This window comes from Molothrus aeneus, chromosome 2, assembly GCF_037042795.1.
Source record: "Molothrus aeneus isolate 106 chromosome 2, BPBGC_Maene_1.0, whole genome shotgun sequence".
Classification (NCBI taxonomy): domain Eukaryota; kingdom Metazoa; phylum Chordata; class Aves; order Passeriformes; family Icteridae; genus Molothrus; species Molothrus aeneus.
The window spans coordinates 4,674,853-4,796,748 of NC_089647.1; the positions used below are offsets into that span (position 1 = coordinate 4,674,853).

General features: G+C 44.6%; 4 protein-coding genes across 8 annotated transcripts; 2 read left to right on the top strand and 2 right to left on the bottom strand.

Annotated features, from left to right (window-relative positions):
• Positions 1–20,608: 20,608 nt before the first annotated feature.
• Positions 20,609–31,352, bottom strand: STYXL2 (serine/threonine/tyrosine interacting like 2). The gene is made up of 6 exons (XM_066568217.1): positions 31,285–31,352; positions 30,439–30,579; positions 27,779–27,873; positions 26,725–26,956; positions 25,752–25,969; positions 20,609–23,828 (listed from the first exon to the last, which is right to left on the bottom strand). The coding sequence occupies exons 2-6, from the start codon at positions 30,558–30,560 to the stop codon at positions 21,001–21,003; spliced, it is 3,495 nt and encodes a 1,164-aa protein (XP_066424314.1). The 5' UTR covers positions 30,561–30,579; positions 31,285–31,352; the 3' UTR covers positions 20,609–21,000.
• Positions 31,353–37,060: 5,708 nt separating this feature from the next.
• GPA33 (glycoprotein A33) lies at positions 37,061–45,959 on the top strand. Its single transcript, XM_066567606.1, has 7 exons — positions 37,061–37,109; positions 40,562–40,713; positions 41,567–41,777; positions 42,316–42,474; positions 44,744–44,857; positions 45,307–45,430; positions 45,860–45,959. The coding sequence occupies exons 1-7, from the start codon at positions 37,061–37,063 to the stop codon at positions 45,957–45,959; spliced, it is 909 nt and encodes a 302-aa protein (XP_066423703.1).
• An 8,528-nt stretch (positions 45,960–54,487) lies between these two features.
• MAEL (maelstrom spermatogenic transposon silencer) lies at positions 54,488–64,344 on the bottom strand. Its single transcript, XM_066568228.1, has 12 exons — positions 64,213–64,344; positions 63,710–63,793; positions 61,699–61,801; positions 59,672–59,827; positions 59,163–59,204; positions 58,426–58,553; positions 57,618–57,672; positions 57,144–57,285; positions 56,373–56,435; positions 55,614–55,746; positions 55,321–55,399; positions 54,488–54,603 (listed from the first exon to the last, which is right to left on the bottom strand). Exons 1-12 carry the CDS (start codon positions 64,342–64,344, stop codon positions 54,488–54,490), a joined length of 1,233 nt encoding a protein of 410 aa, XP_066424325.1.
• An 11,253-nt stretch (positions 64,345–75,597) lies between these two features.
• Positions 75,598–116,158, top strand: ILDR2 (immunoglobulin like domain containing receptor 2). Of its 5 annotated transcripts, none has more exons than XM_066571899.1 (10): positions 75,598–75,697; positions 84,351–84,683; positions 85,741–85,860; positions 96,199–96,255; positions 100,587–100,733; positions 101,472–101,648; positions 106,768–106,884; positions 108,252–108,456; positions 109,532–110,225; positions 111,445–116,158. In XM_066571899.1, exons 1-10 carry the CDS (start codon positions 75,652–75,654, stop codon positions 111,478–111,480), a joined length of 1,932 nt encoding a protein of 643 aa, XP_066427996.1. In that variant the 5' UTR covers positions 75,598–75,651; the 3' UTR covers positions 111,481–116,158. The 5 variants fall into 5 exon arrangements, with proteins under 5 accessions (XP_066427996.1, XP_066427998.1, XP_066427999.1 ...); XM_066571901.1 differs by having other exon boundaries at positions 106,771–106,884; XM_066571902.1 differs by lacking the exon at positions 96,199–96,255.
• The last annotated feature ends 5,738 nt before the right edge of the window (positions 116,159–121,896 follow it).

Below are 121,896 nucleotides of genomic sequence, written 5' to 3' on the forward strand. Positions count from 1 at the left end.
TGGGACCCACCAGTACTGTGTCTTTCCATTATTATACTTTTCCCCCTCTTCAGATCTCCTTCCTACGCACCTTGTGAGTGCTGAGCACGAACAGCAGAAGAGAAATGGAGACTGTCCACTGCATATATTGACTGTTTTTTTCCCCTTGCACACTCCTCTGGCTGCCTTTGACCAGATTGCTTTCTGCCTTCGATTCTGACCCTATTCTCTTGTCTCTGGACTGGAGAAAGGATGACCCTGAATCTCTCATTTCTGAGAGTTGTTGCCACTCCTCTGAATCTTAAAGATAATAAAATTATAGCAGGAAAGTTGTATCATCTCATAATACTCTGCCCCTCCCAAGTGCAGCTAACTGCTTTTTTGGAGATAAGAAATGGAGCATGGACAAAAAGAAGCATGTTTTTCATTTTCATATTTTAAAAAACCCTGTAATTCAGAACCTTCACACATCCTCAGGAAAGGGAGAGGTAATTACTAAAAGGACACTTATCTTTTCAGGTGGGTTTTTCAATCTATTTCTCACTCTCCGCTGCTTTGCCTGCACTTACTTTAGCTCTAGCTCAGTTTTTTGTATGCATTTCAATAGTTGTCATCAATGCAGCTTCTGAACCTTCCGATTTTAACCAGTTACATCTTACAAATCACCAGCTCTGAGGATTTAGAAAATTATTGCTGTCCTTTTTTAGCAATGGCAAACTAAAGCAAAGAAATTAAGAAACTTGTCTTCGGTTGCATGTGTAGCTGGGCAGCCCAAGAAGACGAGCCCCCAGTTCTCTCTGTTGTGCCTTGATTGAAGGACCCTATTGAGCAGTTATTGTTCCTCTCCCAGAGACCCACAAGGCTGGCAGCATCTTTACCTGTTTCTCGGCTCTGAGAGAGACAACAATGAGGTCCTACAACTTGATTCAGATCCCTAAGGAGTGGGATTTGCAATTGCCTGATTTGAGTTGCCACTCTGTCACAGATCTGCTTTCAGCGTTTTACTCTTCCTCCCCTTGCTAGAGCAAAACCCTTAAAAATACCTGGTTTTTGTTAGGATGATTACCAACTAAGACTTGGGAAAAGCTCAGATACTAAAGCAAGAGTGCCAGCAGTGTGACAAACTCAGGCAGAAGGGCAAATTCTGGTTTGTAGCTATATGAAAACCAGGGCTGAACTCCTTTTTTTGACCAGTTGTACAGCACGCTTTCTGCTGTAGACCTTGGGAATGCTTTGGTGCTGCTTACACGAGGAACCAAATTGTTTTTGACCTCAGTGAAGAGGGGGCCAAGAGGGACACATCTGATGCCCTTTAGCAACCGCAAGGTTTTCTGTAGAATAGACATAGCCTATGAAACAAACACACAGCTGGAGTTAGGGTGCTTTTGAAAACATTGTCTTTATTCTCTACCTCCCTTTCTTCCAGGACAGCTCTTTGCTTATTCCCTCTTCAGAAAGGGACTTTTCTGTCACACAGCCCAGCCTGGCTGGAGATTAGGGATTCTCTCTGCCCCTTCATCCTTGAATATTTCCTTTTAATTTCACAGTTTAAATTCCAATTGTGTAATTACATTCTGCCTACCCCAAATTCCTCTGTAATTTCAATTGGACACGGTGTCCTTCACTCTCTAGGCAGAACTCTTGCAGTGCTGTGGGGCACTGTTAATAGGCTGCCACGCTCCACTCTAGTCCCATTTCATGTAAATGGGGAAAGAGAATGGACCTGGATCCCTTTGAACTAAAACTGCTCCTCCATATAGGCGAGACAGGGGTTGCTACAGAGTGACAAGGCAGTCTTGCCCCGTGGCCATACACCGGGCAGTTTTCACAATGCCTCAGTCTGAACAGATTTTTGGAGTAAAAGTCTAAATCTGTCTGGAAGTATTTCTCCCCCACAACACCATACCCTTTGATCACAAATAAAGCTGTACAGGGACACCCAAAACACTACTTCACTGAATTTATGTGGCCTGAGAGTACCTGCTCGGACCGTTTAACATGGCAGAAGTGCCATAGTGATTTAATTTAGGTCCAGGGAGTTGTGTAGCAATGAGAGGGCACGCAGCACAGATGCCTAGTTCAGTAAAATGCTTTACAAGAACTGGCAAGTCCCATGCATTTTATGACCCAACCCCAATACTTGCTGCAGATTTTGCTGTGTCAGCATTTCCCTTCAATCCTTACACTGGTGGTGATCACCTGAGTCCCACATCCCAACTCATTTTATCACAACATTCACTTTTTGTGTACTGGTATCTGCTTTACATCAGTGTGAAATCATTTCTAATTCTCCTACCTCCTTCTTGCTTTCAACTTCCTTCTTCACTCTGGCACAGGTGCTTACTTAGTCAGTGTGCCTGTGTGTAGCCCTTTAGCTATCAGAGACATTCATCTTTCAGATTTTTCACCACCTTCTGCTGTGGCCTTCTGTGGAAACTCAGGGAAGAGAAGGGAGGGAGCACATGCGGGTTGGGAGAATGCTCCTCCTTTGCCGTGTCTCATAGAAGTTTGTCTCCCTGTACACATTCTCTGGCAAGCCCAGGGAAAGGAGCTGTTCACCAGGTTTAGAGTGATGTTCTACACAGGTCGCAGGTCTACATAAGCAAAAGGAATTAGTTTACTTTAGAAACTAGAATAATTTGATGTTTGATCATCTTCAGCCACAAGCCATATTCTTTTCATCATGTGTACACCACTGGCAGAGAACCATGGGGCTGATTCCATAACTGGCAACAGAGTCCTTTAACAAAGTTTATTTCCTTTCACTGCAAGACTACCCTGGGTAGTCCTCCTACCACAGAATGATAAATCTTAACTTGAAATAAACATCCAGCTCCTTGCTGGCAGTGCTGTATCTACACAGAACCCCAGTTACTTTGAATTTTGATGGGACTTCTTCTTTATATATTCCAGACGTTTGGTCCTGCTCCCAAGGGACGTCTTTATGCCTGCTCCCGTGTTGGCAGACCCGAGGCTGCTGTTTGCATCTCTAGCAGCAGATAGATCAGGTGAGATCAAGGAGACCATATTTCCATGTTTCCTTGCTTAGCTTACACTGTTAAAAGTGAGTTGTTGTTAGGAGGAAACAGAGCATGTAATAACTTGAGTTGGGTTTTATTTGGCTTTGAGTCATAAATCTTAAAGGAAAGGAAAGAGCCATCATGTTCATCCCCAAGTTTGTCATACAATCAGCAAGGGGCAAGGCAGTAGTGTGGGCAAGAAAATGAAACATGTGAAGGTACAAGTGCCAGCGGGGGGAAGTCACTGTTGCTTATTGTCAGTTTTGGTGTGACACAGAAAGTTCAGCTAATCCTCTTAGTTACAGAGACACACGGGTGGGGGGAGATTGTTATCTCAAGCAATTTGCTGGCTCTACTCCTTTTTTCCTTCGAGTTTCTTTTCGCCTAATTGAGCAGCATTTCTTCCTGGGACTCGTTTGCAATAATCCTGGGGCCTCATCTGGGAAAACACTGAAAAATATAGAAAGGAGAAGCAGCCCGAGCAAGGCAGCTTGTATCACCGTGAGTTTCTCTCTTCAGAAAGGTATCAGGTTTGGCTCCAAGTGCTGAAGTTTAAAAATAAGATAAAGATTCAAAGTGAAACAGAACAGTCTGTTAATCAGAGCAAATGATCTGTCTGAAAGTTGTATCTCATCCACGTGCTAGAGGGACAGGTAATTACTGCCATTCAGAAAACGAGGACCTTGGTGGTCTGAGGGTGGAGCAGGGGCTGAGAATTCCACTGGAGTGCATCAGAAATGTGTTGATTCCATTTTCATTGCCAAAGAGACGTATCTGCAGTAAATCTAATCAAGAGTCAAAAGGTGAACGAGAACAATAACTGGGGAGTTTGTTTTTATTTATCCAGGAGATAAGGATTCAACAACAGGAATAGAATGAGAAAAAGGCACCTCTTTCTGAGCAGACAATTATTCCACCCACGCTAGCTTGCTCATCATCAAGGTTTTAATATTCTATTACTAAGGCTATTTAACATTTTCTCAGCCTCAAGGCTGCTAATGTTTGTGCAGATACTCTGCCAGTTGCCACAGGTGTCTTTTTACAAGAGAGCTGAATAATTAACATGGGATAGTCCTGAAGATGGCAGTAGCCAAGAGCCATTCTTCAGTAGACTCCACACCTTCTTCCTGGTGCTGGAGCGCGTTGGTATTACCAACATTTGAATACATTTAAAAACTCGATTTCCATATGCAGACAGAGCCTTAGTCCTTGAAGGCACAGATTGTTTCTAGGGAAGTAAAGGCTCTGGTTCCCAAGCCCCAGTGATTCCCCCTGGAGAAGTCTGGTATCACTGTTCAGCTGGCTGCATTACTAAGGTGCTGGAAGTAGTTCTCCCAAAGAAGAGGGGGCTGAACGAGTGGTGTGGCCAGTGCAAACTGTTCAGCTCATAGCCTGATACATTTACTAATGTAAATCTGATTTCAGCTGATACCAATTTACTGTGATATCCTGGACTGAGGACTGCAGACATGAGTGATTTAATTCAAGATCATATCAATGTATTTTGCTGTGTTGGCTAAAGAATTTATTACTTCTAGCTGTGGAGATGGGTTACCTTTTCAACTGGGATGTCTAAATCAAGCAGGGACTGCCAGAGCCATCAGATGGGAGAGGAAGGGCCAGAGTGGACATCAATCACAAAACAGTTGTAAAACAACTACTACAGTGCTTTTAAGAGAAAAGATGTTCTGCTGATGTCCTGCTAGCGCAGGACAAGGAAGTGAGGAGCTTGGCATGTATGTTGTATGTAGACATTCTTTTTGACTTTAAGTTCTTCAGTCTCTCTCTAGTGTTGCTAATCTGGGCCTTTGGAACACCTCTGAGCTCACAGGTCCAGAAGCCATGTCTGAAGCTGGCATGTGACACAAACATGGTGCCTGTTGCTGGCTTCCAAACAAAGGGAACCCCAGGGCTGGATCAAACAAGAGTCACAGTGTGTTTCACCAGGTTTTTGATTCAGGTACTCAGAGATTAAGGGCCCCAGCACGTGCTGTGTCTTGTGCCTTGAGGTCGCTTTGGTGTGTTTCTATGCACACCAGAGATAATAACTGCATTTCCTTATTTCACGCCCATATTGTGAAAATAAATGCATTAAGAAGTGTAATTGCCAGAAGGTACAGAGGTGAGAGCATCTTTGGTGGATTTACTTCCTTTGTTTCTTAAAATACATTGGTAGAATTTGATCAAAACTAATATTTGCTTTTTAAAACTGTACTAATTTATGGTTAGATTGTGTGTGGGAGCAGGAGCAGGTAGAAAGGAACTTGTACCTGTGCTATGCACAAAGCCCTTGGACCATGAGAAAGGCAGGGAATGCTCTGTGATGAGTTATCTGGGAGTCTGCAGTGCTTCAAAAACACAAGGAGGAATAAGAACATGGCAGGAATTGCTGGATTCGTGGATCTGTCTCTTCCTTCTGCAGGTCTGCAGAGCTAGCTAGTTACATGCAGGACTATACCGTGTTCTTTAACCCTCTCAGTGAGCATTTCAGTTTGTAACACCGAAAATATATGGCAAACTCATGTTTTTAAGGCACAGATAATGCTTTCTGAATCCACCTCTGTAGTATTAGACTGCAGCTCTGACGGTGAGATAGCATTTACAGTTGCAGAGACTGTGAAGAAATTAGACATTTATAAAATGCATGCATAATGAGTTTAAAAAAGATGTTTAATAAATATTCTTGTAGTTATATGTCAGATAGATGAGTGTTAGATTACTAAGAAAGTGAATGTCTAAAACCACTGAAGAAAAAGACAGAATTGCAGTGGAATATCATGAATGAAAAAACATTTACCACTCTGAATAGGACCATCATATTTCCCAACAGCAGAACCCCATCCTCCCCTAATTCCCCCCTCCCTTTCCCCTCCCTCCTCAAACACATTCGCATACACTATGGGAGGAATGACAGCTGTTCTTCATGGAATGACAGCCCAGGGATATTGCATCCTCCCTTAAAAAAAAAACAGGCAAGGTACAGAATAAGGTCAGTGAAGGGAGACAAAGGGGTCTCCCAGAGATGGCAAAGGGTAATTTATTGACAGATGAGATAGACGTTACTACAGAAAAATATTAAATGGATTCTTTTCCCCTGTCTTTAGAAGGGAAGAAACGTGGGAAGGGTTAGGAAGGACAGATGCCAGAAATAGAGACAAATTTCCCAGGAGAGGAAGAAGAAATCCTGCAGGAAATTAGGATCACAACACAGAAAAAAAAATTAAAAAAGAAATCAGAGCATCTAAAAAGCTACAAAATTCTGTCCTAGAATTCTGTATGGAAACAACAAAAAAGGGCAGCAGAGAAGGAACCCCACCAGTGTTGGCAGCCTCACTTCAAAGGCGTTCAGTGAGAGGAGGAAGTGCTGGTAAAACACAGCACCTGATTAAAAGGCAGTGTTTGAAAAGGGCTGTCGGGAAATTACAGAGCTGTGCAGGCTCCCGACGTCAGCAGCGAGGAAGACTCTGGGAGCACGAATCAAAGGGAGGCTGAGGGAGCATGTGAAGCATGGAGATTTTATTAGGGGCAGGAGTGAGAAAGGGTTCCTATAATGGGAGCAGCCAAGCTCTGCAGATGGGAGGAAAGGAAAAGCCAGGGCTTCTGGTGCAATAAACTGGCATAGTGCTGTCAACTTTGACAGTGTGTCAGTTCTCACTGCAAGGAAAGAATCCAAGTGAGAGGCTTAAATAGTGGATGTTATGAATATAGTTTTTCTGGCCTACAGAACTTTCCCCCAAGTAATTGCACAGAGGAGGGCAGGAAAAACCAGTGTACTAGTGCACTCTGGTTGGGGTTTGTAACTCCATGTTGCCTCTAGGACATGTTCCTAGAGCTTGTAACTTCAGAAGGGTTCATGATTTTCACCTGTAAGGGCGAGGCTGACAACAACAGAGGAGTCACCAAAGAAAACTTCCACAAAGATGAAAGCAACAGAACAAAAGAAATTTGAAGGAGGACAGATTTAATTTACATTCACAAGCAGGAATAGGTTTAAGCCAAACAGCATTTTATTCTGCCCCTTTGTGCAGGGAACGTGATTTTCACAGTAACTCAGTCCTTATGGTAGAATAAGGGAATAGGAAGACTTTTAGTGTGTCCATTGTAATGTGCCACATGCAGCACCTTTCTGATCCACTGCCTGCATGAATCTGGGCAAGACCTTTCCCTCAGAGCAGGTTCTTCTGCCCATTCACTAATCTCACCTAAACCCCTCCCATTCCAGCAAGCACACACGATGGTCTCTTACCATGTGCAAGTCCAGCAGAAGCCCAGGGCATTGCATGGCCCTGTGCTGTCAGCTGCCTGCTTTCCAAACTGACAGAATTAATGCTAAACACAGGTTTTAAATTATCTAGATGGGGAGCATTCATCCCATCTCTGTAACTGCCCATGCTGAAGGGAATAATAGCCAGGCTACATTGGATTTGAAGCTTTGATACTCCAGAGGCATTTGCAATCTTTTGAGCCTTGGGAGCCTTTGAGCCTAGGACAACGCAAAAATAAAAGCTGACGTTTTGCTGAGTTTCACTGTTAAATGCTAAGGAAGTGTTAAATGCTAAAGCAGGCTTGTGCTTCCAGTGGGTGATTTAGCCCAGCTTTCTGCTGGCTAGGAGGCTGCTGCATGCTCAAGTGCAATCTGCCACACAGAGCCAGAACCAATCTGATTGTTTCTGAATCACTTCTCAAACAGAAAAACATAGGTAAAGCTCCCGGTTTTGCCAGGAGTGTACATCCCATCCATGTGATGGTGGCCTGTATTTATATTTGAAACCACCTGTACCATCAGTGTGACCCAGATCCGAAAGACGATTGAAGCACTGCAAAATTCAGTGCAGCATATTTTAGGGACAGTCTGCAATTACACCGGGTTATGATGGATAAACATGAAACTGCAATGAGGAATTTCTTCCCAGCCTGTGCTCACAGACCTGAAGTTACCTTCAGTTCTAATGCCAACCTTATCCACAGACAAGACACAGCCCATAAGCAGCAGGTGACAAAAGGCAGAAAGGGGCCTTTTTCAACTCAGTAGCTCAGTGTTCAGGCCATCTCAGAAGACAGCATTTTAACTCACTCAGAAAACCTGAATCTGGGTCCAAGGAAGCATCAAGCTCTTTCCCTGTGCTGCTGATTATTCTGTTAAAGAGTCCCAAATTTACTATTTCCTTTTGAAATGGTTAAAATTCTATGGGCCAAAAAGGCACAGCACTGCTGCTTTGCAAGGTAGTAGCCAGGAGCCATGACTTGGGAGGGGAAAAGCCTGTACTGATAAATGCTATACTCTTTCACATCACACACTCTGTGAAAAAAGGCCTGAAACATATGTCTGCCCCTCGCAGACAAAGGCCTTAATCACCAGTTTAGAAAGTTGTACTTGTGCTCTCTGGAGGCCAGTGAGTGTTTAATTGCGCCACGGAGAGGTGAGTGATTGCTGATGGAGAATGTTTGTTAGCAAGATGAATTTAGCCCTATCTTTTGAAATTTCCTGCAGGCTTCTGCTGCTGCACTATCCATGTGCAACACCAGGCTCAGTTTCTGGGTCTCAAACACACTTACAGATGCAATCTCTTTCTCCCAGCCTGTGTCTGTTATTTAACTTCCAAGTCTTTTAGGGCAAGAACATCTAGAATTGTGCTGCATGCTGTATGTGCTGCAGTGGGATCCTGGTGCTAGTTAAGACCTCTGGATATTAACATAGTGACAGTAAATATCTATATCCTTAGCTATCTATCAGCCCAAAACAATGCTGAGAAATAACAGGTCATAAAGGTGAGAGATTTGAAAGTGTTGAGTGTGGGCATGGATATAAGATTAAAAAGATTCTCACCACAAAGGGCAGGAAAAGCACAGCATCTCCCTGCAAGGTTTTGGAACGATTCTCTGGCAGAGCTCTTCTGTGGCTTTGTAACAGGCAGAGGTAGCCATGCTGCTTGTAAAGAAGGGTTGTGGTCTTAAAGGTAAGCTACACCACCCATTTAAAATGCCAGTTCTGTGTGGCATGGAAAGTGCAACAGTTCTTGAGGAAAAGTGAAAAAATGAGCTGAAGGCAAATTTCCGTTCCTGTTTCCCCATGTATAAAGTGGACATTATGCTCACTATTAACTTCAGCAAGCAACACTGAAATTCTCTGTCATCTTCATATAGAACATGCCTATTTTTGAAATTCAACATTTGTACTTTTTCCTTAATTGGACAATTTTTTTTTAAACATGGAATTGTCTTGTCAGAAAGATTTCTGATGGTCTCTGCCTTTTTTCTTAGTGCTTTTGCAGTGAATAGCTATGCTTTTTCTTTTGCAAAATACAGACTATTTCACTGAAAATTTTGAGGACAAAAATAATTTCTACTTAGCAGTAGCATTAAAGCCCTTGAATTGGGCCACGTTCTGCTGCCAATGCAGTTTCGAGGACACTTGGAAAATATTTTGAACAGCAGGGAAGAATAGCGATTACCACCTCACAGTCTCTCAAAGGTGTGAATATTGTGGGTTATTTTCCCTTTGACTGTTTATGGCCTATTTACAGTATAATCACACCAAATCAGGGTTATAACATGCCTTTCTTTTTTTCTTTTAGTGAAAATAGAATCCAGCATAATTTTTTTTATTTACTGCAGCTCCCCCTAGAAGCTCAGGCATTTTCAGGCACTAAGCAAGAATGATCTCTTCTCCAAGGCATTCATAACTGAAGGAGAGGGAAAGAGAAAGGTGGCTAGCAAAAATATTAGGTAAGTTATTTACATTTTCTATACATTTGTAATGGCTATGTTGCAATAAACATAGCCAAAAAATGGAATTTTAAAGAGTACTTAATTGTCAACACAAGAGAGATTTGCCACAGAAATAAGAGATTATTTTACAGTGTGTAAGCATCATCAGACCAAGCTGTGGACACATGCATAAGGTGAGTTCAGTGAAATAATATTCTCACCACCCTATAAATACCAGGCAGTGGCACTGTGTAAGTGGATTAGAAGAAAACAGTCATAGAACCACAGAATGTTTTGGGTTGGATGCGACCATAAAGATCATCCAGTTCCAACCCCCCTGCCATGGGCAGGGACATCTCCCACTAGGATCAGGTTGCTCAGAGCCCCATCCAACCTGGCCTTGAATGCTTCCAGATATGGGGCACCCACAACTTCCCTGGGCAACCTGTGCCAGGGCCTCACTACCCTCACAGTAAGGAATTTCTTCCCAATATTTAATATAAATCTACCCTACTATTTAACATAATTCTACGCTTTTTCAGTTTAAAATGGTTACCCCACTTCCTATCACTACATTTCCTGATAAATAATAATAATAAAAACAAGCCCTTTTGTTTGTTTTTGTTTGTTTGCTTGAGACCCTGGCCTTTCTGAGACTCAGGCTCCTGGTCTGGCCAACCCAGCTCATGCTAAGGCCTGATGTGTGCTGGAAGCAGCAGCATGGGATTGAAGCAGAGCCAGGTAGGCAGGACAGGTGGCCAGGTAGAACTAAAGGGCCTTTATGCAGCCATGGTGAAAACAGTGATTTTAGCTGAATTAGGAGGACCAGCACCCCTTGCCCCAGGAGCCTGATAATCCCTCCCAGCAGAACTGCATCCTTGGGAGGTGATTTGGGAGCCTGTACATGTCTGATGTGTGTTTAATGGAAGCTGAGGGGGTGTGGGAATCTTTAGCATTGGCCATTAAGATGAACTTAAACGGTATTACTCTCCAAGATGTCCTTCAGTGTAGGCTGGCAGATATACCACTATTCATCCCAGAGGGTAAAAACCAAGGGAGATCCTCAGCTATAGAGAAAATGTAACAGAGTGAGCCTGCCTCCGTGTGAAAGACAAAAGCAGAAATTGAGAAATGTGATCAGTTACTACTGAGTGTAAAAGATGATGGAAAATATATTTAGGGAAGGAGCTGTCTCTGAGATGCCAGCTTTCCTTTTGTGACAATGCACAAGTTTTCCTCATTTACTTCTCATAACCCTCTGGGATCTGTGTTTGGAGACGGGGTGACACCATATGGTTCAAAGGGATAGAGCATGCAAGTGCTGTAAGCTCAGGGATATATCCAAACCTACCAGCACTGAACCTAGACTGGATATTTAGGAAACTAAGGTGGGTGCTACTCCCACTGCTGAGGATCTCAGTCCCAAGATGATGGTCCCAAATTAATGATGCATCCTACCTCACAACAGTCCTCAGTGACACGGGAATCTGGGTATCCATGGTACATAAGGACACTTACAAAGGGCAGCCTCTGCTCTGCAAGCAGTCAGTCGTGGGAAACTCACCAACCACCCTCTGGTCAGGGCAAAGCTGATTCTGTCTAAGGGACAGACAATCCACCTGACTTTACTTTTGGGTGCCCTTAATATACTGGGCACGGATGTATTGAAGGGTCAGTCGTGGGAAAATGGGAAATAGGGACATCACCCTTTCTGTCCCCAAGTTTATCTCCTACAGATGCATCTCTGACTGCTAATCTGTTGCAAACAGCTGCTCTTTACCCCATAGTAAGGCAGTTAATATTCCACAATACACATTACCTTCTGCTGCTATTTGTCCTGTTACTGAATTGATAAAGGAGCTGGAAGAACAGGGAATTATCGTCACGTCTCATTGCCCCTACAATTCTCCTTTATGGCCAGTAAAAAAATCTAATGGCAAGTGGCAACTAACAGGATATTACAGAGCCTTGAACACTGCCACTGAGCTGCTCACTGCAGCTGTGCCCAGTATGAATGATACAGTCATTTTTCTTAATGAACAATCTCCTGTGCTCAGGCAACACCAGCAGGATGCTTTGAACACCTCAGTGTGGTATCCAGGAGACTGGGTGTGATTTCAACACCCATCACTTGGAAAACTCCAGATCCCTTTGCCACGCTTTTGAGAGGAAGTGATATGGGAAACAGTGGATACTGTGGGAGTGAAAATAATCTTTACTGAGATTTGGATATGACCCAAAAGCTAGCTCTTCTTTCCCTCTCCCTAGGAATTGCTGAGCTCCTGGACAAATAAGTGAAATCTATCATTCAACCTGCATACAACTGGAAAGTGTCCATCTAGAAAGTGCATTTAAGCAATCCCTGGAACTTTGTTAATGCTTTTTGTGGTATAGTGCTATCACCTGCGATACTGTTGACAGTATCTAAAAAGTCAAAAGCCTTCATGTGCTGGACAGTTCTAATCCTTACCTTGGGGCATCTGGCATTATGTCATGTAAATTTTGATGCCCTATGCAATGGCCAAACAAATCCACAGAAGCTGGGCTTTGCTCTACCCAGGATTATGAGCAGCTCTGTGTGATAGGGATAAGGACCTAGGCAGGAGTATCTGGAATTAACTTTGGATTCCTAAACAGTCTTCGGGCATTAGAAAAATAGCCTGATTTAAATCCATGTTCAGTGCCTAAGAGCCCCAAATTATGCCAATACCTTTTCAGAAATTAGTAGTGAATTTCAGTGGAAGAAAAAGCTCCCTTAAGTTATAATGGAATTGTTTTCTCAGGACTACTGTCATACTTCTACAGCTTTATAAATAAATAAATAAATATAAAAGGGGAAATATTTATGAACAGTAGTTTCAACCAAGAATTGACTTTCCTAGTGTGCTCCAGGCTGAAATTTCTGAAAACCAAAACTGCTCACTTGCAAGCTATCTCCACAGCCCAGATCAGCAGGCAGCAATTAGTTTCCCAGGCACTCACTCTTCTTTCCATCTTCCTGATGGATATTTCATCTGAGTTTATGCTCTCCTCCCTCACCTTCTCTTCAGCCTCTCTGCCTCTCTTTCCAATAAGGCTATGATCTGTCACAGACTCTCAGTGGACAAGACCTATACATCCCATCACTGTCATAGGCAGTTACATGAGACAGGCCAGGATGAAAAGCGGTTTGGAAGGGAGAGAAGCCGTCATGCTTCAGGGCATAGAGTTGAACTCTAACCAAGGAGGAGAGATGAAGGAGGGCTTTGGGCCAGAAGGGGAAAAAATTTTACTCAGGGCAGGTTATTCCATAATTACCCACTTAAACTTTCTTTATATCTTCTGAGGTGAATCTGGTTCTGGCCAACATCAGAGACACAAAGGGTGGATCACTGGTCTGATCCAGGAGGGGAATGAGTTTCTTCATTCTTTCTGCCACTGCACTGAGTTTATAATGTTTTCTGAAACCACAATGAAATCCCTTTCCAAGCATGACCCTTGCTCTGCCAGTGATAGCCAAAACTCCTTCCCCTAGCCCCGTCCTTCACACTTCCACAAGCAATACAGAGAGAAGCCAGTACAAAGCCAGGTCAAGATGATAAGAACAAAGCCTTGAAGGCTGCTTTTAGATACCAGCTTTACTTCGACAGAGGAGGAAATTTTCAAAGAGGTGAACTCTTTCTGTCTCTCTCTCAGGCAGGAGTCTCCTGGGAGAAGAAGAAAACAGCTTTCATTTTAGCGAGTCATGATATTTATGGCCCTTTTATGGGTTTTGTTTGAAAATATAAAAGTAGATGGACTTAAATCTGTTTCAAAAGAAAGGAGATAGGGAGAGACAGAGCATATGAAGGGCACGTGGGTCTGAATCATCTGCCCACATTCAAAAAGAAATCAAACACCTTCTTTGTTTTAATATGGACCTCTTCTGCCACTCATGAGGATAATATCTGACCTTGTCTGGCATAGACCCTTTTATCCCTAATGACATACAAATTTTTTATGTACACTACTACCAAGAACACTCACCTTGGAATGAAACATGACAACTATTAAATTATGCAACTGCAGCACCATGCAACAGTTCAGGTGCGATTGCTTCCAGGAACCAGACTTTCAGATCACATCTCCTGCAGAACTGAAAGCTTTATACTCTATTCCTGAGGGGCAACTGTCAGCTTCTGCTTGCTCACATACCAGTCTCATGTGGGCTTTTATCCATCCTATTTGTGGTGTCTGTTCAGCAACTGAGGTTGCACCCTTTTGAGGGCCTCCTGTTTTTCATAAGTGGAATCTCCTCTGACCCTTTGCCTCTAGGCAATATTTTTGATCCAATTCACAGACTGAGGAGCACATGCCTCGACATTATTGAGGGAGGGAAGTTTAAGTCGAAGAACTGGGGTTTGCTTTTAGTTTTGAACGTAGTTAGGCCTGTGGTCATTTTATGTGCTTTGGGAACGAACCTCCATAGGTTGTGACAGCTACTGGGATATTTCTATGAGCAAAATGTACAAAGCTCCCCATTAATTGGCAGTTTCATAAAAGGTATTGCAGTTTCATAAAGCTCTCCTCTCAAGCAAGGAGGGACAAATGTTCTGCCCAACTAATGGATGACTTCTGACTGGATCTGAGTTCAGCATGGAGTCATTGCAAAGATCAAATTGCTGGGATGGTCCATGAAGACAGAGCAGTCCTACTGTAGTAATTGCCAACTGGTGTTTACTGCATCTTTCTTTCATATGGTGCCCTGCAATAATCAAATGGAGACATCACAAATAGGCAAATTTTTAAAATTAGGCAAGAGGTGCCCTGAAGTGTAGAGCTGTAAAAAGTTCTTGCCGCCATTGTTATTTTCTATATCACTCGTAAACCTGAAAACTCTTAAGACATTAAGCTGCAGGTTGATGGTGCTGGCAGCTGGGTGATGCTATAAAAATTACAGTTCCTTTAAATGTTTCTGTCCTCTAATTAGTATCACCTAAGTCTTGTTTCAGTTTTATGCCCACACACATGCCCTCCTGACTGGAGTCATCCTTCCTGTCATTGTTACTTGTGCAGAGTCCTTGGTAAGTTTGAATCAGGTTTTAAGATTTATTGATCTGGCCTTGTCCATTCTGTGGTGTGTTCTTTGATTTAATTTAATGACCATAAAGCATTCAGGCATGTTGGCATGAAGGGTGCACTGGAAAGAAATAAGTGATTGATTGATTGATTGATTGATTGATTATGTAGAGACAATGTTCTCTTCATAGTTAACAATGAAGCTAGTTTTCTATTACACACATTTGTGTCTTCCTGGGCACACAGATCTTAACTAAAAGTAAACCAGTCTACCTGCAGATATGAATCAGATGTGGAAGCAGTTATGCTCTTGTGCAAGGATTAAAATTGTCTGTTTTAAAGATACATGCAAATAAAAATGAAATGCAATCCAGAGGAGAAGGTTCAAAGCACAAACAGGATGTCCCTTCTCCAGCTCTCTAAGACAGTTTTCACATCACCACACTTGGATAGTCCTGGGAAGAACTGAATTCATATTGTTGCCTGCTTTTATAAGTCACAAATAATGTTTTCTGTTTATATCTGGGTGTGTTTTTGTTTGTGTGTGCACCCTGTGGCAGAGGTACAGCAGTCACATGAAAACACCAAGCTCAGAAGCCACTGAGTGGTTGTAACAGGAGGATAGCTAGAAACAACATGAAATCAGCTCCTGAATATGTTGAAATGTACCAAAGAACAAAAGGCAGCCTAAGAAAAAAAAAAAACAACAACAAAAAAAAAACCCCCAACAAACCAGAAAACAACAAAACCAACCACAATGACAGGGTGCTCATTCAAGCAGATTATGCTGGTATTGGCAATAGACAAGCTAAATACACGCACTTTGAACCTTTTTCAATTTATGACATGAACTACAGGGTTACAAATATTATTGGCATTTAAATTATTACTTCTGGGCAAATAAGTTAGAACCTTGCTGAAATGACTGGGGCAATTCACACACCATTTAGACCTCTGCTCTCACCTCTCTAGAGAACAGTTTATTTGTTACACATACTTCCCATTCTGGAAGTTTTCTTCACAATTAGAACAGCCAGAGATCAGACCCACTTTCATTTTTCTACATGTCAAGTGAAATTCCAGAGAATAGGCAGGTAGCTCTCAAAGAGATTTTGCAGGATTACATGAGTATGCAGTGTCTGTTTCCAAGCCCCAGACTATATTAATCACATGCTTTCAGTACCTTTGTGGATCGTCTATAAATTTAGGAAGGTCATGGATATTGTGTTTTTACATTATAATGTCTATATTGAATGTATTCCAGCTACACCCTTTAAAGAAAGGCAGGCAATGCAACATAACCTCCCCAAATAAAACTTTTTGTCTCATAATTCACCTAGCTCTCCACCACAGCTAATGTGTAAGCATTTCTCAAGGAGCTGTAAAGGAAGGAAATGGTGCTAAACTCCTTTTAAAATTATCCAGTCTGAGCTAAGGCTGCATGCAATAAATCACATTGTCCTGAAATTCCTAGATGGGGGAAATGGGCCATGGCCCCAGAGCTATCAGTATTACAATGCAAAATGCAGCTCTTACAGTAGGAATAACATATTTCTGGCACATTTCCACTTCCTTCAAACTTGCTTGTACCACACTGAATTCCCAATCCAGCACTGATGTCATTTTATCATCGGTGTCCCACTAATGTCTCTCACTCTTTCCATTTCTCCCAGTCCCCTTCACATCTCTCACAGACTTGTGTAACTTCTTTATATCTCCTTTCTTCCCACAGATGTTGCCTCCTAACCTTTTCCCAGACATTGATACATCTAAACAAATTAATATTTTGCATTGGCCTCTCTGGCTTGCATTTGTATCTTCCTATGTCTGACCACTGTAGGTTCCCTTCTCAATTTGTCTATTGTCTTCAGATCTCTTTTTGAACATTTATCTTCTAGCTCTCTGACTTTCATCACTTTCTTATTTCTTACTTCAAGCAGATCAACATCAAATGGGTTTCTCTGTCATCTATCCCTGCTTAACTTCTTTGCTTCCCACATCCTCTGAGTTTCTACCTTGTTCAAAGGACATTAAGGAAACAGAGCAGGTAGAAATGGGAGGATAGCTGTGGAAAAATGCAGAAGGACTTAATGTGACAGAGGGATTGAGAACTAAGATGGCAGATGAAATTCAAGGCTAATAAATGTAAAACATTAGAAATAAGAAAACTTAACATATAAAATGATGATCTCATAGCTGACCATTGCCATCCAACAAGATTTGGTGTATAAAATAAATAGTTCTATGAAAACGTCACTCTGGTGCTCAGCAACAGCCAAAGGAACATACAGACTGTTAGCAGTCAATAGGGAAGGAACAGAAAAGAGAAAAAAAAGGTCAGTATGCCATAGGATAAATCCCTGCCACACCTGCACCCTGGATACTGCGTGAGGATTTGGTCCCTCATCTCAAACATGACAAAACAGAACTAGAAAGTGTTCAGAGAAGAATGGCCAGGATAGTGAAGAGACATGGGGCAGCCCCTATATGAGGAATAAGTAATTCAGGTAAAAAACCAGAGAATTAAGGATGGGACAGAATGACTGAAGGGGGGTAAAATCTCATGGGACATATAGATACTAAACAGACACTAGATTGGCATTGAGGGCTAGTGGACAGAGATCAGAATAGGCAGAAAGAAGATGGCTTAGCATTTTGTGTGCAGTAACTTGTGGGACTTCTTCCTACAAGAGGTCACAGAGGCTAGTGGGTACAAGGCTATAGTGGTTATAACTCAAAAATTACTAGGCACTGACATAGAAGGAAAACCTATTAAGGGCTATTAAATACAAAAATATCACACCTGGCTTAGGAAGGCCTTGAGTTGCAAATGATTAGAAGCTGGAAGATCATGCTGGGGAAATAACACTTTTATCACTGTATATATTCTTCCCTAGGTATTCGCTGTTGTTCTCTATCAGAGACAGGATATTGAGCCAGATGGACCTTTGGTCTGACCCCATACAGCCTTTCTTATGTTCTTGTGTTTATATTCTTAACTGACCGTATGGATGCTCCTTTCACTTTCACCTTCCACTATACAATGCCAAAAAACCCCTCCTCCCTACAGCAGCAAACTGAGAGGAAAAAAAATATCAGTCCCAGCACATCTTTGCTGAAAAATCCTTCCTAGATAAATTTGGGTACTTATTTACTCTTTTAATCTACTGTCAGACTGGTGTCATTGCTGAAAAACCATTCACTCTGCAGCTCTGGTCACCTGAAACAATCTGTGCAGACCTCTCCCCTTTCAGCAATTCCTTATCTCCTTCTAAATTCTCATCTTAAAAGCTGACTTTCTAGCCTGCCTTCAACCCCTCCATTTCTGTCTCTCCTGGTTATTGGTCTTATGACTGAATGCTTTAATATTTTCACCATGCAAGGTCTTTATGTCACTGTTTCATGTAATTTATACCTGTGAGCTGGAGCCTTTCCCATCTTGCTTTCAAGCACTGGCCATATACTGCATGGAGTCCAAAATGATCCCCACCCCCTTATTGCTTTGGGGGTTTGGCTTTATTAACAAGGATATAAGCAATAAGAAAATAAAGTTCAGCTATTTCTAAGGCTTCTCCCTCATGGCTGCTCAGCCAGCATCTTAGATGGCCTCTCCCCAGCAAACCATTTTTATCTCCCTTTTACACAAGTGAACTAATAAGCCACCTACCTCAATGAGTCAGCAGAACCCACTTAACCCTTTCTCACAAGGGTCAAAACTCGCTATCAGGATGGTCTGGCTCAGACTTGTTACAGAACCATATTCTGCCCCTTGGTCTTGAATAATTTATTTGTGCAGCAGACCTAGATTAGTGTTTAAATCAAAATGCTGCCCAAACAAAGGCTGTGCTGTACAGTGCAAAATGAAACCAATTACTACATCATCTACTGCTCGTCTTTTACAGCGCGAGATGCCCCCTGCAGTACTGCAGAGGACAGGCTTGTCTGCTGGGAACATCCAGGCACAGGAAGCAGGAGAGGGATTTTTCAGAGGGAATCAGCTTTTGATAAAAAAGTAAATTCAGTGCCAGAAGGTATTGCACACTTCCACTTTGATCCATCAAGACTTAAGACCTTTTCTAGGATGAAATTAAAGCAAGCTCCAAATATGTCTATGCAGAGCTGTTTTCTGGTGAGCAACTTTACCAGGGATGAAGGAAAGAGGAAAATGCCTATCCTAACACGCACTGCAGAAATTCAATATAAATTCTCAGAATGTGGCTCAAGGCCTGGAATTTCACTACTTTAAAAATAACAACTCACAGAAATATACAGAAACAAGGGATGCATTGTATAATATATTATTTTATAGTAGAAGAGCATTATAAACCACAGAGCATCTCTGCATGCCTGAAACATTAGCACAACCATGTTCCTTATGTATTTCAGAAATGTAATCTGAGTTTACTAAAAAAAAAAAAAACCAAAGCCCCAAAACAACCCACACAACTAAGTGATTTCTCTTATTTTTTCTACCTTTGTTACTGGTTAATCACCTGATTGTGAGACTCCATTCACCTGACAATAAGTAGCTATCATTTACCCCAGTCCTGGATGTCAGAAAGAATCATCTTTATCTTCAGAGAAGCAGGGATAATGTCTGATCAGTGAGTTATAGTTGAGAGAAATGATTCTAAGTTTAGGAAAATTGCCAGCTGCATTTTGTTATCAGTAACCATTATTTAGATAGCATTGCTGATGTGTGTAGCGCCATACAGACAGGGACAAAGAGCAGGCCCTTGCCCTGTGGAGCTTGCTGTCTGTATTATACAATTAAAATAGGGAGAGGTACTAGCATAATGGTAATGGTGAGCTCTAAGCATCACAGTGGGAGAGAGAAGAGATTACAAGAAAAAGACAAACTTCCTGTGAGAGAGTGCTACTGCATCATCCCTCCATTGTTGTTTTAGATTCAGCTCTGCCAGAGGGCTTTGTTGGTTCAAAATACAGTCTGTACAGAAGGGGGAACTGATAATTCCTGAGCCAAAGTCAGTAGAAACTGGCCTATGTGCTTATAAGAGAGAGGTGGAGGATGTTGACTGGTGAGGATTGGGTGCTGTGGTGTGGAAAGACACACAAGTGATGCTGTGGCAAGCTCACAAGGCTCTGCAGGGCATGGAAAGACCCGAGGCTCTTAACCTGGAGTACTCAGTTACCATGGAGGCTGGGCTTCTTCCTGTGTAGCTCAGGATACAAAGAACACTTTAACTGTAAGATGCCATTTGAACCTACCCCCTAAAAACAAGCTTCCAGGTGCCACCTTCAAAGACACACAGTTTCTCCTTAGGTGCACGGTACGTTACACCTATGGTCTAATGAAACAATTTTATTATGAGGTCAGTTTGTGTATTGCTCTTTTCTTTCAAGGCAATCATGTTGAAAATTAATCTGACTATAAACACAAAAGCACCAATTTAGCTGAGCTGCATACATAAACCAAACTGAAGTCAATACTCAGAAACCCAGCCTACACTAACACTAATCCTAACTCTATCTCTTTAACTACATCAAAAAATGATTTTTGGATGGCTGCTCGTATTACTGTGTTTTTCCTTTGTTGACTTGAAGCTATTAGGAGGAACCAACCATACTGGAGCAGAGATGACCCTATCTAATGGAAAACAATGAATACATTCATTACTGCACTTAACTTCTAAACAGGAAGCATTTTCTTTTTTTGAGTATTCTTTGCTTCTGCTACTTAGTAAAGTAAAACAGAACATGTATTCCCCTGAACTGTCTTACTTCTCTAGACATTCGTAAGGCTGGTGCAGAAAATGGAGCCTACCTGGTAATATCTTCTCAGTCGTATAAAGTAAAACTGATTAAGAGAAAAACATTCTTTAAGTTCCTAGAAAAGGCTGTTAGCTTCTTCCATTTATGATCAAAAAGATCCTAGAAAAAACATGTCCAGTCTTTAACGACACTAGGAAATTGAAATAACCAAAATGGGATGTGATTGGTCTTTTGACTTGAGGTGTCACCGTTACCTGCTTTTGCTGCTGAAACATCGTCTGGCTCCTAATGGCTCCTAACATTGTGTTCCTACCTACATTGATCATTTAATACCAGCATCTTCTTTCTGACAAACCACAAATACTTGCAGAACTTGACCTCTTCCCTTCATCGCTTTTGATTAAGAAGAGAACTATCTGCAGGAAATGCCCTACAAACCACAAAGGATTATCAAAAATATAATGATGAGTGAGTGATTCAGGGACTCTGTGGCTCTGCTTGTGTTCCTGTAGTCTGATCTTGGTCACTCTTCCCTTCTCCGCTGGAGCTTTGCTGTAGTTGCTTCTAGTCGGCTTCTCCAAGCAGCAATAATGGCATCATCATCCATCTCTTCTTCCTCTTCTTTACGTGTGCTTCGCCTGTACTGAGAGACCTGCCTAGATGCAAACCTTTCTTCACTTTGCTCCACTTTTGCCTCCTTCTTTCCATCCTCTTCAGACTTTGAAAAGCTTTGTGTGAACTTTCTCTTTGCTCCACACTCTGACATGTCTGACCTGGCCTCCTCTTCACATGCCTCCACATGATGAGCTCTAACTCGGCTCTGTGTAGATGGTTCAGGGGATTCAGAGTCAAATGGTGGTTCAGGTGACTGGCTGAAAACATGCAGATCTGGGCTGCTCCCTCTGGAACTTGTCTCACTGACCCTTGACCTTGTGAACTTGTACATCTTTTTGTCCTCTTTTGCAGAAGCAGAGGAAAATCTTGACATGGTTCTCAGTGAATCTCCTGTTGACTCGTAGGAAGAACAGCTATCTAGCTCTTTTCTTTGGGACCTGCAGAATCTGTAACTGGATGTCTCAGAATCCATCTGTCTAACTTTGGATGATCTATATTTCTCTCTAGCTTTCTCAGTCTGATCATAATATGACGGTGGTTCTCTTTCTGCTTTCAGGCCATTGAGCCACTCGGTAATATCAGTATCTACCTCTGACTTTGGTACACCTGAGGTTGCAGGTTGACTGGACAGATCGAAGACTGCATCAGTTCTGTCAAAATCTGCTTGCAAGGGTCGCCTGTGGCTGTTTGTTGTACTCTCTCTGTCATCTTCTGTTTCATCTTCCTCTGCTTTGGTCACCTTTTTTTTAAATAAAGTGCTGCGTTTATTGTCTCTGATCACCTTTTCAATTTGATAGTCTGACATTTTTTCTCTCATTTCCATTTGCATCTCCTTCTCCTTCCTCCTGAGCTTCTTTAGGTCAACATCATCAGCAAAGAGGCTGTACAGTGGTTTGCTTGTCTGGGTCAGCTTCATGTTTGAAGTAGTTCCTTCTGTCCTTGCACTCACGGAGGTGTTGCAGGACAGCACAGACTGAGACTCCGCCCTGCGCAGGTCCTGCTGGTGGAGCTGAGAGGCAGCGAGGGATGAGCCACTCTGAGCACTGAGAAGAGAAACTTTGTCATCATCTGCACGCCTGCCAAGGTCTCCTGACAGGGAGGCCATGGCGGACGATGGACGGGACAGCATCAGGATCTCATTCTGCTTTTGAGCAATGGTTTCACTGACCACGTTAGCGATCCAGTTCTGAATGCTTGCCATGGATATTGTGTCACCTGGGCCAACTGGGAGATTGGGAAGGGGTATATTTGGCAGCTGCGTTGCTCCAGTACAACTCCTGGCCTGTGACAAAGATGAATGATTTGTCTGCATGCTCAGGGCAGAAGCTGCATCGTCAGCACCACTTGCAGAAGGTGCTGAAGACCAGAAAGCTGACAGGGGAATACTCCCACTCATTGTACTCTCTGTCTCCCAGCTGCACATGGACTGGCTTTCTTCTAAAATTTTCTTTGAACGCTCAAGGAGCTCTACACGCCTCTGCCTCTTTTTAGCTGAAGCAGAATCCTCAGTTTTGGCAAATTCCACAAATTCCTCCTTGCTGCTTTCACTGCCCACCTTCTTCTGCCGCTTCATTTTCCAAGCCTGGTAAGCAGTCAGATCAATATCTGACAAACTCTTCCCTTCTGTTTCCTCCTGACCTGCCTGGCTGCCATCCTCTGCTGGAGATGGTGCAGATGATGGTTCTAAATCCTTCTTGTGAAAGCCAAACTGGATCCTCTTGACCTTCCACCTTTCTAGAGGAGTCAACTTGTCCTTGTTCTTTTGGCAGAAATTGTAGAAGGAGCTACAGGAGGAGTCTGAAAACACACTCTCCTCATCCACATCCCTCTCCTTTCTTCCTGTTTCTGGGGATTGTCTTTCCCCACAGGTTTTATTCCTAGAATGATACCTCTGAGCAGCTTCTTGCTCAATCTCCAGAAGCCTCTGATTCCACATGTCCCAGGTGCTCTCAGAAGACATAGAGTCTGTGCGGCTCCTCCTCATCCTGCTAAAGCTACTGGTTTCCAGCTGCTTTTTTAGGGTTCGGATCTCAAAACTGCTCACGCTCTCAACATCACTGTATTCACCTGATGGGTAAGGTCTTCCTCCCATGCTGCATTCACCATTCTCCTCCCTGGCTGTACCCGCCATCTGGTATTTCTCATTTCTGCGCTGCCAGTCATGGATCCTCCGTTCCACATCCTCATCAGATTGTTCCTCTTCCTGATCCAGATGCTTTGGAGATGTTCTTCTTTCATAGTGAACTCCTGCTTCCTTTACAGATAGGCCTTGTTTCTTCCTCCATTCCTCATACAATTGTTCCTCTTCCTCCTCAGTGATCAGGGTGGAGTGTTTGGAAACCCAGCTGGTTTTTTCCACTGATGAAGAGCTCATAAAACTACCCAGAATGCTGCTGGTGTCCTCTTCTTCTACGGTGATGGAGTGGGCTTTGGCTCCCTTGATGCTCCCTGAGTCCCCAGCTCCAGAGAGCCGTGAAGAAGTCCCTGCACAGGGAAGAGGACTTTGGTTTGGAGTCACGTCCTCATCTCCAGAACGCTCCAGCTCTCGCTCCTCCAAGAGCTGCTCATTGAGCTCCCGCAGCTGCTTCAGGAAGCCGTCGTTGGGGTAGATGGCGCGTTTCTTCCTCAGGGTCATCAGAGCCTCCAGAACAGTCATGTGGTGGTAGATCATCAGGTAGGCAGCCACCAGCACAGCTGAGCGGCTGATCCCCATCTCACTGCTGACAAGGATTCTGCCTACAGACAGTGAATATGAAAGGCATCAGCTATTTCCAATAGCAGACAGGATGCTCTGGTATGTAGCACAAAAGCATTCTCTGCATAGTGTTAAAAACTACACTGATTACATGTTTCAGAGACTGAAACCAACACTAAATATTCACTAGCTTTACCTTAATAAAAATCTGGATACATACCAATAAAAAGCACATTAGTCTCAAAAACTGTGGGCAGGCACATTTCCAAACAATCCAAATAGTATTTGTATTTTCGCCTACACTCTTCACTTACTCAAAAAGTCAAAAAGCTTATAATAGGTATTAGAAAGGCAAGTGAGATATTCTTGAGTTGCTTGGTCAGACATTTAAGCTTTCCATGCTTTTTTCTCAATATGTAAAAAGTGAGATATTAGCATTAGCCTCCAGGAAGGTATTGGGAAGATAAGCAAGTAACTTATTTTTTCTATAAGGGACATTATAGGACTTAAACAACAATTTTATATTAATTTAATAATGTTTTTGCTAGAATCTAGATCGGTTTTGCAAGGTACCCTCAAACAATTACATTGAACACTGGCTGGAGGCCAAAGTCCTGTTACATCTTACAAGAACAGAACCAAGCAACTATCAGAAAAGAGCTGATTTTGACCCTGACAAACTGATCTAGATGCTTCAAACTAGTGGGACCCGCTGTCCTGCACCAGTAACTGTACGAGCAAGAATAAGAATCAAAACTGAGGATCTGCTTTATTTTATAGCATTTACTACCTCTTGCAGAAAACCAAGTTTTGGCACAGACAAATTGTTTGGGGTTTAAGTTACTTGTATGGCAAATTACAGCTAAAGAAAAGCTTGTAAATACAGAGAGAGTGTAAATGAGTCTTTGCTAGCTTGCAAACAACTGAAATTACTGCTTCTAAATGTGTGATAAACTCCTGTTTAATCAATCTGTTTGCACTGAAACTTAATGAAGCCAATTTAAGCATCAACTACAAGAGGTTTACCTAATGAACCTCTTCCTCCAATCCTGAAATCTCTATAATAACTTAGCATCAAAAGTCTTGGTTGCCTTCCAAGTGTTTTACCAGCCAGCTGAGCCAATCTAACAGCTCACAAAGAGGGGGAGATCTCCTTCCTTTTATTTCTTCCAAGGCTCGTATGCCTTGGTGCATCCTCCTCGTGTTGTTGAGCTACTAAAACTGGCTCAATGTTCCTTGCATACTGACAAAACTTTACACTTTTCTTACTGTAACTGCTGTTTGGAGGTCATCTGTTGCTTCTCTACAGAAATGAGATTAATTGACAATTTATATGAAGAGTATCAGTGAGGTCACAGACTCTGGTGCTTCTTTCAAAACTGAACTGCAAAAAGATATTTCTAACTGTCCACTGAATTTGCAACAAAATGACCAGTGTGCACTGGAGGTCCACAGAATAACAGTTGCCATGGAATTGAAGTCCAGCAAATCTGACAGCCGTCTGGGTATAGACACCCAGAGGTTCAACTCAGCCACTTGGATTGTTCTAGAAAATCAGCCTGGTTTATGGCATCATGGAGAAACTGGAATGTGCAGGGTACAGGAATATACCTATCTCTCTATTTATATAGTATTATAGACTATCAATATTTTTAAAAAATGTATTAGAGCAGGGATTCTACTCTTTGCTATAGTCAGTTTTTTTCAAATCAGCTGCAGGAGCTGACTTGCAGCCACTTTGAACCTGAAGCCATGGGGCTGCTGGGCTGCCTCCCCTTTCCAGTGTGCTCCCTCCTGTTTTGAATGAGACTGGGCAGGAATGGGAAGGAGGTGTTCACTGTCATGCAGAGGGCAAAGGCTCTGCCTTCTACCCCATTACAAATGTGGCATATCAGCTGTTATCAGAGTAAGGTTTCTCCCTGTTAATTCCCAAGAAACCTGGAACCACTTCAATCTCCTCTTACCTCTGTAAGTCAGCAGGGCTTCGTCAAGGAACTCTGCAGCTGGGCGGAAGTATTTGGAGATATCCGTATCTGGAAAATCATCCACTTCAATGCCCAGGTACTGGATATTGAGACCATTGTAGAAACTTGCTCCTGTGTAGACACCTGTGCCATGAGCTGCATTCAGGACATGGGTGATCCCCAGTCTCTTCAAACGGCTTTTGTTCACTGCAACGCTTCTGCAGAAAAGGAAAAAAAATGTTAGATATCAGTGCTCCTATTTTAGGTGGGAAAACAGCTGCATGCTATAAGGTCTACATCACTCCCAGTCCATGTAACTCATTCAGCATGAGGCACCACTCAGACCTTAATGTCCTTTGAGAATTCTACAGGTATCTCTTTCCAATACTCACTGTGAAAATAAAACAAGAATCCTGCATTCAAACAGCCATATGCTCTGGTTCCACTCCAGCTTGGTTTGAAACTCATACTGCCATCCTAGGATCAGACCATGTACTTATTTATCAATTTTTACCACTCCACAATTGATGCTTTACTCTATATCCCCTTCTAATTCTGTCTGGTCACTTACACAGGTATCTCATATAGCAGAACAATGGTACAGGAGACCTAATCAGGTTTACTTGACATTTGCTTTGGCATTACCTTTTAAACTTCCATTTACATACCAAAGACTTTAGTTCCAATTTTAGGGCCAAATTCCAATCAGAACAGTGGAATTTGGGCTTATTTGTCTTTTCCTCTCTTAAACTGTTGAAGCATCTAAACAGAATAGGAAAGCTGGTGATTCTGTTCCAGAAGTATTTACTTTCCAGTGCATAGAGATTTCTGTGAGCACAGTCTGAAAAACACTTTAGGGCTCTCTAGGGATGAAAGGTATTAGATGCATGTAATACATGTTATGCCTTCAATGGTTCCAGTTGACCCTTTACTGGGAATCTCGTGCAGCTTGATGACAGAAGCCGACACTCACTTTTCTGCTATGAAGACATTAGGCCAGACTTCATCCACAGCGTCCCTGGGGGTCTCCAGCCTGTCCTTCACAAGTGCCCTCTGCAAGTCCATCACACACGGCGTGTTAAACAAGCTGGTGTCATCAATCTTCTCCTTAACTCGGTTGTACAGGTCTTCCACCATCAGCTGCTGCGCAGACTCCAACATCCTGGGACACACCGAGTCCACCCTGACGTCCTTTGTCTTCAGCTCTGGAATAAACTGACATTGTAACTAAGAGCACACAAAACCAATGCAAATGTATGAGCTATCCTTACTTGTGCCTGGGACAAGCCTTGTGGCTTTTCTTCCCCAGAAATATCACCCTGTTCTGTCTGCAATGCGGGCAGGTACGTGTTCACTAGCAGCTGCCTCAGGGTAATCAGCAATGAGAAGGGCACATTGCACTCAGCCCCACACTGGCCAAAGGCCTGGGAGCTAAGGGCACCCTTGGTTCCAGGCCCAGAAGAGGGGAAGTGGAAAGGGAGCTGCTGGGCTCTTCTCCCTGGTATCCAGTGGTCAGACATGTGGGAATGGTTCAAAGCTGAGCTGGGGAGATTCGGACTCGACATAGAGAAGCACTTTTTCTCTAAGAGGGTGGTCAAACACTGGAACAGGCTTCCTAGGGAGGTGGTTAATGCCCTATCCTTGACAGTGTTTAAGAGATGCTGGACTGTGCCTTAATAATATGATTTAACTTTTGGTCAGCCCTGATAGTTGGACTTAGATGATCATGTTTAATGTCCTTTAATCTGAAATACTCCATTTTGTTCTGTTCTATTCCATTCTAGTCTGATTTAGTTTGTTGCAGCAAGCAACCAGCACTCAAACTTTTAATCCTGCAGTACACAATTCTGCCACAGATTCATTGCACAGCTTCAAAGGAAGTCACCAAACCTTTCTGTAAGTTGTTCTTTCTTTCTCTACTTCAGATGGAGTTTTCTCATAAGAGCTTTTTTATCATTTAGGATCTGTAGATGAGAAAGGCAAAACAAGTGCAACTGCAGGTCTCTGTAACTTACATAGTCTCTTACCTTCACTGATGATTTGTTTGGCAGCCACAGCAGATGACAGATGGATTGGATCCATGAAGATGCTCTCTGTGTCAGTGTCTGATATCATGGAATACCTGCCAACCAACCACACTGCCTGTTAGGCAAATGCCCTCCACTGAGATCCCATCCCCAGGACTTCAGCCCTCTTCACCCATTCCAGAGGGGAACAGCAGGGAACTGGAGCAGGGAGGATTCTTTGATTGTAGAAAGGAAGTCCCAGCTCTTCTCCCACATCTCATTCCCACCCTGATCTCTAGCATGGCACTACAGGCTTAAAAGATGCCTTGGCATCCAGTGTTTGCAGGATGTAGACAGGTCCCATGGGGAGAAGCTGCAGTGAGTGTGATCAGATTGCCTGGTGGAGAAGTTTATGGGCAGAGAAGATCAGTGTCTGGTTTGAGACTGGGAGGGGATGGATCACAAAAAATAGTCTCTCAAGTAACTCCCACTTAGACAGACAGACATAAACATGGCTCTAACTAGAATTTATTGAGTAATTCAAAACAGATTGCACTAGAAAACAGTTGGGTTTTCTTTTTGCCAGTTAATTGCCTGCAAGCATCCTTTGAGTTACCACAAGCTGCAGTGCAAGCACTGAGATTGAAGCCCATGAATCTCTCCCTCAGTACTTTGTACCTTGGGCACTTCAGAGCATGAACCTGTGATCAGTCTCTCCACTCACTCGTTGTGTAACTGTGGGTCAGAAACACTACAACATCCACAAACACCTTTGAAGTGTTATTTGACACAGGATAATAAGTTTTTGTTAATCAAAAAAGGCCACAACCTTAAAAACAAATATATTTCCCTCTGGATCCACCTATACAGTCCAAGAAGATTCAGTCACTCAGTTAGACCATCTTAACAAAATATTTAACAGGGCTTTTTCCCTGATCTACGCCCTCTACACTGCCTTCCAAATAGATGATACAAATCACTAGGACAAGTTTGCTGCCATCACAGAAGCTCTCTGGCACTGCAAGGCTTGCAGACTTGCAATACACTGCTTGTTTTTGTTTAATTAAGGCAGGAGAGGGAGGGTGATTAATATGCAGTCAGGGTGCAGCAGTGTCTGGAGAGCTGAACTGCTTTCAGGCTCCAGAATCAAAACAGAGGGCACAGCCATCGGACACCACTTAACAGGCTCATCCAGGCCATTTAGCTGAGTTCCAGCACTTGTCAACTGTGACTGCAAGTAATCCTTTTCTAGTTCTTCAAAGGAGTTTACGAGATGAGCAAGGGGAGTCTCAGTCTCATTTACAGGAGCTGACACAAATTTGCAACTATGCCCTGCCTTCGATTCCTTCTGCTGTAAAGGCTGCCTCCAAGCTCAATAAAAAGGCAGCAGTTGGCAATAATCTGCCACCACAGGCTCAACATGTTTTACCTGTAGCTGCCCTGAGCTTCTGTGAAACACAGATCTGCCCAAGCCTGGGTCTTTCAAGCACCCCCTTCTGCCTGGGAAGGATCTTGCCATTTTCATCACTGTGTTTTGCCACTGACAGCAAGAAAAGAAGGGAAGGGAAGGGAAGGGAAGGGAAGGGAAGGGAAGGGAAGGGAAGGGAAGGGAAGGGAAGGGAAGGGAAGGGAAGGGAAGGGAAGGGAAGGGAAGGGAAGGGAAGGGAAGGGAAGGGAAGGGAAGGGAAGGGAAGGGAAGGGAAGGGAAGGGAAGGGAAGGGAAGGGAAGGGAAGGGAAGGGAAGGGAAGGGAAGGGAAGGGAAGGGAAGGGAAGGGAAGGGAATAAACTGGAGAGATGTTTCTGTTCATTTTGAGTGACTGATGAGCAGTAGGAGAGAGCTCAATACATAATTTTACAATACATAATTTTACTTTATGTGAGCTCAGTGATCTTCCTAAACAATTTTGAAATACATATGGTTAAATGAAATAAGTACTCAATTATTCTGCAGTTAGTCCCACAGTTAGCAGGAAACATTTCAGAACCTCCTACAAGGGACACTGGGGAAGGTTCTTTTTAAACTCTATTCCTGCTCCCTGCTTTCAGCTAAAGTATCTCAAAGGTTATAGAAAGCCCTGCAGAGCATTTTGCTTTAGGAAAAGAGAACAGAGGGGTGTATTTTTCCTTGTGTTAGGAGAAAACACATCTAATCATGCTTGTTTTGCTTGAGGTAACTCAATTTCTGCTTGTGCAGTGACAGTCTCCTGTTCAGTGCCCGAAGCCTGTAGCTCAAGTTGGTTCTGAATCAAACCCAAATCCCAAGACCTTTGGTCTTTCTGTGACTGGCAAAGCCTAATATCAACATTCAATAAATCCACAAGTCCTTATAAATGGACATAAAGATGAAGCTGAATTTGTGAAGAGTTGAAATAGGATCAGAAGTTTCAGCAGAGGGGTATGAGAGGGTGAGACAGGGAAGAGGGACACCAGCAGCCCATAGTAATCCTTCCTGCAGTTTATCCCTGCTGCACTCTCCCAGCAGGGTGGATTAATTAGTGCAGGAGTCCTGTCTCTGCAGGCTCTGTGTGAGTGGCACACTGACCCCACCTCAGGGAGGGCAGGGAATCCCGGGGCTCAGCTTGGCCCAGGTGCCAGAGTGGAGGGGAGGGAGGAAGGGAAGCAGGGAAGGGCAGCAGCTCCCACGTGCTGCCAGGAGCCCTGGCAGTGCCTGTGCACTCACCGGCTGGGCGAGGGGCTGCGCAGGTAATGGGCCTGCACGGCCTTCACGTCTGGGCCCTCCTCCTCCTCCTCTTCCTGGGGCACCGCCGGCTCCTCGCTGTCCGATTCTCTGCCGCTGGCCATGGCGGCTGCTGGGGATCCGCTACAAGGAGCAGGGCAGCAGGGAGAGCCATTACACAGGGCTGCAGGAGGCCGGTCCCTGCCTCTGGGGCACAAGTGGCAGGGGGGTACAGCAGAAGGGTTCCCACTCTGCTCCTGTGAGGAGCCCTTTCCATAAGGGCTGCGCTGGCTCCTCTCACAGGGCACCTGCCATTCCCAGGGCCTCATGCAGCTCCCTGGCTGCTGCCCAGCGAGCGCCAATGCTCTTCTGCCTGTGAGTAAGGGTGCTGGAAGGCCAGGAAGGAAGGGGTGGCAGGGCAGAAACTCTATACTCGCCTGACCGACCGCACGAGGTGGCTGGAAGGAGCTGTACTCAGCCAGAGCCGGCCTAGAAGGAGGGTCAGGGGCAAGAAACATGAGACCTCGTGTCCCCAAAATGAAATGCTCCTAAAGCTTAAGGCCAATGGAGCTTGAAGGCTTGGGACTTTGTCCTTGTAATCCTTTGTGTGGAGGCTGCTGTTCTCACCCTGGGTGTGGGAGACCGAGGCCACCACAGCTCAGTCAGGAACATGGAAACACAGCAGCCAACACTTGTCCTGGCCCAGGCAGAGGGACCCTTGCCTCAGTGCCACAAGAGGCAGCGGCAGCCCCCACGGGCCCGGCAGCCGGGCTCGGGCCGGAGGATGGCGGCCGCGTGGTCACTCACGGGGCAGCGAGCAGGGTGAGCAAGGAAAGGGAACTTACTTACCCCTGTGCCTGATGGCTCCACTGGGGGTCCCTGCTGGCAGCACGGCAAAGGAGTCCACGGAAGACAGCAAGGAGCAGTACTGGGGGGGAAAGCAACCAGCTGCCCCCCTCTCACTCTCTCTACTGCTTCTTCATCGAGGGGCAGGACAACTGTTGGCACCAAACCTTTATCAGCTTTCTAAATATAGCTGTCGTGACACTGGCTGCTGGATTGCACGGGGAAGGAATTCAGTGCCTCACAGACAGCAGCTGGTCAAGCACTTAACTCCTTCCCTGCTGTGGGCTGGATCATTTCTCAGTTGCAGGAAAGAGTCCAGAGGCAGTGAGGCTGGACCTCTGCCTGCAGAGAGCCTCCAGGCAAGGGGGATCCCACCAGGCACAAACTGAAATGCAGGTATGACCTCTGATATCCTTGGGAAATGCAGTGCAGGCTGAACCCACTCCAACCTAAGGGAAAGTAAGCTACCTGTCAGCTACCTGGACTTCTGCATTGACTTTGGCATGGTCCCACACAACATTCTTACCTCTCATTTGGAGAGAGGTGGATTTGATTGATGGACTATTTGATGGATAAAGAAGTGGCTGGATGGGATCCAAATACAGTCAAAGGCTCAGCATCCCAACAGGGATTGTGAACAAGTGGTGTCCCTCAGGATCCTGCACTGGGACCAGTACTGCTCAGTGTCTTTAATAACGACACAGACAGTGAGACTGAGTCACACTCAGGAATTCCTCAGAGGACACCAGGCTGAGTGGTGCCCTAGATTCAGTAGGGGCAGGAATACCATACAGGGGAGAAGTGGGCCCATGTGAGCCTCACTAAATTCAACAGGGCCAAGTGCAAGATCCTACATCTGGGTTGGGGCAGTTCTCAATATCAGTACGGGCTGGGGATGAATGGATCCAGAGCAGCCTGGAGGAGAAGGATTTGAGAGTATTGGTGGATGAACAACTGGATGTGACCCAGCCCATAATGCCAACCATATGCATCAGAAGTGTGACCTGCAGGTCAGAAGAGGGGTTTGTCCCACTCTGCTCCTGTGAAACCCCACCTGGAGTACAACACTCAGCTCTGGAGCCCCTAGCACAAAACACAGACCTCTTGGAGAGGGTCCACAGGAGGGCTAAAAGCTGATCAGAAGGCTGGAACACTTCTACGGAGCAAGGCTGACAGAGTCAGGTCTGTTCATCCTGGAGAAGGTTCTAGGGAGACCTTATTGCAGCCTTTCTGTACTTGAAGGGGATTTTATAACAAAGAGGGAGAGAGACAATGATGGAACAAAGGGCAATGAATTTAAACTAAGAAGGTAGCTTAGTTTAAATAAAAGGAAGAAATTCTTTATGAGGATGGTGAGGCATTGGAAGAGATTGCCCAGAGAAGTTGTAGATGCCCCATCCCTCAAGTGTCCAAGTCCAGGTTGGGTGGGGTTTTAAGAAACCTGGTCTGCTGAAAAATGTTCCTGCTTGTGGATGATCTTTAAAGGTCCCTTCAGACCCAAATGATTCTGTTCTGTGGTTGTAAAATAGCTGATTTTTGTTCTTAGAAGAGCTACGACTGAGCCACACTGTGTGTTCTCCAATGTCTTTTCAAAAAGGAAATCTCTAGTTCCCACCTCCTGATCCCCCAGGAAAGCTCATGGGCCAGGCTGGCCCAGGACAGAACCAGATGAAAGTCTGAGTGTTGTTTGATGAAAGTGTGAGTGTTGTTTATCTGTACTGGGGGCTCCAGTTGTGAGTCATGCAGGAACACCCCACTGTCGATTCCCTTAGCAAACAAACAAGCACACCAGAAAGGAGTGGAAAAATGAAACTCACCTGCCTCATACCACAGATACCTTTGGTGCTGTATCATGCTGGGCCTGCACATCTCCTTCCTTCTTGCTTGAGTGCTGCTTCCCCACGTGGGGAAGGGAGCTGTGTCTGTAGGGATGCCACAGCATGGCAAGGAAGAGCTGTGACACAGCCACTCAAGCCTTGGTGTGCTCACAGCCCAGACTTGTGTTCATGCAGGTACAGGGCTGAGAGAGCAGGGAAAGAAGGTGGTACACTGAATCTTGGGTGTCACAGCAAGGGGAGGAAGGGATGGCTGATTGGGGCTTGAAGAGATCCCAACCGTTTCATGCACAAAAAGAGGATGAATTGTGTTGATCCTGCAGATGACTCCTCTGGGCAATGCAATTTCTAGCTGCTTCTGCAATGACCATGTGTTCTTGTTAATTACTGCTAATTGTGGCAAGAAGTGGTCTCAAGATATTTGCTTATAGAGTGCCTTATATTGGAGAACAGAGCTTTCAAAGGACCTAAATGTGGGAGCACACATACCATTGGCATCCAATAAAAATAGATGCTTTTAAAAGTCACTGAGCTGCTTCTGAAAATCCTATTAGTGAATCTTTAGGATACAAGTGCAGCTAAGGATGGTGAAGGCCCTGCCATGCTCACTGCAACCCTTCAGATGCAGAGATGGGAAGAGGAGCCTGTAGGTTACAGACTTGTGGAGAACACTCATAGCAGGCAGCCTAGCAGCTCCTCCTTACTGCTGGCTGTTGGGTTTTGGGTTCAAGGTGACTACACAGAGCAGAGGCAGAGGCAAGGATGACAGAAATCTTTGCTAATGACCGTTTGCATGTGCAAATGTAGCAAAAAGAGCTGCAAGTGGTTGGGTATCTGTCATTGGTGATTAATGTATTCATTCATAGATGAACCTGAACTGAACACAAACAGGTGCTGTCCTCTTAGGAGGGAAAGGTGGGATCTTGATGTTCCTCCTTCTCTTTACTCTCTTTACAGGATTCACAAAGATTGATAGAGCTAGCATGCTGCTACCCGTGCATATTCCTCATTGGCTTTCACAGTCAGGCCTTATCAGAGCGTGTGCTTTTGGCAACACAATGAAGTCACCCTGGTTTTGTACTGAAGCTTTTCATGTCAATGGCAGTTTTACTTAAATAACATAATAATATCCCCTAAAAATTCTATATATCAGCAAAAGGATTCCCCAGAGCTGCAGCCATCAGCAAAAATAATACTTCAAGGGTTTGCATTGCCCACAGGTGAGGGATGAAGAAGCTGATATGCAAAGCTTTGGCAGTGTTGCTGGTACCAGTGGCAGCTCTTTTAACTGTGGTGCCAATGCCTGTGAGCTTTGGGAGCTCCTGCTAGAGAGAGAAAGAAAATCAACCTAGAAACAAATATAAAATCTCTTAAAATTGCCCACATTAAAGCAGTCTGCTCCTGAAACCCCCAATAAGAGCTGTCAGGGAAAAGTGACAGGATAAAAGTGCCTAAATATCCTTCCCAATCTAGGCTTAAATAACTCAAAAAAGTTATAAATATAGAGCATCTAAAACAAGCATCTTAATATCAGACTTCTGTAAGTATCAGGTGCTGAAGCATACACTCTCCACAATACCTAGTAAACCAGTCTCAGCCAAGTCTCCAAAACAACAAAATATAATCCATCTCAGTGCTAACTTATTTACCTGTGATGCATCAGAGTGGCTGATAGAGGCAGGGTAAAAATTTCCTCAGCAGTGAATCACTTTCATACCAACATGAGATGAAGCAGTCTCTGTGACTACTCACTCTACCATATTTCCCTGTCTGCCTGGCTGCACAAAAGGTGAGACCCATCACGTTGTGAAACCACAGATTCTTGGAATGGAAGACAAGTATTGATGCCTAAGAGGTACCATTTAGATTTCTCTCTTACCCCAACTGATTGGGATTACTGATTTTTACAAGACAGAAGGACCTTCCCATCTTTAAGATTGCTGTCTGTCTATCAAATCAGTGAAGTCAGTTTTTAAGTTAGTGGGAAGAAGAGAGGAAAGAGAGGTTGTATAAATGATCGTGTGAAGAGGATGACAGCAAGCTGACCAAATTGGTTATAGTCTCTGCACTCTACTAACTTTCTTTGGTTATATGAATCTGTTATGTGAAGAACTGAGAATGAACACTGGAAGTGTGGGCAGATGGTGTACAGTGATAGCATTTCTGTCACTACCTCTGTTCATCAGACTCAAAATATTAAATGGGAGCAAAATCAAAAGCGGAAGCTGGAGTAAAGATCCTGCAAGTCTCTTTTTGCAGTCTTTAAGGGAGGTAAACATTTAAGAAACTCCTCCTTGTGCAGAACCTCATTCTTGTGGGCTCCAAAGACAGGAAAGGAGACTACTGACCTTGCTCCAGCTTTGTTTACATCTTAAGTAATTTAGAGTTAACATTTTGAGGTTAGTTAACGAGCTGTTTTTGGGAAATGTTTCCCCTTCTCTTTGTAGGGTCCTTCCCATGTTGTGCAGTCGGTCAAAGATGAGACACAACAGGATGAATTTTCCTACCAGCGGTCCTCATTTGGAAGATTCCTGAAGAATAAAGTTTCTGTATTTTATGCGCTTTATTTTGTTTTGTGCTAACAGTCTGAAGAGAACTGAGGTTATGCATCAAGCACAGAAGTACAGATAGATGGTCCTTTCTATCAGAGGGATTAGATTTCCAGTCACTCCTAAGTTCCATTGTCTTGGAGGTATTTTGAACAACTATAGACCAAAAGGCAAATCTTCAGTGTGGCTTCTGGCAGATTTACCACACAAGCCTGAGGTCAGCACAAGAGCCAAGATACAGATCTGCTTTACTGCACTGAACACAGCTATCCAGTGTCAACAACTACTTTTGAGGAAGCCTCCTTCAAAATCCTCAACAAAGTTCATCAATTATATACTGCATTCTACAACTAATTTCATCTCAAAATGATATCTAAGAACATGATGTCCCATCTAGATGCCTGAAATGATCACTCACACCCCAAAAGTGACTTTGTCCCTCAAATGGCTAGAAACAGCATAGATGATTATCCCACATGGACACATCCCTCGCTGCCTAGTGGCAGTGAAGTGTTTAGAAGACACTGCCCTCAGTTAAAGATAATGTCAGATGTTTGCCTTGGCTGCATCAGTCCCCCTTTTACTCTTCAGTCAGTTATAGTGGTTATTGGTGACTCCCAAGTGCTCATCCAGAGCAGGTGAGCAGTGCTGGCTGTGCTGTGCCCATGCCTCAACAGACCCATCACCAGAGTGCTGGAAGCCATGGCCTGGGAGATCTGTCCAGCCTTCTGCACAGACAGGGAGCAGCCCCTTTGGTACCTGTGCCTGTTGTGCAACACACACTGGGCACTGGAACAGCAAGCATCAGAGAGTAAGAACCTGGCTGAGATGCATCTCACTTATATTTACATAACCCATTAGTCATCCAACTGCCATAAACTATGCATTTGTATGAGTATTTAGAGTAAATGGAGCTAGGCCCCTCAGGTCATTAAAGCCTGGATGTGGGCTGCTGCCTGCATTGTGAAACACTTTAACACCTTTTAAACTCTGTTCCTTAATAAATATTTGAGAAAAACGAGGTTTATCTTCCCCTAGTTGCCTGTCATCACATGCATGACTTCAGCTGCACTGCACACTCCACCCCAGTCCCATCACACCCTTCCCTTGCTCCGTGCACCTGCGTGTTGGGAGAAACGGGGAAAGGCCATTTAACTGCGGGAGAAAGTTCACAACTGGAGAAGGAGCTCCCATGTTTACAGAGAGCAGCTGGTGATGTGGCTTGTCATTCTGGCTGGGAGGGGAGGGGCAGGCTGGGGCAGAAGCACTTTTAAAAGAGACTGAGGAAGTGAACCTGAGATGCCACTGCAAAGCAGTCCTTCAGGGAAAGCCAATTACCTACCCAGCCTCCTGGAGATTACAAGGAAGAGCACCTTGAGGTGAAACAAAGGAGAGATGAGGGGGACGGCAATGAAAGGACTTGGGCTCTTCATTTTCAGTGCAAGTGAGTACTAATTTGGTTATGTCCTCAAGGGTTGGGTGGCAGGAAACAGCACTACAAAGTACAAGGGCTCCAGTGCACTTTGTATGCCTCTCTTTTGTTTAGTGAAGGTTCCTTTGTGCTTATGGCCAGACAAGTGTGTGTACCATCTCCGTGCTGAATATCCACACACGTCTCCCAAACTGTTAGGAGTGGGAAAAAATGATGTTCTTCATGAAGCTGAAAGTATTTTTCATAAAGAGTTTTCTTGGGTTCTGTTAATACAATATCTATCTCTGAAGAAGGAACTTCCTCCTCTGGAAGTCTCAGTTCCACTGCTTTTTATTCTGTCTCATATTCTTATACCAATGCTCCTACAGCTCATGCCAGGCTTCAGACCAAGCTACGCACGTGGGAATTGCTTGGGATTTTTTAACTAAAAATCCTGAAAATCTCACTTCAACAGTAAGACACACAAAAAGGAAATTCACAAAGTTTAAAGTAATCAGAAAATGTGGATGGGCTCCACATGCAACAAATGTGACTTGGGTCATGGTTTGATGATCATTATGTAACTCCTGCAAAGCCATTGATATTCACTCTTCTTTTTCATGATTCTCACCTTTCATGCTATGCAAATTATGCTCCTTTTTTTTTGCTTGATCAGAATCTCAATTTATTTCGGCAAACAAAATATTCCTGTAATTGTATTAATTGCCTTTCAGTCTGTTAACAATTACTCAGTAAGGAATGTGAAAGTAGAAATGTCACTCTGATTTTCTTCTTCCTTTGTACAAGTACAAATCTCTAAGCAGAGAGAGAGAAAACCATTCTCATTTTTTAAAATGTTATGAACATACAAAATGTCTCTCACATTTTTTAAAATGCTATAAACACACAAAGTGATAACACACAAAAAAGTACCTCTAGGGCTTGAATCTAGGTGACATTGTCTCTCTAGTAGCACGTAGGCTATTTGTCCTCTCTCCTTTTTTGGAGTTCATTCAGAATTTACTTCCTCTGCCTTCAGCCATACTTTGAATAGATTCTGTTTCTGCTCAGAAAAAAATCCCCAACCTTTGAAGAATAAACGACAATTTTAAGATGCTGACTATGAAGTGAAATGTGGTGAGAAGTCAGGAGGAGGAAACGAGCCTGAGTCAGTGACATCCCAGAATGAAACTGTTGCTTCCCTGAGAGAGGGAAGCTCTTTCTGGGGTGCAGAAAGAGATGTGGGTGACAAATGAGGAGCACCAGAAGCAGTGGGATGTGAGGGTGACAGCAACAGATGAATAAGTGAGTTACAGGCTGTGCCTCACATGCAGTGTTGGGTTCAGCTGCTCCCCAACTCTGCACCAAACATGTCTGGAAGAAAAGAAAGATCTCATTTATTGTAGGATTTGACTCATACAGTTGGAAGAAGGAAAAGAAGTCTTAGGGTTGGGTGGTTTCTTTGCCTCAGGGCTGTGTTTATGACCTGTCAGTGAACCCCAGCCCAGCGGAACCAGTTTCTGAGTGACAGTAAGATCACAAAATGGGTTTTGCTCCACTTCCTAGTACAGACAGTTGTGCTTTTCACTTGAATGCAGGAAAGCATCTCTATCCAGTTACAACAAGCAAGGAGAAAGCTTTCACAGGTGTCTCTCATATGGAGGGCATAAGAAAACAGCAGTCAGAAAGAGCCCAGGGGCTGTGCAAACATGGGCCTTGCCCTGGGTTCTACAGGGCAGGGAAAGATCTGGGAGTGGCTGCAATAAAAGCATGCTAGCAATACTTTGCCCTGGTTTCCTTCTCATAACCGTCAGCAGTTGTAAATGAAATAATCCCCAAGAGAACAGAAGCCACTCCTGCCACGTAACAGAGGAAGAGGTGCAAACACACTTTGCTATGAACTGTGGGAGCCCACAGAACAACCAATTGTTGGGAGTATGCAGAAAGATGGGAATTTAGGCTAAAAGCAAATCCCTGTGCCAACTGTCCCATGGCACCCTGTGTAGTTACCTGAACTGTCACCCCAGATTCTTAGCACAGTCACCACACAACCCTCTGGGTCCCCACACTGTTATTTTCCAAGGGACTCTTGTCCACTGCTAGTCAAGGATGCGGCAGTGCTCAGCTTGCCAATGGCATTCTCTTACTGACCCAGTGCAGGGGGCTGTGTGCTCTTCCTGTCTAAAAAAGTGGCTATTCACAACCAGTTTGCAATCAGGGTGCAATCTAGAAATCCTTTGCTCTCTCCCTTATACATTACACTTCCTTATAGATCTAACCTGGACAAAGATATGGCAGAATGAGGACCCAAAATTAGCTAGAAAGCAACTTTTCAGATGAATCCTCTCCAGGGAACAGCGACTCAGCTTTCAGAAGCAAACCTTCACCACCACATGCAGCATCCCCAGCATGGGTGGAAGCCTTCCTCCTCTTTCCTCCTTACTGCACCATGTTCCTCTTTGCCATGGGAATACCTCTGAGCAGCACTTCCTTCCTTGCCATTTACAGTTTTCCCAAATATTTTCCACAAATGACAGTGCCATTAAAAAAGAAACAAAACCAAAACCTCAAAGCAACAAACCCAAACACAGAACCCACACAAACTGTGAGGAGAAAGCAGGTGTTTTTAACCATGGACTCCTGCAGGCATGAAGGTCACCTATGGCAGGGCAGACATAAATGTCCAGCTCAATTCTGAGAATAACAAAGACCTGCCCACCAGGCAATGATCAGACATGATGAATTAAGCGCAAGTCAGAAGGAATTCAGTGAAAAAAACCACCTGCCCTGTGCCCTGTGTGCTTCCCCAGGGCACAGAGGAATTTCTGTTTTATTCAGCTCTCAGCAATTCCTGTGCTCCAGAGGCAGGAGCTGGAGTTTTTGAACAAAGGTGACTACTACCTTACTCAATTTTAGAAAAAACTAAGAGCTATTCTTCCCTTGTTTCTTTCAATCACTCTTTGCTTCTCTACGTTTTTCTATTTTCAGAGATGAAAAACATGAACAGGTTTTGATTCCCTAGCACAAAATGTCACTTTTCTATGGATTTGGATCGAGGCAAGTTATTTGACAGTTTTCCTGATCCTTGAAATTTGACAATATCAGTTTGTTAGTTTAGCCTGAATCCTTAAGACTGCTGATGCACTTGTAGTATCTGTTTATCTGTCTCCCTCTGTACATTCTGAATTGTCAAAGGGTGTCAGTCACGCCACAGGAGGGCTCAGGTAAAAAAATACAGCATCTTTCTAAACTCCATGGCAATATAGGAGTAGGTGAAGAAGAGGGAAACAAGGAACAGAAAGCAGAGTTTAGCTCTAAGCCATTCCCAGAGCCAATCAGCTGCAGCACACATCACCTCTTGCTCAGTGGGGAATGTCCTGGATGACAGGCAATGAGGGGTTATTGTGGCATTTAAGGAAGCCAAAGAGACTACCATGGAATCTAGAAGTTATTTTTGCTGAGTGCAGCATTTATTCTCTTCCTAGTTCTGGTGTCTGCTCATGCCCTCACTGTGGAAGCACCTGAGAGGCAAATCCAAGTGGCAAGAGGAAGAAATGCTACCCTGCGCTGTAATTTTAAAACAAACTCAGCTGTTGACAGAGGAGACCTGGTTGTCTGGAAGAAAATTGATAGCAAGGTAAACTGAGCTGCATAAAGAAACAGATGAGAGGGCAACAAGAAGGGGCAGGAGAGGGAAGCTGTGAGTGGGAATGGATGTTGGAAGAAAAAGACTTCCAGATTTTTTTTTTTAATCCCAGAACTGTGCAAACAGACATCCTGAGACTAGATGCAATTTATCCCAAATCTAATGCACAAGACTAGGCAAGCTCCCACCCCTACTGGTTGGTCTTACAGCTGTTTACTGAGGACACAGCACTGTATGTACTGTGGGGTTTACATCTATTAAAACATGTGAAACACTCAGATAATTTCTAAACATATATATATATATAAACGTATATGTAATACACATATCTTTGATATTATATAAAAAGTTTTAAGTTGATGATAACAGTACATGGAGAGATTCTTTAAGTCTCCTACATCCATTTGAAGTATTGGAAGGTTAAACTTGTAAAGTTCTCCTGGACTGCTTGGGAATTAGTGAGAGGGGAAGCAGCCTTTGGAGATTCCTTCCAAGAACTGCCAAGGGTTTTTTCTCTGGAGATTCCTGCTGGGAGAGTTTGTGCAACCATAGGATAAAATGTGACTGACATGGGTCTCAGACAATTCTTGGGCCGTCCTCTCCTCATGGTGAGGAAAGGTGAATAAGCCACAGCAAAAGAAATCAGATAAGGTGTGAGAAGGGGATTCCAGATGGAAACAGAGATCCTTTTGAACTTCTACGTTTTTATTGGTTTCTTCCCAAACTGCTGCCATTTAAGGTCCTCTTTTCCAAGCTCCCCTTAGGAGTGGGCAGATGGGTCGAGGTAGATGGCAGATGACACAGAAGCAGCAGGGACTGACGCTGTGCCCTCGCTGTGTGCCAGGTTGACGCCGTGACGCGCTACTTCGACGGGCTGGTGCAGTACGGGGAGGGCTACGACCACCGCCTGCAGTTCAGCGGCGACGTGGACAGCAGGGACATCAGCGTCACCATGGGCGCCGTGACCATGGAGGACAACGGCACCTACGTCTGCAGCGTCCGCCTCCGGGGCGACCCGCCCCGCCAGTCCGCGCTCGTCGACCTCTTCGTCCTCGGTGCGGTGACACACGAGTGCCACACCCCTGTCACACACACCTGCCCTTCCTCTGATGTCCACAGCAGCTTCAACAGATTCTCTAATCGCAAAAAAAGTTGTCATTCCCAATTCCACCTTTGGTCTTTTCCTTTTCACTCCCCGTGGAAGGACGCTGGGATGCGTAGAGCGGGCAGCTCCCTCAGACACCTGGCTGTAGAAAACAGCCTTTAGAGCTGCACAGCTCATTCTCCTAATAACCCTGTAATAATCATTACAGGGCTTTCCTCATGCCCCCTGTGGCCTGTCATCCTCCAGTTATCTAAGGATGGCTCACCTAACACTATCAGGCATATCCCAAAAAGCATCTTGCAATTCCTTCTTGGCTTTCCAGTGCCAAAAAGGGAGAAACAAATTAGATCCAAAATCATTTTAAGTTCTTTTAAGAAGGTGGCAGGTGCAAGACCAGCCTCTGCTTGCAAGAATAAAAACCACAGATGCAAATGGGCTGAAACAAGAAACTGCTTCTGATTAATACAGTTCCTCTTTCCTTCCTTCAGTTGCACCATCCAAGCCCGAATGCAAGATTCTGGGGACACCAGAATATGGACAGACAATCAACCTGACCTGTGCTTCTCATGAGGGCTCCCCAGCGCCCAAATACACCTGGAAGAGCTTCAATGTGCAAAATGAGCCCCGTCCGCTACCATACACAGAAGGTATGAGAAATCCAATCACATCAAAGCATTGAGGTCTCTGCAGTTGAGGGCTGGAAAGATTCTAAAATGCAAATACAAAAACACTCTTAAGGCTGATTCTAGGATGTTCTCTGAACAGGAGTTTGAAAAGTTGTCTTTTTGATACAAGACACGCTCGGGAGTAACTTAGCAGGGAGAAAAGGACTCTTACCTCAAGTAAGAATGGTCAGAAAGGCTTTAACTTCATCTCTCGCCTAGTGAGAAAAGCTGCATGGCTTTGGGGGCATCCAGAAATAACTATTTCTCAGTTGGGAGTAAGGCATAACATGAGGAACAATACTGAGTTTTCTGTCTTTACATCCCAGCTTGCTTGACCGTGAGCAGATCTCTTTCTAAACTGAAGGAAACAAAAGCTGGCTCTGGAAGCTTTCTCCCAGAGATGACCCCTCACCTGGAGGAAGGGGGTATGAGAAAGTTACACCATTGCTACTTTGAGCATGAAAAAGGCTTCCGGCTCTTTAGGACTGACACACAGTCCCTAATATTTTATCTGCTTTCATTTTAAGTCATTTGATAATCTGGAAGGAAAAAGGAGCTGAATTTCCACAACAGGACCTTGACAGAACTATTTATACAGAAATGAGGGTTTAATACTCTTTTAAGTGTATCAGTGACAGAGGACTCAGATTTATTTCAATAAACAAGTTTGTTTTTTCCTGGCCTGCCCAGCTTCAGGAAGACTAAGAGTCTTTACCTACCCTTCCTGGTTTAAGGGAAGTAAACTAAACATAATGAGACTCCACAGGATATTCCACACTCAGAGCCCATTCTTGCATAAAATATGTATCGCCAGGGGCAGGAACTTTATTCATTTCAGTGGCCACTAAGTGGTGCCAGCGCATCACACACAGCCCTGAGCACAGCAGACTTGTCACAGCAGCAGCTTCCGCTGTCACCCTGTTCTTCCTCGGGACAGGAGTCTCTGCTGGCCCATTCCCACCTCATTTCTGCTTTCATGAGAGCACCCGTGGCCAAGCCCTGTGTGTCTGTCCCCAGGTGCCCCCGGCTGGCTGGGTGCCCTGCTGTCACTACAGGAAATTGCTTCTGTGCTAAGAAAGTCCCACTGCTGCAAAGCGTGCAGAACCCCTCAGGAGACACTCCAGAGCTCACAGTACCTGACCCACATTTTCCCCATTTCACTCACTCAATCACTTTTGATTTATTAGGAGCATTTAAATTCCACTTCTAGACTGAGACTTTGAGAGCTACAAACATCACACACACACACAACCAAAAAAAAAAAAACCCCAACCAACCAAAAAAAAAAAAAAAAAAAGAAACTCAAAAAACCCACCAGCACCAGGAGAGAGACAAGTAGACATGTAAAGACAAGTAAACACAAGGAGTATGTAGAGACTAATAGAAAATAAAAATTAAAAATCAATCAAACAAGCATATGGCCTGTCATTTCCCAGCTTGCACGCTCTTCTATTATCTGGCACTAGGTGCCAGCAAATCCTAAATATAAAAAAAGTGAGATCCCAGGGAAACAGGAAAGTCATTAAAAAGTATTCAGTCTTTTGCTTTCAGAGCAGGGATCTGGATCTCTCTCACAAGCAAAAAGCATGGACTACACATACCCAAATCAACTGGAGATGTAACAAACAAACTGACTGCATGAGCAGACAGAGCAGAGCTTCAGCCCGTGGTTCTGAGCTGTGTGAGATTGAACAGAAAGCATCAGCATCACTGCAATTCTGTCACTAAAGTTCTTGTTTACTTACACAGCCTGTGTGGCTTCTCCCAGACTGGAAAACATTTCCCCCCACTGCTAAATAAGTCATATCTGAAATCCTAAGAGCTGCAGGACTAAAGGGCTTTCTCTTGTTGAACAAGTTAATTCATCAAGATGGCCAGTTCTCAGAGCCAGGCCCTGATTTGGGCATCTGAAATTTCTTGAAATCCAATGCCAAAACAAAAACAAAACAAAAAAGCTTTCTCTAAGCACAGACACTTCTCTACCCTCCACCTACAATTTTCTTTCTAAAAGGAATGTTCAAATACCACATTCCCTGTAATCAAAACAGCACGCTTCTGTTTATCCTCCCACAAATCACTCGAAAACCTAGGGATGAGCATGGCAGCTCCTGAGCAAGACAGAGCAATCCATCAGCTTTAATAACCTCTCATCACTCCAGCCACCCTGGGCTGGAACTGGAGCACTGCTGTTGCCACTTCCTTCCCTGCTTTTATTCTTATCTTTTTTGGCCTGATTTGTGTTTCACAACAGGGCAACAAATCACTCTGAAGAACATCTCAGCAGACACCTCTGGCTTTTACATCTGCACTTCAACGAACACTGTGGGAACGGAGTTTTGCAACATGACAGTCAGCGTTGTGCCACGTAAGAGATGGGGCTGCCTTGGGGAAGTACCAGAGAGAACACCTCAGCTCAGAGTCAAAGCATTAAAGGAGGGGAATGTTATCATCTGCTTTCTGAACACCTTTAAGAGAGACCCCCTCCAGTGGTTTACATGCTGGCAGAGCACTCACCAACTCATTGGGTTAGTCCAAAAAGGACAAAAAAGCTCTGTAGAGTCAGCACTGAATTTGCAATGTCTGAAACTAAACTTTATAGACAAAGAAGAGCAGGTGTTCAGATCCAGGGGCTCCTCCCTGTCAGCAGCTAACTGCTCCTGTACTACCCAGCACAGAATTATTTCCACTTGCTGTAGTCAAACAGATGTGGCTTCCACCCAGTCTGGGTCTGGTGGGGGGGTTTGAAGTGCAGTGATTGTGCTGATCATCCCCTTTGACATCGCTGCCCCTGCTAACTCCTCCCTTCCCACACAGCATCCATGAACATAGCTCTGTATGCTGGCATCATTGGGGGAGTTGTTGCTGCCATTGTGGTGATTGGGATCATTGCCTATTGCTGCTGCTGCCGGGAAAGCAAGGACACTGACTACGAGATGACGTGAGTACCTCTCCCTACAGCAGAGAATGGAACGGATCAAGGGCTCTCCTTCTCCCTCCAGCACCAACAGATGGAGTGGAAAACTGGGGAGAAAAGAAATCCGGGAAAGCATGCACTGCTTGCTCCTTTCAGTGTCCACCCCAGTGACTGCCATCTCTCCTCATGCGAGATGCCCAGGAGTCCCAGACACCTTTGTGTCTCTGAGCAGAACCAAATTATCCAAACCTTGGATGTGATTAGCACACATGCTATGAAAAATAAACAAGTAGCTCCCACACCTCTTGCATCACCAGCAAGACTGAAGTTGTGGACTTCAGCTGGGTGCAGTTCTAGATCAGCTTAGAGCAGTTTAAGAGTATCCTAACACAAAATCTCTTCAGCAAGGTTTCTGGCTGGTTTTAACATCTCTACTCCCAAACAATGTTTTAGGGCGCAAGAAGACAGAAATGAACCCTCCAGGCAGATGCCAACGAGGCACGAGAGCGAAGGGGAGTATGTGGAGAATGAGGAGAATGAGGAGAATGAATGAAGAAACCACTGCCATCTCCAGGATCTGCTGAGGCACAGACATCACTGTAGAAAAGAAATCAATCCCTCTTTCTTACTGCAAGAAGTTGAATTATAAAATGAAAGCCAAAGGCTCTGCCTTCGAGTTCTGGGAGAGAACATTCTTGCTTCCCTGGAAATAAGAATTGATGTACAGTGAGCAATAACACACTCTCATAGCAGAAAGATGCACATGGAGCACTGCTGCACCCAGTCATCCAAAAATAAGCAGTCTTCCAGACTTCCAACTTCCTGAAAAAAGAAACCATCAGGTCTATTTGGAGAACAGAGGAACAGAGCTGCTGATGTATCCCCAGATCCACAGAAGGTTTGAAGGTCACCAACTGCATTTCATCAAGGAAAGGTGGTCTTGTTTACTGAGTCATGCAAATGTCACAGCTCTCACCACTGTTCAACACAGGAACTGTTTTTATGGAGGATGAAGCAAGATGATTTTTAAAGACATTTTGTTAAATGTGTATTTTGTATGTATTATACATACACATAAAATAAATATATGGGAAAAAAAACCATTGATGACCAGTGAGTCTCCTATTTGGGACAACAGTGCATAATAATGTCACAGATAAGATAAGAACTTAGATGGGCAGCTGATAAGAACTAGAAACCCTCTAAGTAGCCTATTTACTATCAGACTCCTGAATTTCTGAGTTCTAGCTCCCAGAGCTCCTAATTTTCATTACATTACTTTTTCCTGCTTATTGTTGCATGGGCATGTCAGAAATAGTCCATTGCTCCTGCTGCTTCTGAAAAAATGACAATGTGAGAGCATGTACATGGCAGATACATCCTTAATTAAAAAAAAAGGGGGAGGGAATGGAAGGAAAAAGGAAAAATAACTTTTTGTTCAAAACTGTAACAATTCAATCAGAAGCACTGCATTTTATGTGCAAGATGTGGAAGGAAATCCTACCACTGGTATCTTTGGAAGAGAATGGACTGTCCATCCCCAAGGACTATCAATGGGTATTAAAGCTAATTAAAAGCTTTTCTTTAAAGATACTTTTGCAGTAAAATATTTATCCTTTCAAAAGTCCTTACTGCATCTTCAACTTTGGGAGTTTCAGCAATGCCTCCCACATACCCTTTACCCCCAGTTACTGTAATAAAAATCTAAAATTTAACTTCAAATAAGAACCAGCCATCCTCCCACACAGGACCAGTATTTTCTAGATTTCAAACTATGAAAACCACCCTAGCAGAACTGTAATTCTGGCTTGCTTTCTGACTACCTTTGTTTTACATAATACTTAAAATACAATTATTCATTTGTAGTAATAACAACTGCAAAGACCAACCACAGGAGTTCTTTACAAAGAACACACAAATACAAATCTCTCTGGCAATGGATAACCTGAAATGCAAGACATTCTGAGGACCTTTTCTCATTATGCATGAGAAAACTTTGCAAAAATGGATGGCTAAAAAAGAACATTTCACAGAGAAGCTGAAGGCAGATAAAAAAATTTGGTGCATAGCTCAGAAGCAGAGCTGGTATGTATTCCAGTCTCATTGTAACAGCAAGGATAGTGTGAATTATCTAATTACCATTGTAACACATTCCTACTGTGAAACAAAAGCTATTTCTTTTATAAATGTTACAGACATTAGTCAGCACAACCTGTTTCCTCCACCAGGAATAACAGTGAGGGATAACAGTGTGGATTCTCAAAGATCCTAGCCTGAAAGTCCAGAGAAAGGACTTGAAAATTATCAGCAGAATAATGCCAGAATATAGCCAGAAACTGGCAGTGGCCACTAAACCACTGTAACACTCTGCTACCTGTTACCCTGCTACCTCCCACACTCTTCACTTTTAGGATAGGTGAAGCTTAATTGCTGTTTCTCAGCTGAAGTCTTCAAGTTACACTTGCACAGTGGTGATTTTAGGCATGAAGGAAAACACAGATTAGCAGTAAGCAACTGCACTAAATTGTCTAAAGAAACCAGCCACAAAATACAGAGGAGTTTACAAAATGACCCCCAGACCCATGAATTTAATTCTCTGCAAGCAGATTCTGTAACAACTAGCAGAGGAAAAGCAAGAGTCCAACTTGACAACATTTAAAACAGAACTGCTTCAAGTTCTGCAATGCTAAGCTCACTTCTGCACTGAGAAATCAACTAAGTGATAGCACATGGAGATATAGCTGAGATAATTCAATGCTGCATCATTTTTTACCTATTTTAAAATACCTTGGAAGTAGTGCATTTATTAGAATGCTTTACGTGTTTTTACTCAACCAATTTGTTCTACCCTGTCAACCAGGAATACACAAATACACATATCCAAAGTTATGCCTTATTCCAGGGTTTTCCTGTGACTGAATTAATTTCCTGCCTGTCTTGTATGTCTTTTGAAAAAGGAATAATTCCAAGAGTTACCTCTAGTATAGCCACAACCTTATGCAAAATTAAACCAGCAATAATGAGTTTGGAGGGAAGATAAATTAAGCTAGTGATACTTAACTAATTCCAAAGATTTAATGTATCTATACTGAACTTCAATAACCACTTCCCTCCAAAGGCAGGAAGGAGAGAGAAAATGTATAACCAGGTAGGAAAGTAAATTCCTACTTTATTCTTTACATAGCAATTAGTAAACTACTGTTTAGTTATGTTCAACTTTAGTCACAAACTTACCACAGGAAGCAGACAGGGTGGTTAGGCATGATTTAGCATTGGCAAGTCCATGCTGAATCCTTCCAATCCCCCACTTCTCCTTCATGTACCCAAAAACACATTCCAAAAGGGCTTGCTTCGTGATTTTTCCAAGGAGTGCAGTGGAACTGAGCAGCCCAGGCTTTCCTAGATCACCCTTTTGACAGAGGGGTGCAGCATTTGCCTCCCATTGCTGTGGATTTCCTGTGCTCTCTGTGACCTTCCAAAGGTGAGAGAACAGCCTGGAAAGGTGTCGGTCAGCTTCCCCGGGATCCTGGAATGCAGCACATCTGGATGGAGGGACTGCATGGCTCTGGAACTCCCACTGCTGCTGTTCTCATCCCTGAAGCCTTCCTGAGAAGGGATCTGCTTTCCCAACAAAATCCCTACAGCCCTGGCCAGTGTTTAGGGATTCCTCCTTTGTAGCCCACACACCTGCTTCTCCCTGCGCCTTACACTGCACCAGGATGCAGCCACAAGATCCCTGTGAAGACAAGAGAGTCTTCCCAATCAATCTCCCCGCATTCCTGGATTGCTCTTGTGTTTGGGAGACGCTGTCCTCAATGAACTGCCAACCCTAATGCATGCAGAACTGGCACCAGGGATTCCACCCCTCCCCATTTCCCACACAACCACCAAGATGTGCTCTCACTGCCTTCCCCACTCTTCTCAGGATCTTGGGAAGTGTTTCCAGTATTTCAGACACACAAAGGCTGGTGCTGCCACAGCCCACTTCAAGATTCAGTACAGTGCACAATTCACAACTTGTCAGGAAGACAGGAGTTAATTATCTCAGCATCCCTGTTGCTAGAGCAACTGCACTCCTTTTCTGTTTATTTGTACCAAGTGTTCCAGGAAAGACACCGAGGCAAGGTTCTGCCTGATGAAGTTCACAATACAATGATCAACCTCCAAGATTAATTCTGGACGTGTTAGAGCTCTACTAAAATTATTGCAGCCCAACAGAAGGGAATTTGTAACTTCTGCAGCACTTCACCTGTTCACTAGGGATTGAAGGGAATTATTTGAAAATGGCAGAGAAGTTTAATGGGAACCTCTAAGACAGAACCACGGAAAAGTGAGCAAACAGAGTAAATTCAGGGTTAGATTAACAGAAGTGTTTGCCAATTTCTTCATTTTACTAAATCATTGCAATAAAATTTATTGGCTGGCCACTCTGGGGTGACAGTGAGGGATGATAATCCTGCAGAAGTCATCAGGAGGGCAGAAACTAGATAACAAACTTGTTTTTCTCCTGCTCCACCACAGAACATTTACTCTGCCAAAAGGAATGATGTTGTTAAAAGTCTTTGCAGTCAGCTGCAGCTGCTTCTATTTATCAACCAGAAAATAAACTCAGTTTCACACATACACTTGACTGACTTCACTTTTGGGCAAAGTCTGAAATCCTTGCTAGCAGAAAGGGTAGAACTTTTTAATTCAACTATCAGGTCCAAAAGCACAGCCCCTCTATGAGAATTACGCAGGTTTTTAAAAACTTATCAATAAAGAAAAATACAACTATTTTACAAGAAAATCAGAACAGGGTTTCCTAGAATAGAGGTTTTCATTCACCCAAAATAAGTACTTATTCAGAAGAATCTGACCTTCAGCACATCACCACTTGACTGTAACAGCTCAAGAGCCAGAATCCCTGAAATGGCAGCAAGTTTCCTAATGGGGAATGACTCAGCATGGACCTCACTCTAGGCAGCTGGCACAGGACACACCCCATGGAATGAGTATCAGCTGTTGCTGTTATCCAGGATCACAGCACTGCTTCCTCCAGCCTGACACCTGACAGATTCTCCACACAGAAAATCCCCACCAAACTGCTGCCTTGTTTCTATCTTTTAGGATCTGGATGAGTGACACATTGCAAAGGATGCAATAAAGATTTATCTTACCTTAGACACAGCAAACACTCTCTGATAACATAACAGTTATAATGCAGACCCCAGAATTGGCACCAGACATCAAGAGGTAGTGTGGCTTCCCTTCCCACACATCACACACTGCCAGCTTCTTTTCTCACACTTGGGAGGTGAGAGGGAGAGCTGCTGTCCATGTGAGGGAGCAGCTGGAATGCAGAGCTCCACCTGGGAACAGACAGTAAGCCAGTCGAAGCTCTTGGGTTGGACACAGAGGACGGGCCCAGAGAGGATATCTGCTGCAGACAGCCCTGCCAAAGGGAAGCTCTCAAGGCCTTCTTCAGACACCTGTGAGGAGCCTGACACTCAGAGGTGACCATGGAGCCAAGGTGGTCCCTGCTGGATCTCATCCTTATGGACAAGAAATAACTGCTCAGGGACGTGAAGGCCAAGGGGCAAATTTAGCTTCAGGAACCACAAGACAGTGGAGTTGGGGATCCAAAGAGGGAGGAAAACAGCAAAAAGCAGCATCACAGCCCTGGAGCTCAGGAGAGCAGTCCTTGGCCTTGTTCAGAGTCTTCCACTTGGAAGACTCCTGCGGCATGCAGTGCTGGAAAGAGGTCCAGGTGAGCCTGGTGATTTTTCAAGTATCACTTCCTCCTAAAGACAAAAACAGCAAAGCAAGCAGAGGCTGACCACAGAGCCCCTGACAAGGAAACACACAGGAGACAAGTGCCTGGGAGAAACAGAGGTGCTGTGTTTGTGCAGGTGTGGGGATAGGAAAGCAAAGCACACCCGAAGCTGCATCTGGTGAAGCACATGGAGGGCAAAAAGAAGGATTGCTCTGGGTGCATCTGAGTGGGAATGGGCAGCTGGTCATGAAGGACAAGGCTAAGGCCACATTCATCTTGAGTTCTAACAGTAAAATCAGCCTTTCAAAGCAAAATTCAAGTTAAAGATGTCAAAACCAGGTTTTGCTGTATCTACAGTATGTATGTGTGCTTCTGAGAGAATGCTGGAACTTCTGCCACGTCCCTAGTTCCTGCAGTTTATTGGAAGGAGAAGGTGGACAAGCCAGCAATGCATAAGTAACAGTTAAATTAGAAGCAGCAGCAACTGCTGCTTACCCTATGTTAACATACCCTAAACAGAACATAAAATAATATGATTACAGGTCAATGTACTGATGGAGACTAGATCAGCAGAGCTGTCACTGCAGTCACTGCATTGTTTCCCTGATCCTCAGACAACTGTTCTGGCCAAAACCTTCAGAGTAGCAAGGTACAATTAACCACTTGTCCACTACTATTGTAACAAGAGCAAAAATACCTAATAACTCCGCAATGTGCGTGTTAAGCCAGGATGACTTTTTACTCATTCCTGTCACAGGAGAGAGTCAGCTGCTGATACAGGAGGCACAAAGTCAGGTCTGATAGAATCCATCAGCTACAAAACCAGCTCTTTAGCCAGTTCACCAGATGTGCTACCAAACACCGCATGCAGAGTGTTGTCATCATTAGGTTTCATCCTGTGGAAGGTGCACGTTTAGAGCTCCCAGGCAGCACTACTCAAACTCTGCTCAAGAGCCATTCTGCCCTGTCTCAGTTTTGTGTCCCCTTCAGAATTTTGTCATGCAAGCGGTGAGAACTTTGGCCTGATTTTGACACAGCCTGGTGCCTTACCAGTACGACTCCTTGCACTTACAAAGTGGGCTAAGGTTGCAAACCCTCATCTTTACTTACTTACAGGAGAGAAGCACTACTATATTGTGCTTGTTTTTCAGAATTTGTTCTTCCAGAAATCAAGAGCTGCAAATTGCAGAACGGTCACAGAAGCAGAGCTCCAAAACAAAAGCATTTTCTATCATCCTTCAACAGCTGTTAGGGCTCCCCCTCAATAAATGCAGACTAACAGTATGAAATGGGCTACTTTAAGTTAGTGTATTCATCCTAATGGCACAGATCTTATGATTTCCACTACAAAAAACCCCCCCCTAGAGTTGTTGGTTATTACAGTAAGACAGTTACTGCCCCAGTTAACAGCCCACTGCCTACAGCATATAATTAGATCTTCACCATCTTATGTGCTATTTTAATTTACAGGTGGTAAGGTACAGATATGCCACAGAATCCTAATGGCATTTTCCCACTTCTGCTCACATATTTTATCTCACTCTTGACATGCATTACATTAAGCTTAGTAAAAAAATGTTCTAAGGTTTATGTACTTAACACTGAATAAGTTTTAACAACAACTTTTAATAAATTCTCTCCTACATAAGAACTGAAACAAACTTTTATTCCAACAGTGAACTCTGGAAATACTTCAAAAACAATAGTTCTGTACACTATGAAATATCAATGCAGCAGTGGCTGTCAGTTAAGGAACCTGGACAAGTCTATACAAAAGCAGAAAAGCCTTTAGCACTACTTGATAGACACTGTCAGTCAGTTAAAACATTCCCAGGTGCTTCATTGGTAAATTTCAGCCTTACAGCTTTAATGTCCCTTATTTGGTGAATATCAGCAGGTAGGACAGCAGCCTCCAAGAAAGGAAATACAGAATCAATTGAGGAAATTCAGTGATAAAGGTGAACAGCTGGGTAAGAATAGAAATGCTTCAGTGATCCTAAAACACTGGAAGAAAGGGTTCAACTGGCCTTATAGCAACTGTAACAGGTTTCCAACTAAACCAGCACTTGGCCTGTTCTGACACACTGATCAGCATATTCCAATAAACCTCTTATTTTGGCTGCATTTTGGGTTTTGCTTGCATTTGTTTTATTTTTTCCTTATTCAAGGGAACAAACCACCTCATCTTGACTTTCAGTACCTACCAAGGAATGAAATCTTCACACAGTTAGTTGCTATGGAAATAGTATTTCAAAACTGGACATCTGTTGGTACAAAATCTAGGAACAACTTAACAAAATAAGCTCTTATTTCTCAGAATCACTTGCTTAGGAGATACATGGACTAAGCACAAGGCACAGACAACCTTTTGGGGAGTGGTTGAAGCAGTACCTCCATAAAAAGGAACATCTAACTTCCCTAGAAAATGCCAAGATAGTGTCCCATTTTGTTATGTGCCCCCAAATAATTATGACTGGTACCTACCCAGCCTGAATAAACTCTTGTGAAATATATCAGTTTGAATTTGATACTCTTTCCAAAAAAGACCATCAAAAAACCAAAACCAAACCAGCCCCATAACACCTACACTTCTCTTCAGTCTCTAAAGTTTGAGGGACATGCATTTCTTAAAATGAAAACTGATGCAAGCAAAAAAAATCTTTGCAGTACTTGTCCCTGATGTATATAATACAGCCTGTGCCTCTAAGAACATTAACAGATAGATAAATTTGCCACAGTATTTCTTTCAAGACATTTTATATAAAATGTGCTTTTTTGCCTTGAAAGACCACTCAAATTTTTCATGGCTAAAACTGATATATTACAGCAAACTTTTGGGCCTACTGACTTTTAATTAATTCCCCTAGGGCAGCCCCTCATACCTTCAATACTTTCTCCCCTGCATCAGTTTTGAAGCAAGACTGTTACACACAGTCCACCTTCCACATGCAGAAGATGGGAAGGCTATTAAAAAAAGAAATAAAGCAAAAAGTTTAAGTTGTTTACACACTGGTCACTAAAGAATTCTTCTAATTCAATTATATTGATTAATCAATCTCAAATTTGCTCTCTATTCATTAAGAAATATAACTAGTACAGCATGCAGTTTTAAAGATGTGACTGTGAGGTGCCTTCGAAATAAGTCTTCCTGTAGATAATGAACAAGATTCTTTAAATCCACTCAATAGTTTTATCATTCTAACAAGAACTTCAACTGTCAAGGTTTGTACAGAAGATGAAAAACTGCAGTCTGGAGAAACTACTAGTTATCTTAGGGAAACAAAGACAATTAGAATTTACAGCTGTCCTGGATGTGAAAGAGATTTTCAATTACTGAAAGACTTGGATAGATCAGATGCACTTCTCAGCAATCGAATAACTCCTCTTCCTTGTACAGCACTTGTTCCACAAGGGGAGGTCTTCACACCACATGGAGAATCACCTAATAAATTAAATACAGTTTGCACATCAAATCAGCCTTTAAAGCTTGCATACATTAATGGAATTTTTCTTCATGCTGTGGAGCTGAACATATTCAACAGCTCTGATTAAAAAAGTCAGGCAGGTTGTGTCCTCCACAAACAGCAAGACCATAAGATCATGATTTCCAGGTGGAACAGAGTTTAACCCAGCATGGATCTCAGGCATAAGATATCAAGCTGCAAACTCAGAATTCTTATTTATTTTGCAGACCTATTCCTCTGAAGGTTAGCCACGAAATGCCCAAATGAACTGAGCTCAGAGGCCTTCTAGTAAAAATAAAAACCTTTCTGCAAGTAGAAACTTTAAAAGAGGAGTCTTTTAACTGAGTTGTGACACAACACTTGGAACAAGGACTAGCTCGGTCCATACATGCAATGATTTAAGAACATGGAGAGTATTTTAAACATAGCCCTGCCTCAAAGCACTTGGGCATGGGAATGCCTTCAGGTAACAGAAAAGCATAAATCAGAGAGCAACATTTTTAAGAAAAATTGCATTTTAAGAGATGTTTCTGACCCTAAGATTCTGTCCAGTAAGAAGAGGCCAGCTTTTCCTGCTTGAATCTTCAGTGTGTGTGCTGTGCACCACTTCCAGGCAACATCTAAGCCCAGAAATTTGAAAAAGTAACAACTGGATTAAGTTTCCACTAAAAAAAATGTGGAAGCTTCAAACTCACAATTAGAAGGAACAAACTCTTGATCCTGTCTTGGAGAACCCAAAGGTTTGTTGCATCCAGAACTCTCAGCTTTCATTTTCTGTATGAAAATATAAATATTCAAAATAAGGTACATGTATCTGCTAACATGAAATATACACCACTATCCATCAAACCTATGGATCATGGTCAAAACCCTGCAAGTTCATCAGTCTGCCCAATATATGTCACAAAGGACAGCATCCAAAGACAAAACAGTTCATGTGAAATTGGCAACTGGAAATAAATCAGGGTATCAATTGAAAAAATCTGACCTGGGTATGTCCAGCATCCAGTTTTACAATCCTGGTATTTGTGCCTTGATCACAATCAGAGTCTTGCAGAGGGAGGTGAGCTGCTGTTAGTGGGACTCCATACACACCAGCAAAGGACTTACTGATGCAGTAACTTGACCAAGAAAAAAAGGCAAACAAGAAAGGTCTGGCTAAGGGTTTGAATGCTGATGTGTGGAAGCACAGCATTTTATGTTCTTCAGCTGGCAAACCAAAGCAGCCAAAGCCTGAGATGCACAGAACAGATACCAGAGGGCAGAAGGACTTGCTGCCAGCATCCCTGCATCCTTCCAAGACCACCAGTCTGTTGAACAACTACACATGAAATGAAAACAAACTGCTTCCCCACGTTATCAAATGCAGCACTTAGAAGTGTGAAAAGCAACTTTTTTTTTTTTTCAGGGCATAGCAGTCCATGATGAGTATTTTGAATGAAAACTATTTATTATTGCCTCTCTAAGTTGCTACTACTGCTGCCATCAGAGACCATAAAGGGCATTTCCTCATTTCCAAACTATTTACTTTTCCTTTCTCCCCACCAAAAAGATTACAGAACCTTATGTATCTACATTCTATGTCAGGCAGTACAGAAGTTTCCAAAGTAGAGATATGCCAGAGCATAATGAGAATACCTCTGAAGTCAAACAGTGAATTCTAATGTAATTAACACTTTTCTCAGCATTGCAATGCTAACAAAATAAAAGCCATCATTCTGGAGTCAACTCCTCAAGCAATACTCACCCCATTTTCTTACAGGATGCCAGAGCACAGCAGATTATATCATTCTCCTCATGCCACTTGCACCTACATGAAATGAAGTTTAGGCTTATTTCAGAAGCACCTACATTGTTCATCAACAAGAACAGTTGGTCTGGCCAGATGAACAGGAACAAATATTAAAAATGGTATCTTTTTGTTGCAGTGATCATGCAGAACCTTTAAAATTTCACAGAGTTCAATAGCTTTGCCCTAAGTTGTTTATGCAGAGTTTAAAGGTCTGCTTATCATGAAATCTACTTCATGCTGAGGTGGGGGGCAGGGAGAAAAGAGAACCCTAAGAGACAAATGGAATTTAAACCATTTGAACCATTTCAAGCTTCCCATTAATGTGAAATAGTTCCTCCTAGCACAAACACCCTCACTTTCCTCTCCAAACCTTAGAGTACATTCCTCCATCCTCCTTAAGGTCCCCCTCTAGAGTGAAGACACTCATGGGAACACAAAACTGCCTGGCTATAAAGACAAAGATGAACCCAATGGTTCTTAAAATCCATATTCCAACCAGACTTCCAAGAATAATTGACATAGTTTTTTAAAATCTACTGAAATTTAAGATCATATTATTGGTTCTTTTCTCAAATTAGTAGCAGAGGAAGCACTAGAATCTATTTCTAAATTAACTGCATAATCACCCAATATGCTCCTGCAGCACTGCAAGCAAATATCACTTTTTGTACCAACACAGAAGAATCTGAAAGCAGGCACATCTACACAAAGAACCACCCAACACACCTGGTATTACTGGAGAAATCCCACAGGCAGACATCCAGTTTTCTATACACCCAGACGTTGGATGGCTCCTTTTGGTATTTCTTCTGGTACAGTTTCATTAGCAGGTCTTCTACTGCAAAAAGCTCCCAGTGGCTCCCAATGCCTACAGTTCAGTGAAAATCCAGGCCAGGAGAACAGGAGTCACTGGATATCCTGCTCAGCTCATTTCTCAGTCAGTCCCTGTTCACTGCCCAGCTCTTTATCACAGCATCAAAGCTCAAAGATATTCCACCAGTGGTTTTAATAAAACCTGGCTTCCTAGAAAGTGGTGGGAGAAAGGAAGAGGAAGGAGCATGCAAAGGAGTTCTAGCTATCAGAACCAGTTTTTATGAAAACTTTTGAGACATGCTTTTCAGACAAATACAGCTGTCCATGATTACACAGCCCTTATTTCTGGAAGGGGAAAAGGATGGACAAAAATTATCCATTCCCTACCTGTTATGCTGGCCATTCGACCAAGACACCAATTAATTCGGAATCTGTCATTAGACTGGAGGAAAGAAGATTTCTGTCATCTCAAAGGAGTACAGTACAGAATTCTGACACTTCCATGACTTCTGTCCAGGTCTGGAAAAGCCACCTCCAAACCAAATTGTTTGTGGCACTGAATGCAATTCCCCTGACGACTATCTTGAAAAGGACCCAAATTTCATGCATACTTCTTCAGAGCCCTGTATTTATGGATGGAACCCAGTATCCTGTCCCTCCCTGCTTTTTAAGGATTAACATTAGGTTTGAACTGAATTGAAACATAATAGACCTGTTATGAAACTTAAACACCTCTGAATCCTAACATTTTGTTCTGTTGCCTGGAAAAATGAAACTTGAGCAAAAATTTAAGACACGTGTAATTCTCATGGGGAAAAGAGTCACGAAAACGTAAAAATATCCTTTCAAAAAAGCAGGATTTCTGACTATTATTGAGCACATCCAATTTAAGTCAAATCTTAGGAGCCCTTAACCAAAGTCATAACAATGTCAGAGAACAAAAGACCCTGTTCATCAGTAGATTAGAGCCAGAAGTGCAGGCTGAAAATAAAAAGGCAGAAAATTAGGTCTTTGCTTTATAAAAAGGTTGGCTTCTAGAGGCCGTTTCTTCCTGAAAGGAACTGGGACAGTCTGGAAAAAGTGTCTTCCCCCACTTAGTTTACTCTAAAACCTAATCAGTGTGCATGTATCTCTTTAGTCATCCAACAGGAGTGAAAGCAGAAGTGGAGATTCGGAGCTTTGACCTTGGCCATACCCTGCAGAAGAAGCGAGGCTGAGCGCCCCCGGCTGGCTGGGCAAACTCGACGAGTTCCTGCAGGACAACCGCGTAACAAGAACGAGGAAGGTGAAATCCAGATATGGGGATCTTATGGGTTTCATCACCTAATGGAGGGGCAAGGGAGACAGGGGAAAAACAAATAAACAACAACAAAAAGCCACAAAATTGTGAGAAGTCCAGTTTCCTTAAGAGATACAGTTCCCTCCTCCTTTTTACCTTTCTGTATACATATATATGCACACAAACACACACACTCCTCTCCACAGACAGGGTCTGTGTTTAAGCTACCAAAACCTTGCTTCTGTCAGCAGCTCTGGGCTGTGAGCAAACACACACACTCCTGCCCCTTTTAAAAGGCCATTATCCAAGTATTAGATGTACACAGGCCAAGTTTGTTCCCTCTGTACACAAGCAGAGGAAGTGTCCTAATAGAAACAAACTGGAGTCTATAAACATTACTGAGAGTCACAAAGGAAAGAAACAGGCAGGCCAAGCCAGACACAACAATGGTGCAGGTATTTTAATTTTGTTAATATATGCCAAGCTGCTGAACATAACTTTTAAAGTAGTATCTTTGAGTTACCCTGTTGTTAATCAGCACTTCATGCTGAAGATACACACAGAGACTATCAAGACTTACAAAACATTTGGACAGAGGTCAGATAAGCTGAGTCTAAAACTGCACACCATTCTTTTTCTCCATTAATACTCACCAGCAGCCTGGCAGTGGTACCGAAAACCACGTGGTGGTACTTCTGCAACCAAGAGAGGAGAAAGCACAATCATCATCCAACACCACCAACAACAGATCCTTAAGTCAAAGTTCCATATGCAGAAAGGAACAGCAACTTCCCTTGTGGCCTTGTGAACATGCCACAACTATTTTTGGAAAAGTTATTTTCAGTTCAATACATTTTAAAACACAAAGTGCATTGTGAGTGTGTTTAGGTCCAACTAAGAGAAGCATTCATTGACATGAAACATAAAGCACAAACATGTGCAAGTCCTCCTGGGTTTAGCCTACCCTCTCTGGAGTTACATGAAGTTCTGACACTAATTCTCTTCAGAAACAAGCTCAGGACTGCTCTGATATTTTAAGAAGTCTGACCATTTATAATCAAAGAAATAAACTTGTCTTAATACCAGAAGTGCAACCCTGGGCAGCAGTGACCCCAGAAAGCCTCCCTCTCACCCCAGTACTTCTGACTTTCCTGGAACTCACCTGGATCTATGAAGTGGTGGAAATCAGCCAGGATGCCATCTTGCAGGGAGTACCTGACACACCCAATCTCACAGGGCAGGAAGCGCTGCTCGCAGTGGGGTGGCAGCTTCCCGTAGCTGTAAATGTCCAGGAAGTAGAAGATGTCTGCAACCATATCTAAAAGAAAAAGAACAAAACCATCTTCAGACAAGCCATCAGAGGTTACAGAAGCCATGCTGGTCTCCCCTCATCAAGGGGAAGCTTTGGTGAAATTTCTCCTATGAGTGAGTGAAGAGTAACAACAAGCAAAACCCACAGCTCTTCCTCTGTATCCAAGATGACAACACCTATGTAGAATTCAGGCACATTGGACACCTTCCAGAGATCCTACTGTGTGTAGAGGTGGGGCAAAAGACCCAAAAAATACAAGCAACTAAACCCACATAATGTTAAGAGGCCTGCAATCCAACAGGAACTGTTGTTCTTTTTAAGGATAGGTCTCTTGGCTCTTTCATAAAATAAGGTTAGGGAAACACCAAATCAGTAGCTGCAAAACAGTCTCACAAGCTAAATTTGGCAGCTTACACCACTTAAACGAGTTGGTAGTAATCCTGTGGGGCAAGAAGATGAGAAGTCTGCTAATTAAAAGGATTGCTTTTCCACCAAATGAGCTCCCAAAGAAAGTGGCAAGAATACCCAACACAAATGTTAAGGAACAGATTTATCATTTACTCATTAAAAAGTATCCAACTATGACAAATATTTTACAATACACCTTAATCCTTCTCTTCATGACCATCACAATGTCCTCAGTGAAGTTTAATACAGCTATTTAATCCTTACTCTTAACTACTGCCCCTCATCAAAAGAGTCCTACTTGCTCTACTAGAGATGTGTAACTGTCTTCACACATAAATAATTTTGTATGCCAGTCTTTAAGACATTTAACACCTGCTGCCCTAAGCCTGAAGGGTCATGCTCCCTTTTGTGGGTCTTAAACAGTACGAGCTCAGAGGTCATAGGAAAGACACCTCTCCTACTTTATGAAAAAATGGATACAGCTCCAGGGAACCATACAGAACTTGAACTGGGAAATATTAAGAGCAGCATCATGAAATGTATCTCAATTATCCTTTATCATTATGCCTCTCATTCAACTAAAAGATGACTTGTGCCAACTCAAGCCAGCCAGCATGATCAGCCCAATCAAATCTGCATCACAATGACAGGGGAGCATGACCCCTGGCACGGAGGGCACGAATAAGCATTTCACTTTTTATGGAGCTACTGTTTCTTGCTTCTCCCATAACCATGGCAACATGAAAACAGTTCAAGAGAGTGAAGTAAAAAGCTGGAGCTTTTTAGACTTAACCACACAGCTGATATGAACTGGCTTCTTGACTTACCTTGTAAGCACTACCTTTTTATTATTTTCCAGAATAATGTAATATTCATTGGGTAGAAGATTACAAATGTGTTCACTACCCAACTCAAATTAGAACAACCACTTGAAGACAGGATACAGGTTAGAAAGGTTTAGTTTTTGGAGTTCTTTCAATAAGGAAGCAAGTCAGGATGTTATAAAGTGCATATTCCCTCTTTTATTCTCCCAATGAGGCCAGGCCCTTGTTTTATTTAATACCTCTATCTTACCAATTTTGAACACTGATATCTAGCAATTCTTAACCCTTTGAAATCAATACAAGTATTCTTTTATGCTGAACTTGGATTATGCCTTGTCAATTCATAAATGTAGGACTTGAAAAATTACCTTTTCCTTAAAAACCTTGAAAAAAATGTTAAGAAACTGTTAGTGGCTATACTCCCATTGAGCTAAAAAACAGAGGATAGAATTCTTGGAGGTTGGGGGGGAATGGTATTTTCCCTGATCTCCCTCTACCTTTTACAGCAGTAGCCCAGTAGTGTAAAATATCTGACACAGATGGCTTTCAGCAAAATGTAAACAGTCTTTGTACAGGTACCACTGAGAATATCCTCAAAGGGCAAGCTCTCATCTACCAGGACCAACTGCTTTAAAATCACCATACCCTGATCATTCTTCCAAGACAGAGCAGAGGCATCTGGCAGAGGAGTAACACTGGGCATCTTTGTGGTCAGAGGAGCAGGAACAGGATCAGGCACCTTACAAGTCTGGAAAAGATGAGAAAGTTTAAAAAAAAAAAACAAAACCACCAAATCAACAACAACAAAAGTCTTCTTGCCCCAAATAAAGTCCTTCGGCTCCTTATATCAGAGGAAAATGCAATATCCACTAATAGCTGGGGTTAGGTGAAAAAGTTCTATATATAAAAGTGCCTGTATACTTGCAGGCCAGGAAAGCAAGATTTCTCTTCAGTACCTTTGTCAACCCATTACTGCTTTGAAGAACTACAGCTAAACTTACAAAATGTAATACAAAGAAAAAAAGAAGTATTTTCTTAAATTCAACCTCTTGCCACAGGCAAGGAACTCTTCAAACTGGAATTTATAACTTTTCTCTGTAAGTTTTATGAAAAAAGCACCTGGCACATGTGTTAGTTGCCTTTGACTAGGAAACAGGTTCATGAAAAGCTGATAAAGCCTTAAGGAAGTCATTGGATTGCTCTGAAAATCCATTCATGAACAATAAGCTTTTAATAGGACGGGAAAAGAAACCTGGCAGCCTTACAGCATCTGATCACTCAAACCCAAATTGGGAATAACATCCACACCCAGGCACATTGATTGCAGATAACCATCTCAGCCAAAGTTAATTATCAGTTTGAACTGTTTAAAACAAAATGAGGAATTATTCCCATCTAAGCAAGCTTTGGCCACCTCCAAAAGAGGAACATGGACTTTCACTACACAAAGTGACCGTGGCTGTGTGTGTACAAGGCTGGGATGAATAAAACAAGAGCACATAATCTCATATATACATATTTCCACTGATACAGTAAGGATGGTGAGTTTTACTCTGGTAAAGCAATTATTTGTTCCTCTCTCTGTTCACAATCTTCTAAAATGCTACAACTTGTGGAAGGAAACACAGAAGCCTCCATTTGTGACTTTCCTGCCGTTTCACTTAGTTCTCTCTGGCATATAAAAATGGAGTTCCATTAATTACACACACTCAGCCTGATACACGACACAAGGATGATCACATTTTAAACAGCCTTTTCCCAGACATGCAGGCCCCCAAAACCAGAAAACATTGCCTAACACCTCCCTTCTAGTCTAGACTAATTTAACTAATCCATTTTTACAAGTTACTGCAAACTACAATCATCCTGCCATTCTCTCTATCAGCATGTAAGTATTTTGAAGTCCTGGAATTTATCCTCACCATTAATTCATAGTTCACAGTCATTATCCAGTAACAGAGCATTAAGAAGTAAATGCAGTATTATCCATTTACTCAGAGGGTAAATGTGACTTTCTTTCCTTGGACACACGAGTTTTTACACTACCAACAAAGACTGAAATGAAATAAAAGTAGCTGACACCTCACATAATTCAAACTCTTAAGTAACTCTGCTTCAGAGAACTGCTGGGAAAGGAAAAGAGACAGAAACAAACAAACGGGACAAACACCTTTTCAAGGCAGTAAATAGCAGAAATTATCCGTTTAGCACCATTTCAGACACAACCATACACACTCAACCCAACTACCTACTTCTGTATTGTTCTCCACAACACTGTTACTACTCTCCCACATCCAACTAACCTAAAGATAATGGCAGGGTGTAATTATTCTATTTGTGCATAGGCCAAAACACTTCATTGACCTGGTTCACTACACAACCCCTCCAGAACAACAAATGAGCTGCTTCTAAGACGTGCTTTCAGGCCATCGGACAAGAACTACCTAAACCAATGACACCCAAAAAGCAAAAGCAACATGAACCTATGACAAGAAGTAACTACAATTTACAGTATAAATGAAAAAAAAAAATTAAATCAAGCACTGCAAAATACTGTTAAACATAAAGCTAGGGTGTTAGAGAACTACATTTTACTTGGTACAAGAGCCCAAAGGAACAGGCTGTGATGGTTCAAAGAGGTATCAAGTGTTTCCACCTTCACTGTCTTCTGAGAGCGTTTCTTGCTATTCCACGTACGAGCCTTCTCTGCATACATCGTCTTCTCTTCCTCTGTCAGGGACTTGAAGAAAAATCAGCTGTTACAAAAAGGTTTCTACCTTCTTCTCTACTTCCTTCTAGTAGTCCTACAAACCAACAAACTCCGTGTATAAGAAATCACTCCTGCCCTTCCAAAGGACATTACTGATGGCCGCCAAGACTAACTCAAACACTCCCAGGCGCTTTTTTCCTAAAAACGCCATAAGCCTTTATTAGAAATACACAACAAGGCGAAGGCGAAGTACCTCCGAGTGAGGGCAAGCCACAAACAAGAGACCTCCTGGAACTCCTCCTGCCAGCCGGGGATGGCACCGCCACCACCACCCCACCCACAGCACACGAACCGGAGCAGTCCCCGCGCTGAGGGGAGGACGGCACAGCCACCTGAAATGGCGCCGAGCCCACCCTCCGCGAAAGGCCCCGCCGGCATTCCGCCCTCACCTCCCAAGCCTGGGAGCAGTGGGGGACGGCGTCCCCCACACAGGCCACGGACAGCCCGCGCCGCTCCAGCTCGGGCAGCTGGTCGTGCACGAACCACAGAAAAGCGCTGCGGTGGCCACCGCGCCGAGCCATGGCCTCGCCGAAGCGCGCTGCCCACACGCGGCAGCGGCGCCGCCCCTCATGAGGGCGAGCGGGGCGGCGCCGGCGCGGGCCGCCGGCCGGGGCGGGGCGGCCATGACGAGGCGGCCATGGCGGCGCCTTCCAGCCCCGCCGGGCTTGGGCTGTGCTGCCCTGTTTGAGCTTCGTCTGCTCCTTTCCATTGTGAAAAATGCGTATTTTATAATTTGGCTTTTCGCAAATATTAAAATGAATAGTATATGTGTTGTGTTAGAAAGTGATGCTGTATTAATTCTCTTAAGTAGTGTGTTAAATGTAGTTTTCGTTGATAAGAAAATGTTCAAATAGAAACTATGCTATGTAGGATACTTTTTTTTTTTCCTAAAGAAAGGACTCGCGCCAGATAGCAGCCAAGGACGCCTAAATCTTTCAGAGAAAGAGAATTTATTGCCCCATTATCAGGAGAAACGAACTTCTTCCTGCCTTGCTCAGGCAGGACAGCGCTGTTAGGATTCAGAGGAAGAAGCTGACCCTGACCAGACAGAATCCTGTGTTTGAATGGAATTTATGCATCAGGTATGAGATGTATGAATATGCAACAGGTTATTGTTTTTAAGGGTTAATCCTCTGTTAACGTGTGTCCTTTTTCAGGCTTATGCTGCCCAGAAAAAGGTACCCGGATGTCCATAACTCTGTGTTTCTATTGTCTCATATTGTCCTAATTCAAATTGTCCAAAATTTTTATTACTCTAATTATATTGCTATTTTTATAACCATTTTATTACTATTAAACTTTTAAAATTTTAAAAACAAGTGATTGGCATTTTTCACACCAGCAATAAAGTAGAGTTATCAGTGGGACAGATAGCGGCCAGCAAGCCCCAAGGATCACAGAACCATGGAATGTGAACAGAACCGTGGAATGTGAAGAGGTTGGAGTGGCCTTAGAGATGATGTAGTTCTGGGGATGACTTCTGCCAGAGCAGGTTGCTCAGAGCTCCATCCATCCTGGCCTTGAGCACTTTCCAGGGATGGGCAACTTCCCTGGGCAACCTGTTCCTGTGCCTCACCATCGTCACAGTAGGGAATTCCTTTCTAATACCCAGCCTAGATTTCCTGTCTTTCATAAAATAAAACGAGATGCTGTATGTCAGTAGAACCAGCTAAGTGGTTAGCGCACCTTAGTCAAGGACATTCTGTAGCAAACAAGCTCTATGGATGAAGTAAATCAAAGTGTTGATGTATATATTGCCAACTTGGCAAAAAGTTTAAGGCCCGTGCATCCTGCAGAATTCTAAAATCAGTGTTGGGAGAGACCTTTAAGATGAACCAGTCTAACTCAGCACTATCACTGTAACCCCTAAACCACAAAACCACATCATCCAGTGTCAGATCCAGGTGCCTCATAAACATACCTGGATATATGTTAACTACCTTCATTGCAATATTAAAAATCACACCTCCAGGTCAAAAAGATCCCTGTCTAGGTGAAGATCCTTCCCCTGAGCATGCATAGGAGTCTGGTGGGACTATGTAATTGTATGGTAATTATTACCAATCATACTTGGGAGGTTACTAACAACATTTTTGTGTGTAAGTAATGGCATAGAAAGCCCAGTGGGCTGTGCTTGATTTATGAAATACCACCAGGCACCCAGGCTTCTGCAGCTCCAAAATAAGTAAATAATCAATGTCTCTATCAAGTGTGCAATTATTGGCCTATTGCAAAGCACATAGATGAATCTGAATTTTGTGGACAACAACCTCACAGCAGGTCCTGATGAGAGTGTGGCATGGCTGCTCTTCTTAATTTTTTTTAATGTTCTTTGGGTGCTGAAGGATAAGAAATACCCAATGGGAACATGAGTTTGCACCAGGTTCAGGAAGGAGAAGGGGAGAAAGCAGAGATCAACTTCAGGGGAGAGCCCTGGGTTTAGTTTTGAGATATATGGCAGGAAAGTGGAGGAAGTGAGTGGGCATGTGTGCACTTGGAAGGACAAACTCATTTATTAAAAATTATTTGGGAGTTCATGTTACACAAAACTGAGGCTGCTGTTCAGACTCTCTTTTTGTGGTTTTGGTTGCTTTTTGTGGTTGTTGGGGCTTTTTCCCTTCATCTATCTCATTGACATGACTGACACTTCCTTCACTGAAATTGCATAGGGAACCACAGTTCAGATGAAATAAAAGCTGGAAATAATCTGATCTGCATCATCTTGATAAGTGGCACAGAGTTGCTTCCTGCCTTAAGCTTTCTATTGATCTCTCAAAAAATCAAATGATCTTCAATGGCCATAGCAAAAACAATTAAACAAATAAAGAGAAGCTAGCAGGGCAATAATCACAGCAGGTCAATAATCACAATTGGCTTTAAAACAAAGTTTAATCAGTTTGCAGAAATCTGGTTGTCTGGAACAGAGGACCCTACATTTGACACCAGAAGGGTTACTGGAGTGGCAATACTGGCATAGGCCCTGATTAACTTCTGGCCTGATTTTCCTTGGCCAGGGCATGTGATGTCTCCCACATTCCTTGCTGTTCCTCGTCTTTTGGGGAATCTCCTTCTGCATCCATCTGCTTCTCATGCAGCCATCTTCAGTGGAGTTATCCAGTCTCCATGAAAATAAATGGTGCAGCACTGACATGGAAGAGGCTTTGCAATTCTCCATCCCAGAATCCTCTTGAATTTGCTATAAACTTAGACATGAGGATAAAAACAGCGATGAAACACATCTATGCATTTCCAAATCACTGGAAAAATCTGCCTCTTTTCCTCAATCTAGCCACTTTTTTTCATCTTTGGGTAAGTCTGCTCAGCTCTAAAGGAGGTTCAGCCTTAAACCTTTGACTTAGCTGATTATATTTGTCAATGCTGGAACTGCTGAAAGGTAAACTCAGACCAGAATGCTCTTGCATCTCCCTGGTGGCTGGTTTCTCTGAGGGTTAAAAAATGCTGGCTCATTCTGGAGGCAGTTCTGTCCTGCTCAAATATTGAGAAACAGTTTGGTTTGTGTTCCACTTAGGAAATTTGCTGTTAAACATACAGGAGGAGTCAATCACATTGTTAAAAATGTAGAAAATCATTATGTAACCTCAAGGTAAGCATTTTTAAAGTCACTTTTACTGCTGTGGAAAATAATTTATATTCCAGTCTAGCTCCAGATACATTAATGCTAAGTCTCTGAGGAAAGACTGCAAGAAATGACTTGTATCTTGTAAATATAAACATCTGCACAGAGCCTAGTTCTTTCAGGCAGAAAGGCAAGTGTTTGCTGTTATATTACTGTAAGAGTCGTTGCTAGGAGTGCATCTGTGCACTTGTGTTTTATTTTTCTTCACATCATATTCTTTTCTCTCATGTGCAGCTTTGGGACCCACCCTTATGCAGCCCTTCCTTTTAAAGAAATTCAGATAATGTGTGCATCAACTGTTTGAAAAACACAAGGCTCCAGTGATAGCTCTCCTAGGGCTAGAGGTGTGGTTGGAAAATAAAATTCATAAGCAGTAGAGAGAGAAAGGATTTTCCTCTGTGGGGTGGGGGTCAGATTAAAAAAACAGGGAACAGATCATCTTCAGAGCATCATACCATCAGTATTCTTCCCCGGGGACCTGAGGAGAGCCCAGTGCCTCTGAAGAACTCATGTTTTAAATCTTCATTTGCCTGCTGTTTAACTTAGCAGGCAAAGGACTTTGCTGGACCATTTACACTGATTTGAAAATAACATTTGTACCACTGGAGCCCTTCCAGCAGATAACAACAGTGTTATGCCAGTATTTATATATTACTTGGGGTTTTTGTTGTTGTTGTTGTTTCTTTTAAGCACTTAATTTAGTTAATTGATGTGCCAACACTTAAAAGTCCTCTGTACCTGGCTTTGGAAACACAGCTCCAGAATTTACAAAATCAGTATAAATGGTCCAGAGAACTCCTCTGCCAGCCTTTGCTTTTCCATCAATGCATGGAGTTTGCCAGCATCTCAAAATAGGGACTATGTACCCTGGTACTATAGGGACAGAAAAACTAACTGGAAATTTTCTGCCAGTAATGTATTTGCATTCATTCAGGATTCAAGGCTATAATCTTTCCTTGAAGGGTGTTTTTTGTCAGAAAGAATGAGCAACGTTATTCTACAAAGCATGGCAGTGACTACATCTGCTGTTCCCCACTTACCTGCTGCTCTGGGACTACAGCACTCCCCCACAAAGGGAAATATTTGGTGTTTATGTTGGAGGAATCAGGCCAGATCCATCAGCCCAGGAGAGGCGAGGCTGATGCAACTCCACACTCCCAGATCCAAGTGAAGGGAGGTCAAGTGTGTATTCCCAGCCTAACCCAGCTCCTGCTGCGGTTTTCCCAGTAGGGATGAGCCATCCTCTCCCCCTCCCTGGCTCTCAGGGCACACCACCTTCCCAAAAACAAGTCCAGCTGGATTGTGACTAACACTGTCACGCTCCCTCCCTCCTGGCACCACTGACATGAGGGCTGCTGGTCTGCTCTAGGGGACAGTAATCCTGGTCACTCCCTCACACCAACTGGTTCTTTCTATCCCCTTATCCATCTATTTATCTTACCTATTCCTTCCTAAATCACCCAGATCTCTCCCTTTCTTTGCCTTTGATTCTTTCTCTAAGCATCCCACGAGGGAGGAGTGCTATGCAATCCTGAGATGCTCTTCTGTCGCCCTGGTTTTTTAAGTTTTTCTAAGCTTTCTGCTGTTTACATTCTTGTAACGAACTTTCTCACACACTTTCTGTAATTAACTTATTGTTTTGCATTCTTCTATGGAGGAGGAGAAATTTGATGAACTGTTGGTTTGTCCAGTGCCATTGGAGAGGTGGCACTGTCATCCTCCAATTCACTGTCACTTTTGGAAATCTATAAATGTTGGAGTCAGAATTAAACTTTCCCTCTTTTTTACCTTGGAGAGTTCAGTGTCTGCGTCGTTTTATTTCATGTCCTTGAGCGACACTCTTCCCTTGCATCCCCTAATGAGTCCTAAATCTGTAGGATACAGTCCCCCTCAGTCCTAAAGTTGCTGTGGTGTTGGCTTATCGTGACAGGCTCCAGTCTGTATCCTGGAGCCTATCCTGGAGCCGAAACTTTCCTGGGACAGCCCTAGGAAGAGCCTGGAATGGTTTTCCTTTATTCTGAGTTCCTATCTGAGGGTTCCCATCTGCCATTGTGTCTCTGTGCTTCTTTGGACTTGTGAAAATGGGCCATTGATGAGCTTCTGTGGTGAGTGTGGGACGAGCCAGGGCAGGCTGTTAGTTGGGCTGCCAACCAGTGAAGTGCCATTGTCCCTCTGCACTCCTTTGTGTGCTTTGGAGACAAGCTTTTGTCACATAATCTCACGGCTGATTTCTTTCCCAGCCTGGTTATGGAAATTAAAAAACATACAAATTCTCTGGAGAGTGATACAAAGTATAGACCAGTAATTATTATTGTTCTACATGCAATGCATAAACATCTCAGGGATGGGAGCCTGCAGGCCTCCCTTCCCCAGGTGAATGATTTAACCAGTCAGCTACAGCTGCCAGCTTTCTTTTTTGACCTTTTGACTTAGTGAATCCTGGGTTTCTTTTTGAACAGTGCCACGACTGCAAGAGTGCAGGGTGCCTTACACCTCACCTATGTGATCAAGGATGTAACTTAGTACATCTAGGAGTCAGGAGGCCTTTTTACAAGACCTCCCCTTGCCCTATTCCCATGCAGGGTTGTGCTGAGTGTTGGACCTGTTGAGAATATCCTGGACCAGGCCTCATGGTTGGTATCAGCACCTTTCTTCCAGGTTTCTCAGGGAACTCAAATGAGAGCTGATAATGCTTCTGTCTTCTCTTCTGAAATAGTAGCATTTATGTTGGGGGCTGCAGTCATGGAATTGTGGGATGCATGGGACCTGCTGGACAAGTGCTGTAACCCTGCTGACCAGGAGCACTAAACCTGGTACGTGGCAAGCAGCAGCCCAGGTGTGCTACAGCTGCATCCCCTCTGTGCCATCAGCTTCAAACACCCTTGATGCCAGGGCTCCAGTGAAACCATCACATTGTTCCAAGTACCCTGGGCAAAGTCTGGGAAATCCTTAACATCAGATCAGACCAGGTTTTTAGGCAGGAATCAAGGACCTGGCTGTGACACCCCAAATGTGTGAAAGCCTTGCCTTGGGTGTTTGTTAGACATCTCTGTGCTCAGGATTATCTGGGTATGCAGAGAAGGAAAACTGTAGGCCTTTAGGCAACTTTTACAGGACATATGTGCTTTCAGTCTCAATCTGCTGCTGAATTAGGTTTTTATTTTTAGATTTGAGTTCTAAATGTTAGGTACCAAAAATTTTCCAAAGTCTTGTTTTGGATCTGGCTCTAAGTAGGATGACCTGAGTAATTACAGACCTGTTAGACTGACAGAGATCCTAGGGAAAAGAATAGAATCACTGATAGAGGATTTACTTCAATAATGAATTAAGGAAAAGTAATGTAATTATTGCCAATCAACATGGGTTAGCAGCAAATACATTCTGTCACATTGGTTTGTAATTGCATCAAAAAGATATTAAGTGTGGTTACTAAAGGTAATGCACTCAGACACATGAAGCATGTGACTCGACCACACAACACTGAATCAAGGATGCAGATTTATGATACAAAGACCATCCAGTCCCTGGTTAAAGCATTAGCTTTAGGTGTCTCAAAATGTAATTTTAAATGAGGAATTGTAATCACACTTCTTATTAAGATCTTTCTTAGGTTGTTTCTTGGCTGCATACTACTAAATACTTGTTGGTAGCTTTCAACAAAACATGTAGTCATCGCAGTTACTTGCAAAAAATACAAAGTTTGAAGGACTACTTAATAAGGTAGGTGATAGAGTGGGATATTGACCAAAGAGGAGCTTTTTAAGTGATGCTACATCAAAAGGAATAACAGCATCATCCCTGGAAGGATAAACAAATGTTAAGCAGGGATGATGATGCTGTAATACTTCTACGTTCATGCTTTTAGCAGCTGGGCCTGGGATGCTCTCTCCAGTTCTGGTGTTAGCTCAAGAATAAAACAAACAAACAGTCTGTTGAACTTCCAGAGAGGATGTTAAGGGTGCTTTGATCACAGCCTGCCATTACCTCTTCAGAAGTGCCTTAAGGATGCCTTGCCCTCTGACTTGGCAGTACTAGAAAGTGAAGTTCGATTAAATTAGGGGCAGGGTGAGGTCCCTTCCTACTCAAAGTAATCTGTGATTCATTTTTGTAACATACAGGCTGTAGTTCAAACTAATCGATGTAGTGTGACAAAGCGATGTGGCCTATTTTGGGAAAGCTGGATTGAACAATCACAAAAGTCCAGGTTGTGAACTCAAAGTCCTTGGAGGTATTTGTGCTGCCCACAGTTTCTCTGCAGCCAAAAACTTAGAGGATTTAGCAGCTTGTTACCTCCTAGGTTATCTGTAGATATGCAAGCAGAGTTTGTCCCATTGTGTATTTTTGCCTATAATGACACACAAAAGATGGCAAGCTGGGATGATTCACTTGTGATCCTTTACCTATGTGATAACTTCACAAAACGTTATTGCTGACATGCCATTAGTGTTTTAAATGAAAATTTCAGGTTCACTCTGTAAGTGTAGCAAAGGCATGCTGTGATTTTTGGTGTCTAAAAATGAGTCAGGAGCAGCATAGGAAATTTATACAGAGGAGTAAATACTATAGGAGAATGCTGTTCTCTTGCGTTCTTCCTAATGCTGAATTTATATTACAGACTTGAAGGTTCATTGTAGTGAGAAAGCCAAATTTCTCCATTAAATATTCTAAGCATTTCTTGGTACAAACATAATGATTAAAAACAATAGCAGTTTATATATACATATCACTCACTCCTGATGTTAATGGGACGTAAAAGCTCTGTATTATTGTGCTATCAAATGTAACCAGGCAGCTTGGATAAAAAACAACATAGAGAGTGAATATATTTCAACAATGTCTTGCTGTGAAGCTATCAAGGATTAATAGGAGATTCCAGTGTAACGCAGCAAACGAGGAAAAGTTTTACTTAGTAGCTTTCTGAAGAGACTCACTAAACGCTATGAACTGATGGTGTGTCACCCAGTAAGTTCTGCGACGTGCTGATCTCAGTACTAAATCAAGAGAGCAGTGTCTAATGGCTGAGTCTAGCATGGCATCCCAGAAAAGCTGTTGAAATCACTGTTTCTATGGAAATTTCTACAAGGGAAATCCAGGGGGCTGAACGGCATGAAAATCTTCCTGCAGGGATGGTGCCGAGATGGGTCATGCTGACTGAGGTGCTGGTGTAAATCGTTCCACGGGGCGGTAACTTAAAAAGCTGACTCTGCTGATCAGCAGAGGAAACGACCACAAAAGATTGGTACTGGAAGATGAGACGAGGAAGGGAGGGAGGAATGAAGTACTTGGCAAGGCGAGAAAAGAGCCAGCAGCTGCTACAGCATGAGTAAAAATCTGTTTGTTTGTTTCCCCATTGTTCAGCTGAATTTGTTCATGATCCCACGGCTTAGAGAACTCCCTCAGGTGGAGTCACGGGATCAGCAGTGAAATCAAACAGGGTTGCAGTGTGGTATTCCTCCGGTTCTGCCTGGGACTAAATTACCCAGGGCAAACACCGGGAATTTGCTCATCCGATTGTCAAGGCTGTCAAGTGACTGAGGGAGATGAAGGTTTAAGTCCACCAGTGTGTTGTTTTTTAAAGGACAGAGAATCCCTGCTGTGCTGTGGCTTGAAGCCATCTGGCTAATTGCATAGGAATTTCCCACCGTGTGAAGGTGAAGTGGGGCTAACTGCAGTCATGCAGCTTTCTGTCTTGGGCTAAAAGGAAAGGCAACATCCCAACATTAACTATTAAGCCAGCTCGGATGTTGCAATCAGGAGATCAAAGGTCTACGGAGATCTGGAACATCAATTCAGGGCCTGGGCATCCATTTTAGGTGGATATATACAAATGACAGCTCACATTAAGTGAGAAAGGAGCCTACAGTAAATTTATGAGAATTTCAAAGCAGATATAAATCCAACGTTACATGCAAAACAATGGTGCTTCCTTCTATTGAAAATCTTTCCTTCCTTTGTCGTGAGTCAAAAGTTTAGCTAAAGTGATGCATGCCAAATTTATTTGCAAAAGCTGGCGTAGATTAAAAAAAACAACTACCAAAAAACCCCAGTGGTAGCTAACAATAGTGACGCATTAGGGATTGTACTGCTCCCAGTGTTAAACACATGAGATAATATCAACATCAGCATTGTCTCAGGAAACTCTGGATCAGAATCCTGGCCAACTAAGTTACAAAAAGGCAAGGAACCGGCATTTCACTTAAAATTTTGATGTTTATCAGGACAAATGGTTAGGGGAAGGAGAGAAAAATAGCTTTGTGTTTACGTTTTAGGAGTCTTACTTCAACCCGTTCAAACTTTCATGGATTATATCCTACTGATAGGTAACAGTGGTGAGGCAGGCCCAGTGCTGATGCAAAGTTCCATCTGAATTTTCTGCAACCACATGTTGCTGGAGGCTGAATTTGTGCCCCTATTGAGAGTTTCTACTTCCACCTGCAAGTATGCAGGAAGGCAGTGGGGTGTCAGGTCAGTGTGCTGAAGAACAGCACTGCTGCACATATATACATTATTTAGTGTAACAGGGACTTCCTAATAGTAACTTTTAGCTAGTACTGCAAAACAGTTAAATTCATAATGTATCAGGTAAGAGAAACATCAGGACACTGATTGCGGTGGGTGTGTATTTTTTTAAAAGCAATGCTGAATAAAAATAAACTTCCGTGTGAAAAATATTTTTTAAATAACATTGAATAGCTCCAAATAAAACACTTAAAACCAGATCAACTGCCTAAGGATTGTCTCCTTGTTTAATTCCATTTTAACTGTACTAACAGAGGGAGTACACCTGTCTGAAAACAACCAAAGATGTTTCAACACATTTTTTATCACAGCAAACATGCTGGTTTGGTTTTTCCTTCAGAAATTATTGATCTTTTTTTTTTATTTGCACTTTTAAAGAAAAGCTTGTCTTGCCTGTAGAGAAGTTCAGTCTGAAAGGCAAAATGACGAGAAATCTACAAGCAACCGGAGAACACCTGCTAGAATGTAAACATCTTGTGCAGATTTACTTCAGACGTCCCTGAGCACCCTGCCTTTAGCACCAGGACACACCAAAGCACTTTGCTTCAGAAAAATCTGAATAGTTTCTGTTTTTTTGGCAGATTCCAGATGAGACGAAGTTGGAGACTAGTCCCATCTCTCATGTGGATCACTGATGCCTGCAGCATCCCAGCTGCGGTTACAAACACCAGCCAAACCCCGTAAGAAAAGTGCCGGAGGATGAACAGCACTCAAAGGGAAGCCGTGCTGGATGCTGTGAATAGGGAGTGCCATTTTGCACTCTGTGCTTCTCGCCGGTGCTGAGCCACAAAAGAAAGCATGATGCTATTTTAGCCAGCTATTTAGGCCCATGAATAATTCCACTGACTTATTAAGTTTTCACAGAAACTTTAAAAGTTTTAAGTACAGTTAATGTGTATCCACGTGGGTTTGCTGCGGCCAGGACCGTTTAATTTCTTAGCAACATCCATATTCTAAAATGTCATTTAAGGCTGTAGTGACCCCTTTCTCACAAAAGAAACCCACAACAAAGCAAAAACAAACAAACAAACAAATTCTCATCGCCTTTCAGTATCATGTTAGCAGGAAAACTTGAAAACTTAACCCCCCGCAACTCGGCTGCCCATTGTTAACAGACAGAACACCTCCTCATCTAAAATGATACTCCTTTATCTAAAATTACAATAATTAGCTGCCGTGCCCATCGTGGAAGTGGAAACCCCAGGGAAATTTAGAACAGGAACCGTCTACGCTCATTTCCCAAGGTATACACTTGGCTAATTTGGGGAGGACAGATGATCGGCGGGGGGGGACATTTTCGAGCGCTCACTGGAGAAGTTGTAAGAGCCCCGCTGATCAGCGGGGATGCCGGGGGGCCGCAGGACTTGCAGAGGGACGTGCCCGTAGGCTGAGGAGCGGCATCAGGCAACCGAAACGCGCCTTTGCCGGAGGGAGGGAGGGAGGGAGGGAAGAAGGGAGGGCGGGAAGCGAAGCAGTTTCGGGAAGCCGCGTCCCCCTCCCCTCTCCGGACAGCGGCGGGGGCGGCCTCGGGGAGCCGGCCCGGGGGAGGAGCGGAGCCGAGCGGAGCCGCACGGCGCGCCCGCCCCGCCAGCCCGGCCGGCTCTGCGGGGAGGCCCTGCCCGAGCGGGGCCGCCCCCGCGCCTCTCCCGCCGCCGCCTGCACCACTGGGAAGATGGATGGGCACGTCCTGGGATGGATCGTCCTCCTGTGGATCGCAGGTAGGGCCGCGAGCAGAGGCACGGGTGGCCCGGTGGCCCCGACGTCCCCATGCCGTGCTCTGCCCGCCGGGCTCCGCGGCTTTCCTGAGGGAGAAAACTGAGGGAGGTTTTGGGGAGATGCTCCGGAGGGAGCCGGCGTGGGGCCGGGAGCTGCTTGGGGGCGTCCCGCGGTGCAGTTTGCGGGGACTTGGCGGAGAGGGCTGGGAGCGGGGGGCAGCCGGCGCCTCCCGGGGCTCGGGGCAGCTGCGGGCGGCCCCCGGCGCTTCCCTTCCCTCCGCGGTGCGGAGAGAGCGCGCCCGTCCCGGGGAAGGGGCGGCCGGCCCGGGGGTGTCGGAGTGTCCTTGGCCGCGGTGCGAGAGGGATGGCGGGCGACCAACCCCCGGCTCCCCCCGTGTCGTGCCGGGAACAATTGCAGGAACTTCTCCTTCACCCGGTGTCCTGACCGCACATGCCGTCCAACAGAGGTGTGAGAGGAGGGGGCTGCCCTGCCTCTGCCCCGGCTTCCAGAGGGGCAGAGTTCCAGAGGGGCCTTCCCCGTGACGGTGCAGTCGCGGCCAGGCCTTTGTGAGCGCAGGACGGGGTTGTCCCCCAGCCCAGCCCGCCGCCCACCTCTCGCCTCCCCAAAAGGTCGGGCAAGTCCCCCCTAGGGCAGGGGGAGGGAGCCGGAGAGGCGAGCAGAGAGGGCTCAGTGATGGGGAGAGGGCAGGGGGGACAAGCTGACAAGGGGATGGGTCCGAGAGCTGGGCAGCGAGAAGAGGGAAGGGATTAGAGCAGGGTGAGAGCGGCGGGGCAGCCGGGGAGAAAGAGAAAGCCGTGTCAGGTCAGGAGCAAGATCTGCCTCCGGTGAGCCTGTGCAGCAGCCAGGCACAGGCAGGAGCAGCAGGCTATAGGAAAAGCTGCAGTAGGATGACTTAGCCAGGCAGGCTGAAAGAAGAAAAACAGACATACTTGGGTTAAGTGGCATATATTTCCCAGTGTCACCTATGTATCCCGCAAAAAAGACCTCAGCCTCTTCCCTCTTCCTATTCAGATTTAGGATTCACAAGCAGTAAATTCGGCTTTTAGTCATAACACCTCTCTCCCACCACACACCCACCCCTTTCCTTGCATTTTCACTCTGAGTCATCCTCAACACCGGTGCCTGCCTACTGCTCCCTTCCAGGGTTTCACGGCCTCATCTGGGGCTTCAGCAGCTTCCAGCTCATTCTCCCTCCCTTCTCTCCCTTCCTCCTTCCCTGCCATTTGGTTGCTTCCAAATGTATCCCGCTTCAGTGAGTTGGTCCGGAGTGCCAGCGCACCCACAGCTGCCCCTCCTTTCCTACTAGCCCCACTGGTGTGCTGATAAATAGCATCCAAGGGCCCGCAAAGGAGTGCGGGGTGTAGCTGAGCATGACATTACATTCCTCCCTCTTTCTAAAGAGCTTCTTTATCTGGACATGTCAGGCTAATCAGGACTTTTTTATCAAGCTAAAAGACCGGGCTGTTGACACTTTTCTCCTTCCACTGAGGGCAGTTCACGATTCCTGGCAGCGAGCAGTGTTTGGAGCACGCAGGGTCAATGCAGAGAGAGGGAGAGAGAGAGGTACCGCTGCAGTGGGAAGACCTTCCAGTTTCCTCCAGCCCTGTGGTTTTGAGACAGGGCTGCGTGCAGCTGGTGCTGTGGAGAGCTGGCAGGCACAGGCTTCCGGCAGGCAACAGGTTATCCATAGCTGTGTGCTGAGGGATGGAGGCACTCCGTGCTCCCCTGCTCCCCTCCAGCCTCCTGCCGCTGCTGCCCAGCCATAAATCAGAAAGCAAATAAGCCAAGGTGTGTGTTGTGTGTGTGTGTGCACAGAAAAGGAGGAGGGGGCTAGCTAGCAAACATGGATTCGAGATTTTCCGCTCCCCAGTGGCTGTGCGAAGGAATGAAAGGTCTGCATCAAGGTAAGGAGCCCTGATTCAGCCAGAGTGGTACACTCCACTCTGGGGAAGAGGAGTGGGGGTTGGGAGGTGGAGGGGCCAGGGGACAGAGTGCAGGATGGGGAAGAAGCAGGGAGACAAAAGGGACCAGCTCTGGTTCCCTTCCCTCCCCTCCTCCCCCCTCGAGGTGGACTGAGAAAATTCTAATCAGCACTTTCAGTCCCTTTCCTCCCAGCAGTAATTCCTCTCTGTCCTTTGTTTGTCTTTAATTTTTGGCTCTTGCATTTATCTTTTGTTTGGTTTTGCACATTGTGAGTTCTTAGGGCAATTTCAAAAAATCTTGTGTGAGGCACAATGGATTTGGTTTGGCTTCTCCCCCTCCTGTCCTGCTCTCCCACGTGCCTGAAGCGAGTGTTTTAATAACAACAGCAAATGGATGAAGAGCAGGTCGTTCTTTATTCCTTCCTGTGAGGTCACACGGGTTAAAATATGTGTGGAGCTGTGCTCTCATTCTATAAAAAGAAGACACAATTTGCCAAGTATCCTCAGTCCCTGTGTAAAGCCTGTTCTTGTAAATTACCAAGTGCAGCTTGATTCTGGAATGAATCCTCCCCTTGTGTTTACCATTTTCTTATTAATGCTGTAATTTCTAATGCATTTGAAACAAGAACATAGTGCTGTGCTGGCTACTGAACTTCAGTTTTAGTACAGAACAAGCAGATCAAATTTTTCCTCCCTCACAACTTGGACCAAGCTTGGAAAAATCACAATTAGAAGACTGTCCGTGTTAAAATGAGATCTTTTCTCTCTGATAAGTGCTTTTCCACCAGTAATTTAGCACTCAGTCCCTGTATACTGTTGCTGTACCTGTTCTTTCCCAGCCACAGTTCAGGAGGGCAGGCAGAGGGGGCATGCTGGAGCACAGCTGTGTCTTTGCTGTTTCTGTGACCAGCTGACCACACTTCTTGGGAAGGCAGGGAAATGGATGCACTCTTTTACTGGTCTTGATTTAAAGTGTTCATCTGACTTCCCTTGCCTGGCTTCACAGAGCATAGCAAGTGTAGCATAACTGGGAAGAAATCTCATGTTTTTCTTACTTTGTGTTCCTGTGAGGTCACCTTGAGTAAGACTGGCAGCAGTGGAAATCCCAATGCCATCCCAAGGACAGGTATTATGCCTTGGTGTTACAAGGCTTGGAGGGATTCTTCACATTGCTTTGCTTTGCTCTCGGGCTTCTGATGAGTGATATTTCTGGGAATGGTTTCTGGGATGCTGAACCAAGTCTAGATCAGGAGGCATCTGACAACTGTAACGGGTTTCAGACAGCAGTAAGACAGGGTGGGTTTGATCTGGTGTCCAGAGCTGAGATAATTCACCTGAGAGCACGCAGGGTGACTTTTGTGAATGTGTGAAAGGGGCTGTGGTAAGGGAGTGTAACAAGCACAGGGAAGCTGATGAAGAGAATGAAGTGAGGGGCAGGGGGTGCCTGGGGAGAGCACCACAGAGAATGGGGAAGAGCAATGCCTACTGCTGTCATTTTGCACAGCCTGGGCTGTCCTACATGGAGTGTTTTTGTATTGAGGCTCTGTGCTATGAGTGCTGGGCGCTCAAGGCCACGCTCTTCTGCAGCTGCTTTGGGTTTTCCCCTTTCCAGGTTAAGTAGCTGGAGAGCTGAAATTCTTGGTTTTGCTGTGGAGCTGTTGAAAACAGAACCATGCTTTCACCTCAGCTGCAGCTGACTTGTTCAGGCATTGGTTTCTTGCTTCCAAAAAAAATTGACGAACACAAGTCTGATAGGAACCAGACCAAGACATCCAATTAATTTCCCGTAAGCACTGGACACAGTCTGATGGTGATGGCTTTTGCTGATAAATTGCATGGATTGGATTTAGTCCAACATGAGTAGGCAAGAACCTGAACAATATAATCTCAGTTATTCCACTGGCTCTCCATTCATCTGTTTACACATCTCTTTATAATTTCTTGACTTTCTGGTCTCAAAGCCCAGATCTTGCCCTTCCTGATTCAAGCTTGATCCATATATGAAAATATAAATGGTGTGCCAGAATTCAGCAGTGGGGGAGAGAGCACTTTGAAATGATGCATAGTATCCAAGGTACCAAAACCAACAATACTTTTGCCCAATAGTTAATTTTATTTGGGAAGGGGTATAAGCTACCCTGAGGGCACTGTCTCTTACCAGGGAACGGATGCTTTTCTGCCAAAGCCCTGAGGTAAGTCTAGGAGTAGCTTTCCTGAGGTGCCTGGTTCAGGACCCAGTGATTTCCATTATGCTGTGTGCACAACTGCCACTCCTGTCAATAAAGGAACATGAAAATGGGGGATGCAATTTTTGTAGTTTCGTAGAATCAGCTGTACTACCTCAGGCAAGCAGTAGCATGAGCCAAATAATTGCGAAGAAAGAGATGAGATGCATGAACAGATAGGGAGACTCATCTGACCTGAAGAACAATGTGTGCTGCCTTCCTTCACTTGGACTTGAGTCTTGTGTGCTCCAGAGGGATGCAGCCTGAGACATGTTCCATTGAGCTACAAAATTTGGCCTTGCCATTACTTCCAGGTTTTGGTGCTTCAGATCAATTTTATTCTAACTACATGATATTTAAGGTCTCCTCCAACCCAAACCATTCTGTGATTCTATTCCTAGAGGCTGTATAGTGAAGTTAAATCTTCATTTCATCTCAGGGAGGCATAGGCTTCTCTGGAGGTCAGTGGCAAAGCAAAAGCCTCAGTTATCACCTCTCAGTTGCCTTCTCTCTTGCTCAGGGAAGGGGCTTAGGAAGATCAGGCACACCAGGCTCAAACCCGCCCTTACAAATATCCCCTCTGTAATCGCTTCCTGGAATTTTCTTTAATCACCAGTGAAATGTATTAGTGGTAGCTTGTGTGTAGTGTTGATTGCATAGTTTGAATGCATAATCTGAGGATAGTTCAGGAAAGGAATCAGAGCAAGGAGACAAATGCACATTGCCAATTGAAAGAGACAAACCCCATACAATTATATTTCGGAAGTGTGATTATTTTTAAGCTCTTTCTCCGGGAGTCTGTGTGTGTGTATATATTTGTACAGACACAAAAAATCATGGATTCTTTTTATTTTCTAAGAGAAAGGATAACTGTCTTTATAAGATGCAATTGATTAATATTTTCAGACCTTTTTCTTTGGGTTTAGGAGAGCAAGAAGGGAGGAAAGCAGAACAGTCATGTAGTCAGGAGATTCCCAGGAGCTAGATTTTATTCTTGTTGAACTTGAAACATTGTGAAATTCACAATGAACAGGTTCCTTCTCTAGAGTGCAGGAATTGCATTTCCGTCATGAGTTTGAAGTAAAGGCTAATTTTACTCTGTCTGCATCAGTCAAAACATAGCACAACACAATTCAGTTTCTTTTTAGTCCTATTTATATTAAACTAGACAAAGAGCTACCATGATGCTGTCACTAAGCTTCTCATAATTTTTCACATATCTCACTCTTCTTTTTCTCTGCTCTATTAACAACTCAGAGTTCTGCCCTCTGATACATCTGAGGCTTTTCTTGTCTTGGCTACACTACATTTTCAGGTCAGCAGTTTCTTCTTGGAGGGGAGGAAGTCCTATAATTCCTATGCCTGGACATAACTGATCAGTGTAAAGCCACCATCTTGTCTTCAGGCAGTCAAACATCCTGCTGGCCTTTTTGGTGGACACTCTTACAGCAGTGACATACTGCATGAATCAATTCCAGTAATTCTTTTTTGGCAGAGGAAGTAACAGGTGTATAATTTCCCAATTCAGCCATATATAATTATATATAATTTGACTTAAATAGATCTAAAGTTTCCTCTGCTCCAGTCTCCCAATCTGAAGCACTCTGTTGCTCTTAAATGCTATTCCTGGAAGGAATCCGAAAATAATACTTAAGAAGTTAATAAAGAGCTTGGGAAAGGATATAGAACGTGCCAGATAATTTTCTGCACATCTCCAAAATGCTTTTTGGTAGAAAAAGAATTCCTGTATTTTCCCAAAAGTTGCATTTCTTTTCTTCATATAGACATTCACATGGGGGTAGGGTGGGGAAAGTTAGTCAGATGAGAATTTGCTAAAGCTCAGCTAATCATTTATTAAAGCAGTCCCTGGCTTGCCAAACTCATTAATCTCATTAACGGGGAAGGAGGGCTGTGGTGCATGGTTAGCTGAGAGCACTGTGTTTTCTAAGCAGCGTACCCTTGTTTCACAAGGGAAAGATTTAAATATTCAGTGTGTCACTGTTTTATCCCTGAAGCTGAGGTAACGTGATGAGTCACTTGATCAGCTCATGCCACATGCTGGCCTTGGCCTCACACTCTGAGGGGTCATGGAGCTGCCAGACACTGGTCTGACATGGACCCATTGGGTTTTCAAGGTGTTCTTCATGTTTCTTGCACTCAGATGCAACCCAGAAAGTGTGAATCTCTGGAGAGGTGAGGTTAGACATCACATTTGGTTCACCTTGAGAAGCAAGTGGTGGCGTTCCCTCAGTGCCACATGGTCCCTGGGTAAAGGAAGCCTGGCAGGAATGTCCCACCTGCCACTTCCTGAATAATCTCTCTGCCTGTGTCTCAGGAAAGTGCAGGAGCTCCCTCATTCCCTGCCTGTCCTGTGGGAGACCTCAGCTGTGCTTGGTGGTACTCTGGAGAGCAGCCACACTTCAGTGTTTGGATTTGGGTCCAGGCACTTCTGGCAAAACTGAAAACCTCCTGTGCAGCTTCCACATGGCACAAGCACAATGTGCATGGTGTCCTGCATTCATTATATGCATAACACAGCATTTCTGTGCAAGTGCCAGAGCACCCTTGTGTTCCTCAAGCCTTCACATAGTAGTCCTCAAGGTGAAATCCTGTTTAGATTAGTAACTGTTAGTAGCAGTGACCACCTTGCCTCTCTGAAATTAGCTTTCCCCTAGGTTCTGTCCATGCTGTGTTTTCCATTTCCAACTGGGATTTATAGACTTCGTTGTGCTCTACAGTTCACTGCAGACAGTGTATCACTGCAGACAGTGATAACTTGTTGAATTTAATATTCACTGTTTTATCAGTCTCTTCACTTTCCTTTGGTTCTGAATCCTGATCATGCAATCTCTGCTCGCTCTGGCTTCTCAGGTCTGCAGCTGTCTCCAGCTTGACCTTGTCTCTTCATGCCTGCTGGTATACAGTTGATGCAGTTATTGCTCTCTGTCTGCTTCAAGCTCCAGTGCTTTAGTCTGTGCCTTCCCCCCCCTCCCCATTCTAAAGATATCTCCTGTCATTTCACTTTCTTTTGCCAATTTCCATCTCCTTTTCATCTCTGCTTTCTGGAGTGGGTGGGTTATTTTTTGCTGACTCCATTTCCTCTCTTCTCTGCATCATTTCTGAATCTCCTGCAACCTTGACTGCAGCCCTTTGTACTTACTTTGACCTGGGCTGAGACACCTTCTCCAGCTTCTTCCAACTGAATGAGAGCTTCCTGATTGTCATCTTGCTCATCATCCTGCTTCTTATATTTGCTCTGATACTTTATCTTTACTCTTTTTCCTTCTTTCTTGCATTTTCACTTCTCTTCTACTGCTTATTGATATCAGGAAGTCTTTCTTTGTCCTCAGTCTTTTCATTCCTCACTAAGCTTCCCCAAGTCCACCAGTCCTTTCTGCAGATGTTGTGTAGACTTTCTCTTCTGCTTTGTTGTCTTGAACGTTTCCTTGTGTTTCCTCTTTTTCCCTGTTTCCCTGTGTATTCCCTGTTTCCTTCCTGCTCTGGGTGAGGGGTGTGGTAACACCAACATTTTCCATACTGAGCCCGATTCCCTTTTTCTGGTGTTGTGTGAGTGCTCTCAGACATTGCTGCCTGCAGCACAAGGAGGGAAGCAATGAAGGGCATCTGGGGGAGTTTTGGCCAAATCCCTGTGGGTGGATGGAGGGCCTCACTCTCTAGAAGGCTGACATTGCTCACTGACTGTCCCTCAGCTACACAAGGGTGTAATAGCAGTCCCCTGCATCTTCTCTGGGGCCTTGATGCATCAGGTCCAGGCTGCAGCTCCCCTGTCAGCTGCTAGATAAACATTACATGTTGAGATTCCTCTCCTCCCTGAGAATGTGAAAAACTTGAGGGTTTGGGCCCTTTTTCTCCACACCTCCCACATGGAGCAGTTTGTCTCAGTGCTACTTGCCAGCCCTGGGAAGAGCTGTGTGATTTGGATCCGCTCCTTTGTGCGTCTCTGGAGTTTGGCAGAGCAGGCAGCACTAACTGGGCACCAGTGCAGAATGTGCTGGTCCAGGCACTGTGTGTTGCCTGACTTGTAAAGAGGAGGTGTGGTGCCACTGAAATGGGGAGGGACGTGACTTATTCTGCAGTGGGATTGCCATGGATCTGGCCCCTTGGCTGACCTGCTGTACAAGTGGAGCATGGCCATCCCTAAAATACCTCTTCCTTATGTCTGAACCTGCCCCAGAAGCTGTGAATCATCACACCATTGTGTTAGGGCTTCTATAGCACAAGGATGGTACGTTTGAGCCTTCAGCCCTATCATGCTGTGTTTTTCCTTGTGACTGTAAGCTATGAAAAAGCAAACTTATTTCTGCTGCCAACATCCGTGCTTACATACATTGAGGAGTGTTGCTCCCTAGCACCTGAAACAGATGGACAATTTTATGTATGTGAGGAGAATAATGCTGTGACAAAATGCAGTAGCTCCCTCTTCAAGCAGTGCCAAGACATATGATACTCATGTTTTTGTCTTCTAGCTGAGGTGGAAGGGTTGCAGGTCACCGTGCCTGAGAAGAAGAAGGTGGCCATGTTATTCCAGCCTGCTCTGCTTCGCTGCCATTTCTCTACTTCTTCCACCCAACCAGCTGTGGTACAGTGGAGGTACAAATCCTACTGCCAGGACAGGATGGGAGAAGCTCTGGGAATGGTGACTTCTGGTTTGCAAACAATGAGCAAGAGGAACCTGGACTGGGATCCCTACCTGGACTGTGTGGACAGCAGGAGGACAGTCCGTGTCGTGGCCTCCAAGCAGGGATCTGCCATCACCATAGGAGACTTCTACAAGGAAAGAGACGTCAGCATTGTCCATGGTAACTCTCCTACCCCAGGGATGCTTGGTGGGGGCTGCAATGGACCCTCAGCAATTTGGGACACTGGAGTCTGACAGTAATTGTTCACTTGAATCCCTCAGAAAAGGCTGTGGGAAGGGATGTCTGTATGTCAGACATTTAGGATTCAGCCAACCAATCCTAGACCCAAAGGTAATTTCCTTTGGCACTTCCCTTCAATTAACTCTAGGTCCTCAAATACAGTATTCTTTTTTCCCTTCCATGAAGTGGAAGCTTTTTATTCCTGACTTCTGCATATTGCTGTGTATATAGGTTTTCCTTAGCAAAGGGGTGGCAGCAAGAGATACAAATTCAGTCTCTGCAGGATAGTTTTTTCTTCCTTGCAAATGCCACTGCTGTTTTCTTAGTTCTGAAATACCAAGCTTATCCCAGACCTCATGTTTGCTCAGCCACAGACTTACCCTGTCATGAACCTAAACTGACACAGCTTTGGGCAGAGTGAAAGGAAGAGATTTCTGTGGGGTGAAATCAGGTTGGGTGGAGATAAGGGATGGCAGGGTCCTTAAACATTTTTGTCTGGAAGGCTGTGTGAGAGACCTTGTCCCTCAAAAGTACAAAGTGTCTGATTGACCGGGGAGACCACCTAGCCAGAAGTGGAGACTCTTTGGTGTGAAGAGCATGTGATCAGCCTCACAAGAGGAAGCGTTTTCCTTTGTCTCTGTGTAGCCTCTTCACAAATGATTGAGGTGCTGTGAGGAGACACTGTGTCTAAGCCCTTCTTTCATGACAGGAATAGTGTTGGGACCCATGCCCTAGGTGACAGGAAGGACAGAAAGACATTAGTGACCCCTTGTGCTCTTGCAGGGTGAGCTGCCTCTGCAGCATTATCTGATTTCCCACCTACAGCCAGAAGTCCTGACCTGTTGTTTTTTTCCTGAATACTGTGATAAATTCTGGATGAGGTTAAATCTTCTTCTTGGAAAGGAAATGAAATGGATTTGGGACACAGAGATGGATCCAGTGCATTCTTCCTGCAAGTGTTGGAGGGAAAATCTGACTTTTCTTTTTTGCCTTCCAGATGCAGACCTGCAAATAGGGAAGTTGATGTGGGGAGACAGTGGCCTCTATTACTGCCTTATTATCACACCAGATGATGTGGAGGGCAAGAATGAAGAATCAGTGGAGCTGCTTGTGCTTGGTGAGGCCTCTTGTCGGGCTGCTTTTTCAGCAGATACCTGATGCATCTTTCCTCCTGCTCTCTTGCTGTCTCTTCATTCCCATGCGCTGTATTACTATGGGTGTAAGAGCTATGTAAAACAGTCCCTGCAGTGCTGTCACCATTGCCTTGCACCTTGTGCAGTCATTCACACCTAGGCAAAGTGGGTGGCAAATGCTACCAAACCAGAATAGTAATGTTTACACCCACACTGCTCACACGTTACACAGGCGTAAATGACTGCAGAGAGTGCGGGGCTATGGAAAGGCAGAACCCTTGTTTTTAAGGGATAAAACAAAAAACTTGCAGCAAAATGAACACTTGAGACAGAGTCTTTTAACAGCAGACACCCAGAAGACATCAGATCCTGTGATTTTTGCAGTCCTCATCCCACTCTTCTGACCTGTGAGGCTGTCAAGAAGCACTGTGTTGAACGTGTCAGTTTAGGAGATTTTTTTGTGTGCCCAATAACACTTGTCCAGTTAGAGGTGCAGTTTCACAGTCATCCTAATCAGGTCTGACCTGGTGCTGCCACTAACAGGACCTACCTTCTCTGTGGTGTGTGTGCTTCGCTCTGCTTCTCTTAAGTTCCCTTGAGCAGTGTGCTGAGCAAGATCAGTTTCTTCCCTATTTTCAGGGTTTGCTTTCAGTGGTGGCTTCCATGATTCAGCTCACTGTCAAGGTCAGAAAAGCAGCCATTCCAGCTAGAGGAGAAAAGCAGAGTGGAATGGGCCTTTCAGGGACTTTTGTTGACATGCCTGGAGCCAGCTGTAGTGCTTCAACCCTAGATGCCCCAGGAGAGCAAGCTGAGTTTTTCCCAACTTACCTTAAGACCTCACCGTGCCTCTTGTGTGTACAGATCTGTGCATCCTGTGATGGAAATATTGAAAAGCTTGGGTTGATAGTGTGTAGGTGATCTGTGGAGGTGTACAATAGAACACATCTGTCAAGCATTCCCTTGATCTCCTACCAAAGGTCAGAGTTTAATTGGTCTTTATATTTGGAGCCATAGTTATCATCACCAAGTAAACCAGACTGAATGAGTGAGTGGCTGTCACAGTGCCACTGCCTCTCCTCACCCCTTTAATGTCAGCCAAATAATGGACAGTTGGAGTGGAAGGTCAGAGAGTGGAAGGTCAGTCTGGTTACTCCAGAAAACAGTGTCACACGCCTGTGTAAATCCACAGTGTGACATCTGTGTATCATCTGCCACTTAGTGACAGGCCCAGGACCAACCAGTGTGAGTTCAGGTGAGGTTATCTCTGCCAGGTGGCAGTGGTAGCTGTTAAAATCCTCTCCTGAGATCCTGTGTCTCTGCAGTGATGAGCTGCTGAATTTTTGTCCCTTTTTCACCTTCCTGTCTAGGATTTGGTGTCTTCCTGTTGTATATCTACAACTGTGCTCAGACACCAGTGATGAAACAGTACCATGGTAACAGGAAAAATTGGTTTTTCAGTGTGTACAGAAGGCTGTGGGGAGAAAACACAGAAATCCCTTCCTCTGGAGCTGGCTTGATGTCTCTGCCCTCAGTTCATTGTGAGTGCATTGGGGGACACATGTAGCTTAGGCTGCATCATCCATGACCACATCTGCTTTTCTGTTCCACCTCTGGGCCTGACCTTGCACTTGATGCAGCTCTCTGCCAAGTTTGGCAGCAGCATGAGAGCAGACTTGTCGTGGGCTTCCTTCTGCCTCATGCTGTTAGGCAGCTTCTGTATATTGCTTTTCCTGGGTAGAGGCAACATTCCAGCTTTTGGTGCAATTCAGGATTACCTACCTGTTTTCCTCCTTCCCTCTCTTCCCCTTCCCACCTTTTTATTTTCCTTCTGCCTTTGCTGTTACTTTTTTCTTTGTTTTCCTTTATCTCTCCCTATTGATGGCTAAAGGATGAAACAGCTAGTGATGACAATACTGTTTCTTAATATTCTGCATATTCTGGGATATTTTTTATTCCCATTGCTTGGAGGGAGACACTGAATAGAGATGTAGGTTGCAGCAATTTTACAGTCCTAGAGGACATGTGATAAAAGGGTTTTGTTTGCTGTACTGCTGCTCTTTGGGTGGAACCCAGATTCCCTGTTAGAGAGTTTGGAGCAGCAGAGGGATAGTGTGTGAGAGATGCTACGATTCCCAGAGCACATTGCTGTTTGCTCTCTGCTGACAGTGGTCTCTCAGATACAATTTACATTGCTTATTTTGGGGTTGCTGCATGAAATTCAGCATAAATTAGAATTTTGAATAGAGCAGAGGTTCTATCCACTCACGTTATCTTTGGGGTGACAGAAAAATCAGAATGGAAAAGGAAATAGGAAAATATCCCTTCTAGTGGTTTCTTATTAATGCCAGGATGAAAGGGCAGTTTAATATCATGTTGAAACCATGAAAAGACTGAGAAGCAAAAGTGATAGATATCATACCAATAGCATCAATAAATTAATGGAAGTTTGTTTAGCTAAAAATGCAGGCTCCTGCTTTTATACAGTGAATCATACCATGAAAAATTGATCAAAAGGCACTTTATCACGACTTAGAGCAAAATCTAAAACCTGGGCAAATTACAGTATTTCCTTTTTTTCTTAGGAAAGCGATCACAGAGACCTTCAGTGACCTCTTAAGTAGCCAGGGAGCCTGGGTCTTGATGGGATTGCATGTTGGGTTTTGTTACCTGGACGGGTCATGTTGACACTCAGAGCTGCTGGTCAGCTCTGGCTAGCAGCAGAGAATCCCATGTGCTGTCCTCATGTCACACGTATTTCAGAATAGCATACCAGCATAGCATACCATTTGTGCTCAGCAAAGCTGATAGGATTTGTAAAGCATACCTAATGTTAGGCACGTGCTTGTTTGTACTTTGCTGAAAAGACCATTCAGTATCTTCTGCTTAGTCAAGGACTTTAACCCTCTCAAAGGGAATCAGTGCAGGTGAGGGAAGAGGAGTTACAACCTCTGTCTCAGAAACACAGGAGATTGGGGTGGTGAACCTCCTCTGGAGTAAGGAGAGAATGCAAATTAAAAAATACAATTACATATTTATTATATTTTAAAAATATACTTGAGACCTTACTATTCTTTGCAACTGTCTGAAAGGAGCTTGTAGCAAGGTGGGGACTTATCCTCAAGCTGTGTTGGGAGGGGGTTCAGGTTGGACATCAGAAGGAATTTTATCACATAAAAGGTTGGTTAAACACTGGAATGGGCTGCCCAGCGAGGTGTTGAAGTCACTGTCTCTGAGGTATTTAAGGAAAGACTGGATGTGGCACTCAGTTCCATGGTCTGGTGGTGTTTGGTCACAGGTTGGGCTCAAAGACCTCAGAGGTCTTTTCCAACCTACAAGACTCTGTGATTCTCTGATAAATGTGCATTTTGATGGCATTTGGAATCTCCAAACAGGATGTAGTGTGCTGGAAACTGTATGAACTCTGCTTCTGCAGACTAGTCCAGAACTTAGCAATTCCACATCAGGAGTCGAGTGAATCTCCCTGCGCTCATGTGTTTTATTAGAAAAGGAGAACCTTTGCTGACATTACAGCTGCGCTAATGAATTCCTTTGAAACTTTATACATTTTAATTTTTAAACTTTTTAATGTGATTGAATCTAAAAGGCTGAATCCTAAATTGAAGAAAGTCTACATTTCTGTGGTAGTAGCTGGCAGCTAATGTCCTGCTTCTTGAAACACAGACAGTGCTATTAATCATATTGTTATTTGTAGCCCCTGTGTATTGCTTTTTTATATGAGAATGTCAGTGGGCTTCAGTGAAGTGATTCATTGCAGCCTTTCTGAAGGGAACTGCACGTGTACCAGTGCAGGGATGCAGCATGCCTGGAGTAACCTTCAAACCAGAGCCACAGTACAGTGTCAGTGTCATCCTGGCTCCTTGTCACCAGCTCACATCAGGAGGCAGTCCAGCTTCATTGCATGGCCTTGCATACAAACCAATAAGCCTTCCCAAGAGCCAGAATTTACTAACCAGGTGCAGGGACCTATGGAAGCTGCTACACTGCTCCCTTCCCAAGCTGGAACAGGTAAAGAGCAGTGCCTGTACGTACAGCTCAGCACAGCTGGGTACCCTGGAACCCATAGGTCTGTGCAAGCTCGGTGATGTTTGCATTCTGAGATTTTACATAGCTTAGACATGCTTCACAAAACAGTGGCTCCATTCCCTGGGAGTTCTGGAAGAGGTCAGAAAGTACTCCACTAATTCCAGTTGTTGGTTTGATGCTTTGTTAGTGATCTGTGCACTTTGCTAGACAGATATTGCCAGCTTTCTTTTCCATCCAATTCAGCAGCTAATATTACATAAACTGTGTATGAGTGAAATATTATTTTCTGGTTAATCATAGAATCATTAAGGTTGGAGAAGACCTTCAAGATCACTGAGTTCAACCTTTGATTGAAGACCACCATCTCAACTAAAACATAGCACTAAGTGCCACATCCAGTTGTTTCTTGAACACTTCCAGGGATGATGACTCCACCACTTCCTTGGGCAGCCCATTCCAGTGCTTAACCACCCTTTCAGTGACAAAATTCTTCCTGATGTCCAACCTGAAGCTATCCTGGCACAGCTTGAGGCCATTTCCTCTCATTCTGTCACTTTCCCTGGGAGTGGAGGTTGACCCATCATTCCACACCCTCCTTTCAGGCAGTTGTAGAGAGTGGTAAGGTCCCCCCTGAGCCTCCTTTTCTCCAGGTTAAATGCCCTCAGCCACTCCATCAGGCTTGTGCTCCAGACCCTTCCCCAGCTCTGTTCCCTTCTCTGGACTCACTCCAGCCCCTCAATGCCTTTCTCAGAGCGAGGGGCCCAAACATAAACACAGGACTTGATGGGCCTCACCAGTGCTGAGCACAGAACAATCCCTGCCCTGCTCCTGCTGGCCACACTGTTCCTGATCCAAACCAGGATGCCATTGGCCTCCTTGCTCACCTGGGCACACTCTGGCTGACATTCAGCTGCTGTTGACCAGCACCCCAGGTCCTCTTTCATTGCATAGTTTTCCAGCCACTCTTACCCAGCTTGTGGCTGGAAAATGCTGTGGGAGACCCTCCCAAAGGCTTTATTAATTCCAGGAAGACACATCCACAGTCTTTCTCTCATCTTCTGGGTGGGTCACTTGGTCATAAAAGGAGATCGGCTTGGTCAAGGAGGACTTGCCTTTCCTAAACCCGTGCTGGATCCTTCTGATCCTCTGGCTGTCCTGTATGTGCTGTGTGATTGCACTCAAGGTCATTTATTCCATAACCTTCCCAAGCACCAAGGTCAGTCTGACAGACTTGAAATTCCCCAAGTAAGAAGCTGAAGCTTCTCCCATTGTTGTTTTAAATAACAACAATTAGCACTTGAGGTTTGTATTCATTTCTGGAGACAGCTGGCAACTAACATTGGTAAACTGACATCTTCTGAGTTTATATCACCAGCCAGTATCCCTATAGGTCTAAACCCAAAATTTAAAAAGTCTCACACCCATAGTAGTAAAGAATGTAAAGTAAAAAATGTAGATACATATCCACACAGCAGATTGTACAGTAATTAATGTGCTAATAGAGACATGTGTTGACTTCCAGTGAGGATAAATCTCCACTGGGACACGTGTGTATGGTGTGCAATGCTAATAAGGCAGTTCTTACTCAGCAAAGTGACTCAATAGCTGGTATAAATATAGCCAGGTTTGGAGTCTCCTCTATGCCAGGAGAGACTGTATAATAAAATTTGACATGATTTCGGAGATTGAAAAGTTCTTGGCAGAATTTTCCCTTACATGATGTTGGGTTTAGGATTTTGCTCTGATTTGCTGAAAAGCTGCCAGTAGCATCCGAGCCAGTGCTCGGTCACAGGAGTTGGCAGAGTTGTGCTGGTGGCCTTGTGTTGGGGATGTGTTGGCCCACATCTCAGCTGGGAAAATGTCTGCGAGCAGCTCCATGGAGAGGGCTCACCAGCCTTGAGCTGTGACCAGAGGTGGGTAGTGCCAGCAGGCGAAGGAAGTGATTGGCACACTTCCTCTTAAAAATCCTGGAAAAGTGTGGATGCACTGCCTCAGACCACTGTGCCGCCGCCTTTGTAACCTGCTTCCAGTCCCCCTCATCCTAGCCCGGCCTACTCCTGGTTATTTATTTCACACCCATTAGAAGTGCTACTTGTTGCCAAGGTTTTTTACCCCTGTTTTCCTCCTTATTTGCCAGCGACAGCCACACGCTGCTGCTCACAAAGCAGACCGGTGTGATTAAAAGACCGCGGTTACTAAGGCAGCCATGGCAACAGCCTCCTTGGAGGTCTTTGTTGCCTGCTAAAACTTTGATCTCCAAAAGGGGCTGCTGCTGTTTCTCCGTCCAATTGAAGGGAAGGATGGGAAGAAAGGATGAAGTTTACTCCAAGCAGAGGGAGCACAGAGGGACACTTTGCAGAGCCATGCTCCCCCAGTAAATCTCACAGCAGCTGCCTTGGAAAAGTGGCTGATTTACAAGGGCCACACTTCCTCTCCTGTGCTTTCCAGCCTCTCCTCAGGCCAGTGTCCCTTGCCAGGGGCCTCTTGCTGTGACATGGCTTGGCAAAGTTTCCCACCACTGAGAAGGAAATAATTCCCTCTATAGTTGCTTCGTCCTGTGATCTCACTGCAGCAGGTTGGGCTGTGGAAGCAGCCTTCAAACAGGAAGACAGTTCAGCATTTACTGCCATAGTTACCCAATATTTATCACATTTATGTGACTGCCAGTATTTGCCATGTTCCCATATTTACCCAATTGCCATGTTTCTGACTGCACCTGCGCCTACTTTATTCATGCCATCATTTCTTTTCAGCTGCACCACTTACCCTAATTATTTTTGTGTCTCTTCTCTGCAGACTCTCTGCTAATTGTGTGCTTGACTCCAGGTCTTCCCTGCTCTGCTGCTATTTGCTCACTGCTCTGTCGCCTGCCTGCCTGCTGTGTATTAACTCCTGTCCTCGCTGGCCTCTGCTGTGTGTCTGCACCTCTTGGAGCTGCTCTGCATCCCCTCAGCTTTTCCTCTCCCATCCCTCCTCCTGTGCTCTGCCAGTGCAGATGGGGTGCTTGCAAGCTCCGTTGCATTTCAAGGCTGGCAGGGGCCTGGGGCGTGTGGGGTGCCTGGTGAGAGGCCACTATGGGCAGGTAAAACCCTTCAGCAGCACGGTGGGAGTAGAGATGGCACATGTCCCAGATCCTTGCAGAATGAGGACAAGCTCCTAGCTCTGACACAGTCACCCGGGACAACCCTGAAAAACGGGGCCATTGTCTGTTCCCTCTATCCCCTCGGTGGTGGGGGCTTGCACAGAGGGCACAAAGCTTGTGTTGGGTGGGGGCACAGATCTGTGACTCAGCAGGGGTGCCCAGGCATGGCTTGGAGTGCCTGCAGCCCTTTCTCAGGTGGGCAGAGCTGCTGTGCAGAGGTGGTGTGGCCAGATGGTCTCTTGGCAGGATGTTGTTCTGAATTGTTTCTTCCCCACTAACTGCTACCTAGCCCCAGCATTCACTTTAAAACTTCCTTGAAAGAAAGGAGAGACAAGGAGGTGAGCTTAAAGCCCTTGGAAGGAGCATCCTAGGCATGGAGAGATGGGTGGATACTAGCCATGGGTGCTCTGACTGCCTCCTGCCTGCTCTTAGAGCCATGGGCCCAAAAGGACGCCCCAATCTCTGTTTTGGGCAGTGTGTGACCCACCAGGATGCTGCCCTGGGATCCTCTTTGTGGCCACCACTTGGCTCTGGGCTGTGCCTGTGTGAGCCAGGCTTACAGAGGTGAGAGCCGGTGGCAGTGCTGCCCCACCTGAGCCACCCTGTCTGTGTCCCTGTGCCCACTGGCTGGCAGGACAGGGGGATTTTTGCTCCACTTGTTGCTGGCAGCAGCAGCAGCAGAGGGAGAAAAGTCGCCTTCGATGAGGGACAGTGGAGGGAGCCTCCTGTTGCTGGGACAACCGCAGGCAGCCTCAGCCTGCTGGCTCCCCTGGAGGAATGGTGTGGGGAAGGGTTAATCAGGGGATTTATCCAGCCTGGGGCAGGGAGGGGGCTGAGCTGTGGGAAGCTGCTGGGGGCAGGCAGTCCAGGGGTGGGCATTGTGCTCGCTGGCTGCCAGCTGGGCTGGGCGAGGCAGGCAGAGTTCAGGCTGAGCTGTGGTGGGATTTGTGCAGGCTTTGTGCATCCCTGCTGGGGGTTCTGGGGCCCCCAGGGCTGTGTGAGTCCTGTTGGCAAGGCAGGGATGCAAATTCCCCAGGCACGTACTCTGACAAGCCAAGTGAGGCTGCACAAGCAGGGAGTACTGGCTGCTTGTGGGTAGCACAGAGGAGCTGCTTTGGTTGTGTTTGTTTTTACCAAGTTCTCAGGCACTGTTGTATTAAGAGATGCTTTTTCCCTGTTGGGCATGTGATTCCTTTTGGAGATCAGAAGGTACCCAGCACTAGCAGGGTTCGAGGCTCTCCAGGTAGGTTCAAAATAAAGCAGGCACCCATTTATTAATGACCGTTTGGGAAGGAGTTTCTGCTGTTTAAAGGTGTCATTTCCTTGCCTTTTTTACCACAAATAGGCACCCTAAATTAGCTATGTACCTCCAGCAATTTGTCCAGTGGCATCTGCTCTCACACCAGGGCTGCATGTGAGCTTGTGCAGAGGTAATAACACTTGGGAGGTGAGCTACACGCTCATGTCTGCCCATATTCTGCATGCATGTGGTTCATGTGGGTGCTGTTCACATATGTACAGAAGGCCTGCAAAAGAATTGCATATTGTTTTGTCAAAATAAGGAATATAACTAATATGCACGTGGAACATAACACTCTAGTTGTGAGCGGCTTGGACACTTGATCCTTCCAGGAAATGGACTGCAAAGAATGTCATGAAACTCTTTGTAAATGTAGATGAAAATGTTGCAGCAGACTGGTGGCAAGAGTCCTCCCTCAAAGTGGTAAATGGGGAGCAGTTATGTGAAGCATCACCATGCTAACTTTTACTAAGGATTCTCGACCACTTCATCAGGACTGGCGTTCCTGTGAGTACTAGTCAGCTCTGATGAGTTGCAAAGCACTGCCTGTAGCCATGGTACACTCATTATGGCTCCAGCAGGCTTCCTTGTGGATTTTTGATCTCTACAGAGTCTCTGCTGAAGCACTGAGAAAAAACGGCTGGTGGGAATTTGATTGTAAAAACCTTCAAGGACAGACTAGAGGCCGAGGAACTTGGGATCCAGTTCATCACTGTGTCTGAGTGCTGCCTAGTGCAGGACCTGGAGGGCATGTGGGGAGGCTAAAGGTAGCTTTCTACCACTTTTGCATTGGCTTACCCTTAGCTGCTCCTGTTGTAATGCCCACAATGTGTGTCTCTCTTCAGAGTGCAGCTCTCCTACCATATGCATGTCTTTTAAAATCCCAGCATGATCCTGGGGCTCTATGGGAGAGTTCACAGCACAGCTGCACTTTGGGCTGTTCTGCCAATGCACAGGTGTGTGTAAATTACAGCTGAGCACTGTGCAGGATGTTTGCTGTGTACTGGAAATACCCCAGGCATTCTGTGCCAAAACAAACAAGCACCAAGCTGCCTTGGGGCTTGGAGTTTGTTTGTTTGTATTTGGCTGTAAATTATAAATTTGAAGCTGACTTGCCTTTTTTGTTTGTTTGTTTTTTGTTTGTTTCCTTTTTCTTTTGTAAAGTGATCCCAAAATTTCTACACGAATCCTTCCCTGGCTGGTTTGCTTCCATTGGGTGTTGGCCTTTGTCACACAGTCTCACCAAGGTGCTCGTGCATCTCCAAAAAATTATTGCATATGCACAGCATTCCTTCAAGGCTCCTTTCCTGGAGTTGTCGGTGCACTCACAGAGCCCCACATGGAGAGCAGCATCCACGGGTTTTGGAAGCACGTGGCTGATTTATCAGTAGCCTTGGGTTAAGTTAAAGATGTTTCATATCTGTAGAAATGACATCAGTACGTTTCAAAAATAAACTGTGTCCTTTTGTTTGAGGGCTGTTGTGCATTTCCAGGAGCTTTTGCATGTGTAGAGCATAACTCCAGGAAGATGTTACCATGTAACCGTGCTAAAGGGACTCCTTTTTCTTGTCATTTTGTGCCTAGATTGGAGAAGCTCTGTTCCAGATTCTTTCCCCCCAGCTCTGCTGATAAAATGCAAGGATACAGAAATGGCAGAAGTGCAGAGGCAGACACCAGGCATCGAGCAGGATGACATCTGTGGTTGATAGGAATTCACATAACACAGAGTGCAAGTGGGCTGATGAGGAAGGGAACTGGAGGCTAAGGCAGGGGCTGGGGAGTGTGTTTTTCTTGCAGTAACCTCTCTCCTTCTTCTCCTCCTTCTGTCTTTTCTAGGCAGGACAGGGCTGCTTGCTGATCTCTTGCCCAGTTTTGCTGTGGAGATTATGCCAGGTATTCAGTCATTTCACCCTTAATCATCCATTCCTCTGTCATCTTGTCTGTTTATCCTTCTGCAGCATCTTTATGTGGTGTATGTTTCACTATGTGTGTGTGTGTGTTTTACCTGGGGATTTAAAGAGAAAAGCCTGTCAGTTACTGGGAAAGTGCTGGGTCCCAGAGAGCTGATGCTGGGCCATGCTGGGAGCCAGCATACAGAGATGGGTGATGTCATGCCAGGATCAGTGTGAGAGCAGAAATGCCAGAGCTGTTCTGGGGACATTTTCTATCAAGCTCTCTGCTCTCCCCCTGCTAGCACAGAGGAAAGTGTGCTTCAGCCTGGGAGACGCCTCAGCCCTGCTCTGTGGCTCTGTGTCAGCTGTGCAGTCACTCAGCTCCCCAGGCCTGGCCTGTGCTCTGCTCCACCATCACCACAGATGGTAGCACAGCAGGTGCTGGGAATAGAGCATTGGCTAGCACTCCATCAGTGGCACAGCCCCTCTTGTGCTGCATGGCCAGGCCATGTTCTTGGTGACACCAGGTGGCTGGGCCCGACGTGAGAGCTCTGTGCCTGCGATAAATCACTTGCTAGCCAAAACTAGTGAGAGCCACCAGTTCTGGCACTCCTTGCACAGGAGACAGAGGCTGTGCAACAGATTGTTCTTGAAAGGCAAAAGCTGTGAGAATATTTAGCCCTCGAGTCATCTGATCATTCCCTGGTGGTGCCTGAGGAGCATTTCTTTCACACGTTTGTGCAAAAATGCAACTCCACATAAATGTGTGAAGCTATTTTCGAGCCTGTCCCAGAGATGCAAACAGAGAGAAGGCAGACACTCACCCACCTCCAGTGTAACCCAAAGCTCCCTAGAATTCCTGCATGGCAGGAGAGGGATTGGTCTTTTCAGCACAGATAGATAACAGTTGATTCTCTATTGCCTAACACGTTTCCCCCCATTATTTAGAATTTTGCTGAATGGGTATAAAATTAAGGTGTGTAGGCCAGATATCTTTCTGGTACTTTCACTGCATGGGTAGACAACAAGAAAGTGTAAGATGTAGGAGCAAACCACATTTCAGCTGTTGGTGTTGCCTGATAAAGAAGAGCAGATACTTCTGTGAGCACAAACCAGTGGTTTCCAGACAGCAAGGGCACAGAGCATGTCAGGTTGGTAGTCATTTGAATCTCAGCATTACACAGTTGGGAACTGGGAATCCCAGTATTGGGAACTGGTTGAATCCCAGTTTTGTTTTGTTTTAAAGGAAGAGCCAGCAGGCTCTTTTTGCTGTTTTCTTAACCTCATCAGAAAAGGAAATGGTCTAACTTCCTGTGAAGTAAAATCCTGACTCATGGGTCCCTGTAGCTGGGACACTGACTTCAAACATCCACTTTATATGCTGAGTGAGTATCCTGCAATGTGGAATGTACACACTAATCTGACCCCCTTTTGTACTCCTGGAATGTTTTCAGGGGGACCACAGATACACTTCTAATAGACTTGCTGTCTGTTTTTTCCTCTACCAGGCTTTTATCTTTTATGAAGTGGTTGTGAACTGTTCACTAATAGCTCCGGAGATCTGACATCTGAGTTTCACTGGATAGCTGTGGCTGGCCACTTGTGTCAAGCAGTACCATTTCACCTCTTTCTCTGTGTCCATGATGGTTGCAGAAAACAAGATGAGAGCAGAACAAAGAAAAAGCCACTAAGATGTTGCTTAGATTGGCATAGATTAGGAAGTACAGGACTGGAAAGGATAGTCTGGCTCCCTATCTTGCATTCTCTCCCCAGCACCATGTATTTTCATCTTTCTGTAAGATCAGCAAGCTTAGGAGTGGCCTAAGATTTGGCCTTTCTCTTTCCTATTGGCCCACTTTCTTTGATGGGCTTCTTTTAGCTTCTCTCTACATCACTGTTCATCTATTTCTGTCCATTTATGTAAGATCTTTAACTATAATACCTGCTTTTCCTGCTGCATTTATCCTCCTACCATATTTACAGGCAGGAGCTACATCTTCCCTCAGCCTTCTGTTTAATAGAGTAACTCAGCAGGCTTCAGCTCCCCTGCTGCCAGGCAGGCTCCAGAGTCCCTTCATCCCTCAAATAAATCCCTGCTTTCCATTGGCTTTGGCCTAAATTCATCTTTTCTGCTGCAAAGATGACCAGAGCTGTATAACATCAGTAACTTCAGATGAAGTTAAGTGCAGAGGAGGCCTTGTGTGATGGCATAGATATTTTCTTAATACTGCTGGAAATTCTTCCCTTATTTGGCCTAGGATTACATTTGCCATTTTTTGTGACTGTATTGCATGAGTGGTGACAATAGTGCTATGTATACTGGATCATTTCTCTTGTTCAGTTTTTCTCAACCAATGAAGTCCTGTTCAGAATAGAAATTGTTCTTGTCTTTGAACCTGTGACACTGGAAGTATTGCTGCATACTTTGAAATTCAGGATAATACTGCATTTCACATTTCCTATTTTAGACCCAAGGAAAACAGGCTCTTTGTATAACATGTCCCAGCCTTCAGTGACAATGCATCCCTACTGCTTACTGTCATGATATTTTAGCACATTCTTATTTCCTGTGTCAAGGTAGTTTATGAAAATATTAAGCAAAACAGCTGCTAGAAGCAGAACATGAGGGACTGGGTCAGTAGCTCTTGCTTTCCCATTCATGAATGCTTCCCTTCTGCCCTTTCCTTACTTGTTAGCGGAATTTTTTCTCAGCATATAGTAAGTTCAACCCTAACATATTATTCCACAGGAACCAAAATTAAATGCAAATTTAAATGTGTGTCAGCCAAAAAAGAAATAAAGGATAAAAAAATTCACTTCACACTTCTGAAGTGTTGAATTGTAGATGCCAGATCTTTGACTGACATTTTTCAAAGGAAATTTTAAATTCTAGATTTAAAATGGCATTTTTTAAAAAGGGGAATTGTTTGTAAAAGAGTTAAGGAAAACTCCAGTAAAGTAAAGAATCATACTTTTGTTCAAACAGAACGCTGTGGATGGATCAAAAATGACACTTCTTATTTTTGCATTGTATTAAGAACTAGGAAAAATTCTATTTTGAATGGTCAAAATGAAACATTTTTCCTTCACTTTTTAGCTTAGCAACACAGGTGAGGGGTGCACTGTTTTTCCAGTGTGATTCTTCATGCACATTGCAATCCTTGTGTCAATACTTCTTCATCTCAAATAATACTGTACCAGGAGATTCTTTAGTGAATGCTGGACTTCTGCTTGGAAATAGTGGTCTGCTGCTTTTTTTCCTCTGAAGTGGGGATAAACCCTTTCCCACTGCAGCCCCACCCTGTCTTTATTTGCTTTTTGCTATGTTTCCTAGGTGGCTGAATAACCACCTGGGTACATACCTGAAGTCTTTTCCCCACCAGCAGTGGGGAAAATATCTTGCTATCTCCTCTCTCTTGCTTTGAGATAGGTTGGTGCATTTCTCTGACTTAAAACCAACTCCAGGCCTCCTCTATGTTCAGAGTCTTGTAATTTCTTGATCCAGATGTGCTCACTGATCATTCCTTTAGTCTGTGGACCTCCTGTGTGGGAGTAGATGCTGCCCTGGCACAGGCTGAGCCCTGCTCCCACCACATTTTCCAGCAGCAAAGTTTGAGAAACATTTTCTCCCTCCGCTTCCCCTTTAAGCCCCATCCTGGTTTTTGTGGGCCAGCTCTTGCGTGCTTTCACTTGTAGGGTGTTTTTCAGCTGCTCCCTTTTGGGGCCTGGCACACATCATCTGAGGCTTCAATGGGGGAAGAAAAAAAGTGGTTGTTAGGTTTGCTGGCTGGCGGTGGCGCCTGAATAGGATGCTCGCTCGGCACATTCAAAAGAATAATTGCGCGTGTAGGCCTCGCTGCGAAGGGGCAGGCCTGGCTCGTTTACTGGGCTATTTATAGCCTGCTTTTCACCACGGCTTGTCCCATTAAAACCAGAATGTGGCTTGGGAACAAACACATAAGCAGGGCACGGACATGGCCAAGAAGAATGAGTCTTTGATGAGGGCCAAACGCTAATGGAGCACGTCCTGTGGCATTGGCGCAGGTCTGCTGTGGGGTGAAGGGTTTCTGGCCGGGGCGCCAGGGCTGCTGCCTCTGTGCTGCTGGAAGGGACCACATTTTGGTAGCTCATTTCTCACTGTCATGTGCCATTTCTGGTCTGACACAAGAGGAAGAGTAGACCCAGTCCTAGACCCACAGGGAGTCGTTCCACTTCTGTTATTCACCTGTGTGTTTTGTCCCCATGCTCTCCGCTGGGAGGATGTTGCTGACGTTCTCTTCCACAGCAATGTGCAGTCCTGTAAGTATCTCCCTTTCTCCCCTTGTTTTCCAGAGTGGGTCTTTGTGGGCCTGGTGATCCTGGGGGCGTTCCTGTTCTTCCTCCTGGTGGGGATCTGCTGGTGCCAGTGCTGCCCACACAGCTGCTGCTGTTACGTCCGCTGCCCCTGCTGTCCTGAGTCCTGCTGCTGTCCCCGGGCACGTGAGTGACCCTGCTGCAAATCTGCCCTACTACTTCTGCTCCCTGGCCGAACAGGAGGAGAATCTGCTAATATTTGCTTCCTTTGCCCTGAGCACTTCGCTTGGCTAAAGAACTGGTTCTTAGGGAGTGAAGCATCTGACCTATTACTCAATGGTTGAATGCTCAAAGTTAATTACAAATGTAATTCCCCAAGCCTTCCCTGCCTTGGCAGCTGTGCCTGCTTTTCCAAAGTGTCATGCTCCCACTCCAAAGTTGTTGTTGTGTCAGTGAATGTTGTGGGTCAGAGCTAAGACCATCCTGGGAGGTTTCTTCCTGGCAATGCAAATCAGCTGTCCTCTACAACAGTGCAAAATCCTTGCAACCCAGCAAGGTTCCTGGTCAGGCTCAGTCAGATCTGTCAAGTTCCATGAGCCTCATCCTGCTGCTTGAGTCATCAGTTATTTTTAAAGCTGAACTGCCACTAAATCATGGCAGTGGTAATGCTGGCTGTAACACCCTGAGTGTCTTTCTGGGCATCTCTCAGTGCCATCATTATTATATGCACTATTATTATATGCAGCACATATTTTAAACTCACCTCAGTACCCTTTGAGGCTTAGAGAAATTCAGGTTGGTTCCTGTTAATTCATTTGTCTGATTGTCTCCAGTGGGGTTGGTGGTGCACGTTTTGTCCATGTGTCCAGTGTGTCTGCGGGGGGCTGGTGTGTGATGCTGACTCTTGTTCTTTTTCTTTTTCAGTGTATGTAGCAGGCAAAGCAGCAAAAGCTGGGTACCCTCCTGCAGTCTCTGCCATGCCAGGTCCATACTACATCCCCAGTGTTCCTGTAGCTGGTGTCCCATCTCCTGCTGTGCTGATGGACAAGTCACACCCCCCTCCCTTAGCCCCAAGTGAGGCCAGTGCAGGAAGCCAAAATGGTAATTTGCAGTACCAGGCACAACATTCAGTCCTTTTACTGGGAGTAGGGCTGGGAAGGGGAGGAATGGTTGTCACTGATTGAGTGGCGTGAAGAGAAGAAACACAGGGAAACTGCATTTTAATCCTGTCTCTGACAATGACATTTGCACTAGGGCCACGTGGCCTAACTTTTCTAGGGCCATCAACACAGGGTCAGTTTGTGGGTGCCTAATTAGGTCAGCAGGGAATGGGAGGCCAAGCTCCTGTACAGGACCCCTCTCATTACTGCTGCAGATGTTCGCTTGCAGAGGACAAAAGGATGAAGATGATTTCAGGAGAGCAGAGGCAGGAGCCATTTTCCCCTTAGAGCTAATGCCTTGCAAGCTGCTTTCTCTTTGTAAACTGTCCTTCCAACCCTCTGTAGGGCACTGCTTGGACTCTGGCAGCAGTTTTTGCTGCAGTGTGTTTTACTTTCCCCATGGCATTTTGGGCAAAGTAACCTATTCCCTTGGTATTTCTGCCCAAGATCTTTTGGGGCTGGACCCTGTCCTCTACTTTACAGAAGTCAGTAGGTCGCTTTTTTTTGTTCAGCCTTTGCATTTCTGAAATGTGAGTGATGAAAGGCTTCTGACTAGAAAGGAATTGTGGAGCAGTAGCAGACCTAGAATCTCAGTGTGATGCCTCTTGTCTCGGGGAGGGTCATTTCTGCTGCTGCAAAGGAAGCTGCCATCAAGGAGAAAAGAGGGCAGCTATTTAGCCACATGCACTTCAGGATCAGAGTGGCTGTCTAAATTCAAACATTCTGCAGCAGAAATGACTCTCACCAATGTAGAGTCATCACTGACCCAGCTAAGTGTCTGATTTCAAAGCTCCACATTAAGTATTAGTTGTTAAATTAACTCACGACAGTGTGTTGATAAAACACATCTGAAAATACAAGATTAAGTAGCATAATTTAATTAAGCTTGTGGAACTACCCTATGCATTTCTGCTGCCCCAGTCAGTATATTAACCTTTCTGGAATTACAAAAAGTATTTTCTTTCAACAATCATACTTTTTTTTTGGTCACTGAAATCAAAACAGAGCTCTGGAATGGAGAAATTTCCTAATTTGAAATAGGAAATAAATCAATCACTGATCCAACGCAGGACGTATCCAATTCAAAAACCTTTGTCAGAAAATGATGAATGACACCCCAGTGCTTCCATTCTTTTTCTCCTGTGAAAAATGTCACTGCACATAGAGTGTGGTGTGGGTTGTGGGAACTCCAGGGATTTTTTAAGAGTCAGATCACAGCTCCCAGTCTTGTCTCTGCTAGCAGAGCACAAGTTCAGAATAAAAAACAGTGGATATGTTTGGTAGCCAAGTGGAATGGCTCTTAGGATCCCATGATCCTTACACAGAAGGATGCATCTAATAGATAATGCAGCCAAATCAGGTGTCTGGACTCAATCCCTCATTCAGGACTTGACAGGAAATAGTATATATGGCAAATAAAAACATTATCACAGAGCTTTAACCTTTCTGGCAAGACAACAGAGATTCTTAAGCTTTTTAAAAAATTTGTTGATATTTTTTGCAATAATGTGGACAAACCCTTAGTCTGGATCATGGATCTGTTGTTCAAGGTGCTTGAACTATGAAGCTAAGGAAGAGTTAGAGCCTGTACTCTGTTCTTTTAAGGTCCTCCACAATGCCAGAATATCTCCCAATGACAGGCTGTAGAAGAGAAAACATTGTGTGGCTTTTCCAAGCTACTTATTTGCTTGTTGGCCAGGCAGCAAGCTAAACAAAACAGGTAATGGTTGAGTTTATAATAAAAGCCTTTCTCAGAAGGAGAATAAAAAGCCTCTGTGTCCTCCACACAGCTGGTGTAGGTCTGATCTGAAGCTGTGTATCTTTGGGACTTCCACCTTTCTGTCAAGTCCATTATAAGAATGGGACCGGAAGTGCTGGGGGACAGAGACTGGAAGATTCTGTAATTCTGGCTTACATTTTGCCCTTGATAGATTCTGTGCTTATCAATGACCCCTGTGAGGGGATCTAGCGAGCTAACTCAGGCCTGAGGATACTTAGAAAATTTGTCTGGGGTTACATAAAAGCCATGTAGCAAAGCTCAGATTAAGCCTAGGAACTCTATTCTAAACTTAGGGATGAATGGAGAAAAAAAACTCCCAAAACATTTAGCTCTCTTATTTAGAAGAGTGTTGACAACATAAAAGTTAGGATTTATGCCCTGTTTTAAATGCAGTGGTTACCTAGAGGCTCTTGCATAGATCCTTTAAACTCTGCACACAGGGAATCTTTTGGGCCTAGATCTTTAACATGAAAAGGGTGTAAGGATGAGACATCATTTACTTCCTAAACATACTTGTCTGAAAAAAAAAATAGCAGTGCTGCCCTTTCTGGGGAGGGAGACAGCTTACAGTTTTGGCTGAGTTGGTTCCACCCACAGAAGAATAAAAATAGTGTCCAGTTAAATACAAATTAAACATTAGAAATTTATTAACTGTTCAAGAGAAGAAAATATGGGAAGAATGTTCCTTTCCCTTTGACTTCAGCAAGTGGTTCTGGACATGTGGTCAACACCTCTGCATCTTTATTTCTTTATAATTAAAATGAGCTTAAAATTATTCAGACCTTATTAAAGGATTATGGCAATTTAGAGATGAAGAGTGTGAGGAAGAAACAATAATATCTTTGGTTCCCAGCTGAAGGAATAATGAAGAGATTTAATAAGTTGAACATTTAGTATCATTATGAGAAGTATTTGATAAACAAACATAGAGACAAAACTGCTTCCTCTGTAGTGGAAAATACTTTTTGTGAGCTGTTCACAGTCATCTTTGCAGATTTAAATCCAAAATTAATTTCTAGATGCTTGCAGAATTAACCAAGAAATTCATTTGCCTTTTGATACACAGCTGCAGTAGCAAGCTTAGTATGAGGCTAGCATGAAGTCTGGCTAATTCTCCATCAGTTCCAGGAGCTATAGAGGTTGCCCAAATAGTATTTGGCACAGCCTTGGTGTGAGCAGTGGCTCTGGGAGACAGAGTCTGGGAGCTGCCTGTTCAAGTTCCCCAGAGGTTATGAGCAGGTCAGAGTGGTTTGCTGGCCTGTGTATAAATGAGGTGACAGCTTAGCTGAGCTCCTAGTCCACACGTTAGAAGAAAGAATAGAGAGAGGCCTCTCCTGGCACAGTACCAGACAGAAGTGGGGTACCAGCCACAATGGTGAGGTGGAGAACTGCTCTTGCTGCTCATGCAGTGCAGCCACAGCTGTCACTTCTGAGGCCAGTCAGTGCAGCCTCACTTGAGGAGACCTGCTGTGCTTCCACTTTGGGAGGCAGAGGCAGGATTCCTTGTGTTCTGCAAACCACTGTCTGCATTTCCAGCCGCTGTGCACTCACTCATTCACTCACAGGGATAATAAAGCACACACTGCTGTCAGCTGAGCTGTCTGAAGGCACGTTAAAAGAAGGACCCTGATAGACCTCCACTATATTTTTACATCCTGTACCATTCCCAAGTGCAGACACACAAGGTAATATCTCAAGATGTAATCACTTACCTTACACAGTCCAAACCCACAGTAAAGCACTTTGCTTCTGAAGGCATAGCCATTTCTGAAGCACAGCATGATTATTTCCTAGTGCACAGAGACACATGCACAGCAGTTTAGGGCAGGAGGTGCCTAAGAATACCTCTGCCAAGTCCTTGCTCAGCCCACACAGCACAGACTATGCGACGTACTACCGAACCCATATGGTAATAGCTCGATGTGTTGCGGTGCTGAGGGATAAAACAGAAGGAACAGGTTGGCTCAGAACCACTGTCCAAGTGTTTAAATTGTTCCCCAGCAGGAGCATTCATGCAACACTGCAGTATTCCCACAAGGGAACATGTTATCCCCATGCAAGGCAGGCAGGTTCCATTTTGTAGTGCTCAGTGAATTGTCCTTATGATGGTTCTCTAATAAGGCTGGATTTGAGGGTTGTAGTCCTCTCTTGTACCTAGACCTGAATTTCTGTCAATCCTGAAATAGCTCCAGGCTGACACCTTTCTTAAATATCTGCTGTAAACCCCTTATTTTCTTCAAAGAAAGAGTGGAAAGGTGGAGTTCTCTGCTTGCTGATCACAGACCTGCCTTAAGGTAGTCAGGCTGTTTGTAGCTATTGTTAGTAGGTAAAGTGTGCATGGAGCTAACCTGCCAGAGTTAAATCTGCTTTGGCTCCAGGTGTGTAGGGCCTTCTTTTTTACACACAGGTACATGGACAAGTCAAAAAACTGTCCAGACTTCCAGAAGTCAAAGATTTAATGTATGTCTAAGATATAGATAAGATACCTTTTCTGTAAAGTAAAGCTTGTAAAAAATCCCAGAGCAGACAGTTTCACAGCTACCAGTGACCTGGCTGGCCTCATCCCTGGAGTCAGTATAAATCTCAAAGCAGTGTGGTGTGCTTTGTGGGACTTTGTGTTTCCTTCTATATTCCCTGGAGCTTCTGCCACATGCTCTTCAACCTGTGTGAGGAGAATTCATGGGGGTGGGAGGGTGGAGTGGTCTTGCACAGTGACAGCTCCCAAATGCTCAGCCACCTGCTTCTCCTGCAGACTCAGAGCTTAGAGGAAGCCTGATCTTCTGGGACTGCTTCTCCCATACCATGACAAATCCTTTCAGTAGTGCTGAGGAAGGAGAAATGAGTTCTGCTTTTCTCTCTGCCATCATCTGTGGGAGTTGGAAGTTGGAATCACTCTGTGGCAATGAGGGGTTGCTTTTGTTTTAGCTGGGAGAAGCAGACCAACTCCAGAGCGAGCCTGTCTCACAGGAGGGAGGGTGAGGTGCTGTGAGGATGTCCCACCATGCTCAGTGTCCATCACTGGATGCACTGGGTTGTACAAATTGGGCATTTCCAAACCGTTTTTGCTGTTCCTGCAAACTTTGAAAATGATGCAAGTTCTTACAACTTCACATCCCACACTGTAGACGAATTTCTTGAGAAGCAGCGACTGACTCAGTGTGTTTTGACGCAGCCTACCTGCCTGCAGACGTGAGCTCAGCTATAGAATTAGTAGTGTTGTGGGAAAGGCTCCTTGTTCTTACATGGGTTTTCCTCTAATGTTTTCCTTTTCTCTCCCTAGCAGTGCGCAAAGGGTACAGGATCCAGGCTGACAAGGACAGGGACTCCATGAAGGTGCTGTACTATGTGGAGAAAGAATTGGCTCAGTTTGACCCGGCTAGGAGGATGCGAGAACGATGTGAGAAACAAGCATGGTTTGATTTTTTTTTTTCCCACTGACCTAAGCAAGTTCACTTGGTTTGTCTCAGGGTCAGCTCCTAGGATATGATATCCAGGATAAGCTAATTGGGACAGATAAAGTCTAGGTCGTAGGGATCTACAGGTATGTTCTGATTTTAAAAGTCTGGTGCTTACCTAATCATTCTTACAGCAAAATGAAGGATACTGAAAAGCTCATGAAAATTGTCCACTCATATAACTAAACTTTGGGATCATCAGCATCTGAAAAGCCAAGTCCCTATTCATACCTTCTACAGCCTGTGGTGTGATAATAGCTGGGATATTGTTTTCACAATTTCTTAAGAATGTGGTGTCTGTAAATTCCCAGCATGGCAAAATAGGAGAGGAATGATTTTATTGAAAGTGTCTTTTGTGGGCTCAGTGACCAGAGTGTGGCTTGAAGGAAGCAGGAAGATTGTTTGGAGTGGCTGTTGCCCTGCAGAAGCAGCAGGGTGGTGAATAGGGACATGGTGCAAACTCAGAACTGAGCTTCTCACTGTCTTCCCATAGCCTCTTGAACACTTTATTTCCTTAAATAAAGGCTGAGGCTGCACTTAATGTGTGTCAGTATACAAACCCAAGGGAGGATCTTTCCACATTAGGAGGCAGAGGTGCAGAATGGAACAGGGTATGTGGGGAGGGCTTGCAGTGCTGCTCCTTGTCCTGTGGCTGCTGTGTGCAGAGGACAGTGGCAGGCTGGGGGCTCAGTTCCTGTGGGCAGCACACAGAGATAACCCATGTTAGGCACTGCTAGAGGCTCACTTAAAACAGACGTGTGGGATCCTGAAAATCATTGAAGGGCTTTAAGGAATGACACTACATCAAAGCTCTGTTCAGATTAGGCATAACGAACAAATTATATATACTTCTAAAACAGTCATTGCTGAGCACACTGTCTTCTCCACCCACAAGATTTACTATAAAAAGACCTCTGCAGATTGGTATGTCAGGCCTACAGATGTCAGTGTGCTTGATGGGGTAGAGACTGACAGTGATTCAGACAGACTTTTACTTTTTCCTTAATCTTCTTTTTTTGAGGGGGTTGCTTTTGTTTTAGCTGGGCAAGTCAGGCCAAATCCAGAGCCAGCCTGTCTCACACCAGGAAAAGGGGAGGGGGCACAACTTCTGTGCTGTAGTGGTGTCCCACCAAGCTCAGTGACCACCCTGCAAGGGCAGGGAGCTGACAGGTGGAAAGCTCTTCCCGAAGGCTGAAGTCAGTAATGTGGAACACAGGCATCTCCCGCTGCTTGTGATACCCTCAGAATCCCCGCCTGGCTGCCATCAGGCCATGCCCATCTCATTTCTTCCCTGCACCCCCCCCTGCAGATAACAACACCGTGTCTGAGCTGAGCTCCCTGCACGAGGAGGACCTGAACTTCCGCCAGCCCTACCGGCAGGCGCGGAGGAAGCCTCTGCCCCCCGCGGGGGACGCGGACGGCGACGCCGAGTACTGGGCGGGAATGGTGGGCAGCACCTCCCGCTCCCAGGCTGTGTCTGACTACAGGGACGAGCGGGACAGCTACTGGCACAGGTGAGGGACACCACTGCAGGGGGCAGCTCTGTCTGGCAAAGGGCTAAAGAAAGCAGAAGGGACAGATGGACTGGTAGCTCTCCCCTGTTTCCTGCTGCCTTTGCTCTGCTTAGCGGGAGAGAGGGGCTAGAGAGAAGTAGGAAATCTGGACGGGATATTAGATGAGGTCAGAAGGAAGCTGATTGTAACTCTAACATGTAACAAGAGCTGCAGTTGTGCTCTGGCAAGCAGATCTGTAAAAATCATATATTTCTGTTGATATTTAAGAGTCGTAATACTTTTTTCTTCCTGAAGTAGATATTTATTCTTATTTCTGCCCCTTCTGAGTATTGCAAAGCCACATCTGTTAAGGAGCAATGAACCTGCTGAAGCTTCCCTAGCTGGGTAAAGCTAGGTACAAGCTCCAGTCCTAGTGGTATGTCAAAGTGAGATAATAGGGAACCAAGCCACCCTTCCCATAGTGGGAAAGTGCAAATCTCTCTCTTGAGTTTTGTACCTGTGCTTTATTATATATGAGTCACAGCCTCGTGCTTTGGTGCAGCTAGACCGGTGCTCCAGGCCTGAAGGACTTGCACTCTGGTGCCTAAAGAGAGATAGCCCAACCTTTCCTCAAGCAGCCCAGTATTCCAAAAGCAATGGTAGGGATTTCCTTCCTTCAGTACTGGGCTATTGTACCAGCTCACTGTTTTTAAACCTGCTTCAAAATTGCCCTGCTGTGAGCTTCTGTGGCTGGGCTCTTGGGTTTTTCCAGCAGGATATACACCTACAAGCTCTAGGATGAAGGAGAAGCAGATCGAGCCCTGCATATTGGAGGACAGGGCAGGTGCACCCTGGGGATAACCTCAGGTAACATTAGACACGAAGAACCTGAGCTATCTGCACTAAGCTGCCTTTACACTCAGCAGAGAGAACCCAGGGTTTCAAGGATGCGATAGATTCTCTTCCTATGGAAGACGATGAAAACAGCTCAGATGATTCATGCCCCTAGGAGGGCGTGTTTCCCTCCATTGTCTGTGCAGGCAGCCGAGGGGATGAGTGCAGCTGGATCTAACTCTACTTCTCCTTCCTCTCCCAGCCAGCAGAGATCCAAGTCGGAGATGCTGTCCCGTAAGAGCTTCTCGGTGGGAGTGCCGGCCGTGTCCATGGACGAGCTGGCGGCCTTTGCCGAGTCCTACGGGCAGCAGCGGCCGCGGCGGGCAGACAGCCAGGAGCTGCGGCGCTTCGAGCGCTCCGAGTCGCACGGCGGGCGCGGCGGGGCCCTGCCCCGCCAGGACAGCTCCATGGAGGAATACTACAGCAAGCGCTGCAGGGCCAGCCGGGAGCCGCTGACGGACTCGGAGCGGGGCTGGTCCTACAGCCCGCCCCGCAGACGCGCCCACGAGGAGAAGCACCTTCCCAGGCTGGTGAGCCGCACGCCCGGAGGGAGCCAGAAATACGATCACTCCTACCTCAGCAGCGTCCTGGAGAGGAAATCCCGGAGCTACGACGAGAGCGGTGACCACTGTGCCACCCCCTCGAAGCTGAGCTCGCAGCCCAGCCAGAGGGGAGGCAGCACCTACTACGCCTGGTCACCACCCTCCACCTACAAAGCCGAGAAGTCGCAGCCGCCACCGCCGCAGTCGTCGTCCCCCGAGCAGGACGAGGAGGAGGAGGACAGCCTGCCTCCCTACAGCGAGAGGGAGCTGAGCCGAGGCCCTTCCTACAGGGCCAGGGAACAGGCCTACCTCAATGCCTCTGACAAGAAGAGGAAAAAGGACCCCAAGAAAACAGTGAGGCCATGTCTGGTGGTCCTGGTCCAAATAGGCTGAGCGGAGAGCCACCAGGCAGGGGTTACTAACCAGAGTTGGTGGGCAAGGGGGTTTTACAGGAGGGTGACGCCTGGAGTCTGAGTGTAACTGTGCTCACAGGGGTCTCAGGCTGAGGGAAGAGACGAGGATCTGACTCCATGTTTCAGAAGGCTTGATTTATTATTTTATGATATATATTACATTAAAAGTATACTAAAAGAATAGAAGAAAGGATTTCATCAGAAGGCTAGCTAAGAACAGAATAAGAAGGAATGATAACAAAGGCTCTGTCTCGGACTCTGTCCGAGCCAGCTGGGCTGTGACTGGCCATTAATTAGAAACAACCAACATGGGCCAATCACAGATCCAGCTGTTGCATTCCACAGCAGCAGATAATCAATGTTTACATTTTGTTCCTGAGGCCTCTCAGCTTCTCAGGAGGAAAAATCCTAAGGCAAGGATTTTTCATAAAAGATGTCTGCGACATCTGAGTATCACTCCCTGTGGGAAGGAGGGAAGGAAATGAGGGGATAAGAAGCCAGAAAGGGTAATAGCTCCTACACAGAAGTCCATGATGGAGGGGAAAGCCAGATGTGCCTGGAACTGGGGAGGTAAGGGATGTCTTTGGCATCTGTGGCCTGGTAATCCAAGGCGGAGGGAGTTTATCTAGAGTTCAGGAGGATTGTGGTAGGGAAGTTACCCAGGCCTTACAGAAATTACAGGGCTTTGCTTTGGCCTTGATCCTTGTTAAGGAAGGGTTGAAAGGCTCTTGTTCTTCTGGACTGGGACAGGGCTGGTAGCAGGGGATGATGTAAGGACATCTTTCTGAAAGGGGCGAGATCACAGACTCCTGTGGGTGCATGGGCCCATGGGGTCCCGTGGGGGCCATTCATGCCAAAGGCATTCCTCACACAGGATACCAGCAAGTGCAGAACATCCTGCCACAGCCCAAGCTGCTGAGGACTGATAAGTTCATGGTTGCTGGGGAAGGGGATCTTCCCCATCTAACCCAGCTGGGGAAATCTGCACCACGAGAGAGACCTTATCATTAGGGTAACTCGGCTGTGGGAGAGAGGACTGGATTGTGAGTGGGCAAAGCTGTTGCTGTTTAGTTGTGTCTCTGTCAAAGTTTTGTCTGTCCCTTTGTCTGTTCCAATGAGAGATTCCCTGTTGACATTTAATCTTCTCTCTTTCCTCTCAGAATGATTTCCCAACAAGGATGTCCCTTGTGGTTTGAAGTTGTTGTGGACTTGTCATGTTGATGGGCTGGATATCATGAGGTGACTGCAGTGGAGAAGATGCAGAGCAACAAGCAAGACATGCCTCTGTGAACCTTTGCAGCCATCAGCCGTGGACTGTTTCAACTTTTTGTTTCATCCAGGGGAGCTGAGGCTTTTCTAAGAGACAGACTCCCATGGACAGCACTCGCTCTCAGAGGCTCTGGGAGTCTGCCAGGAAAATGAGACTAGGGCTCTCTTTGGCACCCTGTTTTCCAGTGCCCTCCATTCTGCTCTGGATGGCAGCCACATCCCTACTGCCTCTGCAGCCCTCCCTGCAGCCCTGAACTACAAGTGAGGCTGCCTTTGTGCCTCTTGCCCTGTCCCACATGCAGAGAGAAGCCTGTGCACCTCTTGCTCTCTCTGTCTCCTCAGTTCTCTGTTTGGATCAAAATTGTCTTCATACTTAAAGCCTTTTCTGTATCACCCCTGTGCTGGGAGGAGGCCTTGTTCTTACAACTGCAGACTGCCTCCAGCTGATCAGGCCCTAAATCACGAAAGAAAATCCACATCCTTTCAGACACTGTAAGAAAATGACTGATGAGATGTTACCTTGATAAGGGCTGAATGGGGAAAGAGACAATTATGAGCTGGTTTGTTCAATATATTTAGTTCTGTTCGTTGTGTGATGAGAGTTGCAGGTGAGATTGATGTATTGTTCTGAAAGTGGGTCAAAGTAGCTTTTATTGTGATGAGAGCATGATTTGTTTCCCCCCTGCCCCCCAGCTGTGTTTTGTTTTCATGCTGTTGCATTTCCTTGCAGCTCAACTGTGAGCCTGTAGAGCTTCAAGCTGGAGTACCTGCTCCACTGTTTTAAAAGCAGTGCTCTGGCCTTCCTAGTGCTCTGCTTCCAGCACCACTAGACACTTCTGCCACTCTAGTGAGTGGCCTTTTCGTTCCAAGGAAGCAAAAAGGGCACAGTCTCAGTGAGAGGGCAGCTGCAGACCTTCATCCTGTGCCACTGGTATCACTCCTTTCTGGGAATAGTTTCCCAGAAGAAGCTACTACTGAAGAGAGCAGTAACAGCAGCAGGAAAAGAGTAAGCACTGTGGATGGCTACAAGCTGTGAAAGTCACCCTTTTCACTTAAAACCATTCCATTCACTTTGGTTGGGATGTGGTTTTAGTGGCTGTTGTCTCAGGAATAGCTTTATTTAGAAGTGAGTGCTTCACACCATTTGGAAGCCTGACATTCTGGTTTTCATAGGGTATTATGCAGTCATTTATTTAGCTGCTAAAATCACCATGTGAGGGAAGATGATGGGAACATTTCAAGGTCCAGTATCTTGATCCTTATAACACCTAGAAACAACATAGTGCCCTGTTGTGTTATGGACATTATCACCCTCTGAAATGACATCTTTGTTGTTCCTCTGGGAATTTGAGAAGCTGTCTGGCCTCAGATGCTCATACTGGCAGTACTGATTGGAACACAAGGTACATTAACTGCAGTTCTCCATAAAAATGATAGATTAATTTCTGTGTTACTCCTTTGCCAGATAGTTTACCCACCAGGAATGGTCAGGGGAGAGGAAGAATAATCTCCATAGATTTGATGACAGTTTTCATGTGAGAAGGTGAGTTGATGAAAGGATGATGTTCTTCCCCCACACTCCTCTAGTGATGGCTGTAGTTTTGGAAATCCCAGTCCTGGGTCTTCCTGGCCAGAGAGAGGTTAGCCAGCAGGAACATACAATTGTGGAACTGCAGAATTGTTTGTGCAGGAGGTAGCCTTTCAAGATCTCAAGGTTTAAAGTTTTGATCCTCTGCCATGGGAAGGGATGTCTTCCACGTATGAGGTTGCTCAAAGCCCTGTCCAACTGGACCTTCAACGCTTTCAGGGATGGGACATTCACAGCTTCTATGGGCAACCTGTTCCAGTGTCTCACCACCCTCAGAGTAATGAATTTCTGCCATGTATCCAATCTAAAATTACCCTTTTTTACTTGAAAAGCAATGCCCTGGTAAAAAGTCCATCTCCAGCTTTCTTGTAGGTCCCTTTAGGCACTGGAAGGCTCTATGGTCTCCTCAGAGCCTTCTCTTCTCCAGGTTTAACAGCCTCAACTCTCTCAGCCTGTCTTTATAGAAGGGGTATTCCAGCCCCTTTGACCATTTTTGTTTCCCTCCTCTGGACCTGCTCTAACAGGTCCATGTCTTTGTGTGGGTGGCCCCAGAGTTGAACACAGTACTCTTTGTGGGGTCTCAGGAGAATGGAGCAGAGGGAAATGCCACTCCTTGGCCTGCTGGTCACTCACCTGATGCAGCCCGGGATATGGCTGGCTTTCTGGGCTGTGAGAGCACGTGGCTGGCTCGTGTCCAATCTTCATCCAGCACCATAAAATCACAGATTTGTTGGATGGTTTGGAAGAGACCTTAAAGATCATCTAATTCCCCAAGTCCTTCTCAGGGCTCCCATTCCATTCTTCCCCAGTGTGCATCAATAGCAGGGGGTGCCCTGACTCAGGTGTAGCACCCCACACTTGGCTGTGTTGAACTTCATGAGGTTCTCGTGGGCCTGCTCCCCAGGCCTGTCCCAGGGTCACTCTGGATGGCATCCATCATCCAGCTTGGTGCTGAGAGGGCGCTCAGTCTGTGCCATTAATGAAGGTTGAACAGTGTCAGCCTCGGTGCAGGGCCCTGAGGGACGCCACTTGTTACTGATGTCCTTCTGGACACTGAGCCATTGACTGATCCTCTGGATGTGGCCATCCAGCCAATTCCTTGTCCATCAGGCAGTGCATCCATCAAACCCATCTCTCTCCAGTTTAGAAACTAAATGTTGTGTGGGACCGTGTCAAGGGCCAGAAGTCAAGGTGCATGGCATCAGATGGATTTTCCTTATCCATCAATGCAGTCATTCTGTCATAGAAGGTCTCCAAGTAAGCAGGTGTGATTTATCCTTGGTGAAGCCATACCAGCTGTCTTTAATAACTTCTCTCCCATCCATATGCCTTGAGATGGCTTCCAGGAGGATCTTTCAGGGCACAGAGGTGAGGCTGATTGGTCAAGTATTCCCAGGGCCCTATTCTTTTATCCCTTTAAAATGAGTCTGATGTTTCCCTTTTACCAGCACTGGGGATCTGACTGCCTGGATGTCCTGACTTTTCAAACAGGTAGAGCAACTTAGCAACTGCATTTACCATCTACCTGTATTATTCCTGGAGAGACTATCATTTTAAGTATTTTCATCTTTTTTTACCATTAATTGTGTGTTTTTAGGAAAATCACAGCACAGTTAGCAAGAGGTGGGCAGGTGCCTGCCATCTGAGTTCTCTCAGGCCTTGGGAAGCCTACAGAGCTACACTACATCCTGTTTTAAGTCAAACATTTCATTCCTGACTATGAGGGTTCTGGTAAGTTGATGTTTTGTTAGCCTGAAGACCTTGGCAACTCCTGTGCCATGAATTTCAAGGCAGCTTAGCCTGCTATCGTTTCCATCAGACCCAGGAAACAGTTGACACAGAAATTTGAAAATGCATCTGACTATCACAAAAAGGGGCCAAACCAGTGGTTTTACAGTCTCTGAATACCTCTGTATTTTAAATCATACTGAAAGCCTGAGCATTACAATCTCCTCATTTCAGTTGTGTTCTGTCCCTTATCTCAGTCACTGTAGTTTATTTGATCAAGCCCTCAGGAATGAGCTGTGTGTATTAAAAGTACAAGTCTTCATTTATTTGAGTCAGTTTTGTTTGTTCAGTGCTGGTACTTTAGGGCATCTGTACACTGTGTGTAAGAAGTTGCCATTTGTGTATCTAGCTTATAAATAAGTAGTTGCAAGCCAATTCTTTTAAGAAAACTGTTTTAATTGTACAAACAACTGTTTGTGAGAATTTGGTAATATCTCTTGAATCCAAGTACCTGGAAAAGTACTGAAGATTTTATGACTAGTGATTTTGTGAGTTTTACCAGATGATAAAAGTTTCAGCTGCAGAAAAAAAAAAGGAGGTCTTAATTTCCTGAAGTCAGATCTGAGCAGCAGCAACCCTGCTATTGGATTTCGTATCTCTCTGTACAAATCTACAGGAATTTTCAGTTACTGATCACATCTGTCCTCAGGCTACCTTTATTTTTCCCATTAGAAATGTGTCTGCAGCAGCAGCAGCAGCAAATGGACCAAATCAAGAAGTGAGGGGTGACTAGAGTATCTGCACAGCTACACAACCCTAATGACCTGTGACTCCTGCAGCAGGGGGCCAGAGACTGACAGACAGCTCATGTTTCAGGAGAGGAGTAATGGTTTGTGTCTGTGCCATCTTTCAGAACACCTGCAGAATGCTGGTGCTGGGAAATAATGAGCCTGGTTAATATGGGGTCTTAAATGATAAGTTTTCCAGTGATGAATTTTTATTGCTGGCATAAAATTAAAATCCTTTTCTTACTGGATACGGATGCCTGGGTCATGTCAAGGACATGGAGAGTTTTGTGGTCTTAAAATGAGAGCATCACAACAGTGATTTGCTAAGAAAACAGATAATGAGAGAATCCTGTAAAAATTTAAAAGAGCCCCTAAAGCAAAAGCAGGATCAAGCTTTAGCAGTAGATTTGGCTGTACTGTCAGAAAAAGTGATCTTGGCTACTGGAGGAAAAAAAAGGTTTTTATATAATGGAATGGGAAAATAAATATCAATGACAATGACTTTTCATCAATTCCATTATTCCTTCAAAGTATATTGTAAAAGTTCCAATGGGTGGCCTCAGTGTGAAGATCCTCAGAACACTCCCATTTCCACTGAAATGGACAATTAACAAAATTAGCACTCTCAATACTTTACATTTTTGAGAAACCCCCAACATTTATGAGCTGTAACAGGCAGCCAGAATTGCTCAGGTCTTTGTGCTGGCATATGGTACAGGGGACTGGAGCTGTGACATCCCCACCTTTGTTACTGGAGCTGGGTCAGGGGTGGCCATCAGCAGTGCACCCCAGAGCTGCATCTCTGACAGGTGAAGGACAGCTGCTGGGAGAGATCCCTGAGAAGGAGCAGTCACAAAATATTGCAGAAGTCAAACCTTGCCACAAACTGTTCCAGGTACATAAATGCAGCACAACCGTGTTTATCATGCCTGGGCTATTCTGAAAATAATGATGTGGAGATTGTTGAGAAACTGCATGGAGCTGTCTTTTTCTCCAGGTAGCTTTCACACAAGATGTGCATGAGGATCTGTTCTTGGTCACCAAGTTCAAGGTTTGGCACGTGGAAATAAAAGCTAAAGGGGCTTTAGCCCATTTTTTATTGGAGCAAAGTAGAATCCAGAGCAAAGATGCCTTGGCATCTACCAGGTGCAGATTTGCCCCTCTAATTGCAGAAACCCCTGTGGTGTACTATCTCCATGAGGCTTTGCTGGCTGTACGTGCTTTCTACGACAGCTGTGATGCTGAAACCACCCTCATGTCACCTGGGGCTCACAAAGTCCCTTTCTCATTTCCTGCAAGATCAGAGAAGGTATCTACTGCATAATGTGAAGGAACAGCTATTAGTTTGATGTGATCTCAGAAATGCCAGCTGGATTTACCAGCATTAGAAGCAGAAATCTAAAGAATAAAGTTAGCTAATACTAAAGGAAGGAACCTGCCGTGATTCCCATATGAATTCTCTTGTGGCCTTTGTAATTCTTTCTGACGTTCACCCCTTCCTGCACTGGGGCTTCACCAGGGGAGGCCATCACCTCCTCTCCCTTTTGCCTGTCATTTTTTGTCATGCTCGTCATGCCTCTCTGGCCCCTCTGCTTTCCTTTGGCTATTTGCAGTCAGCCTTCAGTGTGGTGCCTAGGGGTTCCAATGGAGATGTTTGGATGTAGAATGAGTGGCATTTTGTAAAAAGGCACTTTTACCCCCTATAAAAACAAAAATTACAGAATGCCCACAACAAAACCCCAAGCCCTCCAGATATTCTCTCAAGCCTAAGCAGTGGTGTTACTGGAAACATTTTAAAAATGAAAGCTGAACATAATTTCAAAACGGGTCAGTGTTGTTTCCATCCCCAGGGCAGCTGCAGTCAGAGGTGTGGAGTGCAAAGAGCAGGAGCAAATGCATTCAGGTTTCATTGTCCTTGGTGAGAGCAGCGGCAGAGAGGAGTAGCATTTAATGACTCAGAAAGCAAATGGAGTTCCAAGGTGCTGTTACTTGCAGGTGAGTTAGAAGTGTGAACTAGAAGTTGACAGGCTTGGCTTAAAAGCAAAATTCAGTCCAGGGAAACTTGAGCCCTGGCCCAGGGGTACAATTCTCTTGCTGTTTACAAATGGGCTGGGCTTTTTTCCTGCCTCTGTTGCTGCCTACCACAGCCATTTCCCAGCCATTACACAGTGAGTGAGTGGCTTTCTTTGCTGCTGTCATTTTACTTAGATTGTCCTCCCCTGTAATGAACTTTTTCAATATGAGGGGGAGAAGGACGTAACAATACTCCATAATGAAAATGTAACACTTTTATAGCTTTTTGGGAGACATCCACATCCCCAATTACCAAGCATTATACATTTGCCATGCTTACAGCATCGAAGTCATTGCCTTTGAGTTGTCACCATGGAGAATAAAAGCAGGGAAAGCTCCCACCAATCTGCCTTTTTATTATCCTGCAGGCAAATAATTTGCCCCATTTTTGCTAAGATATGAGCAGTTTACATGAGTAGTTTTCAACCCATTTTTTTGATTACTGGGCAATAAACCAAATATTTTCCAGTGGAGCAGCAGACCCTCTATAAATCTCATACCATTCACAGGATAACATACAAAAACCATTCTGCCCAGTATTTTTATATAAAAAATCCATGAAGGTACCCTATGGAGTCACACTCCTTCAGAGAAAGGATAAACTCTCCCCTGCTCTTGCACATGTAAAACTTTTTTTTTATTCAGAAAACTTTCATCTTTTTAGTACAGACATATTCTTTTCTTGTGGTCTCTTTGTCCTTAGTCTGCAGTACTCTGGACTGATTATTTTTGTGTCACAAACAATCACCTTAATTCAGATCCTGTCTCAGTGTTGTAAATAATGGATTAAGGCTCACATCGTTTGTAGGTGTAACCTAAACAGCATTTACATGTTTAGATCGTGTCTGATAGGTGTTATCAGCAGTCAGGTGCAGGAGAAGCAGCTCTCAGCTCTGCCCTGTATTTCCCTGTGCAAGGCAGAGCATCCCTTGGCTCTGACAATTGTCACGCATCCTCTGTTTTACCACCTCTGAAAGTGCTCAGTTTTTCTTTGGGCTTCTTTATCACTCCTCTCTCCATCCCTCAATGCTCTCTCTCTGCAGAAGTCTCCAAGCCAACATGGAGCAGGAAAGGTGTCCATCCATACCTTAAAAGACTAATGAGGGTGAGGGAGACCTGACAAGAGAAACACTGAGAGGTCACCCAGCTCAGAGCTCTGCAGGACGTCACTTCTGGGTGGGAAAGTGTCTGTGCCAGCCAAGGAGAGGTGCCCTGCAGCTCCCACTGCAATTCCTGGTTACAACTTGCACTGTGAGCACCTGGCTGTAGGTACAGGTTCGTGATTCAGGGGCATTTCTGAATGAATTAGAGAAAGGAGTCTGAAAAAATTGCCTCAAATGGCACAGGACCACTTATTACAGCATGTGTAGTGTTTTCATTTAGTCCTTGCTGTGTGACAGAAATCCTTTCTGCTTACATGTCATGTTGGTTTCCATCAGCCTCTCCAGAGCAGGCGGGAGTGATTTTCCTGTCCCAGTTATCAGATCTTCTCTTGGAGCAACAAATCACTCAGTGCACTTGTCTCTGAATAGGTACTCCAGGGTAGTGAGAGACAGAGCTCCAACTGGTTGCATTTTACAGTCAAGAGCCTGCTAAATCATTAATTAATTTACTCTCTGAAAGTTCTCTGCTTCCTGGCAAAACCAGAATGTGTGTTTCTACAGGCCTCAGGTCTGTAGAATTACAAGTATTGGCAAGGAGTTTTAGCATCCAGGAGGGTGGAGATCAGCTAAAGCAGCAGGACAGAAAAGCTAAAAGCTTTACCTTGTGTGAAGTGTGTAAGATGTGTAAAGTGTGTAAAAAGTGTAAAGATACAGTGCCCACTGCTGTGTCCTTCTTAAAGACCAGGCTGTCTATTAGTCTTTACTAAATTTATGTGCAGTGACAGAAAAGACACTCATGGTCCTTGCAAATGGACCCCTACAGGAGGATGTAGGGGGAAATATGGGTTAAGCAAGTCAGCCAAGTGAGAATGCCCAGAGGCCTCTGGCCCCTGGGACTGTGTCCTGTTGGGAAGGACATAGCCATAGCCCAGCAGGATTTACTGCTGCTGGCTCTGGGCTGCCCTCAGGGAACAGCCCTGCTGCTGACAGCATCCCTCACAAGGGGCTTGCAACCCCTCTCTCATCTTCACATCACTGATTCTGCAAGGAGGGTCAGGTCACTAAAATGAAGGCTATCTTAGCTATGTAAACTCCTCCTGGATTTCTCTTTCTCTTTTCGTTAACTTGGCCACAATTACTGAGTGCATATAGAAAGGGTGTGTGGACCTGGTACCTGGAATGCTTTTCTTTATAACTTGGAGTCCCAGCTTCTTGAGCTGAGCTTTCAGCACAGTCAAGTGCTCAGGATTTCTGAGAGAGTAAACCTGGTCAAATTGGTAAAACCACAGTGCACACAACACCCCAGTGCAGCCAATTTACAGAGACAGCAATGTGCAACCAACTGATGCAACTTGGAACTGCATCTTTGTGGAGCTGAGCTGCCAAGGCTTGGAGAGCACTTGGTCCCATGCACTGAAAGGCCTTCACCCCATGGGCAGAGTGGCAGAACTTGTGTGGGTAGCAGCCTCTGAGCCTAAGGTATGTTTTAATTAGTACTGGGGGAGGAAAATGATGAAATGTGTTTGGTTTTTTTTTATTTTTCTCTTTTTTTTCCCTTTTTTTTCCTCTTCAAATAGAAATACATATTTATCTATATAAAATTTTTTGTCTTCGCTCCTCAGAAGAGAGATCTGAGGCTGCCTTCTGTTCAGGCCAGTAATGTGCCTGAGTGAAAAATATCTCTCCCCAGTTTCAGTAAAATGCAACCCAGGCTGGTTCTTGTGAATAGCTGTAAAAGGAAAGCTGCTGTAGCAGAGCTCTGTAATCAAGAGGTCTCCATGGACAGACTGTCATCCTGATGAGAGACACTTCTTAATTAAGAGAAGATGCTGCATTGTAGATGAAACATTCCTGTGTCCCAACTTCCCTCATCATATCAATGAGCCTGGAGTTACAGAGCTCCCAACAACAAGGGGCTTTAGAGGATTTTGAGAGTTATAAGTCTAAAAGTTCAACACTCGAGCATGTGCAGCATGTAGAGAACAAATTTCAAAATGTTTTTGAAGAGCAGAAGCCTAGTTTCAAAGATCTTTGAAAGGCAGAGTGTGGATAGCATCCCAAGTATTGCTGGGAGCATCTGAGATCCACACACTTCTGTGAAAAGCTCAACCTCACTTGCAAGAAAATCAATTAAAAAGCTGCCCTTCCAGCTAAGCTTAACTGATTTAATGTTTGAGCATCTCAATTACACTTGATTTCATGATTAATCTCATTCAGATTAATGGGAAAACAAAAAAAGTCATGGTCAAAATACAGGATAAACTGTTTAGGGGAGTGAGGGAGAACACTGGTGTTTGTGAAGCAGCCAGTAGGGAGAGTCTGGAAAAGGAAAACAGCTGCCTGCAGATGAGCACTAAATTCAAGCAAAGGGAAGGGTAACACGCTGGTGTGCTTCAGCACATCAAGTGGCAACACAAAGGGGCTGCATGAGCATTGATCATCTCACTCAGCTGATCAGGACTCTTATGTCGTTTCACCCTGTGTAATGCAGCCCCAGGGAGTGAACCTGGGTGCTGTCCCTGCCCATCTGCTCTGCATGAGGTACTAGTGTACTATATTCTCTATATATAGTATATTCTGGAGTAAAATTGTTTGCCACAGCCCACATGCAGCCACTCTCACTGCCAGATGAACAAGGCTGCCCATGGGGGCACAAGGTGCACCAAAACCAACATGTTGTCCAGGTCACAATTAGTTAGGTGGCAACCTGGCATTTTTAGAACAGTGACAGCCATCTCTCTGAGAAGTCATGCAGTCAGGCAAGTCCTCACTGCAGTTTTGTTTGCCATCTCTAGAAAGAGGCTGATCCCAAAATGGCCTGCTGCCGATTCTTCCTGTGCCTCAGTGAATGACTAAGAGAGAATATGAAAAGTGTGGCACAGAAAATGTCCTCAGATGTTCATAGTTCTCCCACTCTGCCTGGCTCCCAGCTAAGGGAACCTGAATTAACCATGCAATAAATCTGACTTGGATGCTGTGGGGTCGTTTGAAAAACAAACAGAAACTGTATTAGAGCAGAAGAGTTCACTGGGTTAATACTGCTTGGCTTCTGTGCCCCTGGCA

Excerpts from the sequence above, each read along its gene's own strand:
- STYXL2 (XM_066568217.1), bottom strand. The coding sequence starts at position 30,560 with ATGGCCAGCGGCAGAGAATCGGACAGCGAGGAGCCGGCGGTGCCCCAG. Across the intron at positions 25,970-26,724 it reads AATGTCTTCATAGCAGAAAA|AAGCGTTGCAGTGAACAAAA; the intron begins GTGAGTGTCGGC and ends CCTTTTCTGCAG. Across the intron at positions 23,829-25,751 it reads AGCCCTGCTGACTTACAGAG|GCAGAATCCTTGTCAGCAGT; the intron begins GTAAGAGGAGAT and ends CACTGTCTGTAG.
- GPA33 (XM_066567606.1), top strand. The coding sequence starts at position 37,061 with ATGAGGGGGACGGCAATGAAAGGACTTGGGCTCTTCATTTTCAGTGCA. Across the intron at positions 40,714-41,566 it reads GGAAGAAAATTGATAGCAAG|GTTGACGCCGTGACGCGCTA; the intron begins GTAAACTGAGCT and ends GCTGTGTGCCAG. Across the intron at positions 45,431-45,859 it reads GACACTGACTACGAGATGAC|GGCGCAAGAAGACAGAAATG; the intron begins GTGAGTACCTCT and ends ACAATGTTTTAG.
- MAEL (XM_066568228.1), bottom strand. The coding sequence starts at position 64,344 with ATGGCTCGGCGCGGTGGCCACCGCAGCGCTTTTCTGTGGTTCGTGCAC. Across the intron at positions 58,554-59,162 it reads GTACCACTGCCAGGCTGCTG|GTGATGAAACCCATAAGATC; the intron begins GTGAGTATTAAT and ends CCCCTCCATTAG. Across the intron at positions 55,400-55,613 it reads TGGATGCTGGACATACCCAG|AAAATGAAAGCTGAGAGTTC; the intron begins GTCAGATTTTTT and ends ATTTTCATACAG.
- ILDR2 (XM_066571898.1), top strand. The coding sequence starts at position 75,652 with ATGGATGGGCACGTCCTGGGATGGATCGTCCTCCTGTGGATCGCAG. Across the intron at positions 84,684-85,740 it reads AGACGTCAGCATTGTCCATG|ATGCAGACCTGCAAATAGGG; the intron begins GTAACTCTCCTA and ends TTTGCCTTCCAG. Across the intron at positions 96,256-100,586 it reads TGCTGTGGAGATTATGCCAG|AGTGGGTCTTTGTGGGCCTG; the intron begins GTATTCAGTCAT and ends CTTGTTTTCCAG.